This window comes from Heterocephalus glaber, unplaced genomic scaffold (genome assembly GCF_053883595.1).
Source record: "Heterocephalus glaber isolate CG9 unplaced genomic scaffold, H.glaber_assembly_v1.0 deba00001610, whole genome shotgun sequence".
NCBI lineage: Eukaryota > Metazoa > Chordata > Mammalia > Rodentia > Bathyergidae > Heterocephalus > Heterocephalus glaber.
This window is the reverse complement of record NW_028258381.1, coordinates 24244830-24382120: the sequence shown is the minus strand read 5'-3', so window position 1 is coordinate 24382120 and position 137291 is coordinate 24244830. Positions and strand designations below refer to the sequence as shown.

Here is a 137291-nt window from a genome sequence, read left to right as displayed (position 1 = left end):
CTGCTTGTGGACAGGTGTGACCATTTCTATGAGAAGGTGCTTCACAAACCATCTGTCACTACAGAACAAGGGTGGTTTCTCCCCAGTCTGTGATGAAGTGATCCTTTTGTAAAATGTAATAAAAATGAATTTCCAGGAAAAAAGAAATATAAAATCGTTTTCCTGAAAAAAATGGAAACCATGCTTTTATAAATAAGGAGAGGAAGAAGGGTTGAAGGGAGGGGAGGGGAATGGGAGAAAAAAGAATCAAAATATATACAGGTACAAATTCCCAATGAAGAATGAGATCATTATGTATATCTAAAATGTACCAATAAAATTAATTTTAAAAATACTTTCCCTGATCTTATTTATATTAGAGTCAACAGATATAAAAATTGCAGAGTATTTTCCTATCCTTGCATCTGGCATCATAGAGTATATCTTTACACAAAATGCAAACTCCAAATCATGCCTTTTGACAAAATAATCTTTCAGAGCTTTATGCATTTCAGTTAGATGTGTTTCTTGGCAGCATAGCTGAGCAAAACATCTTCTATCACCATCAAGTTCAAATTGGACAAACAACCAGAACTGTCTTGTGAGCAGTAGCCTTGTTAACAAGTTGCAAAGAAAAATATTCTATGAACTTGCTTTGTGTTATTAGCTAACTCTTGAATATGGTAAACTATATGATGTCATTGGAAAGTGACTACATTATTTATTGTTTTCAAGCAAGTCTTTTTTTTTTTTTTGGTACCTAGGATCGAACTTGGGTCCTTGCGCTTGCGCAGCAGGTGGCAAAACCACTGAACTAAATCCCCGGCCCTCAAGCAAGTATTTTTAATGTAGTCTTTCCTTAGGATCTCAGCAATTGCCCATGCTTATTTACTCTGGAGTTTGCTGTGTTTTTCAAATGCTTATTTAGAATTTAAATTGAAATTCAAATTATTATGTAGTTTCATTATTTTGTGTTTAAATTATTTCATTTACACAAATTAAAATATTTTAAAATCTAAAATTTAAAATTTAGTAAGGCTGCAAAATTAAAACAAAACAGAATAAAGCTCAGGCAATTCCTGGGACATTAGTGAAAGACTGCATTAAAGAGCTTTGCATTCTGCATGAGTCTGTACATCTCCACAAATAATATGCTGCAGTCTTAGCACTACCATCCGTTATGTTACAAAATGAAACCCGATATATGAGAGATTAGACTTAAACATTTAGTATGAACTTTTTGGCCTTTATTCCTTGGCAAACAATTCCTTTTGCTTACCACCAATTTAGTATTTAGCAAGAGCTGTTTTCTCTTTTTCTTCCTTTTAACTTTCTATTATGGAAAATTTCAAACATACAACAGTAGAGATACAAATATAATGGACCCATTGTACCCATCAAAAACGTCAATGCTTATCAATGTGTCCAATTTTATTTCATTTCTACCCTGTCCTTACACTTTTCTTTTCAATTCTTCTGTAACAAATACTAGACATCATATAATTATATATATTTGTTTTATCATTTGTTTTGAGATAGGGTCTCCCTATATAGTCCAAGCCAGCCTAGAGGTCACTAGGTATCCCAGGCTGCCTATAATTGTTTTCGGGTTGGGTTTATTTCTTTTTGAGACAGGATCTCTCTATATAGCTCAGGCTGGCCTTAAAGGCACTGTATAGCCCAGAGCCCAGGCTGGCTTTGAATCTGTGGCAATCATCCTGCCTCAGCCTTCTAAGAGCTGGAATTACATGTGTGCACAACCACATCTGATTCCCATGCCCAGCTTTGTCTTTAAATATTTTGGTATATATCTTCTATACCTAACTACAATAACTAATACCTACAATAACTATAATACCTAAAAAGAAATGAACAGTATTGAAAACAACTTTCCACAATCCATTTATGGCAATTAGCTGATATGTTTAAGTCTCTTTTTAAAACTTTTTATTGTGAAATCATTTCAAACTTAGAGAAGAGCCGTAAGAATGCTTTTACCCAGATTTATTAATTTGTAACTCTGTGTGTGTGTGTGTGTGTGTGTGTGTGTGTGTGTGTGAGAGAGAGAGAGAGAGAGAGAGAGAGAGAGAGAGAGAGAGAGAGAGAGAGACTAGGGATCTAACCCAAAGCCTAGTATACCATAGAAAAGTCTCTACAACTAAAGTATGCCCCCAGCCCAATATGTAATATTTTCAACATTTAACACTTAGTGATATTTGCTTTATTTTGTGTGTGTTTTTTGGAGACAGGGTCTCGCTATGTAGCAGTTCAGACTTGCCTTGAACTCGCTATGTAGCCCAGGCTGGCCTTGAAATTGCAGCAATCCTCCTGCCTCAGCTCCCAACAATATTTGCCTAATAATTTTCATTCTCTATCACTTTACGTCATTATCTCCTGAATATTTCAGGTTGCACCATGTTCAAAAGGCATATCCAGCTAGTGGTCATTATATTGATCAGTACAGCTGTAAGGGAAAAGTTGATCCAAATGCCAAATTCATGTCTCTGGGTTTTCTGGATTTTTCTTCTCCTAGAGACAAAAACCTATTTGAGAGTAGGCTGCATCATGCCCCTTTACCCTATGCATGTTTCTCTGTTTTTTTCTTTTTGTTTCTTTTCTTTGTTGCAGTTCTGGGGGTTGAATCCAGGAGTGCTCCATCACTGAAATACATCCCCATCCCTTTTTATTATTTTATTTTGAGACAGGCTCTCTTAAGGTGCCCAGGCTGGCCTTGAACTTGTGACCCTTCTGCCTCAGCCTCTGCAGTAGCTGGGATTACAGGCCTGTGTCACTGCAACCCGACTTCTGAGCACTATTCTTAAGCATGAAAATGTTCTCTCACATAACTACAGAACAGTTATCAACTGTTGTCTAAATTAGGGTCCTTATTCCAATCTTATCAATTGTTCCAATAATGTATTTCATAGCAGTTTTCTCTAGTACAAAATCTAGTCCATATATTCCATCCAGTCTAAGCGAGGTGGATTACCTTTCCCAACACCATCCACATCCTTTACTCTCCAGTGGTAACAACTACCTTAAATTTTGTGTTTATTATTTCTTAGCTTTTCATCTTTTCACCATGCAATATATCATTAAATATTTATTGTATTGCTTGCATGTTTTTCAGTGTTATTTAAAGGTATCTTTCTGCAACTTGATTTATCTTCCTAAAAGTAAGTTAATTTGATCCTGCCCTGCAAGCGTAAGGACCCAAGTTCGATTCCCGGTACCAAAAAAAAAAAAAAAAGTAAGTTAATTTGAGATTTACACATATTGATGCATAGATCTTTATCAATTACAGCTGCTGTGTAGCAAATTATTAAAATGTGTAGCTAATTGATTCATGCACTTGTGGTACATATTTTGCTTCTAATTATCCACTCATAAATAATGCTATAGTGAACTCATCCATTTCTCTTTCTGCATAACGTGTTTTAATTTTTTTTATGTACAAAGGCTAAAGGTATAGTAGCTCAGTAGCAAAGAGCTTATCTAGCATGTGTGAAGTCCTAGGTTCAATCCCCAGCACTCCAAACAAACAAAAAAATCTGTGTACAATTTATACAAGGAAGTAGAATTGCTGAACTTCATACGGCACATATATCTTTGGTGTTTCTTTGATCTTGGTAAGTTGTACTAAGTGTAGTACAACACTACACTTGGGTTTGGGAATGAACACATGTACTTGTACACCCATGAATCATCTCCATCAAGTCTGTAAACATATCCACCACCTCCCAAAGTTTCCCATTGTCTCTATTGTTATTATCATTTCTTTGGTAATTATATTTGATATAATACCCTCTTAGCAAATTTTAAGTGCTATATAATATAGAATTGTTAGCTATAGGCACTTTGCTATTTAGTTGCTCTCCAGAATTTATTTATCTTCCATAACTGAAATTTTGTACGCTTTCATCACTTTCCCATTTCTCCCTCCCCTCCACCTCTACCAACCACTATTCAACTTTCTGCTTCTATTGAATTTGACTCTCCTAGAGTCCATGTACAAATTAGATTTACAGTATTTGTCAGCTTATTTCACTTAGCATAAGGCCCTCCAGATCAACCCGTGTTGCAAATGGCAGGATTTCCTATTTATAAACAAAATAACATTTACTGTGTATATTTTAAGTACATAACATGATGTTATGGTATACATAAAGATAGTAAAGTAGTTAATGTAGTAAAGCAAATTAACATAACCATCACGTCATTTAGTTACCTGTAGTTTTTAGTTTGGCTTTGTGGCTAAAAATCTACTCATTTAGCAAGAAATTCCAAATATGGGCCAGGGATTTAGCTCAGTGGTTCTGTTGCCAGCCTTGCAAGCACAAGGTCCCGAGTTTGAACCCTGTACCAAAAAAAAAAAATTCCAAATATAATACCATTTTGTTAACTATAGCCCTCATGTACATTACATCTCCAGATGTGTTCATCCCATAATTGCACTATTTTGTATTCTCTGACCTATATCTCTCCTTTCCCTTCAACCACCTTGCCCCTGATGAACGTTGTTTTATTCTCTATTTCCCTACATTTGGCTTTTTTTTTTTTTTTCAGATTCCACATATAGGTGAGATCATGCGATATTTTTCTTTCTGTGTCTGGCTCATTTCACTTACAATAATCCCCTCCAGAATCACGCATGATGTTGGAAATGGCAGGATATACTTTTTAAAAGACCAAATAGAGGGGCCGGGGATTTAGCTCAGTGGTTTCACCACCTGCCTCGCAAGCGCAAGGACCCGAGTTCGATCTCCAGTACCAAAAAAAAAGAAAAAGACGAAATAAAAACCCATTTTATATCTATAAGACATTTGCTTTATCCATTCATCTGTCACTAGCTGTCTTAGTCACTTTTCTGCTCCTGGGACAAAATAGCCAACACCCACAATTTAAAGGAAGAGAGGATTATTTTGGCTCAGTTTCACTCCATGGTTGGTTGACTCCAAGTCAGAAACAGGATGGCAGAAAGGCAGAGCAGAGGAAAAGGTGCTTAACCCATGGTAGCCAGGAAGGAGTGAGAGAAGGCAGGAGCCACCAGGGACGCACCTTTAACCACACCCCACCTCCTACTAGCAAGTCAACTATCAACTCAGCAGTGGACTCATCAATTGATGAGTACACGGTGTCCGTGTTCTGATAACCTTCCAAATATCTGAGATCTGGGGGAGACATTTTATACCCAAACATAACAGTAGATATTTCAGTTGATTCTATATCTTGGTTATTGTGATTAATACAGAACTGAACATGGCAATGCAAAAATATCTTCAATATATTGATTTTGTTTCCTTCTGTTGTATATCCAGTAATGGTGTTGCTGAATCATATGGTCGTTCTAGTTTCAGTCTTTTGAGGAAACTCATACTGCTTTCCATAATGCTTTCCATAATGGCAGGACTGATTTACACAGGCACAACAGAGTTGTCTTTTCTCCATACCCTCACCAACACTGAGATCTCATGCTTCTTATAGTAAACATCTCAGCAGGTGTAGGGTGATACCTCATTGTGATTTTGATACATGTTTTCCTGATGATTACTGTTCTGAGTACCTTTTCATACACATGTTGACTATTTGCATGTCTACTTTGGAAAAATGTCTACTCAGGTCTTTTTACCCATTTAGTAATTGGATTATCAGGCTTTCTTGAACTGTTGAGTTGTATGTGTGCCTTATATACTTTAGGTATTAACTCCTTATCAGATATATAGTTTCCAAACATTTTCCCCCATTCTGATTATTGCCCTTTCATTTTGTTGGTTGTTTCCTTTGCTATGCAGGACTCTTCATCTAACATAGTCCAACTTGTATATATTTTGGCTTTATTACCTATGTTTTTGGTGACTTATCTGAAAACTCATTGTCAAGACCAACATCGAGGAGCTTTTCCCTTATATTTTCTTCTAGAAGTATTATGATTTCAGGTCTTTCATTTAAGCCTTTAGTACATTTCCAGTGTTAAGTAACTCCATCAACAGATTTCTCAGCAAAAACCTCACTGGCCAGGAGAGAGTAGGGTGATGTATTTAAAGTGCAGAAAGAAGAAAAGCTGCCGACCAAGAATACTATCCCCAGCAAAGTTATCCTTCAGAAATCAAATAGAGAAAAAGACTTTCCCAGACAAACAGAAAAGGAAAGAGTTCATCAGTACTAGATCTACCTTATAAGAAATGCTAAAGGGAATGCTTGAAGGCGAAATGAAAATATATGAAAGTGTAAAACTCACCACTAAAGGTAAGTTTATAGAAAAATTCAGAATAATCTAATAGTGTAATGGTGGTATTTTAAACATACATAATTCATCTGCTGCCTGCCTTGCTAGCACAAGGTCCCGAGTTCGATCCCCAGTACAAAAAAATAACAATGACAACAACAAAAAAAAAACCCATCTAATTTTAGCACAAAATTTTAAAGGCAAAATTATTTAAATAGCTATAGTAATTTGTCAATGGAGACACAGTACAAAATATATATGCATCTATCCATAAATGCCCAAATAAAGAAAATGTGTTATAGTAATGTGCCTTGAGATTAAAACGGTTAATGGTATATGTTTTGGTTTAGATCTAAGTCCCCCAAAGTCTCACATTCAGAACTGGGGTCTGGTTGGAAGTGATGGATCACTGTGGGTCTGACATGGAAGGGTGTATTCTTGTGCCTAGTTTTTCTCCTTTCCCTCTCTGCTTCCTGGTCACCATTCAGTGAACAGCTTTCCTCCGCCATGCCATTCTGCCATCCATTTCCTGTCTTATAGCCAGTCAGTCATAGATGAACACACTGAAGATGTGAGCCAAAATAAACCTCTCCTCCTTTAAGTTGCAAGTATCAGGTATTTTGTCCCAGCTACGGGTGACTAAGACAGAATCAAAGCCCCATCCACAACCTGCTTTTAAGTGAGATAGGCAGGCAAATGACAATGAAGTGGAGTAAGTGCTACACTAGAGATAATAAGCCCTTTCAGCCTTTGTAGGGCAAAAATTATTTGTGTTGGAAAAGAGCGAAAAAGAGTAAATAAATGAATGTGCAGTTTCCAGTCTGGCTGAGCTGTGAGGTACTGGCTGAGAGGAAACAGGTTGGACATGAAGAAGGAAGTCATCATTCCTGGCTGTTTGAATGAATACAAACATATCTCACATCTTGCATGTATTCTCTCCTTTTCAAACCAAGAAATTATGGAGAAAGGGTAATAGAAAAGTTAAGGACCAGGATGCCAAAGAAAAATTCTCCAAATATCAGAAAAAATTCCTGGGAGCCACGGGAATATAAAACAGAGTAAAATAATTATTCCATTTGTAGGTGAGCAATATGCTAGGTAGACACTGTAATTCCAAAGGCAAAGCAGGTCTTTATCTTCAGGGAACTCATAGTCTGAGACAAAATGAGCACTCAACAAGAATATCCTACTCACTGAAATAATCCAACAGGGAGACCTCACTTGCTAAGGTCTCTGCTTAGTCATCACCTCATCAGAAAGGAAGAGTCTGCCCACTTGATCTCAAACAGCACACCCATCACCACCACTCTGCTCATCTATATTCTGTTGAGTTTGTTTTTTTAAAACTTTTTTTTCACATATAAAGAATTTGCATACCATAAGCATGCAGCTCACTAAATTTTCACATCAGACCCATGCACAACACCAGCTTCCAGATCAAGAAATGGAGCGTTATCAGCTCCCATCCCCAGAAGTGCCCTTCTAATCCAGCCCCAACCCTTTCCCCATGGATACCCATTACCTTGACTTCCAACCTCATAGATTCATTCTGCCTGTTGTCATAGTTTATATAACTGGAATCACACAAAATACACATTTTTGTAACTTCTTTCACTCAACATCAAGTTTGTGAGATTCATTCATGCCATTTCACTTATTTATTTCACTTATTCTCATTGACGTAAGAGTTCCAGGATGATAGAATTTATTCAACCATTGGTGGGCAATTTGGGTAGTTTTTAACTTTGTATTATTAGGAGTAAAGCTCCCATGAACATTCCAGTACACATCTTTAGATGAATATATGTACATATTTCTGTTGGTGTGAAATTGCTTGATTATGGCACCTACTTTTTAAAGATTTTAAAAATGATCAAGTCTTTATTGTACTAAACACAATGGATAAAGGCAGGCATAGTGGTGTATGTCCATAATTCCAGCACTCTAGGAGACTGAGGCAGGAGGATGTCAAGTCCAAGCCCAGCCTAGGTCACCTAGTGACTTAATGAGACACTGTCTCAAAATAAAAAAAAAAAAAGGAAGGGCTAGGGGCCGGGGATTCGGCTTAGTGGTTCTGCCACTTGCTTTGCAAGTGCAAAGACCTGAGTTCAATCCCTGGTACAAAAAAAAAAAGAAAAGAAAGGTCTAGGAATGTAGATCAGTGGGAAGACTCTGAGTTCAATCCCCATATCACACACACACAAAAAAACATTGTATAGATGCACACGCATGCATAGGTGTGCACATACACAGACATACATGTAGAGAAAGAGGAAGATTGAGAACTTAAGAAATAGATTACCAAATATTTGAAGCTCTTGTGCTTGCTTCGGCAGCACATATACTAAAATATTTGAAGCTCTTTGTTCTTCTTTCTGATCCCATCTCCTCTCTATTCCAAATTTTGTATTATGATTCCCTTGATTTTCTTTATCATTTTGCCATAAATAATAACAAGGTGTGATTAAATATAGTGTGCTTAAATTAAAAAATTATCAGAGTGAAAGACACATTGCCATTAGTACTCCTCAAAATACTCCCTGTAGCTTTGAACATACTTATCCCATCATTCTTGTCACTTCCTGAGGGAGTTTTAGAAGTCTTCTTTCATAAATGTCTTTAGCAGTCCTGTCATGGCTGCCAAAAAGTCCTGAATTTATTTAAACTGTTTACCTTCCATGGTCACTTTGACTTTGGGGAAAAGCCAGGAGTTTCACAGTTCCAGATCCTCCGAATAAGATGGATGAGGACACACTGTAATGTTTTTATGAGCCTGGCTTTCATTGGGTGACACTTGGCAGTAGCAGTCACCACTTTTGATCATGCCTTGTAAAGAAAGAGCATTTAGCAGATGAAAACAACCCTGAGATTCCACCTCACCCCAGAAAGAATGGCTGCTATCAAGAAATCAACAAATAACAAATGCTGGCAGGGATGGGGGGAGAAAGGAACCCTTCTCCATTGTTGGTGGGAGTGTAGACTGGTGCAACCACTGTGGAAGTCAGTATGGAGATACCTCAAAGAACTAGGACTAGAAGTCCCATTTGACCCAGCTTTTCCCCTGCTGGATATCTTTCCAAAAGAATTAAAAGAATCATACCACAGTGATATATGTGCACCCATGTTCATAGCACAGTTTGTAACAGCTAAAGCTTGGAAACAGCCCAAATGCCCATCAACTGGAAACTGGATAAAGAAAATGTGGGGTTTTTTTATAAAATGGAGTACTACTCAGCCATAAAGAATGAAAAACTAGAGTCATTTATAGCTAAATGGATGCATATTGAGGCCATACTCTTAAGTGAAATAAATAGGACACACATGTGGTAAATACCAAATAGTTTCTCTAGTGCGAGAAACTGATAGTGTAAACGAGTTAAAATGATTAAAATGAATAATTGATAATTTGAAATAGGAAGAAAGGTCCAAAGACAAAAGAGTGAAGCGAGGGGAAGGGGAAAGAAAACGAGGGAAAGGAAAAACTACGAGAAAAGAAAAAAAATGGAAATGAAATCTATGTAAACAGGGAAGGGTGGAGGGGGTGAAGGGCGCACAGGTAATGGGGAAAAGAATAAGAACCAAGATACATCATATATAGGTACAAGCACCCAATGATAAATGTAAACGAATTGTATACCTAAAATGTACCAATAAAATGTACCAATAAAATTAATTTTAAAATGAAAAAAAAAAAGAAAGAGCATTTACAGAACTGCTTCAGAAAGTGGCAAGAGGTTTAGAGGTAAGTATGTTCCAAAAGAGAGGGAGTATTTTGAGGGAGATTAATGGCAATGTGTCTTACTATAATAGATTTTTAAAAATTTAAACATTCACCATATTTTTCAATCACTCTTCGTATATGTGCATGTATACAATACACTATTTTGTTTTGCTGAACTTGATATAAATGGAACTCTTCTCTATTCTTGGTAGCACTTTTTGCCACTTAACACATTACTGTTATTATCTTTTTGTTGTCTGGCTCACCTTCCTCTCCCTCCCAGCTCCCTGAAAACAGTTTTTCAAAAGTCTTGTTTTTAGTCACTACCATATCCTTAATTCCAAGAAGGGTTTCTGGTACACAGATGGTACTCAACATTTATTGAATGAAAGAAAGAGAAACTTCGCTCTCTACATGACTTGCTTGCTGTGGAAAAAAAATTCTAACGTGTGGGAAACTAAGGGTGAGACCAAGGGCTGGGTTGACCTCTCCTTGAGACAAGAGAGAAAAGCTAGCAAGCTGACTCTCCCTCACGCCAGCACCAGCATGCCAGCACCAGCCAGTTTCAAGGAGAGTCAACTGCAGCTGAAGTCTGATTAAAGAAAATACACATTCAGGTGCAGCCTGAATGAGAAATTAATGAGAAACTATGAGAACCTGATGAACTTTCCCGAACCCTGGATTGCATGTTTGCTTGCTTCTTTATGCGAGTCTAATAAAAAGTGAGGAGTACTGCTAATTCAGGGCTCTTTTGTCCTCTAGAGGCAGGAGTCCCCTGGTCCCCTCTTCCAAATTATCTTTGTGTCTTTTGTCTTTTATCCCCGTTCGCCCCCCGCGTCGGGATAAACTCATAGGCTGGTTCCTACAACTATGACTGAGCCTTCTGTGAAGGCTTCCCCTGTATCAATAAAAATGAGAGCTGAAAAAAAAATATTTTTAAATGAGAGCCAGAAGTTTTGAGATAAAATTAAATGTAGCTTGTTTCTTTCCAGTTGGCTCATAAAAAAAAAATAGAAAGAAGCATCAGCTTCAGTGTCAGAAAAGTAAGTCTAGGAACTGGCTGCACCATGCACTAGCTGTGTGCCCTGGAGCAGGGCTCAACCTCTGTGCACTTTCCAATCTGCAAAATGGGATTACTACACAAGGTGGTTACTGAGAGGTTTAGATAAATGTAGTATGCATGAAAATTTTCTAAAAGTAAGTGCAAAGAAAATGGTACTACTAATGCCATCAATATGTAAGGCCAGGCAAGGGCTTGCAAATTATCTCTGTACAACCTCCTCTCTCTCCATATCCTCTAACTTAAATGTTATATTATAAATATACCTCTTTGCGGCGGGGGGAGTATTGTGCAGTGGATTGAACCCAAGGCACTTGCTAAGCACACACTTTACCACTGAGTTACACCCCCAGCCCTACTTCCGTTTTTTGCTTTTGTTTTTTTTGTACCAGGGATCGAACTCAGGACCTTGCACTTTCAAGGCAGGCAGCAGAAACACTGAGCTAAATCCCCGGCCCCCTACTTCTGTTTTAAAAAGGCCTCCACTTTCTAATTAGCTGTTTCTCCTCAAGCAATAGAACTTCGTGTTTTTAAATTGAAATATAATTCACATACATTAAAATTCTCCATTTCAAATTGTATAATTCAGTGGCTTCAGTACATTTACAAGGTTGTAAAACCCTCACCACTAATCCCACATTTTCATCACCCCCAAAAGGAATCCCATTGTCAGTCACTCACCATTTCTTACCCCTCTATCTCCAATTCTCTGCCAGCCACTAATCCATTTTATGGATTTGAAGATATTTCATATAAATGGGATTACACAATATGAGGCCTCACACATCTGACCTTGTTCACTCAATACCATGTTTTCAAGATTTATCAGTGTTGCACCTCGAGTCATACTTCATTACTTCCTATGGCTGAAAAATATTCCATTGTATGGATATACCAAACTGTATTTACTCATTCAACAATTGATGGATGCGTGGGTTGCTTCACTTTCTGACTATTTTAAGGAATGCTGTCAAGTACAGTACACGTTTTTCTGTGAACATGTTTCAGTTCTCTGAGAAAATGCCTACAAGTGGAACTTCTTGGTCATATGGCAACTCTTGAGTTGAACTTGTTGAGGAAATGCTACACTGTTTGAAGGCCCACTGGCAACCTCTGAGAGTCATTTCTCCACATCCTCACCAAGTACTGTTTCCAGAATCATTCTTCATTTTACCTCACCAATGCTGCTTCAGCTTCATAAGTTATTAGTATTGCAATAGGTCTAGAGACTGTATAAATTCAAACAAATATTTCATATATATGGCTCGTACATGCAGTAAAAGTGATACCAAGGTACTGTTCCTAACCTGTTTCTAATTTTTCCTGGCAGGGAATATTCAGTGTTTCAAGTAAGTCGTCTGGCCAGGGGCTCAATTCACCATCATAAGGGTTCGTCACAAAAATCCAAGGACAAAAAACACTTGGGAACAAATCTTTGCCTTAACAGACAGCTGCCTCGGGTAGAGATAACAATAGCATCTGAATAGCTTTTCACTACAAGTTCTCGTTTCACGATGTCTGAAACCCAGGAACAGACTCTCTTGAGGTCTCACAAGTGGACATCGCCGCTCTTGACAGAACTCGCAGGCTGCCTCTCTGCGCAGGCTCACACCCACAGCTGCGCACACCCACAGCTCCGCACACCCAGGACCTCCCGCTCTGACGCTACGGGACCGGGAGACCAATCCGCGCGTGTCTATCGGAAGCGGCGCTCCGCACTGGTTGATTAAGTCTAATGACTTAGACACTCGCCAATCACCATACTAGGGGCGTGGTTAAAGGGAGGAGATTGTTGGTGGAAGCCCGCGACCTAGACCCAGCGCCGGAAGCTACCTATTTGGTGCGGAGCTCTACCGGCTTCTGAGGCCGCAATGGTGAGTGAGGACGCATGCGCGAGAGGATGCGCCGGGGGTTCAAAGTCCCTGCTGCCCTATCTTTGGTTGCCCCCTCCTGGTCCATGCGCTCCATTCTCATCTCCAGTGTACCCTGAGATGGCGTGGGAATGGAGATGAGAGGGGCAGCAACGTAGCGGACCGAGGACGAATCTATGGGAGAGTGTTGGGGGCTAGGAAGTAGTGTCCCAGGCAGGTGTGGGACAAGAATGGGGCGCCCCGGGTAGCCAGAGTGGGGAGGCCAGGGGCCGAGAGTGAGGGCAGAGACCCCAGAAGATCAGCATTGAAGGCCATGTAGGGGGAAGAGTCTGGAACGGGGCCATCGTCAAGACAGAGACGGGTTGGCAGGTGAAGGGTATCGAGACCCAAGTCTAGTTTGCTTCTCACTGCTTGCATCTTTACCTACTAGACTTCTGCACTGACCCAGGGCTTGGAGCGAATCCCAGACCAGCTGGGCTACTTGGTGCTGAGTGAAGGTGCAGTGCTGGCGGTGCGTTCTGGGAAAGGGCGGGGGATCCCTTAGTGTACACGAGGCCATTGACCCCTTCCAGTATTGCCTATTTTCTCCTGACTTCTCTCTTTTCGTCCCCTTAACCTGGAATCTCCCGACATACAGTAAGGTCTCAGTAATCTTTGGAGGCTTAGTCATCTAAGTGTGCCATGGTAGGAGAGGTTTACCAGTTTTACAAAAATCATAGTCATAGGTTTGTTAATAGTCGGTAATGTCCACGTTTTTCTCCAGTATGTCTGTAGTTTTTATTTCTCAACAAGATTTTGTATTTTATTCCATAGTACTATATAGTGTAGCCCTCTTAAAGTTTTTGCTCCAGCTGGAAAGACTTATGGTTGCAGGTTTAAAGCAGTGCAAGTGGTAAAGCTTGCTTAAGTCCAGGAAATGAAGGTCTCAAACCTTGGTGTTCTAACTTATTTTATGGCAAGAGAGCTTTCTTGGAGGTGCAAATTCTGCTGAGCTTAAAAGATGGGTTGAATGAGTAGAAAAGAAAAGTATTCAGGGCTGGAAGCTGGATATATTTGCGGAGTGTGACAGTGCCTATCTGAATTGGTGGTGAGTTCACATAGAAGGAATTTGGAAAAGTAATGGATCTGATTGTGGAGCACTTCCAAGGCCAGGTTGTAACATTTGGATTTCATCTTGAGGGCTGTAGGAAATTTGAAGGTGTTTTGAACAGAAACATGACCCAGTGAAATGGATGAGCAAGACTGTGAGTGATGCAAATAGGCTGGAAAGGGGGTATTCTAGGTATGAGAATGGGCTGGTAGCAAGGAGAGAAATTTTAATAATACATCCTGATGATAACGAGAGATAATACTTAAATCTTCTATAGCAGTGATGGCAAACCTTTTTGAGACCGAGTCCCACACTAACCCAGAACCCATTTATTTATCACAAAGTGCCAACACTGCAATTAAACCTGAATACTGAGGGTTTAGTTTAGAAAAAAACTCATGCATAATCGTCTTAAAAGAGAAACACAATAACCTGCTTGTCATAGGTTTGCCACCAATGTTCTATAGGAATACTTTTCCATTCGTAGAACTTTAAACTGAGAAGCCTAGAAGAATGATGTGGTGCCTTAACAAACAGGAAATTTTAAAAGGAGCTTGCTGCGGAGGAGATGGATAAGGGGACTTTGGATGGCGCAAAGATGGATACAATAGGATGGCCCATTGTAGACAGTGAATCTGAAGTAGAAAAACAGCAGTGAATTGCTAGTTGTTTTAAGTATCTCCCCCACTACTGTCTCAAGTAACCATCACAAGCCTATAAAATAGGTACAGATGAGGAAACTGAGGTACAGACTATCCCAAAGGAAAAGGAACCAAAGTTCTCCTAGTGAGAGGCCTATATGGAAGAGAGAGGGAGAGGAAGTTGAGACAGTCAACAGAAAAGAGGAAGTCCAGGCCACTGGCTTATTAACCAAGGGGTAGGAAGAGGGAGGGGTTTGAGAACCAAGATGTTCACATTCTGCATACAAGACCACAAGTGGGAAGATGGAACAAGATTGAACCTTTAACGAGTCAGTGGTGGGCAGGCACTGGTTTGGGAGAATTTTTTTTTTTCTAGTAAGAGGGGACAAGGCAAAAAACCCAGTTTCAAGGGGTTAGAAAAGAGCCATCAGTAGTCAGACAAGTTGATGGTTGGTGGGGTAACCCCAGCATTTAAGGATGAGAAACAGGATGGCACAAAGAGCGTGACAACATCAAAACTGGGTGACCCAAGGGTACTGGAAAGTGGAGAGGGAGACGTAACAAGTGTGAGCCAGAGCCCAGGCCTGGAATCCTGGAATCCGGTCCCAATTCTGTGCCCTCATTTTTCTGCACCTTCCCTCCTTCATGTACTTGCAGTCGTCTGGGGATCTCGAGAATGATGAGCAGGCAGCCAGTGCCATCTCTGAGCTGGTCAGCACGGCTTGTGGCTTCCGGCTGCACCACAGCACGAATGTCCCCTTCAAGCGCCTGTCTGGTGAGCTCCCTGTCCCTGCCCTTGGTGATTGGGGTGCTTCCAGGAGCTTCTTTTCAGGGAAGAAATAAATCCCTGTGTCCTTCACCAAGTATCCCTCTGGTTCAGCCCCTTTTTTCCTTTTGTATCAGGACTGAGTAAACAAGAGAAAGGAGATGTCATAGTGGCTTCTTCCCATCTCTCAGCCTTGAATGGAACTGTTTTGGCTGTCAATCCAGCCAAGTTTGTGTGAGCCTGTGGAGGCCCTTGAACCCTCTAACTCTGTGCTCCCTTCCCTCTCCTTGGTGAGGGAAGGTGTGTCTCCCCTCCAGTGGTCTTTGGAGAACACACGCTGCTGGTGACTGTGTCAGGACAGAGGGTGTTTGTGGTGAAGAGGCAGAACCGCAGCCGGGAACCTATTGACGTGTGAGCCTGCCAGAGGGCCAGAGTTGGAGAAGTGGCCTGGGTCCCTGGGTCTCTGTGATGAGGGGGCACACACATGCCTCCTCCCCACTTTGCTGCTGGAACCAGGGCCTTACAGTCATCCACCTTTACCCGAAGAGTGGAGACTTGGGGATTTTGTGCTATGTTAAAGACAACTTGAGCAAGGGGACCCCCCTTTTCCTCCCCTCCTCCCCCCTAATAAACATCAATCTGATGTGATGGAGGCTCAGGGATGTTTGTACAGAGGAGGGGCTGCGTTGGGAGGGGGCACTTTTCACCTCCCTATGTCTGCCAACTTCTGTGAAAACAGACTGTGTTCAGCCTGGGGTGGGTGGGGCAGGGCCACCACCATTATAAAACTGGGAACGGGAAAAGCAGAGCCAGAAAGGGAGCTGTTTGGATGCATGCAAAGGGAAACAGCCTGAGCTCCTGTTGTCTACTCCTTTCATTAACACACAAACAGCAGCCATCCTCCCTCCTGAACAAGCATTTAATAGTCTTAATTCAGTTGGAAGCTGTAGTTGAATAAGTTACAGGAACAGAGAGCCCCCCCACCCCACCGCAGAGACACAACTTAAAGTGCTTCAGGCCACCAACGTAAACATGAGGGGCAGAAGGAGGCCACCTAGCTATCTCCCAGCCCGAGACAGGAGGATCATTGTTGAGGTCCCTTTACCATCACCACCCTCTAATCTCAGCACTGAGGGCCGGTGGGAGGGAGGGAATGTCGGAGGCAGACAGAACATAACAGGAATGAGGAAAATACTCTGTAAACTTACAAAGGATAAGGGTCGGGGCAAGGGAGCTCTTGGAGCCCTTGCTCTGCCTGGGGTGGGGCCAGCCCCCCCAGAGGAACTCAGAAATACTGTTGGCCTAGTGATGCAGCCACGCCATCTATTTCACAGCTTCTGCCCTTGTCCCTCATCAGCAGACACAGACAGGCGGCCCTGCTGGGCCTCTTCACCCACAGCAGGAGGTGTCCCAGGGGAGGCACAGCCTGGGAGGAAGAAGCCCACCAGGGGCTTTGGGTTCCTAGAGCGAATGGGGAGCAGAGCAGCTCGGTGCTACTTGACAGGCTCCACCACCAGTACTTTGCACTCGCGCTTGGCAATCTTGTCCAGAGACAGCACAGCCTTGTCCGGAGGCAAGTAGAGGGGGCGGCCGACAGGGGAGGCCACCGGGGGCGTGATGGCCCTGCGCTCCATCACGCTGCCCGACCTGGGGGAGGACAGAGGCTGTGGGCTCTGCTCAGATGTGGCCCCTCTGCCCAGGCCAGTGGGATGCCTCCCCCAGTTCCTACCTCATGAGGTGACTTCGGGAAGGCTGTTGGTGGGAGAAGGACTGAGAGCGGCCCAGGCTGGCCTGGTGCCTCTCCACCAGGTCCCGGACAGCAGGGCTGCTGGGGCTGCTCTTGCGAGAGAGGGGTCGGGCCTCAGGTGGAGGGTGGGACACACTGGCAGTGAACTGCAGCTTCAGCTTCATGTGCTGGCTCAGCTGCAGCAGGAGATGTGCATCAGCATTCCGGCCAGACCTTCACGTGCATCATCTCCCCTCTGCCCAGCCTTCCAGCACCGCCCATTACTCGTCCTTCCTCCATAGAGGCTAGGAGCCTAGCCACTATACCCCCATGTTACGCAGCACTGGCCCACCTCAAAGAGCCCCGACCTCAGAGCCTGGAAGGCCACACTGAAGGTAAGTGCACTGCCCTTCCGTGAAAAGCCAAGGTTGTTGAGGGGTGTGTGGCAGACGATGGAGTCCAAGGCTGCCTGCATGGCCCGGCGCTCCTCCTCACACAGCTGCTTTCCTGGAGGCAGAAACAGGCACCGATGAGCAGTGGACAGCCTTCCTCTATCCTCAGAGCCATCACCAGCATGGCCACATTTGGTTCCCAAAGCCACTCTATGGAGTAAGCTAATTAAATGTGATTGTTTGCAGAAGGTTATGGGTGGTGAATATACTGTGTGCTGAGGTCTGTCCTAACTGTGTTGCCTGTCTTAACTCATTCATCAGCAAACCCATGTGTTATTTGTCCTACTTTAAAGGTGAAGACCAAGGCCCAGAGAGGTCAATTAGCTTACCCAAGGTCTCACAGCTCGTAAATGAGAAGCAGCTCTGGTATCTGTGCTCTTCAACTCACTCAGCCTCACTGTGTCTCTAAACTCTCCATGAGTCTCTGGGGAGATCAGCCAGAGCCAGGTGCCACAAGCCATCCACCATGGTGGGGCTGGTACCAGATCTGAGCTACTCTTACTGTCCCACCTCATTACTTCTTCCATTCTCCACCCCTCCCAGGGGACAAGGTCCCATCCTGGTAGCTGACCTACCAGCCTGTGCATGCTCCGGGGTCCACACAAGCCTCACAGCAAGAAAGTCTTGGAGATTGTTGAGCAGCGTGTAGGTGACAGTGAACCGCTCATAGGTCTGAACAGGGGACTTACAAGAAGCAGTCATCACAAAGCAGGGACGGTCCAGACGGACACTGGGAAGGCTAGAAGCAGTGAGAGAGGAAAGCCAGATGTGTGTTTCAGGCCACAGATGTGAGCGGGAGAGTGCCTGGCAGGGGCTCCCACACACTTACCGGTAGTGGGTGTAGATGCTCTGGGTGAAGGGCAGTTTCGGGGTAGACCACTGAACCACAGCAATCAGGGGAACTTCGAGGCCCTGTGTGTGAGATACAAGGAGACTTCACATGCATCAGAGCTCCCCTCCCACCCTCAGGCTCCTGGCCTATCCCTCCCACTGCCTTTTCTTACCCTTTTTCTTGAACACACCAGCCCCTTGTGCTCACCTCCTTGGCCCCTGGTGGGGGCTGCTCACCCCCTCTCAGCTGAAACAAGAAGTTGTGTTCCTCCAGGGCATTAAGTGGGCAGGGGAAGCAGCCAGAGGCACCAGGAAGCCGGCAGAATGAGCCCATGGAGACTTCGCCAGACTGGTGGCTAGTTCAGAAGAGCAGGACAAGGCATGATTTCCCCAGGCCAGAGCTCAGCCTCTGCCCATGCCCCTGCCCTTGTCCTTGTCCACAACTTCACAGCCCTGCCATTCCCCAGGCCCTCACCAGACATTGTCCACCAGCAGCACAGAACCATCGGGCATGACAGGTAGATAACTGGCATTGAAGTTGGGGAGGATTCTGATATCCCAGATGGAGATCTCCTCCTGGGAGGAGCTGTTCAGCACTGTGGAAGGAAACCAGATCAGCTCAGAGAAGCTGGACCTCTGGACCCATCCCTGCCAGCTTGCCCCAAACCACTGCCATCCAGTCAGTTCCCCTGCTGCTACCCAAGACCTGTATCAGTGGGTCTGCTCACCCTTGAGAACGGTCAAGTGTTTTCCAGCCACAGTGAACTGCCGGCATTTCAGAACAGGAGGAGGCAGCAGCGTCAGCAGGGTACTCACTGCAGGAGGGTGGAGCAAGCAAGGAAGGGAGGGCAGGATCCAGACCTCACCTCCAGCCCACGGTTCTTACTTCTCCCCTATCTTCCTCTTCTCCCCTATCAAGCCCTTTCCAGGATCACCCCTCCACTCTGCCCCCTCCAAATCCTACCATTTCCCCTCTGCAGCACCTCCCCACCTTGGGCCTTGAAGGCGCTCTGCTCGCCCCGGAAGGTTTCCCCAGGAGATCGGGTCTGCAGCAAGCGCAGATAGCCTTGATCTCTGACCTCTGGTGCCTCAACCTCCCGCTTCCACACGGTCACTACAATCTGAGTGCAAGAGACACGGAACCAGTGAACAGTAGAGAGGGATGGCAGGTCCTTGAGAGGGTTCGGAACTAGGTCAGCAGCTCCACCCTTGCTATCTTACCTTGGCCTTGGGTGTCCCTGGGGGCAGTCTGTCCAGTGAAACAGTGAGTGGGAAGATGACCTCATCTGTGGACACGATTGGTTCCTCCACAGGCAGCTGGGGTTATGAAAGGGGTGAAGAGGTCAGGAGCGAGTCACAAAGCAAGCGGCGCTTGCCTCTCTTCTCTTTAACGTCTGCAATATATGGTCCCGACCTTCGTGCCCTCCCCTCTGTCATCAACCTCCTGCTCTCCCGGCCCTCCAGCGTCCATCTCCCAAAAGTGCATTTGGCACCCGGCAAGCCGCCCCTGAGTCCTGTGCCGGGTCACCCCAAGCTCCTCACCGTGGTCGCTCCCCCTGAGGTAGCAGGGCCAGGGCCGTGGGTGAGCAGAGGGCTGCAGCTGCGGAACAAGCCCCCGCCCCCTGGATCCCCTCCGCCTGGGGGCTCGGGGTCCTGGTCGCCCGCGCCACCGCCCCCTGGCAGCCCGCCTCCAGCGCTGACAGAGGCCAGGGCGGCCAAGGCGGTCGCCAGCTCTGCCCAGGCCCCTCGGGAGCCCAAGCCCGGGCCGCCCCCGGCGCCGGAGCCCGCGCTGCCCCGGCAGCGCAGCACTAGCAGAAAGCGGACCGTCTCCCCCAAGTACAGATGGTTGCGCCGGGGCAGTGCCCGGTACCGGCCCGGGTCCCCCGCCAGCTCCGCACGCGGCGGCAGCGGCACTGCCGGGAAGTACATCGAGTAGTCGCACTGAGACTCCATGGGGCGGCGCGGAACCCAGTGGGTCGGGTCGGGTCAGGGGGCGAGCGGGCCGGGACCGGAGACGAGCCCGGGCGGGGAGCGGCGGGGCCTGCGGGGCTGAGGCCCGCGAGTCCCGGCACCGGACGGGTGCTGTGCGCGGCTGGGCGGCCCAGAAGACCAGCCGGGTCCGGAAACCGGGGCAACGAACCCGGAACCCAGACCCGGCGGCGCCGGAACCGCGGTACGGGGCGAATGATTGGCGGGAAACCGGAAACGGAAGGGGCGTGGCTCCGGGACCCTGGAATCTGTATGGTGGGACTATGTCGGAGAGGGCGGGGCCCGGGGCGCTTAAATTGCTGTGAGTCCAGACCTGACAGATTGAGAGGCTTCCTTGGGAAGAAATATGAGAACCCCTCCCTCCCCGCTTCTGCCTGGAAGCCTCTTCATCCCTCACCTTTCTGTCTTACATAGATCAAGTGAAAGTTTCCTATCATTTATTCATTCAACAAACACTTCTAGTGAAATGATCATAGACCAGTAACAAATATTTTGTAGAAAATGTACATATCATTCCAGCTCACCATGCCGCAAACTTTTTTCTGGCTTACTCCATCTTTTGCCCCTCCGGCGGCCTTTAGAGAGGGCCACACACGGACCTGCCTTGGAACTGGAAAGGGGAAGAAAGGGGCAACGTGTACAGGGGAGGGAGACCAGCTGGGATTTCCAGGCAAAGGCCAGAAGACTTGGGGCTTGAGTCAGGGCAAAGTTCCATCCCTTGAGAGAGAAGCAGAGATTGCTTCTGGCAGCCCCACTTGTGTCCCAGTCTGTAGTCTGATGCCTAAGGGGAGAGCAGCCTTGAAGTCTTAAGGGGCAATGAGACTGTAGGGGGGAACTGCTTGGCATCCAGTTTGTCCTTGTACTGTAGCTCAGGGGTAGCCAGGCGTTCACACTCCTCCTGGTCCTGCGGGTTCAGTCCGCTCTGAAGTACGTAACCCAGAACCTTGGCTGCCCCAAACTGGAAGGGGCGGAGCTTCCGGTTGGTGATAAATTTGGGGTCCAAAGCCTCACCCCCCACTAGGCAATGATTAGCTAAAGCCTCTCTGCGAGCCCGGAGCTCTGCCACAGCATGCTCCAGCCTCCTCTGGCCATACTGCTCTATCCGTGCCCACAGACTTCGGTTGAAATGCGTGTAGAGAGCCCAGTCCAGATTGTTCCAGGCTCGGGCCCGCAAGGTCAGCTGCCGATCTTCTGCATTCAGTCTACCATTGCTGGCAGCATTGACGCCCTGCTCACCTCCAGCCTGGGCATTGTGCATGAAGCCCACTACATCATCCAGACCCCAGCACAGGGCGTCTGCCAGCAGAACCAATGACTCATCAAAGTACTCAGCCACCATAACAAGGTCAAAGATGGAGTCCAGCCAGGCCAGAGCCCACTGGATGAAGGATGAGGACCCCAAGTCTAAAGAGGCAGGGCTGGCTGGCTGGCTGTGGCCATCAGCAACGGTGGAAACAGGCTGGAAGAGGGACTTGGGATGCAGGATTTGAGCTTGAGGGCCAGCGCCAGAAGGCAAGACATGCAGCTGGAGGGGGCTGGGGTCTTTGGAGAGATGAGAATTCCCTCTCTTAGTCCTCATCTCTGGAGGAAAGGGGAGGCCAAAGTCAAACCACAGTAAGTTTCGGGCATAGTGGTCCCCTCGGGCCCCAGGTCGGTAGAAGGCTCGAGGATTGGCCAGGAACGCAGCCAAGGATGGTGCCTTGCGGAAGGCAGACGAGGTGGATTTATAGTAGGAGAAGGCAGAGCGGGCCAGAGCTGCTGGGTCTCGGACAATAGAAAAAAAGAAGCTGTCAGAAGGCATGACCTGAAGTACCTGCAGAAGAGAGAAGACGGTCACAAGGGTAAAGAAGTGGGCCAGGGAAAACGAGGAAAGTTAAGTAAGTACAGGCTAAGGCTCTGCTGATGCCCCAGCCTCCTCACAGCTCTGCTGGGCACCCCCAGCTTCCTTTTCTAGTTGTGTGGCCTGGGGGAATTTACTTAACATCTTTTAGACTCAATAATCATAATTTCTGAGGTGATTGTGAAGGGTACATGAGCTAGAGGATGTGAAGAAACCCAGAACACATGATGCTCATGGAGAACTTTAATTTCCTTGGACTTTCTGTCTGGTCTGATCAGTAAAACTTCTAGGAACCAAATTTTGCTCTCATTTCTCCAACAAAAACCTATTGAGCACTTATTCTGGGACTTCTAGTCACAGCTCCAAGAAAGGAACTGGCCTTGAGCCTCTCCAGGATGGGAGGAAAGTGAGGTCATTGGTAAGAAAGAGTGAGAAGGGGCAACAATAGGGCCATCTGAGGCCAGCCCAGCATGGCCACAGAGCAAGGCAAACGTCCTGGACAGCCTGGAGAGCAAAAGATACTAGGGCATTAGGGATCCCTAGGCACTTGGTAGAGGTCTGCCCTTAGGGCTAAGACACACGATTCCGCTTCCCAACCAGGATGGTGGGAATCAGGCTGACAGCCTTGCCGGCTGATCCACATAAAACTATAGCTCCTAGATGCCCTGAGGGTGTCTGCCTCTGAAATTGGCTTCCATCATTGAATCTGACCTCTCTCTGTCAGGATATTCTCCAATATGCTTCACTAATATGGACATGCCTCAAGGGCAGAGCCTCTGAACTGTCTCTTTGAAGGCAGAAGGGAACTGTGAAGAGAATAGTCTTTGACATCAGATGGACCTGGAATAAAAGCGTAATTCTACAATTTATGCAGTATGGTTAAAAACTACAATGAACGTTTAAATTTAAGAAAATGTATTACAGGGCTGGGGATTTAGCTCAGTGGCACCGTGCCTGCCTCACAAGCACAAGGTCCTGAGTTCAATCTCCGGTATCCCAAGAAAATGTATTACAGTAAAATATATATCGATGTGAATCCCCTCCCAAATATACCTTCTTGCTTTGAACACACTTATCCCATCATTCTTGCTGAAGGGGTTCTGGAAATCCTCTTTTGTGAGTGTCTTTAGGTGGCCTGTCAGGGCTACCTTGATGTCCTGAATCGATTCCAAATGTTTACCTTCTCACGGTCATTTTGACTTTAGGGAAGAGCTAGGATTGCATGGTGCCAGCTCTGGCAAATAAGGTGGATGAGGACACAGTGTAACATTTTTATGAGCCTACCTTTCCATTGGATGGCACTTGGTAGCAGTGTTCCCTATATTTTTTATTATATCTCATAAAAAAACACAAAAAGAGGACTTCAGAAGTGTTTCACAAAGTGGCAAAAATGATGGGATAAGTATGTTTGAAGTGAGGAGAAATAAGGAGGATTCGTGGCATGTGTCTTTTACTGTAATAATTTTTAAAAAATGTAAGCATTCACCATGTACCACACCTTGTAGTAGTTGTATGACTTTGGGCAGATTATTGAACCTTTCAGAATCTTCATTTCTCCACCTGTAAAACTGGCTAAACACTTACCTGGAAGAATGTGGAAGTGCCTGGAACAAGATAGGTGTTCAGCGAATGGTGGTGAGCAGGAAGGTCATCATCCAAGCCACAGGAGAAGCTGACCTCAAAGACTCCTGCCATCACCTCTCCCAACAGTGGCCCCTGCTGCCCATAGATCACCCTCACACTCCTCATCTGTCTCCAGCTCCAGCTCCAGCTCCAGCTCCAACAAGAGTGTCTTTGCCACCCCCACTGAAGCTCTGCCACCTACATACCCTGCACACTGCCCTTCTGACACAACATGTGTGCAAGGACAAACATGCACCACTATGTCTTTGCTGATGCCTTGCTCCCATTAAGAATGCCAGATACTGTCCTTACTGCAAAGCCCTACTTTCTCCCTAGTAGAGAGTAGATGACTACTCTCTCCACAGTTCCGAATACAAAAACACATATATGTGTGCAGAGTCTTGAGTTTGGAGTCCTGAGTTCAAATCCTAGCCCTGCCAGTTTCTGTTTTTCTTTTGGCAGTACTGGGGATCGGACCTAGGGCCATCACACTGAGCTCCATTCTCAGCCCCCCCCCCCCGTCCCCTTGTTTATGAAACAGGGTCTCACTAAATTGCTAAATCGCCCAGGCCTAGCTCGAATTTGTGATCCTCCTGCCTCAGCCTCCCAGAGTGCTGGGATTATAGGCCTGCACCACCACGCCCAGCTGAGGAGGCCAGTCAGTCAGCTTCCCTGAGACTACATCTCCACATCTGTGTAATGAAGACATTGACACTGCCCTCCTGGCAAAGGGATGGTAAATATGCAGCCAAGTTGTGTCTTCCCTGTAGATTTTATTTATTTATTTATTTTTTCGTACCGGGGATCAAACTCGGGTCTTTGTGCTTGCGCAGCAGGCGACGAAACCACTGAGCTAAATCCCTGGCCCTTCCCTGTAGATTTTTATTTGCTCGTTGAGTGTCTTCTTACAGGAACTCTCAGGTGCCTGGTGTGTCTGTTTGAACACTTAAGCATAAGTGCTTGTCTCTCCCTTAAATCCCAAGGCTCCTGGGGGGGCAGAACAAGGCCTTCATCTGATTGTCCTGCTGTGCTCCAACTAGGGTTGACAGAGAGCTGACATGAAGTCTCAAAATGTGGCATCTGCCTGGTGTGGTGGTGGATACCTGTAATCCTAGAAATCTGAGAGGCCAAAACAGGAGGATCACAAGTTCAAACCCAGTCAGGTCAGGCAATTTAAAAGTTTAGAGAGACCCTGCCTCAAAATAAAAAAGGGCCAGGGATGTAGCTCAGTAGAGGGCCCTGGGTTCAGTCCCTAGTACTGAAAAAAGAAATCTTAGTTTAGAATAAACCCCAAGTGGGAGAATGGGAACCCCAGAAACCTCAGATAAGGGAGGGGAAGACACTGGCTCCCAGGCACCCCTGGGGGAAAGGACACCTGCAGAGACAGCAGCAGAAAACTCCCACCTTTGTGGCCAGGCGAGGTGGTGCCTGGGGAACCCTCCTGCAACGGTCTTGGCCACAAGCCTGAGCCCCTCTCTTTCCAGCCCCACCCCTGCCCACTGCGCCCCTCACCTCTTTCAGGTTGAATCTCATATGGTGACAGAGGATGTGGAAGGGGGGCTGGGTACCCCCACCCTGGGGACGGTAGCCTTTGACTCGGGAGGCCTGGAAAAGCCTTGGGTAGCCGAACTGGTAGCGGGCAGGGAGAGCAAAGCGCAGTCCATTGCGGTCCCCGTAGCGATGAAGCAGGTTCAGCACAGAGCTGCTCCCGGATTTATGCGTCTTCAGGAACACGAGTCGCTGCCGGGGTAGGCAAGGCGAAGCAGCTGGTCCCAGGGATGGAATCCAGGGCTGTCGGAGCTGCAGCCCCTGGAGCCTGGGAAGAGACGGAGAGGAGGGGTCCTGTCCCTCAGCAGCAAGTGGAGCAAGTGGCTTCTTGTGAAGAAAGGTCAGCGGGTATAGAGGCTCCTCTGAGTCCCCAGGAGTGACAGCCCCAGGTGGGGTAAAGAGGAGCCAGTGGAGGAGCAACTATCAGGAGATGGGACAATACAAAACTCACCTCCTCTGGAAGGGTCCCCCCCAGAGCTGGAGGCCAAATCCGATGGTCATGAAGACTCCCAGGGCCACCCCCAGGCTCCGAGGCCCCCATAGCCTCTTGGTTCTGGCAGGAGACAGAGGGCCCATGTGGCACAGGGAAGAGGGATGCTAGGCTGAGCCAGGGCCGAGAACAGAGGCAGAGACAGCTCGAGACAGCCGTGCAGCCTGGAAGGTGCGTTTGGAGATCGGGGGTCATTCCCCAGGCCTCTTCGAAGCCCTGGTTGAGTCTTCCCCTGAGTTAGCAGATTTTTGCCTCTGTCAGCGTCTAGAAGGGAAATGAGGGGGAAGGAGAGGAGTCTAAGGCGAGAAGTAGCGCCTTCTCTCCCGCTACAGCTGAGACCTAACTCAGGAAAGGGGAGCCCTAGGGGATGCTCTCCACACCGCCCTTGTAGGTGGCCCCACAACTATTCCCCCTGCTGTCAGCATCCTGATGGTCTCCAGTCACTCCAACTCCCCACCTCCAGTTCTCTCTGGTGTTCAGCCCCTACCCCACCATGAATGAAACAGCCATTAGAAACACCAGATCCATGGGCTCATGACATTGCCAGGTACCTGGCTTCCTCCTGAGCCCCTCTGTCTGAAGAATCCCCTTCTGTGGCCAGGGGGGGAAGCTACAAGGAGGGAATGAGAACCTGAGGGGAGCAGGTTGAGGAGGCAGGCAGCAGGAAGGGAGGCTGCACTTACAGGAGTGACTGCAATGAGCACAAGCCACTGCATGTCTAAACCTCAGTGCGCCAGGGGCTGGGGGAGAGGAGGGAGACCAAGCCAGGTCCCTGGACACAATCCCCATCCCGCTTCCCAACACCATCAGTGCAATGGAGGGGATTCAGAGGGCCATGTTGAAGAGAGGAGCGGGGAGGAAGAGAGGAGCAGAGTGGGGGAGAGGGAGAGAGAGAAGAGAGACTCTTAAGAAACAGATACGGAGAAATACATAAACATCAAGATCTGGCGTTTCTTCCTAGGCCTGATATTCCCAATGAGCTTGGAGTCTGGCTCCACCCTTTCAGATTACAACCGCCAATCAAGGACTGCAGCCCCTTAACAAGCCTGGACAGCCCCCTTCTTGAATGAGTCAGGGCTGACCCCAGGCAGACAGAAGCCGCACTGGCTACCCAGGGACCCACCCCTCTGGCATCGCCCCCAATTTCTTCCCCCATCACAGCCTCCGGGATCCAGCTGCAACTCTCCTGAGTTCTTCATCTCCTTCCATTCATCTTTATCTCTTACTGTAACCCCCATCTCAGGCCTCCGTTCACTTCAGCTTTGGGAACTGTTCAGTCTGTCGCCAGCCCTCTGTTGGCCTCCTCTAGGGTCCCACGAACCCCTCAGGCCTCCTCCCATAAATTCAAGGGCCCCTCCACCAGCCCAGCCTCAGCTTCCCTTGCCCACTCACCAGGCCACAGGGGGAGCAGCAGGGGAATCGGGTCGGGCCCTCCGCCTGCCCCAGCCACCACCCTCTCTGCTCAGCTCAGCTCAACTTTCCCCACAAACTTTCTCAGCACCCAGGCTCCTCCCCTCCCCTCCCTTTGTCCCGCCAGTCCAAGCAGCTGCCTTGGCTTTGATCACATCTCTAGCTCTCCCTCCCTGCATCTTTCATTCTCACTGGGGCTCCAGGCCTGCCCTTGAAGGACCCCATTTCCAGTCTCCTTTCACTTAGGAATCAATTATACCTTTTCCTCTCGGCTTTCTACAGAACAAAAGAGTCATTCAGAGCAAAGAAGAAAGCAAAGGAAAAGAGAGACAGAGGAGTTGAAAGCAAACATTGTCAGGGTAGCCAGGGGCTGACACCCAGAGGACTAGTACTCCTCCCCTGAAGGCAGGGGCAGTGCTGTGATGATGTTGATAACACCTGCCTCTTGTTTAAAGAGAATTTTGCAGGTGACCGGTGCTTCTTTACGTAGATCCTGTTTCATTTCCACAAAGCTCTGTATTTTATGGTGGAAGTTATTGAGACCTTGTTGGCAATCTGGAGATCAAAGGTCATTCCCTCTGTCTGCTCCCAGGGGACAGTTTCCAGGAGAGGCAAGAAGCAGGCAGAAACTGAACCAATCACAGATGCCCTGGGGCCTCTGCTACGATCCAGGAGATTCAGGACTTAGGAGGGACAATGAAGATACAGAAAGCCACACACAGGGTCCAATAAATTAACATTTATTTACAAATAAACACTGACTCCACACTGACTTGTGAACTGGAAGCTTGAGCTTGTGAAGGATGTGGATGGCAGAAGTCATGAGATAAGCCTCACTTTTTCAAACTGATTCTGAAAGAACTCAACAGAACCCAGGCCCATGGAGCCGCACAGCCTACTCATATACTCCCAGCCCCCTGCCCTGTACCCCATTAGCACCCAGCTTTGTCCATTTCTGAGACCAGGCACCCCTCCCCCATTTGAGTTCCACCCCTCCCCAATTCCAACTTCCTTCCACCCATTCCCCAATAACAACTCTAAAATTCCCCCCTTTTGCCCTTATTGGAGCTGATGACCAGCCCTCAACCTTGGAGGACTAAGACCTTCCTTCCTTCCTAAAATAAATACCCCAGTACCTCCTCCCCAAGTACCAAATGAAAAAATAAATATTGTGAACACCCACCCCCAACCCACTGATGAGAATCTCCTGGAATTTGGGGCCCCAGCCATTCACCTGCAAGTCCCTTTTCCACCGTCTCTGCAGCCCCCTTTGACTCCTCCCTCCCAAGACCCAGCTGAAGGGGGAGGAAGTGAAGGGGCTGTTACTCCTTCTGATGCTAGGGCGCCCTTCCCATGTTATCGAGTTCCAAGCAGAGCCAGGGCTGAAGAGAAGAGAATGAAGATGGGTGGGGTGTGAAGAGCAACAGATGTCCCCCGACTCCTGCTCTTGCCCTGGTTGTAGCGAGCTCCGCCACCTCCTCCTTTGCCCCCAGGACCTTCCCTGCGAGGAGGGCGAGGAGGCCTTGGAGGCCTGGCTGGGGGGATCACCGGTGCTGCCCCAGCCTTCCAGTCATCTGCGTACTGCTGTCCCCCTCCAGAGCCACTAGCATCCTCATCTGCAAAGAAGAACAGAGACAGACAGGGTGGAAAAGCATGTGTGTGGGGGGGCAGCACAAACTGGGAGGAAGGGAGTGATAAAAACAGAAAGGGGAGGGCCAGGGATTTAGCCCAGTGGTTCCGATGCCTGCCTCACAAGCGAAAGGTCCCGAGTTTGATCCCTGGTACCAAAAAACAAAAACAAAACCAAAAAAAAACAGAAAGGGGAGGGAGAGAGAGAGAGAGAGAGAGAGAGAGAGAGAGAGAGAGAGATACAGGTGAAAGGGGAGTGATAGGAAGGCAAGGAGAGAGACAGCAAGATCAGACAGCAGACAGGATGAGAGAAGTCGTTTGGAGACAGGAAAAGAGAGGATTAGAAGCAAAAAGAGACAGATGGAGAGAGAGGATAAACAAGAAAGAAAACAAATACACAGAAGCAGAGAGCAGACAGGAAGATGGGAGGGGAGAACAGACAAGGGCAGAAGGAGAGAGAAAAAAGAATGTGCCTTGCTTCTGTGATGAATTCCACCTGGGGTGCCTCCTCACTGTCACCCCACCCTCCTTCCCTTCTCCTGCGACACTTTGCCCTTTATAAGAAGCTTCTCCACTCTTCTGTAAGTTTGTTTCCCACTGCACCATGAACTCTAGGATACAGAACCACTCATTGGTCTTCTACTCCTACCTTTAAGTCAGGAGCAAGTAAAGGCTTAAATGAAAGAATAAAGCTAAGGAACCTGATGGAGGGGACAAGGGCGGGGAAACGAAGCGGGGGGCGGGGCTCTCAGAATAGTAGGCGGTGCTCATGGGGGTAGTGGGCGGATCTCGTGGGGCAGGAGGTGGAGCTTACGGGGCAGTGGGCGGGGCTCGCGCTAGTAGGCGGGCTCTCTGGGCTGGCCGGCGGGGCTCATGCTGCAGTGGGCGGGCCTCACCTGCGTCACGCGTGTCCAGGTCCAGTCCCAGCGCCGCCGCTCTCATTCTGGCAGTGGCTGCTCGGAGCTGCAGCCTTCGGCGTCGCGTGGGGACGTCAGGGCCCGAGGCATCCACGTCCAGCTCGGGGTTGTGGAGCTGCTCAGTCGGGGAGGCCCCGACCACCGGCGGCAGATACCTGCAAGCACAACATCCCTAAGGCTCCCGCCGCCCGCCGGGCCTCCCACAGCCAGCTGCCCCGGCCCTGTTCTCACCGGCCTCGCCCAACGCCAGTCCAGCAGGGCGCCGCCTCCTGCGAGATATCCGCTGCCATGCGGGAGTCCCCGCACACCGTCAAGGGTAGCCCGGCCCAGAAGCCCCGCACCCGGCCCAGCCGCTCGCGAAGCTCCCAAACCTGTGCGACAGACAGGGCGGGCCGAGCTACAGCGCGACCCCGAGACCCCTGCCCTCCTGCACCCCTCGCCCCGCCCGGCACGCACCAGCCGGTGCAGGTTGGTGCCTGCCGCCGTCGTGGGCCGCTCCTCCTCGGCCGCCGCCCTCCATGGCCAGCCCGCCTCTTCCCGGGGCGCTGGAGCTCTGCGGTGGCGGGCGGGCACCGGGTGGGGAGTCCCGCACTCCTGAAACGCCTGTGTAGGGAGCAGACCTTAACACCCTGCGGGCCACCCACACTGTCCCCACTCCCATCCTACATTCTCCTCAGATGCCCAAACTGCCCTCACCTCTACCCTTCCGCCCTGTATCTAGGCTCACACCCCACAGTGGCCTCCACCCCAGGCCACACCACCCTTCCCTCCCTGTACCTAGGCTGACACCCCACTGTTCCCCATCCTAGACCTCATCTCCATCCTTGCCTCCCATACCTTGGCTGACACCTTCACGCTGTTTTCCTGCAGATACATCAAACCCTCTGAGATCTTCAACCCAATGGACTCAGCAGCCAGTTCAAAGGAAAAGGGCCCCTGGAGCTTCTCAGCCAGGAGCAAGAGACCATCTTGAAGGAGGAGGAGGAGAAAGGGAAAAGGGGAGAGGTTGTACACTGAAGTAGGATGTTCCCACAAATCCTCACCAGGGCTTTGGAAGGAAGCAGCAAAGTATTGGAGGAACACCCCCTCCCACATTGTATTTGCCTCTCCATATGGCTCTAGGCCCCTCCCTACCCACACAGCCCTCAGCCTTTCGGAGGGCCCTCCTCCATCCCAGGCTTTGTTGACCCTCCTCACCCAGATAGCTGCCCCAGTCAGGTTCCAGTCCCTTGCTACTGAGACAGCCATGGGCCACATTGAGGCAGAAGCCTCGGCAGGGCATAAGTGAGGGAACTCCCCGGCAAAGGGGGCAGCCAATCAGACGCATCAGAGCCTGCCGGCAGCCTTCAGACACAGGCACCTGGAGGCAGAGAACTGGGCTGTTTCATCCACAAACACCCTGGTTGCTCTTGGTCATCCTGCTGCTAGGCACAAAGAGAACCCAAATGCAGTACCTAGACCCATGTCCCCACTGGTGACCACAAGACTGCCAGAGCTGAGTGGGGAAATTCCTAGGGGTCTGGTCACAGATTCTGCTTCATGGGAGGGGTATTACTGGGGAAAGTGTCTAAAGAAAGGTCAAGGACAAGAGCCTGTCCTGGCTGAGGAAGGAGGGATGGGACCATAAGGAGGCAGGAGGTAAAGCTGGGAGGTCAGAGAGAGGATGGGTGGTAGAGATAGGCCTTCAGCAGCAGAGAAGGAGTCATTGAGAGGTCCCGGGGGACCTGTGGGGTCAGTACTCTGATCTCGCTATGGAGATGAACAGGGCCTCAGAGGCTAGAGGGTGGTATAAGTCATCAGAGGGCAGGAGAGGGTCAGAGGTTATAAGAGAGCATGGAAAATCATGGTCAGTGAAGACTTAACTCCAGCCTCCGTCCTTCCTGATTTATCCTGGGGGGTCAGTGCCTGGAGGCTGATAGGAGAAGATCCCAGGCCTCTCTTGCCAGCTGACACCTGTCTTCCTGATGGGGTCTCTCCCTCTTCTTCCTCCCCCTCCCTGGGCCCTGCCCACACTTGGACCCCTTCTAACCTTAAGCGTTTCACTGACCACACTTCTTCCAGTCTCCAGGCCCTGGACAAAGGCTCTGGCAGCCACCAGAGCCCGGGTTATCTGGAGGAAGAGAAAGAAGGTGAAAAAACCCACAAGTTGTCATAGGTCAGTCAAGACTGGGGCCAAAGGATTACACCCAAGGTATGAGCAGTGGGGGTTAGGTTTGTGGGGTTATCTTGGAGTGGACAGAGTGTCAGGTGGAATTGAGAGGCAGGTTCAGGGGTTCCAAGAAATTACAGCCTAGAAGGACCAAGGAGAGCTGGGTTTGGGAAGGGATGTTGGGATTGTGTTGCACAGGGTGTGGAGACAGCGAGACTGTGTATCAGAACCCTGAATTTGAAGCCAGAAGACCAAGGTGTGAGGCACAGCTCTACCATTTACTGGCTGTAAGACCTGAATCTCTGAGAGCCCCAGGTTTCTCATCTGTAGAAAAGGATACTGTCATGTATCTGAAAGAATTACAATGACAATTAAGTGACATGCTGTAAGTGAAAATGCTTCTCAGCTATTATGCCTAATTCGTGTGTATTTGAGCCAGGGAAAGTCAAGATGTTAGTTAGAATTAGGCAGGAGTTGGCAGAAAAGTGATTTGGCTGGGGTGACCAAGGCTTGAGACAGGTGTCACCAGGTTAAGAGATGGCTGAGATACAGGCTGGTGACTGGGACACAAAAGAGGGTCATCGGTTTGGAGGTGAGTGGTGCACAGTTCAGAGGTCACTGGGTCAGAGGTGGCTGAAGCTCAGACCTTGGGACTCCTCCTCACCTGTAGGCGGAGGCGACGGGGTGAGTCCCCGAAGGGCTGCAGAGAGCCATCAGTGGTCGAGGTGAGGCGTGTGAGGCAGAGCAGGAAGTCAGGGGGGAAGCTGTACTGTGGGTGGAGCAGGGGGAATGCTCTCTCCAGGAGCTGTGCCCAGAAATCCGACAAGGTGTCATCTAGCCCCTCACCAGACTTCTCGTAGTAGTCCCGAAGGCGAGAGAACAGGCCGTTGAAGATGAGGGCGTGCTGGGAATACAGGCGGCCATAGGAGTGCGAGAAGAGCTGGGCCAAGGATTGCTGGGATACAGAAAGCATCTCCCGAAAAAACTCTAGCAAAAGCAGGGAGTGAGAGTAGGTGGTGAGGCCAGAGAAGAGAACAGTGAAAGGGCAGAGGCAGGCGAGGTTAGGGATGAGGAGAGAAGAGAAGAAACAAGTGAATTAGAAACTGGGCAACTCTCAGAGACCTGGCAGATGGGGAATTAGGGGGACAGGGTCCTGGAGAGAGTCTGGGCAGGAGACTGAAGATAAGCAGGGCTAGGCAGGAGTGGAATGTCTTAGGACTGGAGGAGGAAGAGGAGACAGGAAGCTTGCCGGGGTTTTAAGCACAGGAAGTGTGAAGTGGCTTTGGGGACCCCGTGTCCTCACCATTAAACTTTCTGTGCCGGGTAGCCAGTGTGTGAACCAGGAAGGAGCCACTGTCCTCCACCAGGCCCCGGAAGGTGGCCTCAGTCTCTCTGATCAGCTTCTGCTCTGTGTCACTGGAACAGCAGGTGTACTCCTGGGGACAGAACTGGAGGTGCTCTCCTGGACAGGGAGACAGGGAGGAATGGTAGCAAGGGTATTGTGAAATGCTGTCATCTCTCACCTATTTCTAGGGACTAGCCTATCTCTCCCACCTATCTAGTCTGTTTTTCTTTTGTCTGCACCCCTTATAGCCACCTGACCCCTCCTTATTGTCTCCTCAACCCATCTCAAGTACACTGTCATTGGCCATGGGATCATTTATTTGACGGCTGCCCTGGTGGCCAAATTAGTGATCAGGGTGTCTTCAGGTGACCCTCCCCAACATCCTACACCCAAGGCCTCGGAGGGACTTGCAGGACAGCTTCAGTGGGATGAAGAATGGGGTTTAGAAGGGTGGGTTTACCTGGTAAGCAAGAAAGTATTACTATGGAAGGGGCTCCCAGAAATAACGCTGAGAACCTGGCTGCGAAGAAAGAAACGTAGGAGGGGTGCTAATTACTAGAGAGGGATTCCTGGGGTGGGGGTGGAGTAAGTGCTATTATGTGAGCAGGAGGCTTATTGTGATCCTGGTAAGGAAGTTACAGGAGGAGGAGCGAGATTACTACGGGATGAAAAGATTATTATAGCGGTCACTCTAAAAGGAAAGAGAGTTATTGTGAGATGCGGAGGACCCGCCCCCCACCCCGCGACCCCCGATTCTCTAGTCTTCCTCTTTCTCACCTGAGATGAGGGCGGGAGGGATTAGGTTTAAACTGTATCCCCGGGCCCCCAGCACCTGCCGGGTCTCTGCACAACTCCTGGTGACCTTTGCCTCGCTCCCGGGTCCCGGTCCAGGACCGGGACAGAGAGGCAGCAGCAGAAGCAGGAGAGGTCGCAGCGCAGACATAGCTGCAGTCTCTCTGGGACAGCAAAGTGGGTCCTAGGGAGGAAGAAGAGCCGACCGAACTCCAGAATCCGGTACTCGGCCGCGGGACCGCTCTACCGGGCAGAGAAAGAGCGCGACCTCCGAAAATTGAACACCAAGCACGATTGCTGGACCAGGCAGCATCTGAGAAGACAATGGGAGCCCGGAGCCGGACAGGGGGCGGGGTCCGAGACGGGGCCTCGCCAATGATGATAAGAAGCGGCCCCACGGGCGGGGCCAGAGGAAAAATTAAACCAATGTAGTGGGGAAGCTCGGCAGGGGGGCGGGACAAGGCCACACGGAGGCGTGGCCTTTCTTGGGGGCGTGGCACTCCTGCTCGAAGGGCGGGGTCTGGGTGAACCCAGCCTATTGCAGTGGAGAAACCAGATTGAAAGAGTTAGTACTAGTCTAGTCCGAAGTTCAGCCAATGGTGGGAATTTATGGAACAAGGGGCGGGGCCGGGGTGCTACAGGGTTACAGCTGGCAGCCCGGGCCTCCACTCTCAAGTGACAGAACTGCACGCTTGAGAACTGCCTGCTGCTCAAGACAGCTGGAGTAGCGTGACTGGAACGTGGCGGCACGTGCTCTCACACTCCCAAGTCTCGCGAGGACTAACTTGAGCCGAACGTTGGTCTCGCGCTTGCGCATAGTGGGCCTCGTGCCTTCCCGCGTTTTTCTAGACTCTTCCACCGCTGAAAAGGAAGTGGCAGACTCCTGTGAAGGAGGTGGGTGACCACAGGGACCTGGTGAACCTCAGGCAGTGACCTTTGCTCTCGTCTAGAAGTCACTCTTCCGGGCTCAGACAGTGAGGTTCTCCTTTGGCTCAAGAATGCGCCGTCCCCTACCCTAGGTGCCCAGAGATGAAGCGAACCCCCCCCCCCATGTCAGTACTTCTGGGGCCTGGTCCGCAGCGGCGGGAACCTCAAGCCTGAGAGACGAATGGTTACGCGTTTGGAAGCCTGAATAAGTTTTCCTAGTGTTCCCCATAGACGTTCCCTTCAGGAAAAATACAACACACCACTTGGCATCTCCATCCCCCAGGGGTTTTTTGTTTGTTTGTTTTTGGTACCGGGGATCGAACTCGGGACCTTGTGCTTGGAAGGCAGGTGATGGGACCACTGAACTAAATCCCCGGCCCCTCCAGGCCCAATTTTTTTTTTTTTTTTTTTTTTTTTGGTACCGAGGATCAAACTCAAGACCTTGCGCTTGCGAGGCAGGCGCCAGAACCACTGAGCTAAATACCTGGCCCGAAAGAATGCAAAGCAAATATAGTATTTTTGTTTGTTTTTTGGTACCAGGGATCAAACTTGGTTCCCTGCGTTTGCGCAGCAGGCGGCGAAACCACTGAGCTAAATCCCCGGCCCTCCAGGCCCAAATTTTAAGCGCTTCCCATCCTGGTGTTTTTCTCCTTATTTTCTAGTTTCTGAAGTCCCTAAGAGGGGTGTGGCTATTACTACTCAGGGTGCTTGGGGAGCAGCTCCAGAACCTCTAGCCACTTAGTGTGTATGGGGGAGGGGGTTCATTCTTCTTTCTTTCTTTCTTTCTCTCTCTCTCTCTTTCTTTCTTTCTTTCTTTCTTTCTTTCTGTAATGGAGATGGAAACTAGGGTGTCACACATGTTAGACAAGCGCTGTACCGCTTAGTTACATTCCCAGCCCTTGAGGTGGTGGTGTCTTTATTTTTATTTTATTTTGCTGTACCGGGGGTTGAACCTAGGGCCTCCGCCCTGAGCTACATCCCCAGCCCTTTTAAAATTTTTATTTTGAGACTAAATCTTCCTAAGAGATTGAGTTGCCCAGGCTGGGCTCAAGCTTGGGAACCTTGGTGTCTTTAATCCTTTGATGTGGCTAGGCTAGGTCAACTCTTCATTATTTTTGGTACCCCCACCCACCCCACCCCATGAGTTCTATAGCAGTTCCTTTGGAGAGAAGGGGGGTTGGTCGGTACCAGCGATGGAGGAGTGGTGTGGCAGGAGCCTTTTCCTCTCTTCTTTCTTCCCCCAGCTGGATCAGCATGCCTACCTTAAAGTCCTCGGGGTCTTCCCCGCAGCTACATAGCTCCTCCTCCCCCAGTAGTGTGTCCTCTTCACTACAAAGAACTGTGGGAGTTGCGCAGAGGGCCTTGTCGGCTTCTAGTTCTTCTATCGATCTACCCTGTGAAGATAAGGACTCAGAGCTGGCTTCCAAGGGGTGAGTGGAGTTGGTGAGAAGTTTTAGGATTTTGCTGCTGCCTCCTGTATCTTCAGCGGCTTTCCAGTCTATCACTTTCCTGAACTGGTTGTAATATGTGTAGGACTGTATGAAAACATCAGAAAAAGGTTCAGAACAGTGATGTGCTCCATCTCTGCTGGGTATTTCTTGGCTGCCCTCCACCTTGTGGAGGGCACATACTGTCCAGCTTGCTGTCCCAACCTATCTTGAATGCATTTCTGTGTTCAGCATATATAAATGCTGTTGATGATTGGAGAGTGGGAGATTTACAAATAAATTACAGTGTTTTATATGTTGCCTGACAACATTTTAGTTGGTGTCCTGTAGTTTCCTTTGAGATTTTGTAAACCAGTCTATCTATCCTTTTATGGTTTATGAGTTTATTCTGTGAAAGTTAAAGTAGTATGTCTTGGTTTTCATTTTTCCAGGAAAAACACCCTACTCTCCTACAAGATTTATTTTATCGTCTCTTTATTTTAATTGGGGTTCCCTGAATCATTTCTGCTGCTGTCAGTGCTACTGTTGGAGATCAAATTATATCAGTGTTACAAACTTTAATCACTAAAACATGTGGTTGTGTTTCAAGGGGTGAAATGTAACTCCAGATACATATTAATCTGTTTACGTATGAGTGACATATGAATGAGTGATGCTGACTTTTTGCCACACAGAAAAGTAGTTCCCCTGCTGATGAATACCATTTGATTCCCTTATTTGGAGAGAATATTAGGAAAATGTTGTCCTTCACCTATCTCATTTTCTAGTTGATCTCTATTGCATTCAAGAAACTGAAAATTTTGCTTTAAGACGTGCCCCTACTTTCTTGTAACTATTGCTGCAAGCTCGTCTCATCTTAAAATCTGAATATAGTTTTCTCACAGAGGTAGGGTACAGTTAGAGCCATGAGCATTATAATTAGTTAACCTTTATGTAGAGGAAGTGAGATGGTGATATTTAAGGAGAGCCATACTCCCTCATAGGGCTGGTCCCTCTTTGTCGGGTGATGAAGGCAGTGACTTTGAAGACAGCCTGAGGCGGAATGTGAAGAAGAGAAGAGCAAAACGACCACACAAAACAACCCCAGTGAGTCAGTTTTGTTTTGGTTTTGAACCTGGTATAGGAAGCAGCAAAAGAAAACTCATAAGAGGCTCAGGTGACGGGATTAATGAAAAGATAAGACTTAAAAAGTTTTAAGGGTCAAAATTAGGAAGAAGATAAATTTTGAAGAGAAAAAAATAATAGAATACTAGAATATAGAGGTATGAGAATGGGGCCTATGAACTTTTTTTTTTTTTTTGGTACCGGGAATCAAACTTGGGACCTTGCGCTTTCAAGGCAGGTGGCGGAACCACTGAGCTAAATCCCTGGCCCTGGCCTATGAAATTTTCAAAAAAAAAAGGTTCACAATAATGTAAAAATCAGTTATATAAAATCAAGTGTTGAGATCGTAAGGTAAACTCTTCTGTGGAATTAGCAGCTTAAGCCCACATAGGTGATAATGAAGAAACCAAATATAACATCACTTTCCTTTTTTATTATGCCTGATCTTTTTACACTTACTAGGTGGCAAAACATCCAAAGAAGGGGTCCCAAATTATATGTCGAAAGGTCCAGAAAAAGTCAGAGCTACCAGCCTGTGATCTCTTTGATGCCGTGAAAGCTGCCAAAAGTGATATGCAGGTAAAGCAGAGTATGTCACCTCTGTTTCTTAATACTCTCTCTTTATAAGGTAAGAACACGTGTTTACAAAATCAATTGGATATGGACATTTTAGTGAGCATAATGTCAAGAAAGATGACATCATGGATTGAATCCTTACAGAATATAAGGGAGATCATAGATGAAAATGGTTTTTTCCTAATGGAATCACAGGACAGAGTAATTCTGCATTTATTGATTGATAGAGGAGGCAAAGAGAAATGTTGATGACCTAGGAAGAAAGCCTGAGTATGGGTGGCAGCTTGTTCACTCCTTTTACTTTTTAGCACCCCTGCCTGACAGTTACATCTAATTATTTTTACCTCTCATTTTTTTCTCATTTTTTGTTTTTAATTGCATATTTATTATCTAAAAGGATGTAAAGCTTGTGTGTAGTTTTGTGTTTGTTTTTTTTTTGGTACCGGGGATTGAACTCAGGACCTTGCACTTGCGCGGCAGGCGCTGGAACCACTGAGCTAAATCCCCGGCCTGCTTGTATGTAGTTTAAAAAATAAAAACAAAATGTTCACCTACATCTCTAGCCCCTAGCTCAAGAGATGAAACATAAATAGAGCCACTGAGGCTCTGTGTGTATCTTCTTTCCACCCTAGTCTCCTTACTGCCCAGAAATAACTACTAGACTGAATACTGTTAATTATTCTCTTGTATTTCATTATAGTATTAACCACTAGTGATTATGTTCCTCAATTTATGTGAGTGAATCTTTTCTTTGGTTATCTGTGACTTGTTTCAGTTAGCATTGTATGAGATTCATCCATACTGATGTGAAATGTGTATAGATTTTTATTGTGTTATCGCTTCTCGGCCTTTTGGCTAAGATCAAGTGTAGATTTTTATTGTTTTAGGGAGGTATTTTAAATTTTTAAACATGGAACTTTGCTACCTAAATTTTTCTTGTGATTTTTAACTTTATTGCATAGTAGTCAGAGAATGCGCACTTTGAAATTTATAGAGACCCAGGTTTATGACTCAGTAGTCAGTTACCAAAACCACTATACAGTTACTTGCAGAGGATGTGTGTTTGCCAGTTGTTGGATACAGTGTTCTCTTGATAGGGATTGAATAAGTTAAACATGATATTATTTTGATATCTCTGCTGTTGTTTTTTTGTTTTATTTTGTCTTGGTCTGTGTAATTAGTCAAGTTATAAGGAGAGATGTGTTAAAATCATGTTGATTTTTTTTCAGTTATGCTTTTTGTATCCATGCCTATGTTTATCTTAGATATTTTGATATTTTAAAATTTCTATAGCTGGGCATGGTGGTGCATGCCTGTAATCCCAGCACTCAGAAGACTGAGTCAGGAAGATCACTGAGAGTTCGAGGCCAGCCTGGGCTACAAAGTGAGTTCTGGGCGAGCCTGAACTGCATAGTAAAACCCTGTCTCAAAAAGACAAAAAAAAAAAAAAATACATATAGGTTTAGAATTGGTATAGCTATTCAGTAAATTAAACTTTTGTTACATACTGACACTTCCAAAAGATGTTTTGATGTTAATATACCTTAACACCAGCTTTATTTTTGGTTAGTATTTGCCTAGTACAGTGGTGGTGAACCTTTTAGAGATCAGTGCCCAAACTTCAACCCCAAACCCACTTATTTATCGCAAAGTGCCTGTGCTGTAATTAAACTGAATACTAAGGTTTTAGTTTTTAAAAAAGTACTCAGAAATTAACTTTTTTTTTCTTAAAAGAAAAACAAATAACATGCATGCCATAGGTTCACCACCACTGGCCTAGTATGTATGTGTATATATGTGTGTATATATACGTGTGTGTATATATATATATGTGTGTGTGTCTGTGTATATATATATATATATATATATATATTTTTTTTTTTTTTTTTGGTACCGGGGATCAAACTCGGGTCCTTGCACTTGCACAGCAGACGGTGAAACCGCTGAGCTAAATCCCTGGCCATGGCCTAGTATATTTTTTCTATCTTTTCACTGTTTTTTATGTATGTTTGGGGTCTGTCTTGTACATACAACATATATCTGGATTATGTTCTTTATTTTGCTTATCTGTAATTAGAGAATTTAATCCATTTATATTTATTATAACTGTTGATGTATTTAAATTTATTTCTACTATTGTATGCCTCCCCTTTATCTTACCTTTACTGTGTTTTTTCTCCCTTTGCTTGTCTTCTACAAGGATCTGAGTACATTGTAACTCCAATTGTCCCTTCCAATTTATGTGCTGATGTATATCTTAAATCTATCCATTTCCCTTCCCCAACAGGTAATACCATTTATTGTTTTATATAGTCAACGTTTGTTAATAACATTTTTACCATTTTCATTGTTCATCATACCTTGGATCTCAGCTCTCCCATATTGAGTCATTTTCTTTATGTCCAAAGTTTGTCCTGTAAAGTTAGCTTTATATAGAGGCTTGTTAACAAACACTATCAGAAAAAATAAGAACCAAGATATATTACATTCAAGTATAAGTTCCCAGTGATGAATGTGTTCATAATGTATACCTACAATGTATGAATAAACTTAATGGGAAAAAAATGAAAAAGAAACACTGTCAGATTTTTCTTATATGGAAATAATTTTTTCTTAGAAGTCTGTTTATTAGTTATAGAATTTTTGGATGACTTTTTTTTTCTCAGCTCATTAAAGAAATTATTCCACTGCCTACTAGTTTCCCCTTGTTGCTTCTGAAAGTCAGTGTTAGTCTAATTTAATGATGTCCAATACAACATTTTATAATGATGGAAATGTTCAGTATCAGTATCCATCTGTGACTATTGGGCTCTTTCATGTGGCTGGTGCAACTGAGAAATTGGATTTTTAATTTTAATAGCCATATGTGGCTGAGGGCTATGTATTTGTACAGATCTCATCTGTAAAAATTAGTTTTTAAGTGCTAAATGCAGATCTTTTGTAAGTAATCTTTTTACTTTATTTTGAAGACTTTGCTTTTGTGTTCTGATGTCATGTAGGTTGTTTAAAAGTGTAGGCTAGGTATGGTGGCACATGCATGTAATCCCAGCACTTGGGAGGCTGGGGCAATCGGATCACTGTGAGTTCAAGGCCAGCCTGAACTACATAGTGAGACCCTGTCTCAAAAAACCAAAGAAGGAAAGGAAGGAAGAAAGGAAAGAAAGTAAAGAAAGGGAGGAAAAAAGAGAGAAGGGCGCGAGAGGAAGGAGTAAATTTCCTTTTGTTTGTTGTGCTTGAGATCCATTAGCTTCCTGACTGAAGAGGATCAGTCCCTTTTGATATGTATGGAAAATTATTTTCAAATACTGACTTTTCTTCATTTTGTTATCTTCTAGAATTCAGTGAGATCCCATTAGAACTTCTCAGTCTCATCAGCATGTCTCTCATGTCTTTCAGTATTTCTGCCGGTTTGTCTTTCTGATCTGTATTTTGGATACTTCCTTTGACTTAGCTTCCAGTTCACTCATCTGCTTTGCTGTATCCGGTCTGCTTTTGCTTCATCTGTTGAAGTTTTAGATTTTATTTTTTGTATAAATACAGTTTTGGGCCATTTTCAAATTTGATTGTTCTTTGTTTCTACTTTAGGGCTTTTCTTCTTTCTTTAATCATACTAAACATAATTATTTATAATCTGATAACTTTAGCGTCTAAAGTATTTGTGAATGTAATTCTGCTATTTCTCTAATTCTTTCCATTGCCTTGTTTAATTAAATGTTTCACTAGGTTTTACTGTGACTCACTCATTTTTCCTGGAGCTGTATGTGTTGTTATTCTTTGGGGCCTGGGTCAAAGGTGGGTTTTAAAGAGAGGAATCTGCATTTGCTTCTAGCAGTTATATGGGGACCCTCCAGAATTACTTCTAATTATCCACATTTTTCCCCTAGTCTTTGGTGGATGAGTGGCTGGAAAGCTACAAGCAAGATGAGGATACAGGATTCCTGGAGCTCGTTAACTTTTTCATTCGATCTTGTGGATGTAAAGGTGAAGAAATACTACCTATTTCTCTTCCTCAGCTTTTTATTCCTACATTATGAAATGTTATTTTAAAAAGTAAGATTATAGACATTTTCTAAATAAATAGGAAGGTGAAACATAAGAAGAGTCTCACTTAACTACATTTTTGATTAGTAAATAAGGGAAGTGTTCTAGTAGGGAGCAATGCTGGTTTTTCCCCAGGGTCTTTCCCCAAGAGCCTGGGCAAAAATAATCACACTTATGTAATAATAATATTCACAAATTTGAAAGTGAACTATCAGATGCCCATTAGTGTTTTGTAAATGAAATACCCCTTATTTTATTTCTCACTAGCTTCTTCACATATATTTTTCCTTTGAAGCTATGGAGCTCCTAGATCTCCACATGCCATGGCTTAGTTCATAGACTGATAGTGTCATTCAGGTTGTATTATAAGAATCCAGCATCTGGTTTAGTTTGTTTTCTTTTTTTATTATTATTAGTTTGGAGACTTTTTAAAGCCATGGTTTCTCACTGCTTGGTTCCTTTGAGTTTTCTAGAGAGGATCCACAGTTGGATGGTAGAAAACTTATGACTGGGTCAGGTTTTTCGATTTCTCACTTAAGTGCTTTTCAGTATGTTCCCTATTCATCTTCAGATATATCTGTCAGTGACACAATGCCCTGTTATTTTCCTTTTAAGTACCTCATCTCCTTCATTCTTTAGGCACTGTGACCCCTGAGATGTTCAAGAAGATGTCCAACTCAGAGGTCATCCGGCACCTGACAGAACAGTTTAATGAGGTGGATGAAGATGACCAGGATACTTCTTTCATTTTAAAATTCAAGACCCATTACGTCCTTTTCTATGATTCTGGGAAATAGGATAGCTTTTCGAAGAAAAAGTTCAATCTCTTGTGGCTGAAAGGGACCCAGAGATATTATGCCTCTGGAGTTGGGAGAACAACGGGAAATGAAGTATATTAGAAATACATTTCAGGGCTGGGGATTTAGCTCAGTGGTTTTGCCGCCTGCTGCACAAGCGCAAGGACCCATGTTCGATCCCCGGTACCAAAAAAAAAAGAAGAAATACATTTTCCTGTACTATTGAGTCTTGACAGACAAGTCCTTGTGGTTTTTTGGACTGGATTATAACTTTCTCATCCTTTTCATAGGACTCAGGGGACTATCCCCTGACAGCATCAGGTCCATCCTGGAAGAAGTTCCAGGGCAGCTTTTGTGAGTTTGTGAAAATGTTGGTCTGTCAGTGCCAGTACAGCCTCCTCTATGATGGCTTTCCTATGGATAACCTCATCTCTCTGCTCACTGGCCTTTCGGATTCCCAAGTCCGTGCCTTCCGTCACACTAGCACCCTGGCTGGTGAGCACTCATTACTTTGTGGACTTTGTTGGGGATTGGTAGGACTGCCCTCTCTTCTCTGGTTCTGGGTCTCCTTTTCCACCTTCATTTTAGCTCTTTTTTTCAATGCCTTATTGCTTTTATCTAGTTTCTCACTAGTGTAAAGGGGAATTGATTGCAGCAACAATTTCCAGTCTTAGTATCTTTTTCATAACTCACCCCTGGGAACACACTGAGGGTTAAAAGAAAGCCAAAGAGTTAGGGGAAAAAGTCCACTGCAGCACATGAAGTCTTAGAACTTTAGGGTCACCTTTAGCTTTTCATTTTCTCTGCCCTTTTTCCCTTCTCTTTTGAATTCATGCACAACACTTTTCTGACTTAATGATTTCCTGCACAACACTTTTCTGACTTAATGATTTCCTTGTGTTTTTCCTGACAAAGCCATGAAGCTGATGACTTCCCTGGTAAGAGTTGCCCTCCAATTGAGTCTGCACAAAGACAACAGTCAGCGTCAGTATGAGTCTGAAAGAAACAAAGGACCAGAGCAGAGATCACCTGAGAGGCTGGAGAGCCTCCTGGAGAAACGCAAAGAGGTGAGGAGTACTTCCTGCAGCTTCTCTCTCTCTCAGCTTCCATCCCCTACTGCCTGCAAGACCACCTTATCAGGCTATGGCCCTTCTCTCCATATGCACAGGCCCCAGCAGCCTTTCAGATCAGAAGTAATGGAGTCTGAAAATGACTTACCAGGCCCACCCTGTGAGGTCATTGTGTGCTCATCTTGTTTCTGGCATGGGAGCTCAAAATCATGTCTAATAATGAATTTAGAGTTCTCTTTATTTCCACTTTTATTCAGTTTCAGTTGTCTGCACTCCTTATCAGAAGTGCTAAGGTGCTGAACCTGCTTGTCATACAAGGAGTTAAGTTTTTACCTTCACGTTAAATGTACAGTGTACAAGTTACCAAAGGAGTAGTGAAAACTAGCCCCTGACCAGGGAAGCCAAGTTGTCAAGGAATGGGAAAAGCACAGGCCTAACTTTTACTCCTTGGTATGAGTTCTGTTCTAAATAGCCATCAGCTAGCTCTATGACCTTAAAGCAACCTCTCAAAGCTTCAGTTTTCTTTTTCTTTAAAAAGGGTAATTCTTCACCTGGCTCGCAAGCACAAGGTCCTGAGTTCAATCCCCAGTACCAAAAAAAGGGTAATTCTACATTTTCATGAATTTAAATGAGATGTTGAGAAATTGCTTAGTTTGGCACATAGTAGGTATTTGCTTTGTTTCCCTTTAGACTCAAACACTCTGAAAGACATAGCCTTAGAAAATCTTTTATATTGATTAAACTTTAATTTTTAGTTTAGTTTTTTTTTTCTTTTTGGTGCTGGGGATCGAACTCGGGACCTTGCGCTTGCGAGGCAGGTGCCAGAACCACTGAGCTAAATCCCCGGCCCTATATCGATTAAACTTTAAATAGCTGTGTCTATCATGAATGGAACACTGAAGTTTCTTCCCCACTCTCTGTTAGTATTTGAGACTCCCTTGCCATGAGGTTGCTGGGACACACCATATCTAACTGCGCCAATTGGCTGTTTCTCCAGCCCTCATAAAAGACCTTTTCTGTCCTATACCATTACAGAAGGAAACTTTCTATTCCTTCATTTTCTTTTGCTGTTTTTCACTCTCAGGATGATCTTAAAGGCCTATGTATATTAATTCACAGTTATCTGTGAGCTTGCTTCTATAGTTTCAGTTAGTCATGGTCAACCAATGTCCAAAAATATGTACAATTTAGGAAGATATTTTGAGAGAGAAACTACATTAACATAAGTATGTAGTTATAATTGTTCTATGTTTTTAAGCTCTTACTGCACCTAATTTACAACATAGTACAGGTTGCTGATCAAAAATCTGAATTCAAAAGTGCTCTAAAGTCTAAATTTTTTGAGCACCAATATAACACTCAAAAGTTTTTGCATTTTGGAGTTTTTCAGATTTTGGACTTACAGATTGTGTTTGCTTAATCAGTAAAGTATGTTCCAAAATCTGAAAAGTTCTGAAATCTGGAGTATTTCTGCTTTCAAACATTTCAGAGGATACCCAACTTTGTGTGTGTGTGTGTGTGTGTGTGTGTATGTGTGTGTGTGTGTTTGTGTGTGTGTGTAGGGTTTAGTATTATGCACAGTTTTAGGCATCTGCTGTGTGTGAGGGTTATGGGGGAATAATGGAATATATCCTCTATGGATAAAGAGGGACTAGTGTACACTAGTGCAGTTCTTTTTTATTTTTTGTTTTTTTGGAACTGGGGATCGAACTCGGGTCCTTGCGCCTGCACAGCAGGCGACGAAACCACTGAGCTAAATCCCCAGCCCTGCAGTTCTTTTTTGTATTCTCTGGGCTTTTGAATGATCGATTATCATTCCCCCTTTTTATTTTATTTTATTTTATTTATTTATTTTTTTGGTACCGGGGATCGAGCTCGGGACTTCCCGCTTGCAAGGCAGGCGGTGGAACCACTGAGCTAAATCTCCCGGCCCAATTCCCCCTTTTTATTGTTGATAAAAGCCCCACCCATACATACTGGTGTTTTCCTCTTGCATTTATAAATGTGTGTATAAGGCCCTTGAATCTTCCCTCATTCTACTTCTCTGTGATCTACTCCTAAATCTTTCCTTTTGGGTAGTATTTCCTTCCTTAATATCCAGCTGAATCCTTTTTGCTACCTAGCTTCTATCCCCATTTATTTGAGACTTTTACTTTTAAACCAGTGATTTTCTAAGTACTATAACCAGTGTCTTTTCCTCTATCTCCCCTTTCCAGACTTCTGTAGAATTTGATACTGATCATCTAGTTTTCCTCCTCCTTTCCTTCCTTTTTCTTTCTTTTTTTTGGTACTGGGGATCGAACTCAGGTCCTTGGGCTTGCAAGGCAGGTGTCAGAACCACTGAGCCAAATCCCTGGCCCCTCCTTCCTTTTTCTTTATTGCGAAAAATTTCAGACATTCAGAAAACCAGAGACATTTGGTGTACTGAATAACATATAAACATTTGGTTTAACAACTGATATTTCACTGTATTTTCTTGACTTTTTTATGCTTTTTCACAGTAAGTTATGGACACATTGATCCCTCAACCTTCAATATAGCACTTAAGTTTGTCCTCTAAAGAATAACATATTCCTATATAATTTTAGTACCATTTTCATACCAAAAAAAGTAATGATTTGCTACTATTTTCTTCTTTTTTTTTTTCCTGTGGTAGTGGGAATTGAACTCAGGTCCTTGTGCTTGCTAGGCAGGCATGGCGCCACTGAGCTACTTTCCCTGCCCACCCTAGTATTTTCTAATTCCAATTCATACTTACATTTCCCCCATTTGTTTCCCAGATCCCTTTTATATCTGGTTAATTCCAACCAGAATCTTTTTTTTTTCCAACCAGAATCTTAGTAAGGCCTGTGCATTGGACATGGTGGTTGTATTTCTTATTTATGTATGTATGTATTTATTTATTTATTTATTTTTGGTACCGGGGATCAAACTCAGGTCCTTGCGCTTGCGCAGCAGGCGGCGAAACCACTGAGCTAAACCTCGGCCCAGTGGTTATATTTCTTAAACCACTTTTAATCTTACATGGAATATCTACCTCCCTCTTATTTCTTTCCCATATATTGATTTACTGAAGATATTGCATCTCTTGTCTCAAAGAAGTTCCTTTTGTCCTTATAATTCTACTTCTTTGGTATTGTTCATCTAAGCCAGGGTTTCCTAGCAAAGGCACCACTGACATAGCTGCTCTTGTAGAATGTTTAGCAGCATTTGTTGCCTTTGCTGGAGCCAGTAGCACCCTGCTACCTACTCTTAATTGTAAGAACCAAAAATATTTTCAGATATTGCAGAATGACCTCTGGGGGATAAAATGGCCCAGATGAGAACCTCAGATATAAGTTCTTGCTTTTCTTTTTTGCTGGTTATATCAAAGCACATTTATTAAAAATTAATTTTCCCTACTATTAGTCAAAAACATTTATACTGCCAGCTAGGGCTTCTGAAGAGTGAGAAGAACCACGCACACAAGGGGGTATTTTTACCAAACTAAAATAAACCTCTGAGGATTAGTTGACTGTATCATTTCTTCTAGAATTTAAGAGGGAACATAGGATTTGAGGTTCACACTATGTCCTGTAACAAGATAAAAATGAAAGTAGTACTTTTCTATATCTTTTGTGACCTTATGCTGTTAGGGTATAAGAGAGATTGATCTATTCTTCCTTGTCCTTCAGCTCCAAGAGCATCAAGAGGAGATTGAGGGGATGATGAACGCCATCTTCAGGGGTGTCTTTGTCCATCGGTACAGGTGAGTGATTGGGCTCCTCTTTCTGAAGCAGCTTCTCCTTGGTTGTGGAGCCTGTAGACATGACAGTGCTCCTCCTGTAACCCTGATTTATTTGGTTAGTCCTAGAACTAACACAGCTGGAGTAAAAACTCTTAACAAAGAATGAGTTACCTTAAGTTTTAATTTATCCCCACCTAAAAAGGATCTTTAAGCTCTTCTGGGAGAGCAAACAAAAGGTTAAGGCATTGCTGAGTATTTTCTTGCTCCAGTTTTGCCCAGGACCTGCCTCAGCCTGTCTCCCATCTTTCTGGTGTTGGAGAGTTGAAAGGACAAGAACAAAGGTAGCTTTTCTGAGGTGTGTGTGTGTGTCTCGGCAAGCCTTTTCCTAATCCAGCTTCCTTGTTTCACTGTATGAAGAACAAGAGAGTTTTATACTGTTTAAAACACTGGTAGAATTAGGCTGGGCATAGTGGCGCACATCTGTAGTCCCAGAACTTGGTAGGTTGAAGGAGGAAGATTGCTGTGAGTTCAAGGCCAACCTGGGCTGCATAGTGAGACTCTGTCTCAAAAAAAAAAGGTAGAATTAACTTTAACAGAATTTGTAGTAGTTTTTCACTTTCATTTGGATTTCAGCTTCTGCCTTTTGGAATCTTGTGACTGATTTAATCTTTTCTTGAAGTGAAACTAAACCTGCATACTTTAGTCAAAAGTTAAATGAACTTTCAAAATCAGTTTTTATAAAGGGTGTGAAAGATAAGATTGTACAATGCTGATTCCACTCTTCAAAAGTGTTTACTTTCCTGTGTATTTTGTGTTTACATTGGGAAGAGGAAAGTCCCGGTACCTGCTTTCTGTCAAAAGTGCTAGGAAGGCATGGTGGTGTACACCTGTAATCTCAACACCTTGGGAGGTTGAGGCAGGCTTAGCAACTTAGTGAAACCCTGTCTCAAAATGAAAAATAAAGTGCTGGATTTACAACTTAGTGAAGGTCCTGGGTTTAATTCCCAGTATCTCATTAAAAAATTCTTCAGTGCACATTATATACATTTATGGAAATATCATCCTGTATCCCATTAATGTGTACATTTAATATGTTAATAAAAAGTTACACAGAAAAGATTCTTCAGTGAGAGAGGACTACCTGGTAGGATGAGAATGAATTTGGAAAGTGATAGTTTATGTCTCTGTCTAGGGACATCCTTCCTGAGATCCGTGCTATCTGCATTGAGGAGATTGGATGTTGGATGCAAAGCTATGGTACCTCTTTCCTTACTGACAGCTATTTAAAATATATTGGCTGGACCCTGCATGATAAGGTGAGAGTCAAATCAGTCTCCTTTTCCTCGTTCCCCTCATCTTCTCTGCTCCAGGACACCTCACCTTTTCCTGGTCCTGCCACTTAGACATTTCACATAGTGAGTAATGATCAAGTCATCAGGGCACTGAACCTTGAAACTCCCCTAGTACTGGGGATGGTAGGATGAGGTAGAAGAGAGAAAGACATGTCCAGGAGATGAAATGCCTTCAAAGCGGAGGTAACAGGGAGAAAACTTTCCCTATGAAGAAAAAGCCAGAAAGTCATTGCTGGATTGGTGATAACACAAATACTAGACTGGTAGCCAGAGATCCTTTTTCTCATGCCTGCTCAAGTCTTCTGTGATGTGTTTGTGTTTTGAATAAAAGGACAGCTGTTTATGGTCTCTTCCATCTCAGAAGTCTTCCGTGTTGAGAGCACCCAGACCTAGAATGAGGAATCTGCAAGAGGTATACAGAAGCTTAGTGAGGTGAGTAGTGGGTCATGTTCCTTTTTCCTGTTTGTTCCTTCGTGACAGCACCGGGATGTCCGTTTGACATGCCTGAAAGCTCTGCAAGGGCTGTACAGCAACCGGGAGCTGACTGCTCGCCTGGAGCTGTTCACCAGCCGCTTCAAGGTATGATAGGGACAGCACTCCTGCGCTTGGCTCCTTGCTTTGTGGTTCCCCTTTCCCCAGTGGATATCTTTCTTTTGTTGCTCTATTCCTGCATCCTGTCTTTAGAGTCTCTCAGTTTATAAGATAATGTGATGCTCAGTGAGATAGAGTGATGCTCTCCTGACAGGATCGGATGGTTTCCATGGTCATGGACAGAGAGTACGATGTGGCAGTGGAGGCCGTCAGGTTGCTGATCTTGATCCTGAAGTGAGTTCTGGCAAGTGGGGAGGCAGCACCTCAGACTTAACATCAGGCAGGCCCCTTCAGAGTCCTGTCCCCAACTGTTCACAAGTTGGCTCTTATGTGTAGGTTGAAAGACAGAGGTTACACCCAAGTTGAGGGTCCTCAAGGGGGAAGCTTTCTTGTCTTCTCTAACTCTCCACACTCCTCTATCTTCCACTCTTCATTTAAAAGTTCTCTGTGAGTCATATCCTTGTTTTTGCTTCAAACCCTGATCATTCTGGAGGACAGCATCCACACCCACCTGCTCTTCCTCCTTTTTTCTCGACAGGAACATGGAAGGTGTGCTGACCAGTGCAGACTGTGAGAGCGTCTACCCTGTCGTGTATGCTTCTCATCGCCCCCTAGCTGCTGCTGCAGGGGAGTTTCTGTACTGGAAGTGAGTGGGGCTTCTTGTGGATCTCTTTCACATCCTCCTGTCTTGTTTTTTCTCATCCATTGCTGTTCTGTCTAGGAGGCCCCAAACCTATTAAAAGTCTCTCTTGGCATCCTCTTTCCTCTCAGCCCCTTGGGTTTTCCCCCATTCTGCATTTTTTCCCCTTTGCTTGTTCCTTGGACCCTTTCTTCCCTCTGTGGTGAATTGGCCTTCCTCATTTTGTGCTATGTCCTTTTGTGCTGTGCCCTTTCTTTGTGTCTATCCCACCAGGCTGTTCTACCCTGAGTTCGAGATGAGAGCAGTTTTTGGCAGAGAGCGACACCGAAGTCCACATGCCCAGAGGACTTTCTTCCACCTTCTGCTGTACTTTTTTATGGAGATTGAGGTGACGTGTGCATGGAATGTCTAGCTGTTGTGCATAAAACCTCCAAATAGAGAAGGATGGGTGGGCACTGTGGGAAAAAGTTGATGTTTATTAACAACCACTTCCTCCTGGAGAAGGGTTTTTTATTTTGAAGGGTTTTTCTTTTGGTGGTACCGGGGATTGAACCCAGGGCCTTTGCACTGAGCTACATTTCCAGTCCTTTTTTTTTTTTTTTTCTTTTTGGTATCAGGGATCAAACTCGGATCCTTGTGCTTGCAAGGCAGGTGGTGGAACCACTGAGCCAAATCCCCGGCCCATTCAGTCCTTTTTTTGATACAGGGTCTTGTTAAGTTACTGAGTTGTCCAGGCTGGGCTCAAACTTGCAGTCCTCCTGCATTAGCTTTCCAGTTCTGGAACAGTTTACATGACATCATTAACTTACCCAGTGCCTTCTCCACAGCTCCATGACCATGCCACTTACTTAGTAGACAGCCTGTGGGATTGTGCAGGGCCTCATCTCAAGGACTGGGAGAGTCTCACAAGCCTGCTGCTGGAGAAGGACCAGAGTGCGTGCCACATGGTAGTCAGGGATGAGGACCTTGGACCTCCTAGTGTGAAACTGAGAGACTTGTAAAAAACAGGAGAGGTGGCATGGGGTGGAGGGTTCTTGGAGTGGCTGATCTGTGACTGTGTCTGTATTCATCCTGCCAACCTAGACCTGAGTGACGTGCAGGAGAACACGCTGATAGAAATCCTTGTGTCCAGTGCCCGACAAGCTGTGGAGGGTCACCCGCCTGTGGGGCGGGTCAGTGGGAGGAAGGTATGGCACGAGGGGCACGTAAGTAGGTGAGCAGTACTGAGGGCAGACATGTAGTGTCCATTCTTATTCTTAGGTCCTGGGTTAGGGCATTTTATCTGCCTCTTAGAGAATTCCATCTCCAGAAAAAAGAAACATGAAAAGCACTGCTGGGCAGAGATCATGGGGAGGAGGGATACACAGATAGATAGAAACACTGGACCCAGTGTTTCTCCACATTTTACTTAACCCCCAAATGACTGATTCCAGGGCCTATCTGCTAAAGAACGCAAGGTCCAAGCTGATGACAAGGTGAAACTGACAGAGCATCTCATTCCCCTGTTGCCTCAGCTCCTGGCCAAGGTAAAGCATCCCCTGTTCAGCACAAGGGCATGAAAGAGTGAAAGGAAATAGCCCCTGAGGAGAAGAATTAGCCTATTAGCTAATAAGTAGAGCTCTGTCTCTATCACCACAGTTCTCAGCTGATGCAGAGAAGGTTGCTCCCCTGCTCCAGCTCCTCAACTACTTTGACCTCAGCATCTACTGCACTGGGCGCTTGGAGAAGGTGAGGCAGGAAGATGTATTCTTTATACCTCACTAGGCCCCTGTGAAGGAAAGGATTCATGCAGCATCTGCTTTACTAGAACCTAGTAGAATCGTCTTCCTCTTGTAGACATCCTTGAAGTTTACAGCTTTTGGTTCTTTCTCACCTCCCCACTGTCTTCTGTTACCTCTTTCCCTCTCAGCACCTGGAGCTGCTCTTGCAGCAGCTCCAAGAAGTGGTGGTGAAGCACACAGAGCCCCCCGTGCTTGAGGCTGGTGCACAAGCCCTCTATGTGCTCTGTAAGCCTGAGTTCACATTCTTCAGCCGGGTTGACTTTGCCCGCAGCCAACTAGTGGACTTGTTGACCGACCGCTTCCAGCAGGAGCTTGAGGAGCTGCTACAGGTAGGAGCTGAGGCACATGGTGGGACACCACAAACGAGAGGGAGAGGGCCATGGGGAGCATGAATCAGTGCATTCTTGGGACAACCCTGCTATAGGCCTTCTTTCTTCTTCAGTCGTCTTTCCTAGATGAGGATGAGGTATACAGTCTGACAGCTACTCTGAAACGTCTCTCTGCCTTTTACAAGTGAGCATCTCCCTCTTGCTCCCTTTCCTATTTCCCCTGGTGTCTGTGGAGTTGATTCCCTTTGTTTTGTTCCAGTATAATGTTTCCCTTTTCCCCCAAAGTGCTCATGATCTGACTCGCTGGGAGCTCTATGACCCATGCTACCGTCTCCTCCGGAAGGCTGTGGACACGGGAGAGGTTCCACACCAGGCAGGTAGACAGGCTGGAGATGTGGAGGCAGGAGAGGTGTTCTTTTTTTTTTTTTTTTTGTACAGGGGATTGAACTTGGGTCCTTGTGCTTGTGCAGTAGGCAGCAAAACCACTGAGCTAAATCCCCAGCCCAGGAGAGGTGTTATTAAGGGCAGGACCAGTCCCCTGGGTGTGGAGTAGATGTATGGAGGAAGATCAGTTGGGGTCACTCCTTCCCCTCCTCTCTTGGAAGGCAGACCATGTTTTAGTGCCTGAAAACATCAACCTTGGGTTTCCTTGGAGAGAAAAAAGATATTGACTGAGTGCATTAGGAATATTTTTCTCTAGGATAGGAGCCTCTGAAGATTGTCCAAAATGTCAGTTCTTTTCTGCCAGAAAAGGAATTGGGTTTCCCCATTCTCATTTTCTCTCTTCTTCACTATTGTATGGGTAGTTGCAGCTGTGGGTATGTGTGTGTCAGGCTCTCCCCCCCCCCCGCATCGTTTGTGCCTTGCCCTCATTCGCTCACCACCTGCCCCTCATTCTACTCACTCAGACCTTGTTTTTCTGGCATTTTATGGTCACAGGTGATCCTACCAGCCTTGACTCTTGTCTATTTTTCCATCCTCTGGACACTAACCCACATTTCTGGGTCAGGTGGTTCCCAGGTGAGTATGGGTCTAAAGAGGGAGATGAGGAAGGAGGAACTGTTGTCTTCATTCTCCCTACAAGCTGCTCTTTCCACAGAAGCAGTTGTTGAGTCTGAAGGGCAAAATGGTGGCCGTCTGTGAACTCTGCCAGAACTACCTCTCTGGTGTGGATCTGCAGATCCAGGAGCAGGTGAGCACTCTTTCAAGTGGGAGCAAGAAGGGAAACGTCCCTCTTGGTCCCTCCCTGTTCCACAGGGAAATTAGCTGTGCACTTCTAGCCTTAGCAAATACTCTATTTTGTTTAATCATCCTGTTTTTTCCCCCCAACAGGCTTTTGTTTTATTGACCGATCTGCTTCTCATCTTCAGCCCTCAGATGATTGCAGGGGGACGAGATTTCCTTAGGCCCCTCATCTTTTTTCCAGAAGCTACTCTCCAATCTGAATTAGCCAGCTTCCTCATGGACCACGTCTTCCTTCAGTCTGGAGACCTGGGCAGTGGTACTGCAACTCTTAAGCCTGTGGCATACGAAGGGATTGGGACTGGGCCTGGCTCAAGAATTTAGGGCAGAGCCCTAAGCTGTGTTTGCATTCTGTCTGTATGGCCCAGGTCAGACCCAGGATGATCACAAGCAGATAGAGCAGCTGAACCAGCGGCGCCGCCTCCTTGCTGGGTTCTGCAAGCTGTTGCTCTATGGGGTACTGGAGCTGGATGCAGCCTCGGATGTTTTCAAACACTACAACAAGGTACTGTGAGAGTCTGAACACAAAGGAGAGGGGACTAAGCAGAGCACAGCCTTGAGCTCAAACACAACATCTTAGAAAGGAAGGTGGGGTGGGTCTTAGGGGATCAGGCTTAAAGGAGAAGGAAGAGGAAATGGGAGTAGGAGTTAGAATCAAGGGACAAAGGAAAGAGACTTCATAGTAAATACAGAGAAAAAGCTACTAAGATATTCGCATTCTTTGCAGGGAGCATAGATTATTCTCCCTGCTTGAAAATCTGCTTTTCTTCAAACCCAGTCTACAGACTAGAGTAATGTAAGAAGGGAAAAAAAAGAGGAGGAAGGAACCAGTCTTTGCAAGATGCATAGGTGGGTAGCTCAGTCTTAGCCCACTGACTCAGTTCTGTTACTGAGCTCTTCCCGTGTCGAGGACGTAGTGAACAGAACACAAGCCCTGTTCCATGGCGCTTCCTTCTGGTGGGGAAAGATGCACAGACTTCTGGGCTGGCTGAGAGTGGGCACTGGCACTCACTCCTCTTCTCCAAGAATTGGAGTCAGGAAAGTTTCTTCTGTAAATTTTTACCTAAACTGTGATTTCTTTTGGGCTCTGCACCTATTGGTTAAAGAGGAGATCTAGTCTGAGGTATTTAATGGTTAGATTCATGTTTTCCTGATTCTTGCTCTTTGGGAAGGAGGCATGATTACAGATATGAAAGAAAAAAGAAAATCTTAGACTGTTAACCAGTACCGTCTCCATTTCTCTCCCTCAGTTTTATAATGACTATGGTGACATTATCAAGGAAACATTGACCAGAGCAAGGCAGATTGACCGAAGCCATTGTTCCCGAATCCTGCTACTGAGTCTCAAGCAGGTACTTGCTTGTGCCCAGAGGACCTCAAGACTTTCAGGACCCCTCCCTATTGTCTCCACATTTTTGCTCTCAACTCTTAGGATGTAAGGTCCTTAAGAGGAAAAATTTCCTTGTTTTGAATCTTACTTTATATGACAGGCTTCTTCATACCCAGGAGACCCCTAGAAAATCTGTTTCTAACAGGGAAATTTTTGCCCAACCCTAGAAATCACCCCTCAGTTAGGATCTGGGAGCGCCAACAATGAAGTGACAGAAAATTGTTCCCTAGCGGCCTCCTTCCTTGTCCTCCTCCAGATGTCTTTATTTTTATTGAGCAGGACTAAAGACTGCATGTGGTGAAGGGGGTCAGGGCTTAGGGAAGTGTCCTGGGAGGAAAGATACAAAATAGATGGCATTCCAGGCAACTCTGGAATTTCTCAGTAGAGAAGGGAATGCTGTGCTTCTCTAGCGCTGCCCTGTTCCTCCCTTCCCCAAACTTGCCACATCTCCTGGACACAGCTATACACAGAACTGCTTCAGGAGCAGGGACCCCAAGGTCTAAGTGAATTGCCAGCCTTCATGGAGATGAGGGACCTGGCCCGGAAGTTTGCCTTGAGCTTTGGACCCCAGCAACTGCAGAACCGTGACATTGTGATGAAGCTCCACAGGTGAGGAAGCAGTGGTTGGGGCTGGGTTCAGGGAAGGCTGGGTATAAGGTCATGGAGGGAGAGTAACTTGGAAAGAAGTAGCAGTTAAATTGGTGGAGGGTATGCTGTCAGAAACAGTGGGGGACAGAAGGGCATGCTTGAACAGGGTGTTCCAGCCCTGGGAGGGAAGTGGGGAAGGGACTATCTTCCTAAAGTGATTTTGCCCCACTAAGGGAAGGCATCAAGTTCTCCTTGTCCGAGCTTCCTCCAGCTGGCTCCTCTGATGAGCCCCCAAATCTGGCATTCCTGGAGCTCCTTTCAGAGTTCTCTCCCCGCCTTTTCCATCAAGACAAGCAGCTGCTGTAAGTTCATGGATGAGTAGAAGTGTGGATTAGAGAAGGGCCTGGGGAGGATCTGGTGGCCACTTCAGCCTCTCTGCTCCATGCCTCTCTTAGACTGTCCTACCTGGAAAAGTGTCTGCAGCGTGTCCCCCAAACACCTGGCTGTCCCTGGGGTCCGGTCACTACTTACCGCCACTCCCTCAGCCCTGTAGAGAGCACAGCAGAGGCCAACCCTCAGGGCCACTCCCGCTCCAAGAAGAGGCGTATTGAAGGTAGACGGCTGGGGGTGGGCATCAGCATGCTTGGCATGGTGGGCCTGGTTGCCATTGCTTAGATGAGCAGGAGACGGTCTTTGACTTCATCAAGCTTCTGCTCTGCGAAATATTTCATTAAGCAAGTACTGGAATTAAGGGTGTTTTGCTTCAAGGTTTAGCTAGCTAACTAAAAATAGCGAATGACAATAATAAAACCAAAGATTTAACTAATCTGTACATTTGGGATCCTCCCCCCACAGCTTGTATTCCATTGTTTTCAAGATTTTTTGCAAAACCTTTGTGAATTTTTTTTATCTTCAGATCACCACCTGCCTTATAATTGACAGTTTTTTCTTTGATTTTTTAAATCATAGTGTCGTACTAAGTGATAATATCCTAGAAATGAGTTTGATATATTATTTTCTAGTATGTATTTTTAAATGTGACTTTTTAAATGTTACAGGTTTGTTGAGATATAATTCACTATATACCATAAAACTTACCCTTTTGAAGTATATGCATTGATAGTTTTTAGTATATTCACTAAGCAGTGCAGCCATTACCACTTTCTCCTTTTAGAACATTTTTCATCACTGCAGAAGAAATCATGTACTTCCCATTAGCAGTCACCTCTGATTCTCCTCAAACTCCCAGCCCTAGTGGGTATCACTAATCTTCCTATCTCGGAATTTGCCTGTTCTAGACACATTGTCTAAATGTGGCCTTGTGTGTCTGATTTCTTTTACTTACCATGTTTCAGGGTTTATCCATGTTTTAGTGTGTATCAGTACCTCACTTTTATAGCAGAATATATTCCATTGTATAGATATACTGTACCTTACTGTAGCTATTCATCAGTTGATTGACATTCGAGTTGTTTCCATTTCTTGACCGTTAAACATGGTGATGTTAAGATTCATGTACAAGTTTTTGAGTGGACTTCACTTCACTTTTACTTTAAAATAGCATCCATCTGGGTTTTCTCGGGGAATGAGAACCTCAGGTAATAACCTTTAGAGTTGTCTACCTCTGCCTTTTCCAGTCTGCAGAGAACAGCAGATCGTCTATTCAGCCTTCCCACCAGAACTACACTGTCATTTGTCTGTGTGTGTGTGTGTGTCTCTCTCTTTCTTTCTCCCTCTCCCTCCCTCCCTCTTCCCCTCTCTCCCTCTCTCCCTCTCTCCCTCTCTCCCTCTCTCCCTCTCTCCCTCTCTCCCTCTCTCCCTCTCTCCCTCTCTCCCTCTCTCCCTCTCTCCCTCTCTCCCTCTCTCCCTCTCTCCCTCTCTCCCTCTCTCCCTCTCTCCCTCTCTCCCTCTCTCCCTCTCTCCCTCTCTCCCTCTCTCTCCTTGCCCATTCCTCCTCCCTCTCTCTTTTGGCTCTCAGAAAATCCTGTGTCCCATTTTCCTGCCCCCTCTATCCCTCATGGGTCCACTGTAGCCTCTAGTCCAAAAACTGTTTGTATTTTAAGCTTTTCTAACCACAAAACTCTAGAATGGATAGGATTTCAGATGTCCACTGATTTGCTTGATTCAGACCTTTCAGTTGTAGTGAATCTAACCCTGTCCACATTCATCTTTGCATGTTACTGTTTATCTGTGAAATGGATACTTAGAGTATCTCTTTCCATCTTGTTTTCTAAGCTGTGTAGTGAGTTGTTCTTGGACAAGGTTCAGATATGATCCTACAAGCCTTATTCTGTAGTGTGTTGGGCTGCACATTCAGTATGGAGGACTCTGCTTATTTTTGAGGTAGAACAGAATGAGGATGTATAAGTTTTCCATTCTCTTCTGTTTAACTTTCCCTTACTAAATCCTGCCTAGGTCTTAAAAATTAGACAGGGCCGGGGATTTAGTTCTGTGGTTCCACCACCTGCCCCGCAAGCACAAGGACCCGAGTTCAATCCCTGGTACCAAAAACAAAAAACAAAAAAACTCCAGAAAACTAGAAGAACATTTTTTGGGGCCGGGGATTTAGCTCAGTGGTTTCGCCGCCTGCTGCACCAAGCGCAAGGACCCGAGTTCGATCTCCGGTACCAAAAAAAAAAAATTAGACTATGGCAGGTCCCTGGGCTACCTGCTGTATACATCTGCTTCCTTGCAGGCCCCAGCAAGCATCAGAGAGCAGACCAAGAAGAAAGCTTGCAGCTCAACAGTGTCCCACCCACACCTACCCTCACTTCCACTGCTGTGAAGAGCAAGCAGCCCCTGGGGGTGCTGGGAGAGACTGAAGAAGAAGATGGCTTGGAATCAGAGTTCAGCCAAAGGTAAAGCTGAGGGGAGACTGGTCCGAGGGTTGGTGTTTCTCTTCAGTCCCCTGCAGCACACCCACTTCCTTCAGTGCTTCACTAATATTTATTTTTTTCTCTAATCTTATCTTTTTTTCTTTTAGCTTTATGATGTCTTTTTCTCCTCACACTCTGAGCTTTTCTCTCCTTAATACCTCTTCTTTTTATCCTTTACTTTTTTGTTTCCTGTCACTGATTCTGCTTCTTTCTCAACAGCCGGTTCCTCTCAGGTACCCAGAGGCCGAGGTTCTCAGGTGCACAGTATTTTCAGACTTCATCCAGCCCTTCAGGGCCTGGTCTGGACAACAAGCTGACCCGGTGAGCTTTTCCTCATCTTCTTCTGTCCTCACTTCCTATCTGTCACTCATCCTGAGGAGATTCTCTTCCTAGCCTGAGCTTCTCTGAGCCCCAGAATGCTTCCTTCCAATATAGTGTGAGGGCCTAAAATATAGAAAGGTGCTCCCACTGAGGCAGGAGTACTTTACTTCCTGCCTACTGCTTTTCCCTGGTGCCTCTGTGAAACTCTCAGGAGTCCTTAAGGAACAGTTTGGAAGCATCTATTCTTTGCCACTATCTGTAGACTCAGCCTTATGGAAGAGGATGAAGAAGAGCTAGAAAGTCTGGATGAATCAAGTGAAGAATGGCAGAATACAAAGAAGGTATGTGGATCCAGCATTCCCTTTTTGCTCTAGACCTGGAAGCTGATAGATAGGAACAGCACAGGAATCCTCTCAGCCCTGATGATGCCTTTGGCTTTGAACATTACTGAGGACTTTTTGAAAGAATCATAGAAGAAAGGAGGAAAGGTTGTAAGTTGCTGTGGACTGTTCTTGGACTTTGCTTTTATTAGAGAAGTGAGGAAAATAAAAATAACAGGATTATGAAAACTCTCCCTTTCCAGCCAAGTAAGTATTGGTGTCTCTGAACCTTGTTTGAGTAGAAGGAGCCCTGGAGGCAGGCATGGAAGATCATCAGATTCCCCCCTCTCAGGGCATTCATGCAGCTCCCAAACACAGCCATGCCCCTCCCTTCTCTCCTCTCTCCCAAGAGGGCTGCCTGTCCCTGTCCTTGTCACTCCACTCCCTGGCTCCTTGCTTCCCCTGGAGGAAGGTTCCATTGTAGTAGGGAAAAAATACAGAGCTTAGAGTGAGGTGACCTGAGTGTGAGTCCTCAGTTCCACATCAGATTAGCTCATTACCCCTTCTCATTCTGTTTCCTCATCTTTACATTGGAGATTTTATACGAACTACCAAGTACAAGCACCTTATAAACTGCAAAACGCTATGTCTTATTTCCTGCTGCCATAACATAACACCACAGACTGGTGGCTTATAAGCAATAGACATTTGCTGGAAGTCCAAGGAGGCCAGAAGTCTTAAGGTCAGGTTCTAATGTGGCCTCCTATGGGTTGCACACTGTCTGATGTCTTGTCTGCTCTCACGGAAAAAAGAGCATAGTGGCCCTCTGGCTTCTTAGGGACTGATCCCATTCATGAAGGATCCACTGCCTGATGTAATCACTTCCCAAAGGTCCCATGTCCTAATACTGTCCTGCATTTCGGGGGTTAAGATTCCAACATCTGGCTTCAAGGGGAACATAGACATTTCAGTCCAGAACAGGCTGTGTGTCTTTATCTTACCCTTCTGCTCTCTTCTCTGCTCTGGGAAGGGGAAAGAACAGAATAAAACAGGAGAATGGAGGCCTTGCGCTCAGAGGAAAATCCAAACAATGACATCCTCATACCAGAGACCAGCAATCAAGGACTCTCTTCTATTCAGAGCCTATCCTAAAGTCCTTGGAGAATCCTATTCTCTGGCTGCAAAACTGAATGTATTTAAGGGGTTCAGGTGACAGGTCAAGAGAGGAATTGCTTCTGTAATGGGTGCTGGGCAGCTCCTGGGGCTTGTTCCTACATAACTGCACACAGAGCAGTGCTGTTTGTGCTGGGAGGGAGTGAAGAAAGACCTTGCTGATTTGACACCATTCCCTCTAGCAACCTGGTAGCCACTCTTCCCTCAGTGAACATGGACTGGACCTACTGGATTCCACAGAGCTGAACATAGAGGTGAGTGTGCCTGGAGCCAGGGATTGTGTCCTTGGAAATGCTGCTGGGCAACCTGTCAAGTGGACAGAAAGGCTAAAGCCCTTGGGTGGCCCTCTGGTGGTCTCTGGAGCTTTAGCAGGGGAAGTTAGGTTCAACCAAGGGCATGCAGTCTTCTGTTTCCCCTTTGGAATCTTGTGATGACTGTATCTTCCTTTCATCCTTTTCATTACAGGATTTCTGACCAGACCCTGTGCCCCTCCCTTCACCATTCCCCACCTCAAGGACATGACCACTTGGAAAAGACAAAGAGGAGGAAGAAGCAAAATGAAGAGTTTCTTGAGGCCTCAGCTCTTGCCTCTGAGGAGGAGAGGTGGCTTTGCCTTTCTCACCAAGCCTCCTCTCCAGAGGTGTAGAGAAGCTGAGAGTCCCCATCCTCCCTGATGTGCTGTGGTGCTGATCTCTGTTTCTGCTGTGATTGGAGTGAGGTGGGGCTTTGCTTCCACATTGGAGAAGAGCACCAGCTTCTTGAGTTAAATGAGCCCCTGGTTTTCTGTCTGTTTGGGACTTCTTCCCCAGTTTCCTCCAAGCCCAAGTGGTAGCTCAGTAAACGTGTTTGAATCAGCCAGTTTCCAGGTGTGGTTTGAGTTTGTCATGCTGATGGAGATCTGGTTCTTAGGTTGCCTGGAACATAGCCCATGTTATAGGTGCCAGTTCCCCCCGGGGGCTTTGTATGAAGGCTGTCAAGGCAGAGATGGGTGGGGCAGAGGCACAGATACAGAGGAGAGTTTGGGGATCTCCGAGCAATTGAGTGGTAAGGGTTTGAGTTGGGGTGAAGGAAGCTAGGGGAGGGACCTTGTAAAAACTCCCTGTCACACCTGCTGAGGCCAGCCCAGCCCATGTGTGTTGACAGACTTGATCTGTTTGTTCCCAGGGTAGTTTCACCCTCTCACCCCAAAAGACACTTGTCCTAAGTTAAAATTTTATAGACTCACAATAGCTGAGAGTTAAGAGGAAACTGAAGTTACTCTGTGTCCAAGCCAGACCCAGTCCTCGACTCTGCCTTCATCCTTGCCTTGCTCAGCCAGTCCTTCAAGGCATCTCTCTGGTCTGTTCTCGTTGCCATTGCCATCCCTCACCTAGATGGCCCCCAAATTGCCTTGGGAGACCTGTCTCCTTGAAACTGGGACTTGCCACGTAGCTCCTGTTTTGCCTTTTGCAGCAGTAGAGGACCCCTGTGCCCCTTTCCCTCTGACAAGCAGCCACAGGTATGAAGACTGCTGGGTCTCTTTCTGCTTTCACTGTTTTCTTCTGTAGCTCAAGGGAGCCCTTCAACTTTTCTTTTTAGATTCGATTTCCAATTTGTCCCCATTCTGGATATCTCTTTAATTACAGGTTCTCACTGTGGTCTTCCAGGCTGGAACAGCCATCCAACCTGTTGTGCAAAAAGAAGGATGAGTTCAGTGACCAGGCCATTCACTCAGCCAGAACCATTTCTTCGTCCTTCCACCTCCTACACTGTTCCCATCTTCTTCCCCAGTCCTACCCCCCAAATAAAAGCTAAAAGTTGAACTGTGAGTTTCCTCTTTGAAGGGCAGCCTGGCAGTGCCCTGGGGCAGCTGACCCACTAAGAGACCTAGGCCTGGATTCAAGTAGAATAGTTCCATGGAAAGCTAGAAGCAGAGTGGAAAAACGGCTGGAGATGTGGAAGTCATTAACAATCCAGGAGAGGAAAATTCCCGAGGTATTTAAATACCAGCCAAGTTCAGACTGTTCAGGCTGACCTTGAACACACTGTGTAGCCTAGGCTGGCCTTGAACTAGGGATCCTCCTGCCTCCACCTCCCAAATTCTGGGTTTACCAGCATACACCACCATTCCTGGCACTAAGGGTACTTCAGAGATGAAAAGTGAGATGTAGCAGCTTTGTAAATATGGACGTTCATATTGCAGCCAGACAGCCCAGAATGGTAGGTTGAGCCCCAGCATCAGAATTTGCAGAATTTTTTAGCGTGCTCCCCAAATTCTTTAACATTCTTCATTGAGGGGTTAGATCTAGGTCCTTCCCCTTAAATATGGACTCTGTGATTGTTAGACTAATAGAATGTAGTAGCAATGATTCTGTGCTGGTTTGTAGAGTCAGATTTTAAGTACTGGCAGTTTCTGCTTCCTGCTTCATGAGCTGGTGAGTCTTGGAGCCCAGTCTCCATGCTGTGAGAAGGCCTGAGCCAGCCACATGGCGAGGCCCTGACCAGGTACTTTAGCCAGTAGCTCTCACTGAGCTTCCAGCCAACATCCAGCATCAACTGCCAGATGTCTTCCAGATGGGAATCAGATGATTCCAGCCTCCAGCTCTTAAGTTTCACCAGCTACGACCCAGGCACCAGGGAGCAGAGCCTTCTTTTCTGTGTCCTTTCCAAATTCTAACCACAGAAACCATGAGTACAAGAAGGTGGTGGTTTACACCACCAAGTCTAGAGGGGTTTGTTGCCTTGCCGTGGTAACTGGAACAGAACCTAAGAGTCATGTGACTCCAAAAGTTTAGGCATCTTTGTGTGGTTTTTTTTTTGGTACCAGGGATCGAACTCTGGTCTTTGCACTTGTGAGGCAAGCGGCAGAACCACTAAGCCAAATCCCTGGCCCTTGCATCTTTATCAGTTAAATTACACAAACATTAAATCCTTTGAAATCCAATGGGTGAGTTAAGTTTAAAAATATCTACTAGTGGGCGGGGGATTTAGCCCTGGTTTTGCCGCCTGCTGCACAGGCGCAAGGACCTGAGTTCGATCCCCGGTACCAAAAAAAAATCTACTAGTTAATAATAGTCTAGAAAACCTTTTTGCCCTAAAAGGTTTTAAAATGAGAAACAGTTTAAAACCAAGGTTCGGTGCTCTGAAGTTCTAGTTTAAAGCTGTTTTGATACATAGTTTTACCAACTTGTATAACTTGCAGAACATAGAAATCCATAAAGCACTTTGCATTAATGCTTTAATAGACGAGTTCAAAATCACTGCACGCCTTCATTTGGAAAAGTTGGAAGCGGGTCAAAGAATGATTTCCAGGTGCAGATGGCAGCATTCTGATAGGTGATTCACACTGTTTGGGACCCCCCAAAGCTAGTACATCATGTAGCATGTAAACTTCAGTTGTGTTTGACCTGTGAGTTTGCCTCTGTTCCCCTAGGCTGCTGATCATATTAGAGGAACCATGACTCTTGGGACCCAAAGGGGACACCAGTGACACTTAATAAAACTTTATCTTAAAAAGTTAGAAATGACCGTTTCTCCTACACGGCGGTAGACAGATGTCTTGTGAACCTCCTCAGGGCGCCTGCCCAACTATAAGGAGCTCAGCTCTGCCTTCTGCTGGCTGAGATCGGAGCAGGCCAGGCAGGACCGAGTCCCTGCCAGCCCAGGTAGACCCAGGGAGGGCCCTGCACAATCCGAGTGCTGCCACTCAGTGCTTTTCAAGAGCTGGCTCTGCTGCACCAATACTCTTAGCTCAGTACTGAATTATTGTTTCATTTAAAATAATTTTCTGGGGCCGGGGATTTAGCTCAGTGGTGCCGCTGCCTGCCTCACAAGCACAAGGTCCCAAGTTCGATCCCGGGGAACCAATAAAAAATAAAAAAATAATTTTCAATTAGGCCTTATCTTCTTTAACCCCTATATGGTCCTGAGTTCTGCCAGGTGAGAAGTTGATATCTCTTGGATTAACAAAATGAAGAAATTTCTTTCCAGATTTTTGAGAAAATCTTTAGCTACTAGGTAAGTCACCCCGTCTTTGAACCCCAGGATTCTTGACCCAGAGGTTATGTGATGAAAAGAGAATCTGTGCCTTGATGGGAGGGGAGGCCGTGGCAGGAGGGCAAGTTCTTTGCACATGTAGACCTTTGAAAGTCTTCCCTGAGCTCTATAGATCCTTCCCTGGGCCAGGATGAAATGCATTCCTTGTTTAATGACCGAGTTCAGTCCCTTGACTAGGTTGCTAAATAAATTAGTTCTTAAATGAGGAACTGTATATTGTACGTTACAATATTCAGAACAAAGAAATGGTCAAAGGAATCACAAACTTGACTTTTATTTGTATAACTTTTTTTTGTTTTTTGTTTTTTTTGGTACCGGGGATCAAACTCAGGCCCTTGCGCTCGCACAACAGGCGGCGAAACCACTGAGCTAAATCCCTGGCCCTATTTGTATAATTTTTATATGCAGTACTCTAGTGAACATAAAACTATAGTATTGTACTACACAATCAGCAAAAATTATAGGACTGTATAAACAAGGTATACTGTAGCAAAAAAAAAAAAAAGACATGGAAGATCTACAGACAAGATGTACAGAACTGTACCAAAAATAAAGGCTGTAAGTCTGAACAGCACACCTGGGTCATAAGCCTGAATAGTCGTTAAACAGATCAGTTGTTAAACAAGGAATATCGATCAGTATTGCAATCTCAGATTCATAAAACAAGAGTTACTTGAGTGTAGATTCACTGAAACCCTGAGATTGTGCTGGGTCAGGACAGTATGGAGAAATGCCACCAAGGGTCTGTGGTCAGGAAGGGACAGAGAAATGAGTGGAGAACCCCCCCGAGATAAACCAGGGAAACTGCAATAGAGCTTAGTGTGCAAGGGAGCCCATAATTGGGGAACTGAAGGGCAAATGCATTTAATTTGACTTGGTAGATCGTAACCAGTGAAGGGATCAAATGGTACAGTTAGAACCCAGAAGAGTGTCTTGCACTGTTGAGGTAACCTGTCTGAGGTGGTGTGGGAACAAGGGAGGTGGCTGGGCCTAGAGATGGAGAGGCACAATGCACACCCAGCCTCTCCATGGCTGGGGCAGAAGACCGCTGTTCGTTGCTGCCACCTCATAGTTCAATTTTGATTATTTTTTTTTTTTTGGTATTGGGGATCAAACTCGGGACCTTGGGCTTGCGAGGCAGGCGGCAGAACCACTGAGTTAAATACCCAGCCCGTCAATTTTGATTTTTTAAACCTTGTGGGAGAGGAAGCTCAGCATACTGGATAATATTGAGGGTTCTGATGCTAAAATTTCTGTCAGGGTTTAAATCCAGCTTCACTGTATAGTAGCTTTTTTACCCTGGGCATGTTATTTCCCTCATAAAGTGATTGTTAAGTGTAGAACTAATATGTGACTCACTCAGATTTACCACAAAGTATATACACTGTTACCTTTTGTTTTCATTACTTTGATTTTTGTTTTTGTTTTTTTGAGACAGAATCTCACCATGTAGTCCAAGGCTGGCCTTGAACTCACTACAGCCAAGACTGGCCTCGATCTCATGGTGATCCTTGTTACAGGAATGTACCACCATACCCAGCTTGCAATATATTTTTTTGATAAAAGATAAAATGTACTTATAAGCATCGGCTAAGTAGCCTTTTCCATAACATTTAAACTGTGTAAAAATAAATGTAGCAGTTATGTGTTTGTGAAGCTCACATGGGCAGGACCATACTTTAGTTTCCTCTATAATTTCAAGCTATTCTCCAGCGCTGCTGGTGGAAAATTTAACTCCTGATTCTTCCAGCTTCCTCTGTTTTCCCTGAGGTTGTGTCAAGTGCCAAGGCCTGGGGGAGGGAGGCAGCCTCTGCCCACACAGCATGAGCCCCCACAGCTCGTGTGCCAGATGTGGCCATAGGAATCTGCCCAGCCTCACTGCCAGGGCCCCTCCAGTCCTTAGCACCTCCCAGACTCTGCCCCTTTCTTGGGGCTCAGCGCCTGCTTCACCTCAGGCCTCTCCCTACCCTGCCCTCTTCCACACAGGATGGGGCCTCTTGTGGCTTGTGGGATAAGCTCTCCTCTCTTCCATGGCTTCTTGCAAACATTTTATCTGAACCATGAGTTCTCTCAGATTCCATAAGGAGGCTGACGTTTGAACCTAAAATCCAGAGAGACGGCCAACACCGTCTGCTCTTCTCCCATCGCCAGTCACCACCCCGCCAAGGTCACATGTCTCTCAGAGACAGCTCCGCTTAAAAGGAAGGCAGAGAGGAAAAAATACTGGGGGAAAGCATTGTTAGTTATGATCTCAAAAACATCCAGAATATTTATAGCCATGCCACTTTCTCTGTGGAGAGATGAGGCCCTCCACGGCCCTGTGTTGGGTCTCAGGAACTGAATGTCAAATCAGCTGTCTGGCTTTCTGTCTGCATTAGACCCAGCTGGAGGAACGGGGGCTGCCCAAGGTGGAGGTGGTTGCTTCTTTGACAGAGGCTTTTGAACTAAGACAGCTGCACCAGAGGTGCGGAAGTTGACATCCACTCAGCCTGCCAGGAAGGTATGGTAAAGATCATGACTTTGTGTGTTGTCAGGTCTTCCACACAAGCCCCAAAGAAAATTGACCCCAATGTCCTGGAGAGAATGGGGTAAACTCAAGGAATGTCTCATACAAAATGATGGTCCCCAACCTTCAATGAGGCCTGCACCAGCCAGGCAGAGGGTCCCACCTACAGTGACAGACTTCATCTTCTCAGTCATCCTGGAAAGCAGCATCATTGCTTCTGGGGTATAGCTGTTTGGGAGGTAAAGTTGCTTTGTGTAAGTTTGCAGAGCTTGGAAATTGCAGCTACTTCTGAGCTCAGGCCCATCTACAGGCTGACCACAGGTGCTCCCTCCATGGGGCAGCCCCAGGTTGTGCTGCAGGGACTTCACCAAGAAATGTCCCAGCAAACCATTGCCAGACGTTCACCATCTTACCTATACCTGAAGGCCAAGTGGGCAGCCATGCAGGGCTACTGACACAGGGCTTGTATTTGCTAGGCTCACTGGCCTCTTGTGGATCTGGAGCTAAAATCCTGGAGACTGCTCAGGAGTAGCCAACTAGTTCTAAGAAAGGACATGGGCCTCACAAACATCAAAACTACAGATGATCTACAAAGGACCAGGTGGTGTTGAAAGAAGAATAAGCAAATCAATAGAGACATCAGAAAAGAAGTAGATCTATTTGTAAGAATTGTTTAGAAGTCATTTTCTGATCATTTTGAAACAGTTAAAGAAAGCCTAATCAATAAATGGTCTGCAGCCATCTGGCTCTCCACTTAAAGTAGTATACAGATGTTTTACACCACTTCTAGAAAAAAGTGTTTATTGAGTTGGGTATGGTGCCATACTCTTGTAACCCCAGATGTTCAGGAGGCTGAGGCAGAAGGATTGCAAGTTTGAGGCCAGCCTGAGGAATTTAGTAAGACCTTGTCTCAAAATGTTAAAAAACAAAAAAGGAGCTGGGGATGTAGCCAGTGGTAAAGTGCCCCTAAGTTTATGCGCCAGTAACACAAAAAGTATTCATTTGCTAAGAATAAACTCTCCGTAGAGTTAAACATAAATACAAAACACTAAAAATCTTTCTATAATCTTAGCTTTCCTAAACATACAAAATCCAGAAATAGTAAAGTAAAACATTGACAGCTTTAACCTCCAAAAATTAAAATGATGATTCTTTCTTATTCTGTGTTGTTTGGATCTTACACAATGAAAACTTACTAAGGGAAAAGTGGTAGCTTACAAGATTGGAAAAAATTAAGAATGTTGGTGAGTAGCTTTGTGCCATGACCTTTAATCACACCAGTAAGTCCTGAGCTCCCTCTCTGTACTTTGTGCAGGTGTTGATCACAGAGATGCTTCCTCCAGGGCTTATCGGCACCCCGCGAAGACCCCTGCACCAGGCCCTGCCCACCTTTACTGAGAGCCTGGCTGTGGGAGCCCTGCTCACCTGTAACCCTGGGTTGTTATTACAAACAAACAAAAAACATGATTACAATAAATGGAGCCATGCCACCCTAAATATGGGATAGTTTCCTACACAAGGCTATAATTATTCTCTTGTGTTAAGAGATATTAACCTCTCTTCCATTTGGCCCAGCTATTCCCTTTCTTGCTATCTTCCCAAAAGAATTAAAACCATCCTACCACAGAGATATATGCCCACCCAGGTGTGTAGTGGCACAGTTTGTAATAGCTAAATTTTTGAAACAGCCCAAATCCCCATCAACTGATGAATGGATAAAAATGTGGGTTTTTTATACAATGTTGTACTACTGTGCCATAAAGAAGGATAAGCTTGAGACATTCATAGCTAAATGGATGCACCTTGAGACCACACACTTCAGTGAAATAAACCGGGCATGTGTGTTTAAATACCACATTGTTTCTCTGGTGTGAGCAACCAAAAGTGGAAATAAGGACCAAAATGCACAATAGATATTGGGAAATGGGAAGAAAATGTTAGAATGAGAAGGAAAACAAGGGAGGGGGAGGGGCAAAGGAAGGAAGGGACAAGAAAAAAGTGACAGAATGAAAAATGGAAACTTTTGTATACAGAGCAAGGATGGGGATTCAAGGGGATGGGGAATGGGAAAAAAGAGGTGGGATATATCATGTACAGGTGCAAATTCCCTATGATGAATGCTATCCTTATATATATCGACAGTGTACCAATAAATGTTTTGCTTCCAAAAAAAGACAGTTCTTTCTAAAAAAAAACAGAGATACTAACCTCTTGGCTACTAACTGAACAGCAGCAGAAGGTGGAAGCCCTGCCGTTGTCAAAACCAAATGTTGTGTGTACAGTCCTGAGAACTCTGCAAGTACGTCTTCCATATTATAAGATCCACGTTAACAAATAGGCACAGTGTCAGACTCTGCTGTGAGCTTTAATAATTGGCTAACATCCTGGTTCTCTGGAACAACCTGGTAAAAGAAAGTTTACCTTTGCCCATGATACTGTACATTGAAATTGTTTTATGTTGCATGATCTCTTGTTATTACGGGCTAATGTCTTGTATGCCCTCGCCCTCTTTTTCAGACTATCACAAGGTAGTCTTCAAAAGACAGAACCCGATATTCCTATGTCTCCTTTAGATCAGTCAGGATGAGACTTTTGGTCCCTGGCTAGGTAGGATCAATGCCCTCCCCCCAGCATGAAGCAGTTCCATGAAGTCAGATCTTTGGCCTCTGCAGCCCTTTACGAATAAGGGATCAAAATCTGGAGGTGAGGGATTGAATAGAAAAAATAAAAAGTCGTTAGAAAGGAGACAAAGAAATCAAGATACCACCAACCACGAGGCTGAATAGCCTGTGGCTACTGTATCACTAATTTTACTTCGTCTAGACCAAGGCTGGAGATCTCCCCTGGTATCACCCTTTCTACAATCTCTCTACAACCAAGCCAGCTCATCATCTTGCTATTTCTTTCCTTTCTTTCACTGCTTCTTCCAAAATCCCTTCTTTCTGTCTTGATCTCCTGTTTTCTGTCCATGTGTCTTCAGACACCGAACTTGAACAAAAATTACCTATCTGAACGTCATTGAAAACATCCAAACCTCAGTGGCCATGCACGCTTGTATTCCCAGCCACTAAGGAAGCTGAGGTGAGAGGATCACTTGAGTTCAAGCCCAGGGGTTTAAGGTCAAGAGCAACTTAATGAGACCCTGTCTCAATAACAACAAGGCTGGACGTGGTGGCTGCACTCGGGGAGATTGTGCTGGCAGAATAGCAAGTTCTAGCCAGCGATAGGAAACTTAGTGAGATATCCAGACCCTGCTTCAAAAACAAAGAATTAAAAAAGGAGTGGGGATATAGATTAGCAAGAAAACCCTAGCCTCAGTCCCCAGTTCTGCAAACAAAACAAAACTCCCAGACCTTGTGCATCCTTCCCTCCATTCCGGTAGGACTGTCATCAAGTTCCATCAGGATAGGACATTATGGACTCCAGCTTCTTGTCTCCCCCTCCCTTTACCTAATCCCCTTCAGGGGAACAACTGTTGAGGGCTGGGTCTTGTGAAATTATTCGTGCATTTTTAAAGCAGTTGGCTTAAATCCTTTTCATTCTGTCAGTGGCTTCTGTTACAGCACTGAGGTCTGAGGGACTCTGCATAGCCTGTCTACAGATAAAGTTACCCTTCCTTCCTTCCTTCCTCATTCATTCAACAAAACCTTCTGCAGTGTGTCCTCTGCCAGGGAAAAGGAAGCAATGAGAAGGGACATGGAGGAAAAGCTGGTGGATTTCATGTGCCCCCTGAGCAAGCCCTGGGCTGGCCATTTGAGAGGACAGAGATAGACACAGAAATATATTAAGGTCACTGTCCCCCAGGTGTGCCCCATGTGGTCAGGAGGCAGGTGTGTGCAGAGGGAAAAAGTCAATTAAAGTATCCAAACCTCAGTGGCCACGGTGGTGCACTCTTGTATTCCCAGCCACTAAGGAAGCTGAGATGAGAGGGTCACTTGAGTTCAAGCAGGGAAGAGAGAGAATGAAGGTTGGGAGATGGTGGTGTCACCTGCATTGCTTGACAGTGGCAGGAGCCCACGGGAGGTCCCTTCAGAAGGGCTCTGTGCATCCTTGGCCTCTGGTCCTTGCAAACTCTGGGCAGGGCTAATGGCATCCTGAGCTGCAGGGGGCGCACTTGCCCATCCCAGGAGTCAACCTGGGGCCCCAGCTCCTTCCTGGTTGTGCCTCTGATGAGAAACCTGCTTTCTTCCCAGCTACCTGGCTAGCAATACGGAGGAGAACAGCCAGGCTCCTAACCTAGAAATGTTCTTCCTCTATGGCAGGAATTTTGTCCAGTGTCCCCAGTTCCACAGGTTGCTTTACCAGTTCACCCTCTATATGGGTTTGGCCCTCAGGGTGACCCCAGAGGAGTGTGAGGAGGTGGGGTGAGCCCTTGGGAGTGCGGTGGCAGGAACAGGCTGGATTGGACAGAGAAGGAACCATGGGGTTTAGGGGGACTCAGGAGTAGAAAGAACTGGAGGTTGGACAAGGGGTAGTTTCTGGCCTCTCGGGGGCTGCTTTCCGTTCCAGACACAAGCTTATGAGCCTGAGCTCTGAGTGTGGGGCTAAGCTTGGGTCCTCATTCCAGGGACCCAGGAGCTCAGACATTGGCCTCAAGAAGCTATGTGTCCTGGGGTTCACATACCACGGCCCCTGCCTATTTAGGGAATGCAGGGAACCCATGGGCAGTGTCTTCTCATGATCCTCCCATCCCATCCACATCAGGAACCAGCCCAGGCCCAGGTACAAGGTTGGCTTCTCCTTTTCCTCTCCACAGCCACCAACATGACAAGCAGACACACATGACCCTGGAGAGATATGTCAGGTGCTGGATGCTGCTGTCAGACCTCCCCAAAAACACTGTCTCAGAGACACACTCTTGGTAGAAATTATTTAATCCAGGACAATTAGGTCCAAATGAGACTGAAATAAATGTTGATTTTTATTCCCAGTGAATATCCACTAGCCATAGATTTCCATCCCACCCCCCCGCCAGAAGTTGTATTTTTACTCTTTGTCATTTATTGAGGGCCTATCAGCCCTTAAGAATTTTATTCAGGATTTAGTTCCAACAAAGTGAATGTGGAACAAGGAGGTATCAGATGGAATGGGCTGCATATTCAGAAATGGAAGAGAATTATCCCTATGTTCATTCTATTTCACATCCACAGTGCTTATGGCCCGAGAGCACCTGTGAAACCTTCCTGTCCCCTGTGCCACCACTTCTGGAAGAATTTCTCCTCTTGAGTAATTATCCGTCTTCCTCTCCAGTACAGGGTCATGGACATCAGTCAAAGTGAGAGCAGATTAACAAACATGAGCTCTACGGTGGCACCATGCCATCGACACATTACATATGGGTTTGGGCAGAGGAGTAGGTAAAGATTTGTTTTAAAATGTATGCAATCAGCCAAATTTAAGAGTAAGCATGTTGATGACACATAAGGGGATGGGATTGGGGATTGAGTATGTGGAATTGTGGTCATGACGTTGACATATTTATTAGTTATGCTTTTAGAGTGGTGAGAAGAGTGGATGTGAAGTAAGTGGGAAAAAATTAAGATACGAGCGCACAGGAAATGTGCCACTTCTCGCAGGGTGCTCTGGTCCCCAAGCAGAATCACCTCACATCCTTCCTATAAAGCAGGAAGCTGGGTCTCACCTGAGGTATCTTGATGACTTTTGGAATGAGGGTCACCAAAATAAGAGAATCGCAACAGCACCTGTGGTTCAGGATGGGGGCTAAGAACGAAGGATTAGAGAGAAAGGTGGATCTGTAAGCTGGTTGACCTTGTCCTTGGGAGTGATTTAATGTGTCAATCTTCTCATCTAGAAAACTGCCCTCTTGAAGACTGATAAGGTCCCTCTCTTCCTTCCAGATCACTGGGTCCAGGGAGATGTGAATTGTTGTAAGATCACACCGACGCCAATGACAGTCCAAGGATGGAATAGAGGAGGCTTTTGTTCAGACAATCTACAAAATCCAGACTTTTCAAGAACCAGCCAAACACAATCACCACATTGTACTTCCCATGGAGGGACAATGAAGAACCAGAATTTTCCAGGCCCACCTTCTGAATTTTACACTCATCATTCAAATCTCCCCTGGGGTAGAAGTCAGGGGTCTGCTTGTTTTTTCAAATGTATTTCATTTTCTACTCTTGAGGCCATTTGATGGTGCAATAGCTGACTTTGTCACCTTGAGTAAGAAGCGCCCGACTAAATTGGATCAGCATAGTTCTCCATGTGACTGAAGGGATTTACTGAAGACAGAAGACCCACCCTGGGTGTGAGTGGCACCAACCAATGGGCTTGCTGCCTGAATGGAATAAAGGGAAACAAAGAAGGAAGACTCACTTCTGTTACTTTGGAGGAGCTCCAGTCTTCACTTTCATCTTCTTTATCTCTTGGCTTCCAGCACAGACCCTTCAGCCTCCATCGAAGACCGGTCAGGCCCCTGACACGATCTTGCACAGGACACTACAGTGAGGTCCAGGCCTTTGACCTTTGACTGGATCCTTCTGCTCTCCAGGGCACAGACAGCCCTTCTGGACTCTTGCACACCTGACTCTGCAGATGGACATTGTAAGCTACCTGGCATACGTTTATATTTATATAGCTAATATTAAATCTGTTTCTCTACTCAGCACTGACTGATTCAGATGGAGACCTGTAAAGGGTCAGAGTGGGAGGGAATTATTTTTAAAATACAACATGAGAATCATAGGAGTGTCGTAGATTGCTTTAATACATAGTATAAATTTTACTGGTTTATTTGGAACACATTGGCCATAGAATTATTCCTGCATTTATTTTAAGTATTTTTTTAAGATATTATACATGTTTACACTACAGTTCTGTGTTGGGTATTTTAATTTATGTATGTACATAAATAGTTTATCTTTTAAGAGAGGCTTTTATCTTTTGATCTATTGTACTTTTATATCCATTATACTTATAGTACCTCCTAACTGTTGTAAATATAAATACTTATTGGACATCTGTTCTTAATTACTGAATTGTGAACATTGAGCTGTAGCTCTTTTTTGGAGCTGTTTTCTTGAACTCAGCTTGACAGGTGTGTCTGACATGGGAAAGAGGAAGTGGACTATGAAAGAAATACATGTGTACCCTGTGTTTTAAAGAGGACAGGACCACAAGTATATCAGGGAAATAAAATAAAGATGAACTATCTTCTCACCTACTCAATGTGTGTGGCTGTCAGTCTGAATTGCCAAAGGATAGTCCCAACCCTCAGGGTTGTAGTTACTTGACCAAATTTTGTTCACCCTGAAAGAATCCTGAAGAATTTTTTATATAAGCAAAACAAACAAACAAAACCCCAAAACACTAAAAGGTGGCAGACTGTAACCTAAAGACTTAAAAAAGCAAGAACTAAAGGGACGAGACTGAAGTAAAAAAAAGTCAGTAAGATTAGAAAGAAAGAAGCGAGCTTGGATAATTCACCCTAAGTCCTAACTACAAGAAAGGAGTCTCCATGAGGGACACCCACCGGGCAATGGCCCAGGGAGAGGAGGGACCACGCAGGCAAGGGGGTGTGTCCCTTTGCCGGTCCAGTCATATGGGAGGGTTTCTCACAATTTCTCATTCCTGTTTTCCACAATAGAAGGGCAATCTAGAAAAATGGAAACAGCTAGAAAGAAATAAGTTCACAGGAGCAATTTCTGAGCAATGGAAGATGATCAGGACAGCAAGAGCTGTCAAACAGGTCAGGGTGAAGAGGAAGGGGCTAAGAGTGGGCACTGAATGGCTGCAGAGAAGCATCTTGGGAGATGAGAGCATCAGAGAACAGGGGAAAGCTGGGGAGAACAGCAGCTGGAAGCAACTCCTGAGCCAGAAGCAAAAACAGAAAAACAAAAAATCAAAGCAGGGCAGACAGATGAGATGGGAATGAGGGTGAGCAGAAGAGCAAGTGAAGAGGTGAAAGTAGAAGCCTTTAAAGACAGGAAGGTAGGGAAGGAAGCTCCCCCGCTGCCATCCCAAGTTCCTAGGGCAGAGAAGCTGAGCCAGTCCCAGCACCCAGAAGGAAGCTCCCCCGCCACCATCCCAAGCTCCTAGGGCAGAGAAGGTGAGCCGTGCAGGTGCCAGAAGCACCCCCGCCCCCCGCCCCATGGAAATAAGACACGCAAACAAGCCTCAAAAACAGAGTTCTGGATCACCTACAGCAACCCCAAACGGAAACGAGATGGAACAATCTGATACTCAACCACCTGGACTCTCTGAACTGGCAACAAAAGAGGATATGGGAAAAATGAAATCAGAAATAATTACTCAGATAACAGCAAAGCTTGTGCTCATGGTGCAAGACATGATTAATAAATCTAGAGAGGACACAGATAAAAAAAATAGAGGATCTGAGGAACATGATGGAATCCCAACATAGGAAACAAATGGAATCCATAAAACAGATACAAACAGATTTCCAAGAGATTAAAAACTCCATCAAAAGTCTGCACAGCAGAATGAACCAATGTGAGGATAGAATTTCAGATATAGAAGAAAAGATTGCAATTAGTGACCAGGAAAAGAAAAATTGCTTTAAAATTGTAAAGGAATACAAGAAATCAATCCAGCAGCTGCTAGATGATGCAAAGAAGAATAACATAAGACTGATTGGAGTCAATGTGTAGGGGACAGGGGAAGGGGACGTTACCAGAACCTCTGCAGTGAGTCCTGGTCTCCTGCGAGCCACGGCAGCACACGGCGAATTACAGGAAAGGTAGAAAAATCAGACTGAGAAGAAGCTGAGCTTTGGATCTGATCAGTGCTGCTCTGGGCGGCAAAGACAAAAGCCCCCAGCTTACCACACCTTTTATTCAGTACCTCGTAACAAATGACTTGCAAGAGAATTCAGTACATCGGGAGAAACAAATGTAACAAATGACTTGCAGAGAGTTCAATAGTTCACATTGGAATAAACAAGGTGTAACAGAAGGCTTGCAGAGAGTTCAGTACATCTCGGGCAAACAAGATGTTAACAGTCCAAGAACAACGAGGAACTGAGCAGATGTTTGTTCTCCCAGGATATTTGTCCTGGAGAATCACAGCATCACTAGATCACTGAAGTCTCAGTTGTGACCGGAGGCCAAACTGGAATTATTCTGTAGCTGGGCTGTAGGCAAGAGAACTAGGCTAACCAAATGATTTTTCCCTAGAATTATGTAGCATTGCTCCCAACATCAATGAAGAAACAGGAGAGAGTGCAGGTGACAACAAAAAACTGTTCACAGACGTGATGGCAGAAAACTTCCCAAGGAGGGGAAAAGAACTTGACATACAGATAAGTGAGGCATATAGGACTCCACATAGCCTTGATCAAAAAAAATCTACACATAGACATATAATAGGATTCCAGAAATCCAACAGAAGATCAAAATTCTACAAGCAGTGAGAGAAAAGAAACAAATCACATACAAAGGAAAGCCTATCAGAATCACAGCAGACTTCTCAATGCAAAACCTCAAGGCAAGAAGAGCTTGGAGTGATGTATTTCAAGCCCTAAAAGAAAACAGCCTCCAGGCCTGGGGATTTAGTTCAGTGGTTACGCCGTCTGTCTCGAAAGCACAGGGACCGGAGTTCGATCCCTGGTACCAAAAAAAAAAAGAAAACAGTCTCCAACCCAGATTGATGTACCCTGCAAAACTATCTTTCAAAATTGATGGAGAAATGAGATACTTTCATGATAAAGAGCACCTCAGGAACTTCATGAATATCAAACCGGCACTCCAAAAAATTTTAGACAATACCCTAGGAAAAGACAATGAGGATCACAACCCCAGGAAACCCAGCAGAACGAATCCATTGGGCGTGACAAATTAAACGCAAAGGGGGAGAATCCAACAAAAAGAAAAAGTCATGATAAGGCTTTTAAAACTTTTAACTTCATCTCCCTAATGAGTGTATAATTCAATCTTGTTATTGTACTGATTAGTATTTTTCTGTTTCTACAGTTGCACACCTTACCTTGTGCTATACTGGCTATCTTATGTCTACTTTTTAATTGGGCTGTCTATTAATGAGCTCTAATAATTCTTTATACATGCTGGTCATAGGTTATATGCATTGTAAATATGGTCTGTTTAAGGACTACTTTTCATTTTAATGATGTCATTTAAAGTTCTAAATTTTGATGGAATCTCATTTATCAATTTTATTCTTTTATATGCATCATGTCTTTTGTATCCTAGGTAGTTCTTGCCTACCCTGCATTCATAAACATTTTCCCTTATAATTTCTTCTTAAAGTTTTATACTTTTAGGCTTTCATATTTAGGTTTTTAGATCCCTTCAAGTTATTTTCATGTATGGAAATAAAGAGTTGAGGTTAATTTTTTATGTATGGATACCAGGTGTTCTACTGCCATTTGCTGAAAACACTATCTCTTCCTCAGCTCTTGAATTGAGTTTATATTCTATAAAATGCTAATGTTAAATAATCTTTCAAAACTCAGTGCACCATATATGTGTGGTTCTATTTCTAGATTCTCTATTTTATTCAAATGATCTATATGTCTTTCCTTACACCAACACTGCCTTGATTATTGTAGCTTTAGAAGAAGTCTTAAAATTAGGTACTAAGTGTCTTCCAACACTGTTTTTTTTTTTTTAACTTTTCTAGGTCCTTTGTACTCCTACATAACTTTTAAATTTCAATATCCAATTCTTCATTTATAGCAAGTATACACAGACCTGAATATTTATATATAGCTTGTGTTTTCTAATCCTGCTAAATTCAAATACAAGCTCTAGGGGCTCCTAGAGATTTCTTACAGAGATTTTTCTCTGTAGATGATCATTTCATCTACATATAAAGATTTTGCTTCTACCTTGCCAATCTATCCTAATTGTGTCATTTTATTGCCAGACTATTTTGGTGGGGCCTAGGTTTTAAAGTTTAATGGACAGATAAAGAGTAAGCATATCTGCCCTTGTTCCCCACCTTAAGGAGAAAGCATTGTATCTTCTCCATTCACATAAAGCATTCTCGCTGGAAGTATGGAGTACATATCTTTAATCTGTTGAGAAGGTTCTGTTCTACTTCTAGTCTCCTGATAGCTTTTACCACAAACAGCTGTAGAATTTAGTCTGATACTTTTTCTCCAACTAGTGACAGGATCATATATGGCTTTTTCCTTTCCTCTGTTAAAATAATGACTTTTGGGGGTGGATCTGCCAATGCTGAACGAACACTGCCATCCCTATAATAAAACCACTTTCTTTCTTTTTTTTTTTTTTTTGTAAAACCACTTTCTACATACTTCCAGATCTGACTTCTAATATTTTGTCTTGTTAAACAAATTTCTATCTATGTTTATACTTTTTTCTTCTATTATCTTTATCCAATTTTAGGATTAGCACAATGTTGAGTTCCTAAAATGAGGGGAGAAGTGTTCCTTCTTTATTCTGCTTTAATTGTTTGATATAATTTATCAGTTAAAATGTATATGAGCCTGCTGTTGTCATATAGGTAGGTTTTCAAGCTAGGAATATACTTTCTTTAATAGGTGCTATTCAAATTTTATATTTCCTCCAGAGTTAGTTTCATTAATTTGTCTTCCAAGGTACTTCTTAGAAGTTGTCAAATTTATTTCAAAACAGATTTTTGAAATATGCCTTCTATATCCTTTCAAATTCTGTAAAATCTGTGGTAATGTCTCCTAGATCTTGATATTGTAATTTTAAAAATGTATAATTGATATTTTGTAACAGGAAGAAAAGGTCTAAAGGTGCAGGGGAAGTGGGAGGGGTAGGGGAAAGGAAAAAAGGGAAAAGAAAAAATAAGAGAAAAGGAAAAGAATGGAAACAAAGTCTTTGCAAATAGGGAAGGGTGGAGGGGTGAAGGGAGGGTAAGGGAAGGGGAAAAAAATAAGAACCAAGATACTCATATAATGGTACAAGATCCCAATGATGAATGTAACTGTATTTTATACCGAAAGTGTACCAATAAATTTAATGGGAAAAAATTAAAAAAAAAAAAAAAAAAAAGACAGAAAGGTAGAAACCAGGACGAGGTCGTCAGTGCCTCACGGGGCAGGATTTCTGTTCAGAAGGGTGAGAATCTTCTGGAGATGGATGGGGGGGGTGGCACAATGCAGTACCTGTCCGGTCCTGTATCACATATGACCTTTCAGCCAACAGGGTGCACACATCCCGTGGTGGTTCCATGACCTGATGTCACCTCCTGGCTCTCACAGATGAGAGGAGTTCACTACAGGATGTTTCATAATGAAATTTCAGGAAAGGACCCATTCCTCAGAACACTTCTCTGACATTATTTCCTCATGTCTGTCCTCCATGCCAATCAAGCCTCCCCCTTAAAAGGATTAAAATAAGCTGGGCACAGTGGCCCCACCTGGAATCCCATCACTCTGGGAGTCCAAGGCAGGTGCATTGCACAGAATAAGTCCAACCTGGGAAACTTCAGGTTTAGATAGATCAGAATGTGCATTTTATGGAGCAGAAAAAGGCAATTGCAAGAACTCCGGGCTACTTGTCTACTGTCTTTCTTGTCTGAGGACCAGAGTCCCCACCCTAGCTCTGGGCAGACATACACTGTGGAAACTGTGCTGATTGATGAAATCCCAGGACCATCAGATGAGGGGGCTGGATAAAGAAGAAGTCTGAGAAGGAGACCAGTAAGAGGAAGGGTTGCAAAACAAGGAAAGAGGGGCTTGGGAAGCCAGGGATGGGAGTAGGAAAAGATAGGCGATGGGATGAGGATTCCCATGGATGGAAAGCCTGCAGAGCATGCAGGGGGTTAGGAAATGAGATCCAAGAATGGCTAGGGGAAGAGGTAATTCAAGTGGAAGTCTCCACATGAGAGAAGTTCCCGATTGATGAAAGAGTTTGTAGGAGGCGAAAGGGGCTTTCCAGCTGCCTGGGGAAGTGAGGAAGAGGCTGTTGGGATTGGGGAGAAATTGAAGAAAAAGAGAAGTGACCTCTGCCAGCCTCTCAAGGAGAGTGATACAACTTCCTGTGGTGCAATCATGTCTTCCTGCTCCCACGGTCTCCTCAGTCAGCTGGTGCCCAACTCATCCTGGGGAGGAGTGGGCAGAGCCTGAGGCAGAGCAGCCCTGTGTGTCACCAAAGCCTCTGCCCGAAATCTGTCAGCCCGCAACCCCTGGTCACAGGCTGGCAGTGTCCTCTTCTAGAGAGGTCCTAGGGCCTGGGTAGCAGGAGACTCATATTGTCCCTGTGATCAAGGAAGATTTAGACTGGGCAGGGGACTCAGAGCTATGAGAGATACATCCAAGGAGACTTATGAAAATCCGGGCTCCTGGGTCCCAATCACCACCTGACCTGTGGCATTGCAAAGGTGGGAGCCAGGCAGCCAGGATGAAGGGTTCAGGTCCAGAGGAAGGCTTTGTAGACTTCATGGGAATGAGGTCCAGTCCCGGACACAACCTGTGACAGTCATGTCACCTGGATCAAAGCTGCTGTGAGCCTTGGTCTCCTCCTCTCTAGGGTGGGAGGGCAGAGAGCACCCTGCAGACGCAGGCATATCTAGGGTGTCACTCCTAGGTGAATGGGACAGTCTCCTCTGACCCCAGGGATGATAGGGACTCAGGACCAAGGGATCAGGCCAGGGGCAGAATGAGCCACCAGGCCTTGCTGTGGCCTGGAGACACCTTGCCTTGCAGAGAGAGGAGAAAAAGCAGGCCTGGGAGGCCCAGGGCTAGGGCTGGCGACTCAGGGAGGGCGACCACCACTCTCACACTCTTCATTCTCTCCAAAGCTGAGTCTGGGGCACAGCTGGGAGGAGGCTCAATGGCAGCCTTTCCTCCCTGACACGGCCTGTGGTGGGTGGGCAGCCCCTTCCCTGCTTTGAGAGAGAGGTGAACTGGGAGACACTCAGAGAAGCAAAGGGAAGAGAGGCAGCAACAGAATGAGGTGGGGAGGGCAGGAGTGAAGGAGGGAGCTAAATACAAAAAGAGATAAAGAGTCTGAGAGAGAGACAGCTGCACAGGACCCGAGAGGGAGTGGGTAAGGCGGGTTGTCAGGTGGGTGGGGAGGCCCAGGAGGCCAAGGTCAGGTCAAGGCCTCCCAGCAGAAGACCAAGGCTGGGGACAGAGGACAGAGCTACCTTGACATTGTCCACAAGGAGGCCCTGTGCAACATAGGTAAAGGAGAAGTTAGATGGGTATGGGAAGTGCTGGCCCCGGGGGTGGAGACCAGAGGTTGCCTCCCTAGCCCTCTGAAGGAGCTGCCCCTGGGTCTCTGGACTACTCTACCCAGCTCTCCCTCTCCTGAGAGCCTGTCCTGCCCTGATGGCTCTGCTTGTCTCACACCTTGGAGGAGAACAGGCCATAGTCTGGGTCCTGCTGCTGCTTTCACTGCCATCGGTGCCCCTGCAAGTTGGTGAGTAACAGGGACGGCCCTCGTAGGGCCTCTGACCAAAACCCAGGAGGGGTCAATGGGAACAGGGGCAGTGAGTGAGTGGGAACTGAAGAGGAGACCATGGAAGGAGTCAACCAGACCACCCACCCTTGACAGAGGGCCGCTTCACAGATGGCTCTACTCCGACCCTTACCACTGTCCTCCTTCATGCCTGGAGAAGGGGGCTCCAGGCCAGAGGGACAGTCCTGCTATCTGTCACACGACTCCTGTGGATGAAGGTGCTGGGAGTTGTGAGGTGTCCTCTGTCTCCCACAGTGGCTTCAACCACTCTCCCCACCTCTTCCAGGTAACTCCGCAGGATGCAGCAAAGGATCCCTCTATGAGGTCTATCAACCACAAAAACTCTCTGCTTCCATCGGTGGCTCCATTGAAATCCCCTTCCACTTCTGTTACTCCTGGAAGTTGGCCAAGGATCCCCAAGTGAGGCTGTTCTGGAGACGGAACCACTTCCATGGAGAATTTTTCTATAATACAAGCCCACTTTATATCCATGAGGATTTCATGAACCGGCTCACCCTAAACTGGAAACAAAATCAGACTTCTGGCTCCCTCAGAATCCAGAACCTTCGGGCGGAGGATCAGTCCGTGTACTTCTTCCGAGTCCAGCTGAACACGCAGAGTAAATCCACAGAGATGTGGCAGTCCATCAAGGGGACCATACTCACCATCAGCCCTGGTGAGCCCACCCCAGGCCAAGCTCCTGTGTCTCCTACAGTGGCTTCAACCTTTCTCCTGCAACCTCTGGTGTCATAATCCCTTGGGTGTCGCCTCAGGCACCACACCTTGTGACCCTTCTCTAAGACTCCTCTCCCCTTCTGGATCCACTGCTTATTTTACCTTTCCTCTTCCCTATAATCATCCCCAAACCTGAGCTGTGTTCCCTGACTTCATTTCTTGCAGTCTGCTCAGATCCAGTCCTAACCACACCCCCAAGGCTGCAGCACCTGAGGGACTCCCCAGTTATCTTCCCTCTTCCAACAATCCGGCCCTTGGCTCCTTTGCCTCACCCCTCACTTCCAGGCAGCCGTGACTTGTCTATGGCTTCCTTCCCTGTGTCCTGTGTCTGGGCTCAGTGAGCCCCCAGCGTGGGGCAGCACCTTTGTTTCCATTTCCCCCCTGAGGTTAGCCCAGCATATACAGTAGGTGCCCAGTTAATGACCTCGGTGCCCCTCCAGGCCCCAGGTAAGCCCCATCACCTGGTTTCCCATCCTCCCCACTTCCTCTCCCACTCTGTTCCCCAAACCACACAGTTAGACTGAGGCCAGCATGGCCTAAGCACCTGAGCCACCATGATAGTAGGGCAGATGGGACTGGAGAGGGACACTGTAACTGCAGAGCTTTCTCTTACCACGGCCTCACTACCGAGTTGGTCTACTTGATGACCTAATAATAGGACCACAGCATTAACAGACCCCCCTCCATAGCACTCTGCAGGGCTGTGGCATTAGGACTTCAGTTTATCTGTCTACAGAGCAGTCAGTGATGGGGCTGGGGGTGTGTCTCAGATGGAGGCAATATGTCATGCATTGTTGGCAGAAAATTTTTTTAAATTTGATAATCAACTAAGTGGGCTAAGTGGGTTTGCCTTTAATGATCATTTGCTTTGGCAGTTCTCACCAATGTCACCAATGTCCTCTCTACCAGGACAGACACTGCCTTTCTCTGTGAATCACTGCCCTGATTTAACCATTGTGTGGGTTGCAGTGCAAAGGGAGCCTGGCCCCACAGCCTGAATTACACACCTTGGATTTCAATTTCCAGTGCCTCCTACATACAATGGACCCTTGACTTACAAATTCATTTTGTTCGTAAGGGCTGGTTGTAGTGCAAGTTGGTCAACTGAAGGCTCACGCTCCTCTACACAGCCTTCAAAGTCTCTCTCCTGTTCACAGGTAGATCTCAGTGTCCTTAGAGAGACACTGGCCCAGGATTTCTCAGTTAACCACACACAGGAAAGAATGTTGTAATGTTCCTTCCAGAACTCTTTAATGGTTAAATCTATTTTTGAGACCACCTGGAACCACAAGTGGCTGGCGTTCGGGTCATAACTCAAGACTTTGGTTGTAAGTTAAAACTAAAACTCTGGTCATAACCAAAGTTATCCAATTATCAGGCTGGTTGTAGCTGGAGGGTCCACTTATTTCCTTAAATGGCCTTTTCTGAAAGATTTTGGCTTTTCTCAGTCAACCTCTTCCTGTTTCTAATTCCTCTTTGCTTTTCTCCTTTCTTTGCTTCTGTCGCATTTACTATAAAGGTTTTGGTTTTGTGTTTGCATTTATTTTTGCAGGACTATGAATTGAACCCAAGTCCTCAGGCATGGTAGGCAAGTGTTTCTATTACCGAACTATACCCTCAACCCTACCATGAGTTTTTTCATCAATTCATTTTAAAATTAATTAACTTAATTGGATATTCACACCTTTAATTTAAAAAACCAAAGAAATTTTAAAAATCTAACTGAAGGACCAGCAAGCAAAGATATCCCTAACTAAAGAAATACAGCAAATATAACTAAGTTTGTGCTTAGCTTGCTGATTTGCCTTATGTAATTTTATTTTTCCAATTAATTCTAATAATATTTTCCTTTGTAAGATTTCTTGTTTCTAAGAAAAAATTTCATCTCCCACTAATGACTAAAAAAAATTTTTAAATTTAAAATGTTTTCCTAATTTTTGTATGATTTGATTTCTTTTCACAATAAGCATCTGTTTAGTAGTGAAAATTTATTTTAGTATATGGCATAAAAGACACAAAAAATTGGTATTTATGGCAAGCAACTAATCAATCCCAACCCACTAATTGAATATTTTTTCTCTTCTCAATATCTCCCCCTTTTTTCTTTTTGCAGTGCTGAGACTCAAATCACACATGGTAGGCAAGTACTTTGCTACTGAGCTCCATTCCCAGCAGTAGGCCTAATTTGTAGATTCATTTGAAGTACAGCATTCATTTCTGTTGGGTCTATTCTGTTTCACTAATCTGCCTTCTCTTCTATCAGGACCAGACTGCTTTATGATTGTAACTTCATCACATGTTTCAATGGCTGATGAGACTATTTCCATCTCAACGACATTACTCTTCCCTCAAAAACTTTGTTTATTGTTACCATCCTATCCTTTCACAGAAACATTAGAATAAGTTTGCCAAGTTCAGAGGAAACACTCACTGTGATCTTTTAAATCTCAATTACCTTAAACCTATTAAGCAGTTGATGGAAACTGCAATCATATATGATCTTCCCGCCCAGGAAGGAGTCCCACTTTACATCCCTCAGTAAATCTTAGCAGTATTCTTCTAAAAATCATGTGGCTGTCTCATAAGATCTTTGTTGTTATATTTATATTTTATTATTAATGAGAAAGATTAAGTTTTGAATTTTATTACAAAAATAATTTTGAATAATTTTATTACCAAAAAAGACATAAATTTCGGCCTAGATGGCAGATTTTATGCACATGCTTAACTCTATTCCATCTCAAAATATACTAAAGCAAAAGAATTTTTTTTTGGTACCAGGGATCAAACTCAGGACCTTGTGCTTGCAAGGCAGGTGGCGGAACCACTGAGCTAAATCCCCTGCCCAAAAGAAATTTTTTAAGACAAAAGCACTCAAGAACAAAAACTATGAGACAGATGGCCAAAAACAAAACTTGGGAGGCTGGGAAAAGCGATGAATCTGGCTTAGGAGACCAGAGGAGCTGAACCCTAAGCCACTGGTGGGAAATTAGATGGCTGATTGAAAATTTTAGTCACTTTTCTCATCGCTGAGTCACAATACCAAACACCCACGACTTAAAGGAGGAAAGGTTACTTTTGGCTCCTGTTTCAGGCCATAACTGGCTGGCTCCAAGGCAGAAAGGTATAGCAGAGGGGTAAGGCAGACAGGAAGTAGAAAGTGTCCAGAGACAAGCTGGAAAGGGAGCTATAACCTCCAGGAGAAGGAATCAACAAAGACAGAGAAAGAGCCAAAGGATTTAGAAAGGAGGAGCAAGAGAGTGATGCCCCAGAATCCAAATGAAGAAATCAAAAGGGCAAGTATGAAATGCCAAACAGCTGGACATGGCTGTGCACACCTGTACCCCCAGCTACTTGAAGGCTGAGAGGCGGGAGGATCAGTCAAGCCAAGAGTTCAAGACCAGCCTGGGAAAAACAGGGAGACTCGGTCTCAACAACAACAAAAAAGACACCTGAAAAGTTAAATGAGATGAAGAAAATGGGGTGTTAAGATCTAAATCCTTAACTTCACCAGTAGGCAATAGATGCCTATTTAAAACAACCAAATCAAGCAATAGCAGCATACACATGTTATTTAGAAATATACGGTTAACATGTTTTTAAAAAATAGGTAAATAGCGGACATGGTAGCACATATCTGTAATGTCAGCACTTTGGGAGACTAAGGCAGGAGGACTGAGAAGAGAAGGGAGAGGGAAAGGGGAAAAGGAAAAGGGAAATAGCAGAAGTCGCTGAAAATAGTGCCTCTGGGGAGTGGGAAGCAAATGTGGGGCCTGCACAGCATGTTGCTACTTTTTACAAGTTGTGTAGCATTTGTTGACTCTAAGCTATGTGCCTATACAACTTTGAAAAAATGTTGCATTTAAAAACTAATAATGTACCAGTAAGACTTGCACCTAACAAAAAATATTCAAACAGTATAGATGGAAGTCAAATGAAAAGTACAGTAACACCTTACTCTGTCTACTTTATCTCCCCATTACCACTTTATCTCTCTTTCCATGGAAATGGTCTCTCCTGTAGGCCTCGATACCTGACAAACTCAAACTATTATGCTCTACAATTTGTTATTTTTACTTAATGTACCTTGAAATCTTTTCATTTCAGCATATAGACATCTGGGTACTTTTTTTTAATGACTGCATAGTATCCCATTGTAGCTATTATCATGATTTATTTAATCAGTCTCCTGTGTTAAAGACATTGAAGTAGTTGCATCACAAATAGCACTGCAAAGAATACCCCTAAATACAAACCTCATTACCAAAGATTATACCAACTTATACTCTCACTGTAGATGAGAATTTCTCATTCCCTAAACCCTTGCCAACCACTTGGTATTTTCCTCCACCCAGATCAATTTAAAAAGAAAAGAGCTATCTCTTGTTTTAATATGCATTTGTAAAAAAATGTCACTAGATACTAGCATCAGGATTATGGTGTTATTTTATCAAATGAATTATCATTGCAGTGATTTTCCATATTCCAGATTTCCATATTTCCCTATGTACTGGAAATGTCCATCTGTCCCTTAAACTTCTACAAGAATTTATATGTATAACTTCCTAAACTCGGAGTGTTTATAAAAGGTACTTCTTTTAAAAAATTTTTTATGTCACTAAGTCATATTATACAAAACAGTGGGTTTCATTTTGGCATATTTGTACATGCATATATTTTTAGTATTTTCACCCTTCCCAATTATCCTCCTCCTCCCTTCCACCTAATCCCCTTCCTGTTCTCAACAGTCTTTATACTTTCCTGTCATTTTGTTTAAGATTCCATCTATAAGAAAAACATGTGGTATTTGAGTCTGGCTTATTTTGCTTGACATGATGATCTCCAATTTCATCTACTTTCCTGAAAATGACATGATTTCATTCTTTATAGCTCATAGTCCATTGTGTATACAGTACCATATTTTCTTTATTCATTTTCTGTTGATGGGGACCTAGGCTGTTTTTATAACTTACCTATAGTGATTTGTGCCACAATGAATATGGGTACGTGGAGATCACCATAGTATGGCAACTTTAGCTCTTTTAGGAATATACCAGAGTGGTACAGATAGCTAGATCAAATGATCGCTCTATTTTTGGTTTTCTGGGGAATTGCCATACAGATTTCCACAGTGGCTGTACTAATTTACATTTCCACCAGCAGTGTAGAATGGTTTTTCCCCTCACTTGCATTATCATGTTCTTGATGATAGCCATTCTGACTAGGGTGAATTTCAATGTGGCTTTGATTTGCATTTCCCTAATGGTTAAAGATGAACATTTTTTCATATACAGTATTCATTCGTCATTGGTACTTCTTTTGAGAAATGTCTGTTCAATTCATTTGCCCATTTATTGACTGGGTTATTTTCTGGTTGTTAAGTTTTTGAGGCCTTTACATATACTAGATATTAATATATATTACATATTCTAGATATTACATATTCTAGACATTAATCAGCAGAAGAGTAGCTGGCAAAGATTTTCTCCTATTTTAGAGGCTGTCTTTTCACTCTATTGATTGTTTTCTTTGCTGTGCAGAAGCTGTTTAATTTGAGGTCGTCCCATTTGTTGATTCTTATTATTCCCTGTTCTACTGGAGTCCCAGTGTTTCCCTTATATTTTCTTCTGTGAGTTTCAAAGTTTAAGGTCTTATACCTAGGTCTTTGGTCCATTTTGTTTGTTTGTTTGTTTTTTGGTACTGGGGATCGAACTCGGGTCCTTGCGCTTGAGCAGCAGGCAGCGAAACCACTGAGCTAAATCCCCAGCCCCTTTGGTCCATTTTGAATGGATTTTGTACAGAGTGAGATTTAGGAATCTAGTTTCAGTCTTTCCGTATGGATATCCAATCTTCCCAACACCAGTTGCCAATAAGGTTGTCTTTTCCTCCAACATGTTTTTGGCTCCTTTGTCAAGAATGAGATAACTAGTTTTGTGAGGGTTTTGTGTGTGTGTGTCTTCTATTCCATTCTGTGGTCTACGTTCCTATTTTTGTGCCAGTAACATGTTTTTGGTACTATGACTTTGTAGTATAATTTGAAAGCAGGTATTGTGATGCCTCCAGCATTGCTCTTTTTACTCAGGACTGCTTTGGCTAGTCTGGGTCTTTTGTGCTTCCATATGAATTTTAGAATCGCTTTTTCTAGTTTTGTGAAGAATTTCATTGGTATTTTGATGAGGATTGCACTGAACCTGTAGATTACTTTCAGTACATTTTGACCATTTTAACAATATTAATTCAGCCAATCTATGAGCAAGGGAGGTCTTTCCATATTTTAGTGTCTTCAATGTCTTTTTTCAGTATTCTATAATTTTCATTATAGAGGGCTTTCATGTCCTTTTGTTCCTAGGTATTTGTGTGTGTGTGTGTGTGTGTGTGTGTGTGTGTGTGTGTGTGAAGCTATTGAGAATGGAATTATTTCATAAATTATTTCTCAGGGGTTCATTATTGGTGTCTATTGATTTTATATGTTAATTTTTTTCCTGTCACTTTGATCAATTTGTTCATCAGATTTAAAAGTCTCTTCTGGTGGAGTTTTTCTAAGAATCATATCATCTGAAAATAGTGATAATTTGACTTCTTCCTTTCTTATTTATATCCCTTTTCTTTTTCTCATCTAATTGCTCTAGCTAAAATTTCAAATACTGTATTGAACAAGAGTAGCGAGAATGGACACCCTTTCTTGTTCCTCCTATTAGAGGAAATCCTTTGGGTTTTGTCCATTTAGTATGATGTTGCCTGTGAATTTGTCATATATAACTTTTGTTATATTGAAGTAGGATCCTTCTATACCTTGGTTCTTCTGAATTTTTAAAATGAAGGAATGTTTAACTTTGCCTAAGGCCTTTTCTGCATCTATTGAGATGATCGTGTGATATTTATCCTTGATTCTATTTAAGTGGTGAATTATATTTATTGATTTATGTGTGTGGAAACATCAAAAGGTACTTCTTTAATAGCATTCTCAATTTCTTTGTATACCCGTCAGTTCAGATGTACTGTTTCTTAAATCAACTTTTTAAGAATTAATATTTGTTTCAAAAACCCATCCATTCCACAGAGATTTTTACATTTATTGGCTTATTGAGCATACATTCAATTAACTTTTTTTATTATTAGAGTGGTCTTTCTTATATTTTGTTGTTTATTTTTTGTCTAGTTGATCTATCTGTGACACTGGGGTATTGAGGTCCCCCACTATTGTACTAGTGCTTATTTGATTTTTCATGTCCGTTAGCATTTGTTTTATATAGTTGGGTGCACTAGTGTTTGGTGCATATGTATTTATGATTGTCATCTCTTCCTCTTAATCGTTCCCTTTATAAGGATGTAGTGTCCTTCTTTGTCTCTCTTAATCTGTGTTGGTTTGAAATCTATTTGATCTGCAAAGAGGATAGCTATTCCTGCTTTTGGGGGGGTTCCTGTCACATGGAGTATTGTTTTCTACCCTTTAACTTTCAGTCTATGAGTTTCTTTTTGAATTGTGTTTCTTGTATGCAGCATATTGTTGGATCTTCCTTCTTGACCCATTCTGCCAGTCTATTTCTTTTGATGGGTAAATTGAGACCATTAACATTGATGGTTATAACTGATATGTATTGACTTATTCTTGTCATGACTTTTTCTTTTTGTTGGATTCTCCCTGTTTGTGTTTAATTTCTTGTCGTGCCTGTTGGATTCATTCAGCTGGGCTTCCTAGGGTCGTGTTTCTCATTGTCTTTTGATATTGTTTAAAATTTTTTGGAATTGTGGTTTGGTATTCGTGAAGTTCCTAAGGTACTCTTTGTCATGAAAGTATCTTATTTCTCCATCAATTTTGAAAGATAGTTTTGCAGGGTACATCAATCTGGGTTAGAGGTTATTTTCCTTTAGGGCTTGAAATATGTCACTTCAAGCTCTTCTTGCCTTGAGGGTTTGTGTTGAGACGTCTGCTGTGATTCTGATGGGCTTTCCTTTGTATGTGATTTGTTTCTTTTCTCTAACTGCTTGTAGAACTTTGTTCTGTTGGGTTTCTGGAATCTTGACTATTATATGTCTCTGTATAGATTTTTTTAATCACAGCTAGCTGGAGTCCTATGTGCCTCACCTATCTGTATGGCAAGTTCTTTTCCCCTACTTGGGAAGTTTTCTGCCATTACATCTGTGAACAGTTTTTTTATGTCATCTGCACTCTCTCCTGTTTCTTCATTGACTCCGATTAGTCTTATGTTTTTTTCTGCATTGTCTAGCAGCTGCTGGATCAATTTCTTGCAGTCCTTTACTATTTTTAAGAAAGCTTTCTTTTCCTGGTCACTAATTGCAATCCTGTTTTCTATATCTGAAATTCTGTCCTCACACTGGCTCATTCTGCTGTGCAAACTTTCAATGGAGTTTTTAATCTCCTGGAAATCTGTTTGCATCTCTTTTACAGATTCCATTTGTTTCCTATGTTGGGATTCCATCATGTTCCTCAGCTCTTCTATTTTTTTTTATCTGTGTCTGCTCTAGATTTATTAATCATGTTTTGTACTATGGGCACAATCTCTGCTGTTACCTGAGAAATTATTTCTGATTTCATTTTTTCCAGATCCTCTTTCATTGCCAGTCCAGGTGGGTGGGTATCAGATTGTTCCATCTCATTTCCCTTTGGGGTTGCCTTAGGTGATCTGGAAGTCTGGTTTTGAGACTTGCTTATGGGTCTTCTCATTTCAACAGATGCAGCCTGCTTCACCTTTGTTGGGGCAACTTTTTGCTCACCCAATGGTCTTCAATTCTCAGCAAGCCACCAAGTGGCCTTTTCTCTGCTGCTCACCAGGGCACCAATTCCTGGGTTCAGAATGGTGGCCTTCTGGATCCTTGAGCTGACCTGTTGTCTGGGTGGGGTTCTGGCTGGGTCCTGTGCAGAGATGGGATGGTATCTAGGCATGCCTGTGGCTAGGGCCTATTTCCCTATGTAGCTGTTGTCTGGGAGGGCCTTTGGCTAGGGGCTGTGCACCCCAGTCCCTGGTGTCTCAGCTGACTTCTGGTTAGGGTTTCCGAATACTTACTGATGGTGTTGGGATGAGCCACTGGCTGTTGCTTGTGCACCTGTGCAGCTCTTTTCCAGGCAGACCCTTGGCTTGGGCCTGTGAGTCCAAGCAGCAGGGGTTGGGGTGGAGCCCTGGCTGGACCTGCCTGAAGCCTCACTGCTCTGGTCCACACTGTTGCTCACTGGGGTCTGTGCACACTTACCAATGGTATCAGGGCGGGCCTCTGGCTGTTGTTTGTGCACCTGTGCAGCTCTTTTCCCAGTAGCCCTTTTCTAGATAGGGTGGTCTTTCTTGTTTTCCTCTACATCATAAGTTCCTGCCTTAATTTCTTCTATTGATATCTATCAATAAATTTAATCCTAAATAGGTTTTCACTACTTTCTGCCTTTGAGTTTCCACTGGGTTGGCTCCTCTGGTTTTGATACTTTTTTCTTTGGAAATTGAATGCTTCAGTCATTTAAAAAATTTCCTCCCATTTTAAATAATAAGAGAATTTAGTATTATGAATTTAGTCTATTTAGTCACATTCCAGGTTTTAATACACACATAATATGCTTTATCTTCTAAATAATGTTATTATATATTTTCTCTGATTAATTTTTAAAATTTTCAGTTCTCAAATAAGAGATGGTATTTACATTTTTACTAATATTTTCAAATGTTTATATTAATTCACATATAATTACACATATTTACAGTGTGATGCTTATATACATGCAACTTTTAAAATTTCTAATTAAGTATGAACAAAGAATTTGGCCCACACTCATCTGAAGATGTTACTGAAGTCTGATTTTTTTGTATGACTATTATATCAATTTTTAAATAATGCATTAAACATCCACAAACAAGGTATACTCTGTAGGATCTAAAGAGCAATAGGTATTAATCTAACCCTGAAAACATATTCCCAACATATACTCAGTGTTTTACAGATTTTTCTCAGTCATGTGTTGTTTAACAAGGATGCTACAATCTGAAAAGGGCATTTTTAGGTGATCCCATTCTTTAATGAACATCATTGAGACTTAACACAAACTAAGACAGCTATGTAATCTTATGGGACCTCTGTTGGACATCCAGTTTGCCACTGACAAAAATATTGTTATACAGCTCTTCACTGTATCAAAACCAGTAAAAGTACACATATTACATGGTTCCATCACAGGAGGTCCCTACCATAGTCAAATTTGAGATGGAAAGTCAAATTATGGCCGCTAGGGGCTGGCAATGTGGACAATGGGAACTTGTTTGATGGGTTCAGAGTTTTCATTTAGGAAGATGAAAATGTTCTAGAGTTGGATGGTTATAATAGTTGCAAAACACTTTGAATGTATCTAGTGCCACTGAACTGTTGTACACTTTCATAGGGTTAAAATGATATTTTACATATATTTACAATAATAAAGATAAATTTTAAGTCTATGATTTAGGTGTCTAATTTGTAACTGATGAAGTGTCTAAGGACACACCATCAGTAAGTAGTATAGAGTCAGGATTTAAATTGGTGAAATTAGCATTTCTCCTTGTTATTCCCTCCTGGTATGAACTTCTGAGAACTGCTCCTCTACCCATGCAGAAGGGAAGGCCTGTTCCCCAAAACTAACGAAAAAGATTCAACAGCTTCACCTAGATACCTCTGCTTCTTCTGGGGAAGATCTGCTTATTTCTCATCTCTCCACAGCTGCCAAGAACACCACACAGAGTCCCACCAGTGTAGCCTCTAAAGCCACCACAGCTGGTCTCAACTTCACAGAAAGAAAGAGCTCAGAGCATCAGTCCCTGAGTCTGGGAGCTACAGTGGGGGTGGCAGTGGCTGCTGCCATTGCACTCATAACCATGACTGTGGGGCTGATGGTCTTCTTTGGGTGGCAGAGAAAAAAAGGTAAGTGGTCCAGGACCAGCTCTCCTGGAGCTTCCCAGCTGAGTGTTTCTCAGAACCTACCTGCATCAAAATCATTGATGGTGCTTCTTTAATGCAAATCTCTATTGGGCTCATCTCAAACTCACCAAGTCATGCTCTGGGCCTGTGGTTGGGAATTTCTGATTGTAACAGGTTCCTCAAGTGGGGTGTGTGTGGGCTCAACTTTGAGAACCACCAATCCCTGTCCACAGAATCTGATCATTTGCCAATACAGCACTTTCCCTTTTATTTAGTCATTTCTCACAAATCATCACTTTTTGGTTCATGGAGAAGGAAAGGTCAGTTCTGGGGAAAGTAAGGAAAGAACAGAAGGAACAGGAATTTGCTCAGCTCAGAAAGGACTAGACCGCTGTTCACATTCCAGAATCTGGCTTGAAACTGGAGAATAAAAACTAGATGAAGCATGCAGTCTGCTTTTTAAGAGACTCAGCGTCAGGGAGTTGCATGTGGTGGTGGGGAGCATGGGCTTAAGGGCTAATTGCTCATTAGGAAAGAGCTGTTGGAGCCTGGGATTTAGCTCAGTGGTTCTGGTGCCTGCCACGCAAGCGCAAAGTCCTGAGTTCGATCCCCGGTACAAAAAAAAAAAAGACACAATAAAAGGAAAGAGCTGTGGTAGTGCTAAAAAAGATCAGAGGAAGGAGAGTCAGGGAGAACTTCCCAATGGAAATAAACCTGTAAAATAAACCCCAAAGAATAAAAAGAAAGAACCAGACAAACGCTAAGGGTGGTGGAAAGGACAGTCACTGGCCATCCTAGCAGACTCCACTATAAGAACTGTAAGTACCTCAATGAAGAGGCAGGAGATGAGAGAAGGGGACCTTGTAAGTCACTCTCAGAGCCTCTGGCCCAGAGAAAATGTGAAGCAACAAAGTGACCACCTCAGCATCCTGCTGTGAAGACATCATCAGTGCACAGGGGACAGGCGGGAGGTGGGCCAGGCTGGATCAGTCTAATGCAGTGATGCTGCACACGGAAGGAAAGGGCCAGGTCCTGGAAAAGTCTAAGAAGCAAAATCTTTGAGATTTAGTGATTATACTGATCCGCAGGCAAGGGAGTTGAAAACATTCACCATATTTTCAACTTGGGTGAAAAAGGCTATGATGAAGGTGCCAAGAAAAATAGGGAACACAAGAGGAAGACCATGTTTGAGGAGAAAAGATGTCAAAGCCAAGCTTCTTTCCCTGGCTGTGGGAACTTGGGCGCCATGATACAAATGTACCATGGGATGAACACTTGACTTCCACAAGGATAAAAGGGAGATAAGAACAGCATGGGGTTCTTTCGTGGGGTTGTCCTGATGATTAGATGTAATACATTCAAACTAGATCCTAGCTTAGAACAAGAACTATCTGAGCATTAGCTCTTACAAATTAACTGAATTAAGAAGATGCAATACTGGCGTATTGATACAGACAAACTAACAAAAGAAAAGAAAAAAAACCCAAACAAATAAAAGATGCACATAGACTCAAATGTATGTGGGAATTCAGTAGATTAAAAGGCAAATTTTCTAACTGAAGCAGGAACATGGGCAATTCAATAGATGGTGCTAGAAGAAGTGGGTGGGTATCCAAAAAAAAAAAAAATAGCAGTGTCTCCTACCTCATCATTTTCACCAAAATAAATTCCATAGAAATCAAGGATTTAAATAAGCAAAAATAATCCTAATAATAGAAGAAAGCACGTGACAGTATTCTATAACATGGAATTATTTTATTATCTCCCTAAGTTAAAAGCCAATAATCATGAATTTAAAAAGATGAGTAAATTTAACGACATAAGAAAAATTACTAAAATCATCACAGCAGAAAAAAAACAGTGACTGTTCCTTGAGAGTGAGGAAGATGGTCAGAGACTTGAAGAGGAAGTTCAAAATAGTGACTGAGGAAACAAGAACTGGGCTTTGAGGATTGAATTTATATGAGAATCTATAAATCTGTAAAACTGTGACTATACGTGATTGTGATTTCCCCATCAGTATTTGACTCTGCTTTAAAACCCTTTTCTTTTCTTGTTTTCATTTTTGGTGGAACTAGGGATGGAACCTAGAGCCTCACACACCCTAGGCAAATGCTCTACTACTGCACTACATCCCCAGGCCTGTTTAATTTTTTCGTTTTGAGACAGGATCTTGCTAAATTGCCAGGGCTGTCCTCAAACTTTCAAACTTCCTGCGTTCACTTCAGAGTTGCTCGGAATCCAGGGACGCACCATAACATACTAGGCAACCAGGTTCAACAGCACATGTAAAGGGTTATATTATACACCACAGACAAGCAGGATTTATCCTTGAAATGAAAAGATGGTTTGATATACAAAAGTCAGTCAAGAACCAGGTGTGGTAGCACACACCTGTAATCCTAGTACTCTGGAGGATTACAAGTCCCAGACCAGCCTGGGCAATTTAATGAGACTCTGTCTCAAAATAAAAATTAAAAAAGGCTAGAGACGTAACTCAGTGAAAACCTTTGGCTCAATCCCCAGTAGCACCCCCCCCCCCAAAAAGTAAGCCAAAAACTAGAGGGCTTAATTAGCAGTTGCAAGGTCCCGGTTCAATCCTTAGCACTACAAAAATAATTAATTAATTTTTAAAAACCAATCAATGTGATCTATCACATTCACACACTAGGAAAACAAAAACTATCTGATCATGTCAAGTGATACAGAAAAAGGACTAGACAATATTCAATACTCTTTCAAAATAAGAAAACATCCAACAAGCCAAGAAGGGAATGACCTCAGTATAATGAAGGGCATTTATTAAATATCCACAGTTAATATCACTCAATGGTAAAAGACTAAAAGGTTTACACCCAAGATTAGGAATAAGGCAAGGTTGCCCACATTCACTACTTGTATTCCAAGTAGTACTGAAGGTCCAAGCCAGAGCAATTAAGGATGTAAACAGAATAAAAGGAACTCAAATTGGAATAAAAGAAGCAAAATTTTTGTTTGCAGGGGACATGATTTTACATGTTGAAAAGCTAGATTTGCCAGGCATGTTAGGATACTCCTATAATCCCAGCTCCTTGGGAGACTGAGGTAGAAGGATACCAAGTTTGAGGCCAGCCTGGAGAGCTTAGCTAGCCACATCCTGTTCACAATTTTAAAATTTTACAACTACTGAGGATATGGCTTAGTGGGACAGCACTTGCTTAGCATGCCTGAGGCCCTAGATTCAATCCCCAGGACTGTTTGAAAAAAAAAAAAAAAAAAAAAAGAGCTAAGGATTCCAGAAAATATTGTTAGAATTAGGCTGGGGATTTAGCTCAGTGGTTCTGCCACCTGCCTTGCAAGCGCAAGGACCCAAGTTTGATCCCTGGTACCAAAAATATATATATATAATGTTAGAACTAATTACTGGATTCAGCAAAGTTTAAGATCACAATTCCATTTATAATAGCATCAAGAAATAAAATACTTAGAAAAAACCCTAACCAAGGAAGCAAAAGACTTGTACAATGACTACAAAGTACAAAACCTTGGTGAAAGAAATTAAAGAACACACAAATAAAAAGACATCTCATATTCAAAGATTAAGAGAATTAATAGATGAAGATATCCATACTACTCAAAACAATCTACAAATTCAATGCAATCCCACTGAAAATCACAATGGTATTTTTTACAGAAATGAAAAATTCACCCTGATATTCATATGAATTTTCAAAAAAACCTCTAAACAGCCAAATGTGGGGAGGACTTACATTTCCTATTTCAAAACATTTTAAAGCTGCAGTAATCCAAGCACCATGGTATTGGCATAAAGACAAACAGTCCAATGGAACTAATCAGAGAGCCCCAAACTAAAGCTCAATTACACAGTTAAATGATCTTCAACAGGGGCCAAGACCACTCAGATATAGGGTAAGAGGAAGAAGACTAGCAGAGACCAGCTAGCTAGAAGACTAGCTATTTCTGTAAGGGCAGAGTGTGGTGGGGCTGACTGCAGAAAAGGACAAGTAGGTAGGTGATGGTGAGCAAGGAATTCAAAGGGGGAGAAAGCAGCAAAGGGAAGAGACAGCAGGAATGAAGGAACAAGAGAACAGAAGAACTCATCTTAGAATTTGCTGTCAAGGACAACAGGGCAGGTGTGACCTAGTGAGACCCAGCCCTTCGCTGCTTCCTGGTCCATGTAAGGATTTTCTGAGCATAGGATACAGCTGAAAAGGTGAGACAGAGTCTGTCCATGGATGTCGCATTGATGTGCTGTTGGTCCCCCTACAGGTCGGCAGACTAAAACCCAAAGCCCTGCCAGGTGAGTGCTTGTTCTCCAAGGGGCGGGAGGAGAAAGGGCATGGCTTGGGAAGTTTCCTTGTGAGACCAAACAAGGCATCTTTCACAGCAGCTCTCCCATCCCTGACTCACGCAGTTTGTCCATCTTTGTCCTCTAATAGGCCAGGCTCTTGGCCTCTGCAGGCTCTATCCCTTGATCATGAGAACGGTGCCCAGTCTCTCAGGAGGCTCCCTCTTTCTTCTGCATCCTCTTTCCTTTTCTCTTCCAGTTCTTAAGCTGGTTCTGTTTATCTCGTATCCTGGAAACCTCGAACATCTCCTCTTGCTGGATGCAAGCAGCTCTCTCCTAGCTCATCCTCTGCTTTCTTCTCTCTGTCCAAGCTGATGTCTTCTTCCAGTGAATGTGCTATGGCCCCCAGGAGTCCTCTGCCTCCACTCCTCCACCTCTCTTGTCCTTCTTGCTTCATTCTCTTACCTCTTCTTCCTCTCCTCCTGCCCTTTTGGCCATTATCTTTCCTGCTCCAAGCCATCCTCTATATGCTCCATCTTTCACTACCTGCCCTTCTACTGGGCCCTCCCTGTCCCTTCTCCTTCCAAGAAACCAGCAAGAGCATTTGCCCAGAGGACCTGAAACTCACTAAATTGGTTTTATTCTCCTAGTTTTAGCCAAGCCAGTCCCAGCAGAGAGCACGGGGTTGATCCTTCCTATTTCTCTCGCTTCTCTAATGCAGGCATTTTCCCTAGAATAACCCTAACCTTCAGTGCTGAGGGACTCTGAGGGACCACCCCACCAGGGCCCTCAAAACTCCTCTTCCAAACGGCCTCCTGCTGAGGATCTAACACTATCACCTTCATCCTGCGTGTGTTAGGGCAGGTGGCAGAGCCCCCCTCAAAGAGACTCAGTCCCTGATGTCTTAACCCTTCTCTGTCTGGCAGCTAATACACTTCTCGTCCTCTTGACCCAATGCAGAGAACTTGCCCAAAGCAGTGAGGAGAACTATGAAAATACTGGGAATAAAGGTGAGTCCTACCCACCACCATTCGCATTTTATCCTTGGCAGTACCTTCTTGCCCAAACACACCCTGCCTACATTTACACCACCTCCTGCATTTCCCTTTTCCCCACTCCACACCTCATCCCTCCCACATGCCCCTGGCCCCGACCTACCAGATGACTTCCCTCCTGGAACCACCTGTCTGTCCACCCTACCTGTCATACCACCTGACCTCACAACTCCTTGATTTTTTTTCCCTAGGAAAACACAAAGATGCCCAGCAGAACCCCAAGGTAAGTAGCTCAGACTGGGATCTTAAGGAAAGTCAGTGAAGTCTGACAATGGTAGAGTAGAAGGAATGGAGGGCTTGTGGTTTGGGCAGGGCACTCAGGCAGTAGAGGCTGCTGTCTGAAGACAGGGACAGTTCTCTCTGCTGTCTAATCTTTTCTTTTGCTTTTCACCCAGAATGACATTGTCTATGCCTCCCTCACCCTCTCCAACTTGACCTCGCCAGGAGCACCTCCCTGCCACCCTTCCCATGAGAGCCCCCAAGAAGAGACACTGTACACGGTTCTAAAGACCCAAATGAGTGGGGATGAATGATCTTAAAGTCCAATAGGAATGACCACAGCTTCCAATAATAGCTAAGACCAGAGATAGACAGCTCAGAAGTCAGCAAGTGTGAAGGGCAGAAAGGAATGAAAAAGCCACCTACACCAGTTCCTTCAACTTGTGAGGTCTTGCCCAGAAAACTACGATTATCCACAAAACTTGTCTGAATGCATCTAAAGAGGAAACTGATGTCAACTTCAACTTCTGCTTCTGCACTAAAAATAAAGTCTAATAGACAACTCATATCCAAGACCCCTCCTGTATTTTTTTCAGTGACTGCCTCAATCCAGCGAACACAAATTCCCAGACACTGGTAGCAGCTGTTATGGTTTAGGTCTAAAATAACCCCGTATTTTCTCATGTGTGCAGAGATGACTGGATCATGGGGATGCTATACTCATCAGTGGATTCATCCATGGATGAGGAGCTAAATGTGCTGTTAAAAGGTGGGGTCTGATTAGAGGTGGGTCATGGCGAGGCATGAAATGGAAAGGTGTATTCTTGTCCTTGGCAGGATCCTCCCTTCTCTCTGCTTCCCAACTGCTGACCATAAACTGAAACTGTGAGCCAAAATAAATCTCTCCTCCTTTAAGTTGTGGGTGTTAGGAATTGTGTCTGAGAAATGGGAAAGTGACGAAGACAATGGCCTAGAACTCAAAGTCTGCTCCTAAGTCTGACCATAACGTCCCCTCATGATAACTAGCACCACTGGGACTGCCTCACACACACCCCTCACTGAATCATCCCCAGCACCCCAGCATGATGATGTGCCCTGGTGAGGTGTGGGTGCAAGCCCAGATGGTTACAGTGCTTTCCCAAGGCCAGGTTAGCAGCTAGTAAGTAGCTGAGCTGGGATGTGAACAAGACCTGTCTTTCTGGAGGTTTTCCAGGTTTCACTGCTTTACCGGGTTCCCACGATGTACAGGCCTCCATCAGAGATGAGGATGTGTCACAGCAACACGGGACAAGGGAAAGTCCCAAAATAACACAGGTGGTCAGACACTAAACACGCATGCACCCACTTTATTGACGTAGACTGCAGAGCTCTTGAACCTTGTAGCCAATTAATAATCCAAACACTTAGGAACGTCTCAGGGACTGAACTGAAAGGCTCTTCCTGTTACTTTAAAGAGAACGAGAGGAGGACAGGAGAACACCATTATTTATCAAAAAAGGCCATGGAGAATGCCCCTGCATCATCTCAGTCTCACAGCTCCCCTCTTCCTTCTGACTTTCTTCCAAGATCTTCCATGATTTGCTCCAGGTCCAGGTCAGTGGATGCTTCATCTTCAAGGCAGACACTTCCAGTTTCCAGAATCAGTGGCTCTTGCGGTCTAGACTTTTCTTTCCTCTCCAAAGGAGAGGCCTCATGATGAGCTGGTGGGGTGAGGCCCTTTGGCACAATTCTAACTTCTTTTTCTTCAGACAGGATGACGACTGAGGTCTTGCTTTGGGGAACTTGAAATTTTTTCTTAGGTCCTAAATGAAAAAGGAACAAAGTTGAGAGTCCCACTGATCAGTCTATCCTGACTCTAAGTCAAATTCCTGTGCTCACTTTGGCAGCGCATATTCTAAGTCAAATTCCTAAATCCCTATGCTAGTAAAATCTCTGGAAAAGGTGACCTTTTTCAGTATACAAAATATGGGCTTTTGGGTCAGAAAGACTTAGATTCAAGCCATGAATCAGCCACATGCTCAACATGGGCCTTAAATTTTAAACTCTCTAAGCACTGGTTGTCTTATATTTAAAATGTCAATCATCCAGTCACAGAGCGACTGAAAGAATTAGAAGGAACAAGCATGACATATCTAGCCAGCCATGGCAAAACCCAACAAACATTCTCTCTTCCCTGCCATTCTCCCATCCCTGGACTCAATCAAATCGATAACCATTATGTTTCAATCATGTGTGCTGGGTACAATCCAAGACATGCCCTTTTTATTCTGAATTTCATGCTTTCTTCAAAGTAATGAAAAGCTATAGGAATGTTCAGAAATGAACCAGGGAGAGGAGATACAGACATGGACCTCATTTCCTCCTAACTTTTTAGACACTGAGCCTTACCTGGCTGGTCCAGATCTGGATTCCGTTCCCCTTCTTTCATTTCCATTACGGGTACAGTGGGCACTGTGGATTCACTGTCCAGACGTCTCTTGGTTACCTTCTTTTTCAGGATCTTGTCTTGTCCATCTGCCATGTCTGCATCACCTCCATGCCCCAAACATAAAGAAAATATATTTCTCTCTAAATGACACCTTGGCAAAGGTAGGTCCCCCTACATTTAGTCTCTGTGCTGCTCATTCTCAATCTAGTGAGTGCTCTCAGTGGTTCAGAGTTTCCCAACTATCTTGATTTTTTTTTAATCCCTAGATCTTCTCTTTCTCTTTAAGATTCTCCCTTCTCCAGGAAGTTGTCCTTCCTGGCTAAGAATTTAAAACCCTGCAACTATAACCTAAGGTTTCATAAAACACAGCCAGGCACAGTGGCACTTGCCTGCAATCCCATAATTCCAGGAGGCTGAGGCAGGATGATCACAGGCTCAAGCCCAGCCTGGGCCAACTTTAATAAGTTAGAGATTCTGTCTCAAAACTTTTAAAAACACCACAAAAGGCCTGGGGATCTACCTCAGTGCAAAGGTCCTTAGTTCAATCTCTAGTACAGCAAAACTGTCTTTTTCTTTTTCTCTTTCTTTCTTTCCTTTCTCTCTCTCTCTCTTTCTTTAAATGAGGCTACAACTTCCTCTCTAACACTATCAGCTAGTCTTGCCTGTTTTTTCAGGTCTGGAGCTGACACAATCAGTGAGGTCCAACTACTTGCAGATCCCCTTATACTCTCTGCCTCCACCTGCCTTAACTGTGTGACAGCTCCCATTTCCAGGTGGCTTGCTTACCTCTTAGCTTGGGGTTTTTAGTCTTTATCTTAGCTGACTTGGGACCAGGCAAAGTTGGATTCTGTGGATGGGAGAGGATTTTTTTATAAAGATAAACTGAAGGTCGGGGATTTAGCTCAGTGGTTCTGCTGCCTGCCTCACAAATACAAGGTCCCAAGTTTGATCCCCAGTACCAAAAAAAAAAAAAAAAAAGATAAACTGAGTCACATAGCTATTTTTAATAGAAAAGGGTACAATAAAGTAATGGGTGGGCTAATTCTTGTGAGCCTGATACCGTCTAATGTGTGGAAACACAAAGAAAATGTGTGATGATCTTCCCATTCCATTTAGTATTAGTGCATAAAAGAAAATAAAAGTAGGCTACATGCATGATAAGAATAGGTATGTTAAAAGAGAAAGTCAAAAATCTGTATTTCATATTCTTGCAAAAGAGACGCAAAGAAAATGAGTGAGTGAATATCCTGTGTCCACATGAGGAAGCAAGGTGTAGACAGAAGCAATCTGCTGTTCTCCAAAACTGCTCCAGGTAGAACCAAAGAAATACAGTAGAAACTGAGATTACAATCAGGAATTTCTGAGAGATGAGAAATTCAGAGAATGGGGAAGAGGAGAGCCTCCTTCCCTGGAGACCCCTAAGAGATAAGACCAACTGGTCGGGTCACCCCAAGGCAGGGACAGGACAGCCCAAAGTAAATTTAAATCCATGCTAACCAGACCCTTACAGGAACCTCTTATAAGGAACTCCAAGATCTTGATCTAAACCAACACTTACAGCTATATCTTACTTTTTTCTCTTTCTCTTCCTTCTCTAACTCTTCCTCCTCTTCTTTCTCCATGTAGGACTTGGGGCTGTTAGCCCCAGGCAGTGTTAAGTCTAGAAGAGAGAAAGAAAAGGCTAATTTATGCTCTCAAATAGTTGATGAGTTAATGGAACAAATTCCAGAGAATCCATCTTCTAACTCCACCTTCAGGGTCCAAGTACTATTTTTCCATAAAACATGTTCCCAGATTATCATGATGCCACCCTTTTCCAAGTCCATCACTATTTACACACATCCTACCCTCTCTTCTCACCCTTCCCCCCATTCCTGACTCCAGCCATCCATCCATCCTGAATACTCAATCAATCAATGACATTCATAAAAGCCTCTCATTATAGAATCCAGAACTAGGCTGCTGCCAAGGAAAATAAAGCAAAGAAAACTTGGACTGTTGCCTTCAGGGAAGAATCCCTCCCCTCCCTCTCCAGTCCTCATCCTTCACTTCTACCTCTTCTTTCTTCATTGCTGTCAGATCCACAGTATCGGCTCCAGAAACCAAACAAGTTAACCCGGTCCTGAGGGAACCAAGAAACAAAAGCATCATCCTCTATCCTCCCAGGAGGAACATTTGCCCTGTCTTCCAGATTTTAGTTATAACAAAATTCGTGAGGGCCAGGGATGTAGCTCAGTGGTGCCACGCCTGCCTGGGTCCTGAGTTCAATCTCTGGTACTGAAAAGAAAATTTGTATTCATTTTCCATACCATTTTCATCTGAAATATCCACATTAGCCTTATCTGCACTTTTGCAGAGATTAGTTACAATCTTTTTCTGGTTTAATTCATGATTCAACAAATAACTGGGAAAAAGAAATTCACAAGTTTGTCATTTTCCTTTCCAGCCCCCCATCCTATGAGTAGAAACTGAGGGTAAAAACTGACTGAATAAAAGGGAAAGTGGGGTGCATATAACTGAGACATGAAGTTAAACAGGGAGGTATGATGTCCCCTACCACAAACTGTGTTTGGGCCAAGAGACGATTCCTCCTGTTCAAGGGTGGGGAAAGGAATGGGTGACTTAAGGAGTCAGGGGAATCTGGAAGAATGTGAAAGAAAGGGCAGTTCTAAAATAGGCTGCACAGTGGGGAAAGACAATCGATTTTTTCGGGGATCGAACTCGGGTCCTTGCACTTGCAAGGCAGGCGCTGGAACCACTGAGCTAAATCCCCCGCCCTGACAATCGGTTTTTTTGCAGTGGGGAGTGCTCAGTGTGTTGTGTCCCAGCCCTGAAGAGAAGCAGTTAGGTGGTCTGAACACTCTGCCACCTGAATGCCAGTCTGCTGTGCTTTGTGAGCCATTATTATGGCTACTTCTAGTTTCTGGATGTAGTCCTTGTTCCTGCACTTTTTCTGAAATGGAAGAAGATTAGAGTCAATGACAAATACTGCCTCAAAGATTAATCCATAATAAATACTAGAGACGTGACCTCAACATACTGCCACCCACCGGACATGATCCTAACTATATTTGTTTCCAGTTCCTAGTAGTGATGGGCTGCTCAGTCTTCTGGGTTTTGATACAGCACTCCCCTTCTCCCTCATAAACCTCTCACCAATTCCTAGCAATTTTCAGCCAACATTTTGATGTCCTCTCCAAAATAAATCCAGTGAGAATTTGAGAAAAAATAAAAACAGACTGAAGGAGTTCAGGTAACTCCACATTTTTAAGTTTCTTTAAATCCAGCTGCATGATGTCATCTTTACTGCTTAATTTTCTAAGGTCCTGGAACTGCTGGGCTTCTTTGCTCATTTTAAAGCTAGTCAAAACCAGGGCCGGGGATTTAGCTCAGTGGCACCGCGCCTGCCACACAAGTGCAAGATCCTGAGTTGGATCCCTGGTACCAAAAAAAACCCCCAAAAAACCCAAAGTGACTACAGAGAGGAAATATGGTTTAGTTAATCCAGTGTCCCTCAACCAGGGGAGACTCTGTCCCCCAGAAAGCATCTGGGAATGTCTGGAGACAATTTTTGGTTGTCACAACTAGGAGCAGGGTACAGGGAAAAGGGTAGGGGATGTCACTGGCAAGATGCCAGCAGAGCCCAGGGAAGCTGTTAAAAATCCTCCAGTGAAGCCAGGCATGGTGGCGTGTGCCTGTACACTCAGCACTTGGGAGGCTGAGACAGTAGGATTGCTGTGAGTTTGGGTTCAGCCTGGGCTACAGAGTGGGCTCAAGACCAGCCTGAATTACAGAGTAAGACTCTATCTCAAAAAAAAAATCCTATAATGTACAGGAAAGCACTACAGCAAAGGATTACTTTGCCCAAAATGTTTATAGTGCTCAGACTGAGAAACTCTAAATTAATCTGGGCCCTTGTGTCTGCTACTTCCGGTTTGGCTCTACTATAGAAAACTTTCATCTTTAAAAGCCCCCCTTAAAGCTTTGTAAATAAGTAGGGGAAGAGGGGTTAAAGGGAGGGAAGGAGACTGGGGGGAAAAAAGAATCAAGATACATTACGTATAGGTAGACATTCCATATGATGAATGTGAACATTATCATTATGCATATCTAAAGTATACCAATAAAATTAATTTTTTAAAAACTCCCCTATCTGCAGCCAGGTAAGGAGACTGAAATTATGACCTCACTGCAACCCTGGTAGAAAGAAGAGTCCCTCATGAGTAACTCAGCCCTGGCACACCTGGTCAGACATAGTACTTTCTCCCAACAGTTCCCCCTGGGAGCAGACTGGGTTTAATAAAGGAGATATTTTCTTTCCCAGGTCCCTGTATCACAACAGACTCCCAAGGTTTGCTCACCACTCCTGTTTGCTCCAGGAATAGCTCTTGGAAATTCTTTAGCATGTTCACTGGAATCCAAGCACGAGAAACTGTTTTTCCAAAAAATGTCACATGGTACTTAGACTGCAATAAAAGATATGGTCATTATGGCTCCTGTCCTTCTCCCTGCTTTTCTCCTCTTGCCAGAAAAGGTAGAAGATAGAGTGAATCATAAAAAAGTGCTTAGCCTCATATGCTCCCGGAAGCCTGACTTAACCACCTCACCTCATTTTACTGTTCCATTCTGACCTCAGGGATGCCAATTATCAAAATCCTAGCATAATTATCAAAACCAAAAATGTCCTACTAATGGATATTTAATTAGATTCAATTTCAGTTCTATGTGTGAGTACTTACCTCCATGTTTGTCACTCTAGCTAAGTATCTATTTCCACTTGTGTATGCTGGCTATGCCTGTTTCTAACTCTAAACATCTCTTAGGATGAACATGTTCATTACTTTGGCTTGAAACAGGAAACTCACCGGCATAGAATCAAGATGAGAAGCAAAAAGAAAATATTCCCCCAGGTCAGGATCAGATTCTATCATGCCTGGCCACCTGAAGAAGATAGGTGGGCATAGGAGATGGAAGGGGAGGGGTTAGGTGAACAGAATACAACCTCATCAATACACATGCACAGAAAAGGGTGATGTACCCTGTGGATCAAAGATTCAAAACACATATCCCCCAGGTTAGTCCCTTCCAGTGGCCACTACCAAATGATTAAAGTGACTTCCATCAGTCCTTATTTGCTTTCCTTTGCATGACTCCCACATCTCAATTTTATAATGCCTTGGTCTACTCTTCTTTTCCTAGCCAATTATGGCAGCACAGTCAGACTTTCTTTTCCAGAAAGATACCTCACTCTGAAACCTCCAGAAAACATACTTTATTAAAGCCTCCAAACTAGGTATTGTTTCTCTCTCACCCCATGTTCTTTCTAAGGCAAGTACTGTCTCCATTACAAATGCTTCCCGCCAGGGATTTAGCTCAGTGCATCTGCCGCCTGCCTCACAAGTGGAAGGTCCCGAGTTCAATCCCCGGTATCAAAAAAAAAAAAAAAAAATCAATGGGCCGGGGATTTAGCTCAGTGGTTCCGTCACCTGCCTCGCAAGCGCAAGAACCCAAGTTCCATCCCCGGTACAAACAAAACAAAACAAAAAAAAAACAAATGCTTTCCATTTCCTTCCCTCCCTGCTTGAATCCATCATTCCCAGGTTCGGAAAGGATGCTCCGACTATGTCATGGTTCCCTACCAGGGGTAACCATATTGCTTGGCCCAGACGATGGATCCTGGGACATAGGAGGCATAGACCACTTCACTCTCACGCCCTGTCCAGGTCTCCTCAGGAATATCACAGCAATTATAATTCAAGTCTGCCAAAAGAGAGAAAGAATGAAGGAACATGAAGAGACCCATAAGTAAAAATCTAGACACAGCCTGGGAGAGGACAAAAGGAGGGTGGGTACAGGTGACAGGTGGCATCAAAGGGCACCTGGGGAAGAACAGACCCATGGAGGAACTGCAGAAGTAGGAGTGCTGCCTGCTATTTCTTTATAGAGATTCCAACCTCTTGCTTACATCCCACAGTGTGACTCTGGTCCCAGCTGTGGAGCAGAATAGGGGTAATTTCTCTGAGACTGCTCTCTCATCTGTAAAATAAATGTGCTGGATAAGGTCATTATAATGTCTTTCAAGTAAGTTTTAAACATTCTATAATTCTAAGCTCATTGGGTGTTTCTTACCTGGTTTTCCTCCTCTATCTCACATCCCTCCCTGTCCACCAGCCAATACCACTATTTTAATCAGGACAGGATTAGACCAGTTTTGAAGAAAATGGAATTCACTTAGTACTGTACATATATTCAGATTCCAGGTCCCTCCCCATACTATAACTCTGCATGGTGTCTTCCTCCTACCCTTATTCCCAGATTTATCTCTACAGGACAGGAAGATCCTTCCTTTCTCCCAGGTATTACAAGGACCCCTTGAATGCTAACTACACTTCTATCATACTTAACTAAAGAATGCATGCAGGAGGAAAAAAGAGGAACAATAAAAACTGAAAGAAAAAAAAACTTCACCACTTCTTTTTACCTGTATTCTGGTGACAGAACCAATTGTCTGGGAGAACTGAGGGGTCCATATTCTTACACAGCTGCCTCCATTTTTTACAGTTTGGAGAGGAACACTGAACCCAGACTATACAAGGACCTATGACAGGAAAAAAAACTGAAGTAAGAGACTTTTAAATATGCTCTTTCTTCAATCCAACTAAAATCAATATAACTTTCTCACCTACCCACAGAATCACATCTCTACACAGTGCTTGCATGTCAACTAGTCCAATCTCTGAATTAAAAATAACAAAAGCAAGGCTCAAAGAAGATAATGACTTGCTCAGGATCAGTTCACTTGGTGACAGAGCTGACCTTAGAGTTTAAGTCACACATCTTGATCTTCCCTCTGTACAACGCAGAAATGACTATTTTCTATAATAACAGTCATTAAATTAAAAAGCTGCCTTAGGGTTGAGGCTTTAGCTCAGTGGTAGAGTGTGTACCCAGTATGTGCACATGTGCAGTCCTAAATTCCACTCTCAGTGTGGTAAAAAATCCTAACATCTTTCCAGATAGTCCCTTAATCATTCTCTGATGGCATGATACTACTGAAAAGTTCTTTTGAAGGGCTAATAAGAATCTATTGGTGCACAATATCCACAGTTCTTATCTGAATCTCAACCATTTACCTATTTACCAAGTTGCAACATTTAGGACCAACAGCCCTGGGTTCATCTTCCTCCAAAAAACCCAGGTGTCTAAGTCTAGCGTTTTTCCACCAACCATTTATTTTGAGCCCCACTCAAAGGCAAAGCCTTCCTTTTATCCATTATCTTCCAAACCTCCACCTCTAACTCTGTATTCCCACATCTTCTAAACTGACCCCGTGTCCCACAAGGCCTCTCCTCTCCCTCCCAAACTCTTCCAATGTATTCTGTGAAGATCCAGACTTGAATAATTAACACCTAAGTATGCTCAACCTCCTCTGATCCTCTATCTCCTTTTTGAAACCTGAAGACCCACACATGACATTGTCCCCAACCAACCCCACCCCAGCCCTCCAAGTGGAGTCTGCTCCTTCTCACACCCCATATGTCAGGCAGAAAGTGAGGCCACATCCTTACTTCCATTGTCACTACTCCTCTCCCTTTTATAAAAACCCTTTCCTTTGAGATCCATGCCGTGGGACTCTACCACCCTTGTATCTCCCCCATAAAGATGCTGGCATCCAGCTTGGTTTCCTCCTCCTCTGCACCTTCAGCCTTCAGTCTAGATGACCACATCCACAGAAATAACTCATAAAGCCCCCTATTCTCTCAGTTCCATGAACTTTTCCTTCATGCCACCTCAGCAATGCACTCACACACCAATGTGCCCCAACCAGTCTTCTGCTGGATCACACACCCTCTGAGTCACTTACCCAAACACCCTCTCTGATAAAAATGCCTTATCCTCCCACCTCATTTGTTCACAAGTTGCCCTGCAACTTTCACTTCATCTTACTCTCCAATCTGTTGGCCCCTCCAGTCCTCGCCACCTCTGTTCTTCACTCTGACCAATCAGCTTTGAATCTATGACTCTTCCAGATACCTCAACTCCCTTCCCTTCTGTCCTTTCTTCCACTGACATGAGAGGGGCAAAACTCCACCCTATATGAACCCACATGCTTACACTGATGCAAATAAGAGTTGTTAGAAAAAAAATTACTTAACCAGGTACAAATGTATCACTATATATTCAGTTAATATCATCAACCAATGTATTTCTTCAGTTTCTCTTGTTTCCCACTGTCAAATTTTACCTTAAGTGCTTGAACACAGGGGATGACCCCCATCCCACCAAAACCATCCCTCAGAAAACAAGGCAACATATATATATATATATATATTTTTTTTTTTTGGTACCGGAAATCAAACTTGGGTCTTTGCACTTGCGCAGCAGGCCGTGAAACCACTGAGCTAAATCCCCAGCCCATTATATTTAAGTCCTTAAAATAGCACATACTATGGGTTACTTTCCCAATTACTTTGACTTAAGAACAAAGTACTGGTTGGGAATATTAGACCATATAGTATAGAAATGACCACTGCCAATGATAGTTTTGGATATTTATAGAGGTGACCTAGCAAGACTAGAAAAAAAAAAACTGCAGGTGCAGGAGCTGGGGACCACAAAAGTTAATACAGATCAAAAAATAAATGGTTTATTATGAAAGCAATGACTATTTATAAGAAAATAAATGAAAAGATATCATCGTAGTGATATAGAACTGGTTGTTTATGGCTTGAGATAAAATTTCCAGTGACAGGATCATACAGATTTTACAGGGTTTTTTTTAATTAAAAAACTGTACTTACTTAGAAGCATTCAGAATGTCAAAAAAGAGCTGCAACTTTTTTTTTGCAATTGAATAGTATTCAGTTAACAGAACAATTATTTTGTATACACTGCATCAAAGACAACTAAAGATGAAAAACTATTGTCCCCACATATAACTCATTTGTGCTGTGCACCAACAAGAACCTGCTTTAAATTTCCATGCCAATAAACCCTCATACTGTATCAGGCAAGGTTGGTGGCTACTGAAAACATCACCAGGATGGGGCTATGTCAACTACACACACAAAAAAGATACTGTGGAGTTTAAAAACAAATCTTACATAGCCTCAATTTTTAATTTTTTTTCTTTAAAAGGAATGAGTTGTGTACAGGGGGTTAAATGCTTTATAGACAAGAAAGAAAAAAAACCCTGTGCTAAAACCAAATTATTCATCATCTTCCTCCTGTTCCTTCTTTTTCTTGTTTTCAGCCTTGACAACTCCCTCTTTTGCTGCATCAGGTTTTACTTCAGCTGGGTAGGCAATGATGTCCTTTCTATATTTTTCCTTCAATTTAGCAGTCTTCTCTTCGTATGCTTGTTCGTCTCTGCAGCAGTGTTATTCCACGTCTCTCACAGTTTCTTTGTGATGTAACAAAGATAGGACAGGATGTTCTCCTTTGATTTTGAGCAATGCTCAGAATAGAACAGGGCCGGAGGTGGCTTCTTGGGTACACTGGGATCCCTGAACTTCTTTTCTGTTTCCCCTTTAGGAGGAATATAGGTTTTCATTTCTATTTCATAATGGGCCTTGTCTGCCTTTGCCATGTCTTCAAGTTTTCCTTTCTCTTTAGTAGACATGGTCTTTCACCTCTCTGAGCACTTCTTAGAAAACTCTGAGAAGTTGACGGGAGCATTTGGGTGCTTCTTCTTGTGCTCCTTCTAGCAAGTTTCCACAAAGAATGCACATGATGACATTTCACCCCCCAGGCTCCTTTGCCCATGTTTACTTCACTTTTCCCTAAGGAGCCACAGAGTTGCCCAGCGCCCGCCTGGCTCTCACTTGCCCTGGTGCTGTCTGTATGGAGCTCATTGTACTGAATGGCTGTGAGAGCAGGACCCAGATGCAGCCTAAAAATATTTTTTTAAAGGTTCCTTTCCCTCTTAAAAAACTGGAAAACTGACTATCATTATGTGTGTGGTTCTGTGATAATGAAGACTGATGTCATAAATATATATTAGAGAACGTTTCAGTTTACTCATTCCTGAAACACTCGTTTCTTGGGTTCTGTGATATCTTATTTTTCTGTCCTCTCTCATCTTTCTGGCAGCTTTCTCCTCAGTTTCCTTTGCTAGATTCTCTTTATTTTCCATCCAGACTCTAAGGGTCAGGGTTCTCCGCCCCAATCAAGGGCCTTCTCTCTTTATACTTTTTCCTAATGCAGAACTATTCCTATAGTTTTGAAATCCATTTTCATACCTCACAGCACACAGCTGTATACTTCTAGACTCTGTTCTGAGTTCCAAATGCACTTTGCTATTTTATTTTATCTCAGTATTGGAGATAGAACCTATGCTGGAGATAGATACATGCTAGGCAAGTGCTCTATCACTGAGCTACAACTCCAGCCTGTTTGTTTTGTCTTGCTGAGTTGCTCAAACTGGGCTCAAACTTGTGCTCCTCCTACCCCAGTCTCCCTTAGTCCTGGCATTACAGATTTGCACCAGCACACCCAGCCTGCCTTGCTTTCATATCTCTATTTTTTGTTTGTTTGTGGTGCTGGGGATTGAATCCAGGGTCTCATGCATACTAAGCAAGTGCTAAGCACATGCTCTATCACAGAGCTACATTCCCAGCCCTGACATCTCTAGTTTGGTGATTTCACATCTCAATTAGTTATCTGGATCTCATATTCAATGTGCCCAAACTTGAATGGGTAGTCATATTCCACAAATGTGTTCTTCTACTCTTTCTGCTTAAATCAGAAACTAATCATCTTTGACAAATCCTGTTCTCTCCATTGCCCAATATCCCATTTATTACCAAGTTCTGACAATTTTATCTCCAAAACCATCCACTTTTCTATTTTCATCACTTTAACCCAAGCCACCAAAACACCTAGTCCTAGTCCTAATTTATGATCCTAGCACAAATCTTTCAACTCTTCCCTGAATACTCCATTCTTCAGTTAATCCCCAAAGGATCATCTGAAAATATGAATTTGATGACCTTATTTCCTAGTTAAAATCCACCAATGGCTTCCCACTTGTGCTCTGTAGCATTTCCTTTGATCAAGCTACTGCCTACCTCTATTTTCCTAGAGCTACTTTCCCAAATGGCTCCCCTTGCTCTCTGAACTCTGATCACACAGGCTTTCTTTTAGTATGTCAAACTTTATCCCACCTCAAACTCTTTCCATCTGTAATCCTAGCCTCAGGAGGCTGAGGCAAGAGGTTGGCTGAGGCCAACCTGAGCTACACAGTGAGTTCAAGGCCAGCCTGAACTACATAGCGAGACTCTGTCTCAAAAAACAAATTTAAAAAAACCTCTCTCCTACTCTTCACTTGGATAACTTCTACTCTTCCTTTAGGTTTCAGCTAAAATAAGATCTTAGAAAAGCATTCCCTGACTGGTCCAATTTTACTTATTCTTCATTATTTCCTCTCATGACATTCTGTTCTTTCCCTTCACAGTGCTTAATGTAAATTGTATTTAATGGATACAGTTGTTTCTATTTCCTATTTCAAGACAACTCTCCTGGGCTTGGCAATTGTGAGAAATAGGAAGAATGGTTCGTTGATAGTAAGAGGCTGACAAATTCACGGCAATCGAAATTCAACTCGCAAGCGCCACCTAGGGAATGAACTCCCATCTGCTAACCTAAAGCCTAGTCCTTAGGGGAAAGGTACAATACAGGTGATCAGGCAATATAAACCTAATGACACAAGTTTATTTGAGCTAACTTGAGATGTCTGAAGTATTCCAAAAGTTCTCAACAGGAACATCTGAGTTTACATATTCTCATAAAACCAAAAGTAAAAACTTTTTAGTTTTCTTTTCTAGAAAAGAACCTATCTAGAACATTCCTTAGAGTATCTCAGCTTCCAACCACCTTACTGTCCAAATTATACTTCTAGCTCCTTATGTTACCATGTCATTTTAATAAGAGGAATTGTTTACTGACCTGGACTACCGTGTTTGGTGCCTAACTATCCATTTGAGAGTTTTCTTCCAAGGATGTGCAAATCATATTATGCTTTTAATATATGTATATATAGATATAGATATATGATACTAACTGCTGTTTTATTCCACTGTTCCTTATTCTTTTTTGGGTTTTGTTTTTACTATCATTTTTCATTGTGGGATTTTTTTGGGTGCAAGGCTGTTTTTGACCAGATTATTATCTATTAATTTTTGAACTTACTAATATAAGATCTACTTCTTGTCATAAAATGTCCCAATGTCATCTTATTTCATATATTTATTATCTGCTATCATTTTTTTTTTTGGTACCGGGGATCGAACTCGGGACCTTGCACTTGCAAGGCAGGTGGCAGAACCACTGAGCTAAATCCCCAGCCCTTATTTATCTGTTTAGTATACTAAACTGTAAATTCTACAAAGGAAGGACTATCAAATTTGCTCATCACTATATTTCTAGCAACCAGTGCAATACCTAGTACAATACTAACTATTGTTAGAATAGTAAGCTGGTGACATAGCTCAGTGGTAGAGCCCTGGATTCAAAACCCAGCACCAAAGGAAAAAGAAAAAGCAAACCAATGAATAAGTGAATCCATATACAGTGTATCCTTACACTCCCACCACTCAGTCTTCACAGCTAAAGTGTCCTTTCTTCTGAGGAAAATAAAATCTCTGAATCTCTTCCCATTTCTATTTCTTCAATCTTTTCCTCTATTTCCCGTGACATATAAGTATACCCAAATTGCTCTTTTTTCACTCTCTTATATTATTATTTTATTTTCAGTGTGGTGGGTGGAACCTAGTGCCTTGCACATGCTAGGCAAGCATTCTACCCATCTACACCACCAGCCCTCTCTCTTTTTTTTTTTTTTTGGTACCAGAGATCGAACTCGGGACCTTGTGCTTGCATGGCAGGCGGCGGAACCACTGAGCTAAATCCCCGGCCCCCAGCCCTCTCTCTTTTAAAAGAAAATTATAAGAAAATAATTCTCTCCCACAACTCTCCACTCATTCCCTTTCATGTACCATTTTCTTCCTCTTTCTTTTCACATCTAGACTAATTGAAAGTATTTACCCTTCAACTAATTACATTTACCCTTGCCAAACCACGTAGTAGCTATAACCAAGACCCTAATAACTTCCTAATTGTGATATCCTTGAGCATTTTCAAATCACTATCCTCTTTGGCTTTTCTAGGCTAACATATGAGATGGCTGGCCACTCCATCTTTCTTAAAATCTCTCTTCTCCTGCCATCTGTGACTGCACACTCCTCATTTTTCTACTACTTTTCAAGTCTCATCTTAGTTGTTTTCCTGGGCACCATCTAGAACATCTGGTACATGGTAAGATATCCAGTAACTATGGATTATGTGAATAAATGACTGAATAGATAAAATATTTCTCCCTCTTCCTCAGCAATATATCCTCTAACAAGTGTGAAAGATAAATTATAGAATTTGCAGAGTTTTCTCTAATATTTTAACCCTTGCTTCTGTCTTTGTCTCAACTTTACAGTCTAACTCAGTTTTCCAAACCATGGCTGAACTCACCAAAACCACTTCCCTTTCTTTTTTTTGGTACCAGGGATCAAACTCGGGACCTTGTGCTTATGAGGCAGCGGAACCACTGAGCTAAATCCCTGGCCCCCTTTTCTTTTTTTCTGGACCCTGGTCTGAGAACGATTCTGAATCATGTTATTCAGTTGGTCTGTCTGTCTGTCCTCATGTCCACCTTGGGTTGTTTCCATTTTTTCATCTTCTGGGAAGGTAAAGCAAAACATGGTAAAGTGGAGAGATGAATAAAATCTTTACTGCCAGGGGCTGGGGATTTAGCTCAGTGATTCCGCGCATGCCTCACAAGCACAAGGACTGGAGTTCAATCCCTGGTACCAAAAAAAAAAAAAAAATTTATAGGCAGGTAAAAGAAGAAGAATCAAACAGTTACAAACAGTTGTAAGCTCTGAGCTGAAATTTCTCAGCCTGCTCTTTATCCTATTCCTTAATTCCTGAAGTAAGTACTTGAGCCAGACATCAATGTGTATTTAACTATACTTACGAGCTTCCTTCTTTCTTTTGCTTAAGTAGAGTCTATTAAGTTTCTTCTCAGAGGGTGCAAGAATTGCCTGGCCTGGCTCAGATGGCCTTATCTCAGGGGTAACTTCATCTTCCAGAGAAGCTGAAATCTCTGGCACCTGAGGTACCATTACTCTCTCCCTAAAAATGATATATTTTAAATGAAAAGTTAAAAGGGAGAAATATCAGTACCAATCTTTCAAAAGAACCCAAAGGTAAGACAGAAGAATTCTAGGCTTTGGGCTGGGGGAATAGTTCAGTACATGCTTAGCAATCACTAGGTCCAAATTCAATCCCTAGCAACAAAAAGAAAAAAATTCTAGGCTCACTAAGGCCTCCTGAGGTCATTTTACCCATCTACTTGCCCATTTTTCCCCCAGCCCAGTTATCTTTCTTAAGCTGAAGGGCTGGGGATTTAGCTCAGTGGTTCTGCCACCGGCCTTGTAAGCACAAGGTCCTGAGTTCAATCCCCAGTACCAAAAAAAAAAAAAAGAAATCTTTCTTGAGCTGAGAGAAATCAATAGAAATATGACAAATAAACAGATCACCATTTACAAATGATAAGTCTGCCCTGTGTTCTACAAGCCACTCTGGGATCAACTTACCCACTGGCATTATCATTATCAGTAGCAGCAGAAGCAGCAATTCCTACTTCTTTGTCTGAGTGGATACACACTGTAGGGTTTACGCAGGAAGTCTCTGCAAAATTAAGGCCAGATCCCATCCCTCCCAAAACAACATATTATAAGCAAAGAAGCATAAAAAGAAAACAACTACAGCACTCCAATATCTTCTACTCTTCCCTGTTGCCTGAAAGAGCCTACCTATGGCCTCTTATCAGATGATAGAACCTTTAGTCTTTAAAGTTTCAGGAAAAACTAAAAACTAGATCTTTCTGTAAGCCTTTCCTGATTGATCTTCCTCATTCCATGACAGCCAGATAATGATAATTTTATTTTGTATATATAAAAAATTGTATGCTCTGCACTGCATATCATTTTTCTTCAAACTCCTCCGAGGAATAAAAGTACAAAAGAATGACTGAGATGTCAGATCACTCTACTTGGCCTTATGACCTTATGGAGAAGGTCTCAGGGCCCATACTGAACAGTTCTTTATTTTAAAAAATAAAATCCCTGAGTAGATGTTAAATCAGTTATTAAACACATAAATATACAAGAATAGATGGAGACTAAGTTCTTCATATCTGGGAAGCAATTTATCTTTTCTAAGTAGATTGTAAAAATATAAAAATAAATTCAAATTACATTAAAGACTGAGGTGAGACTATATTTACTCTGAAGTCAATGTACTCTATTTCTAAAACTCTATACCCTTTATCTAAGGTGATTTAGCTACAATCCTATTCACTGATCTCTATTTATAGAGGATGAAGTATTTCAAAGTTTCATCTAATATTTCCTTACTTAGTATAAAGCTTTTTTTTTTGGTACCGGGGATCGAACTCGGGTCCTTGCGCTTGCGTAGCAGGCGTCAAAACCACTGAGCTAAATCCTGGGTCCTATTTCCTTACTTAGGAAGTTGGAAGAGAAGGAGAGAAGCTGTCAAACTTACACTCCCCCTCTTACAACATTCACTTTGCCTAACTGAAATCTTTTCTCTCTCACTACAAGCCATACCCAAGCACTCCTTGAGGGACTTGCGTAGCACAATCTGGACAATCTCCTCAAATTCTGCATTGGTAAGAATTAATTTTTCCTGCAAAGACAAGGGTAAGAAAGAAAAACTGCTGATTTTTTCATCGTTATCTCCTCTGTTGCAGCAGGAGGTTCACGGACTAAAAGCATAAAGTCAATATACCTAAGGACACCATAACCTTTATCCCAGATCTCCTGGGAATGAAGGACTCAAAGGAAAGGAAACCATTTATAAAGTCTCTGTCTACTTCTACTCCCATCTCTACCCCACCTCATCCCATCATTTCTGGCTAAATGCTTTCATTGAAAACATTTTTTGTCTGAGAATAAAACAGAAGTTCAATCAAAGGAACAAAAACTGGAAACTACAGGATCAATTTCCTCCACATGAAAAGATTCTATTTGTTTAGCCTGGGTGGGAGGCAGAGTAGGAGGAACTGTCCCATTAGAGCCTATTAATGTGACCTGTACCTTTTCATTCTTCTCTGCTGACTTATTGTCTTGAGCCTTTCTTTTCTTCCGTCCAAGACTTGGACCATTCTCTATGGCTGCCTTCTTCTCCCTCTTCCCTAGTCTGGGCTTTGGTTGGTTTGGCTTGACCTCAGCCTCTGGGGAACCAATTTCCAGAGTCTCCTTGGGTGAATCAGGGCTACAAGGTATCATGCTATGCAATTTTTGTGTAGGTGGGGCAAAGGTTTTCTTTGGTCCCTTTCCACATTCTGAAAGAAATGTTATCAGATGGAATTTATGAAAAACAGTCAAACAGTGCCCATTGACTAGGCATATCAGAATTACAAGGAAAGAGCTTTAAACAAATTCGGATTCCTATGTTTCTTCCTGCCTATTCTACCCACCTTCAGGCCTGAGATTATGATGAAGTAGTTTGGAATGAAGCCCAGAAATTTACAGTTTTATAAGAATAATTAATTCTGATAAACTGCCAGGTTTGGGAACTTCTGAGTAATTTAAAGGTGATAATTGTAAGCACATAGGAAGCTGAATTATTCAAGTGTGAAATTTTTATAATTTGCTCATTTTAACTTTGGATAACATTTTATGAGAAATTAGCTAAAAAGCTAGTCAAAATCTATAAATTATTCAAGACCCACTCTTATGCCACCTCCTCTATGAAAATTATACTGCTCCTCCGAGATATAAGTAGTATTTTATGCTTCTATAATATTTTACCTCTCTGCTAGCATTCATTACATTCAACTTCATATTATAGACGTTTAAATGTCATTTGTCTTCCCATGAGTTCATACTTTCCTTGAGCAGGATTTTTTTCTAAGCCATATTTTTTTGTACCAGGGATCAAACTCAGGTCCTTGTGCTTGCGAGGCAAGTGGCGGAACCACTGAGCTAAATCCCTGGCCCCAATAATATCTAAGCCATATTATTGTCAAAGCATCTAGCAGAGTAATAATTTGAACACAGCAGACAGAAAATATGTGCAAAGTGAACTGCCTCTTGGTGGGAAGGATGTCCAGAAGGGGAAAACGAGAAAAATGTACAAAGTAACACCCCCACCCCATTCTTGGCTTACCTTCTTTCTTCTGTAGTGTTGCCATCATTCAGCTCAGAAATGACACTTTGCCTTTGGTAGAAAATTTTAAAAAGAAATGAACTGCTATGACTCTGATTAAACATGATTTTAAATTGATCTCCCTATCTTCTTGACTTCAGGATCTCTCTTCCTGGAACCCCTAACTACATTTCTATGCCCTCTGGAATACTAAGTAAATCCCAGGAAGTAATGGGAGTTACTGTTTTAAAGATAAGCAACAACCCTTAGTGTTGTAAGTGCCTACAACCATGTCTAATGTAGGCAGGCATTCATACTTAGCTAGACACTGTACTGGGAGCAGTAATAGAAGCATAGGTAGTAATAGAGCAGTGGTAGCAGGGCGTGGACAGTCCTGGGAGTTACAGAAGGAGCATTTTCCTCCTTTCACAAAGCTTCCCTGAACACTCAGAACACAAATAACTTGCCAATTCTCTGATCTAATTCAGAGATCCCCACACACAGAGAACCTCCTTTTAAAATGTTTCTTTTTCCCTTTACTTAAATCCTCAGGTCAATACATTTCCCCAAATACTGGGGAAATATTTGGTAACTAGCAGAGGTCTCCAAAGAACTTAGAACCTTCTTACTCTTCTACCAGAACCTGGTAATGAGAACCTAACACCTTTGATATTCATAATTCATCTTCAGCTGGCTTACTCTCCTCGCTTCTCCTCTCTTCTCCTTTCCCCTATCAGCTAGACAGAATTTTGGATCATTATTGAGTAAACGAGATGCAGCAAATCTATAAATAGTGATGTACAACAGTTCTTCTAATCTAAGGTGAAACTGTGATAAAGAACATTACCTTTCCCTGATGAATAGAGAAGAGATATCCAGGATTTCACTTCTGTTAATTAGAGCTACTGCTCCATGTTTCAAATTAATTTTCTCTTTCCACAATACTAAAACCTGGTTCATAGAGAGAAAAAATCGACATTTAATAATATGTAAAACACCATCAACTTTCTTCTGAACAGACTCAGGGGCTCTAGGCCCAGAATTAACATTTAAACTGTTGCTTTATTTTCTTTCTTTAGATAAAAAAGAGACAGAGACAGGGGCGGGGGAGAGAGGGTCAGGCAGAGAGAGAGACAGAGAAACTGAGAGAACCAAAGGCCTTGTGGAAATACAATCCCATTAACTGGATCTTACTCACTCAAAAAAAAGGAGAGTCAAGTCTGGGAGTTTATCTCAGAGGCAAAGCACTTGTCAGGCACATTTGAGGCCTTAGGTTCAATCCCCAGCACTGAAATGGGGAGGGGTGGAGGGTTGAGAAAAAATAATTTTAAAAAATTAATGACAGGTGAATGAGGATCTCTTAGAAAGTAGATATAGGATACTAAAACCATCATATTAATTTTGAGATGAAATTACCTAGCCCAGCCTGGTGTAGCGCATGCCTATAATCCCAGCAGTCTGGGAGGCTGAGATAGAAGTTTGAGCCCAGCCTGGGCAATTTAGCAATGACACTGTCTCAAAATAACTGGGGGGAGATTGATAGCTCAGTGTGAAGGCTAACACCAAACTAGCCCAGAGGTCCTCAAAATGTGGCCCCAAGCCCCCAGGAGTTCCTTCCTTTTTCCAACTACATATCTATAGTAAGATTTTCTCACATACTTCTACCAAACCAAGATATCACAACAGATTGAATGCAGAAACAGATGAAAATCCAGCGTTTTTTTATTAAACCAAACATGAGATTTGCAAAAATGTAAAACAATGCCATTCTTCTTGTTAGATTTTTTGTTTAGGAAAATACCTTTTATCATAAAAACATTACGCAAATATATAATGAATTTATCATTATTCCCAAATAAATACTATATATTCTTCTCAGTTTAATATTTCTATTTGTAGAGGCAGAAAGATTAATGCAACACTTGAGGGTCTGAAATAGACTTCAGCCCCGACCCCCTAAATTCTTAATATTAGTATCGAGATACAAACCACATAAAAGTTCTCTGCAGTTCTCTGGAGTCCTCTGTAAATTTTAAGAGTACAAAAGATTCAAACCAAAAGGTTAAAGATCTGATCTAGCAAAATAATTCAGTCTATGTTCCCAAAGCATTAATTACCCCTTTTAAGACTTCCACCTCTTGATCACACAATTATTCCTTCTATATTGTTCCTCCAGTTCTTAGACTAAGAAAAATAAACCCCTCAGAACTCCTTTACCAGAGACTTCCTAAGCCTCAAAAAATTTCATTAAAGGATATATTTTAACCAGGTGCCAAAAAAAAAGGGGGTGCCAGGGATTTAGCTCAGTGGTTCTGCTGCCTGCCTCTCAAGTGCAAGGTGCTGAGTTCGATCCCTGGTACAAAAAAATAAAAATAAAAACAACCAGGTGCCTCAGCACACACCTGTAATCCCACACTGAGGGAGGCTGAGGCAGGAGGATCACAAGTTCCTGAGCAACTTAGGAAGGCCCTGTCTTAAAATGGCCTGGGGATATAGATGTCTAGGATGTGTGTGTGTGGGGGGGTATATTTAAGAGCTCCTTTAAGAACAGAGTCTAGTTTTTCTTTAAGCATTAAAGTCTAATAGCATGTGAATTCCTTATTTTCATGCCTCAATTAACTAACAGCAGTGATTTTCTTTTTTCTTTGCACACACTCTCTGCTGCAAGCCTGATTTAAAACTTTTAACAAGACAAAAAATAGGTTCCAGTTACCTTTACGCTCATAACAAATTACTATCAGAAGTACTATCTGTACTAAAGTTCCCACACAGAAGCTTATACGTTCATGGTAGGGGTGGGCAGTAGCTCAGTGATGTACTGCTTGCCTAGGACCTGGATTCAATCCCTGCTACCTCAAATGAAATAATCAAGTCATAATAAACTAAAGTTCCTTGGTTCAGAATGCAAAGAAGCCCAATGATACACGCCTATCATTTTACATACTTTTTCTAGTGCCCTAGACCTCAGACCAGCCTTTCATGTGGCTTTTGCTAAAAAAGAGTGTGTCCTACCGGGCACACAATTGTAGGTGGTGCACGCCTATAATTCCAGCACTACGGGAGGCTGAGGAAGGAATGGGGATCTCAAGTTCCGCGAGACCCTATAGCAAAATAAAAATATAGCCAGCCATAGTGGTTCACGCCTGTAATTCCAGCACTCAGAAGGCTGAGGCAGGAGGACTGCTGCGAGCTCAAGGCCAGCCTCGACTACATGGCGAGTTCAAGACTAGCCTGGAAAACAGAGAGAGACCCTGTCTCAAAAAATCAAAATAATAGTAATAGTAATAAAAAGGGGGCCGGAGGCTTAGCTCAGCATGAAGGCCCTGCGTTCAATCTCCAGTACCAAAAATGAGTCCCCCTGGGCCTCCCAGACCTCGCTATCATTTTCACTCATAGGGAGTCAAGGTCTGGAACTATAAATGCCCAAATCCGCCAGGAAACCCAACGGGAGGAACCTTTGGTGGGCTCCCATTTTCCCCCTCCTCTCTCAAAACAATTCTTAGGGACCACAATTAAAATCTGACGCTTGAGTCGGAAGCCCTCACCTCCTCTGAGGGTAAAATGGCCGCTCCTTAGCCTCTCTTCCCCACCAACAACTCGCCCTGGGGTACCTTTCCTTAGCACCCCTCCGATACTGGGCTGTGTTTGTGGTGGTGAGTTGGTTAGAGGTTCTGAGAGGAAAGAGCTGGGTGTCACCCTGAAGAGAAAGTTTCTCCTTCCGAAACAGGTACCAGGATTGGCCACACCTAGCACCTTCAATCAAAGAAAAGTCAGCTACCTTCTAGGGTGAGGAGGACCTAAAGGCGGGGAGCAGCGCGAGCGATCTCGTTCTACTTTTCCCGCCACCAGCAGAAGGCGCGAGGACGCAGACAAGCTCCGCCCCCAGCGGCGTGCTCTAAGAATCCGGGAGCCTGCGCAACTGGACGCCGCTTCTGCGTTTGCAGCTGGGGCATTTCCGTCGTCTTCTGATAAATGCCCCAAGACTACAAATCCCATGATGCTTGTTGACTTCGCTTATATTTAGGCGGCAGCGAGAGCGCCTGATTATCCTGAAGTACATTTTTATTTCATTAGTTTTCCTATATACACTGGACTGCTTTTTCCTTTTTTCATGCTGAGTCCTAGTCTTCCTTCTAGTCTCTTTCATGCCTTTATTCCAATATCTTGAGACGATCTTGAGCCCAACTCGCCTCTACTGCCCTCTTAGCTAAGCTCTCAGTTGGCAGGGCGACCAAGCCACCCATCATCCCGGGGAAACAGCGTCCGTCGATTCGCTGCTTCTTCCCATTAGCCCAAGCAGTGGCCTCAAAACGGGCAGAATCCCCTTCCCCGCCCACCCTCGCTCTTATATAAGGAAGCGCCAATCCGCAGCTCGAGTTTGGAGGGCCCGTGTGCGAGCTGGTGGCGGGTGAGGGCAGCTGGGAGCGGTGGACGGGCGGGCTCGCGCGCAGAGCAGGCTCCAGGTGGTGGGTGAAGGCAGAAAGGAAAGCGTGTTGTGCCCAGGTGATCGCGATTGGGAGTGATCGCGGAGCAAGAGAACGACTCAGCCATTTCGGAGAGGAGGAAGTTGGACAACCTTAGCTGTTTTAGTGTTTATTTTTTTTAATTCAGCAGATAATATTTCCAAGGGAATGAATTTAAATGACCTATCGCATTTTACTGAGAACAGTTCGTAGGAAGACGGTCAGTACACCCTATTCCTTCCCTCCCATTGAGGTTTACCCTTGCGCTCCCTTATAGAAGCTCTGCTAAGTAGGCAGAGGAGGCGGGGGGGGGTAGTGAATAATTCATGATCCCCGCCCCTTTCCCCCCGGCAGGTCACGCCCCTCCGAGTCGCGCTGACGCACGCAGCGTGTACTAAATCTGAGGAAGAGACGTAGCACTCTCCGCCCCCAAGACGGAGGGCGGAGCATCATCTCCAGCACGTGCTGCCTCTACCCGCGCAAGCCCAAAAGGGCCACTGTGCGCAGGCGCTGCCCACTAGGGGGAGGAAGGAGGCGGGGGTAGGGAGGTTGTTGGGTTTAGAGCCGGGCGGAGACCGCTGAGACTCATTCCTCAGGAACAAGGGTCGGGTGTCAAGGAGACCTTTTCACACCAGCTCCCCGTCCCCCGCCTACGGTGGGTGGGATCGCGCGGCAGAGACAAAGGATATCAGTAGGGCCGGACATAGCTGCGAAGGGAAGTAGGCCGTCCGTTTTGGGTGGTGGGCTTCTGGTGGGGGGGTGCTGAAGGGAGGCTATATTTAAACTCCCGGAGCCGTTAAGTTGATTCGCAGTCGGATGCGCGCGCAGCAAGGGTGGTGGCAGAGTGCGCATGCGCGGTGCGGGGGCTAGAGGAACGCGCGCCAGCCGTGCGCGCTCGCGGCGGAGTGGTAGTGGTGGCGGAGAAAGGGGTCGGCGCACGCGCGGTTGAGTCCTCGGGTCGTCAGGGTCTCGCGGGCATCTTGTTTTGGTCTCGCGGGCGAGTGGGGCGCGCTTCGGGGAGGGGAAAAGCGCTTGGGCGCGAGGCGAGCGAAGCAGAGCTGCGCGCACTCGGGAAAGGGGGGAAGGGAACGCGGACCAGGAAGGGGGGGCTTAAGCCCCCGATTCCCCCATCTCTCTGTACCCTCGACTGGGACGGAATAAGGGGAGGAAATGATCGAGATGGCGGCGGAGAAGGAGCCGTTTCTGGTGCCGGCCCCGCCGCCGCCACTCAAAGATGAGTCGGGCGGAGGGGGCGGCCCCGGGGTGCAGCCGCACCGAGAGGCCGCCTCCGGGGAGCCCTGCGGCGGGACGAAGCGCGGGCCGGGCCCTTGCACACTCTCGGCGGGGTCCCATGGTTCTGGGGCCCCCACCAGTCCTCGGGGCGGCCCGGTTCAGCCGCAGCAGCGAGGGGGCGGCCCCCAAGCGCAGCCGCACGGGGAGGCCCGCCTGGCCGAGCCCCACCGGCGAGCCGCTCCCCCGGACGTGGGGGAGGAGCGCCGGGGAGGGGGCGGGACGGACCTGGGGCCCCCTGCCCCTCCTAGGCCCCGAAATGGCTACCAGCCCCATCGGCCCCCCGGGGGAGGTGGGGGCAAGAGGAGAAATAGCTGTAATGTGGGAGGAGGTGGTGGAGGCTTCAAACATCCGGCATTCAAGAGACGCCGGCGGGTGAATTCGGACTGTGACCCCGTGTTGCCCTCCAACTTCCTCCTGGGGGGTAATATCTTTGATCCCCTGAACCTGAATAGCCTCCTGGATGAGGAAGTGAGTCGTGCACTCAATGCAGAGACCCCTAAGTCATCCCCACTTCCGGCCAAGGGGCGAGATCCAGTGGAGATCCTCATCCCCAAAGATATCACTGACCCGCTTAGTCTCAATACTTGCACTGATGAGGCCCAAGTAGTTCTTGCTTCGCCACTCAAGACTGGTCGTAAGCGGCATAGACACCGGGGACAGCACCACCAACAGCAGCAGGCATCTGGAGGGAATGATAGCCACGCTGTGCTGCCCACAGCCCCCCTGACCCCCTCACTCCAAGGGGAGGGTGCCACGCAGCAGCACCAGCACCGGGGCCAGAACCGGGATGCCCCCCAACCCTATGAACTCAACACAGCCATCAACTGCAGGGATGAAGTCGTGTCTCCCCTTCCATCTGCCCTGCAGGGTCCCTCAGGCTCCCTTTCAGCCCCTCCTGCTGCCTCAGTTACCTCTGCACCCTCGTCTTCCTCCTCTCGACATCGAAAACGACGCAGGACTTCCAGCAAGTCGGAGGCAGGGGCTAGGGGTGGAGGCCAGGGTCCCAAGGAAAAGGGCCGAGGGAGTGGGGGAGGCCGCCACCACCCACTACCTGCAGCAGGCTTCAAAAAGCAGCGAAAGTTCCAGTATGGGAATTATTGCAAGTACTATGGGTACCGAAATCCTTCCTGTGAGGATGGACGCCTTCGGGTGTTGAAACCTGAGTGGTTTCAGGGCCGGGACGTCTTGGATCTGGGCTGCAATGTGGGCCATCTGACCCTGAGCATTGCCTGCAAGTGGGGCCCATCCCGAATGGTGGGGCTGGATATCGATGCCCGGCTCATCCACTCGGCCCGCCAAAATATCCGACACTACCTTTCTGAGGAGCTTCGTCTCCCACCCCAGACTTCTGAGAAGGACCCCGGGGGAGAGGGTGAAGAAGGGACTGCCACCGTCCGAAAAAGAAGCTGCTTCCCAGCCTCACTGACAGCCAGCCGGGGTCCCATTGCTGCACCCCAAGTGCCCTTGGATGAAGCAGACACATCTGTCTTCCCCAACAATGTTGTCTTCGTCACGGTAAGAGTCTGAAGGCCCTTGGAATGGGGGCCAGGTATGAAGATGAGATTGGGAAAGTGGTGGAATGGTTATGACCTGGAGGAATTTCCCTGTATCCACTCCTCACTAGGAAAACCAGCTCCTAGAGAGAAGGGTCTGGATTGGCAAGTGAGAACTTCTGCTGAGTTTCTCTTGCTCCTATAATCTAGTCATGTGGGGTCTAAGCTTGGGGCTTTAACCCTGGGGTTTTTCTTAGGATTGTAAGGGTCTCTTTCCCCAAGATAGGGATGATTCCTATAGCCCTGTTTTCTGGAGGGTGGCTGCTGCCACTCAAGAATTCAGTCCAGACAAAACCTGGCCCTAGAACCTACTGAGAGACCTGAGCGTTTGGGGTGTCAGGGAATGTCTTGGGGCTTAGGGGGGATGGGGAGGGGGAGGAAAGTCTAGGGTAGTGACAGACTTAATGTGTGGTGTCTGTCCTTTGATAGGGGCCATGTTTGTTTGCATCAGCTGCTTTCATTTCCCTAGATACAGAGATCTTTGAAGAGTCAGTTTTCAGGACCCCAACCCAGCAGCTAGGCTTTAGGTTTTCTTCATGTTGACCCTGGATAGCAGGAGGGGGGACCTAGACTCCTGTATGGAGGAAGTGCCTAGCAGCGTGCCTGTCCTCTGATTGTACATAGCTTCCCACAAAACTGTTTTTAAGCTATCTGCAGGAATGTCTGCCAGTGTGTTGGTTAAGCCTGAAAAAAGGACATTCCAGAGGGTAATGGTGAGCTTATCATCTAGAAAAGGTTTCCTGTGGGATGTGGCTCTTCATTTCATAGAAAGCAAAGAATACGCCTGAAACTGCCCACCCCAAGGACCCATGGGTCTCCTTTACCTGGGGTAGGTCCCCTTATATAACATTGACTGCCTCATGTCTTGTGTGTGGGAGCACCCCAGCATTCTCTGTTGTTTGACCCTAGCTGAGAAAAACTCAAGGATCAGTTGCCCAATTTAAAATTACCCAGACTCACTTTTAAATTTGTAGGAAGCAGAGCTAGGAAAGTGTAAAGAGAAAATGAGACTAAAACGGGGAGGTTTTCCAAGAAGTGTAAGAGAAAAATGTGACTACCAGCTTTAGTACAGCTGTAGGAATTTCTCAGTTGCAGACCAGTTGTGGGGGCCAGTGGTTTTTTTGGGGTCCCCTATTGACCTCACCCCATTCTTGCCCTTAGGGCAACTATGTGCTGGATCGAGATGAGTTGGTGGAGGCCCAAACAGCCGAGTATGATGTGGTGCTCTGCCTCAGCCTCACCAAGTGGGTGCATCTGAACTGGGGAGACGAGGGGCTAAAGCGCATGTTCCGCAGGATCTACAGGCACCTGCGCCCCGGGGGCATCCTAGTCCTGGAGCCCCAACCGTGGTCATCCTACGGCAAGAGAAAGACTCTCACGGTGAGTTGGATTTGTGCAAATGGGAATAATCCTTTGGCTGAAGCCAGAAAAGGCCTCAAGGAAGCAGACTTTCTGAGTCAGGGGAAGGGCCCTCGTGGGCATCATTCATGCCCTGGCTAGGAAGCAGCTAACGTGATCCCCGTCTTTCTTCTCCCCAGGAAACAATCTACAAGAACTACTATCGAATCCAGCTGAAGCCAGAACAATTCAGTTCCTACCTGACATCCCCTGAGGTGGGTTTCTCCAGCTATGAGCTCGTGGCCACACCCCACAACACCTCCAAAGGTAAGGCTGGCTCATTTTTTTGAGGGAGGCCAGTGGTGGCCAAGAGGCTGCAGACCCTGTAGAATCCCATAGTCCTGCCAGCCTGTTTCTTGATTGCATGCTCTTCCCCTAGGCTTCCAGCGTCCTGTGTACCTGTTCCACAAGGCCCATTTCCCCAGCCACTAAGTGGCCCCCTGAAGAGGAGTGAAGAGGCTGCCCTTGCTGCTCCTAAGGACCTGGGGAAAGAGGAAAGTATCTCAAGGTCTTTCTGACTCTAAAAAGTTTTCTTTCTTGGATCTGCAAAGAAAGCTTTTAAGTTGCTGCTCCAGCCTCCTCCCCTACATCTGTGGCATCTGAGCACCAAGTCCAGCTGTGCTGGAGTTACCATCATCTTCTGCTCCCCTAGCCCGCTGGGCTGGATGGCATGACTGTTTGCTGATCTGTTCTCCTAGGGCGTGGGAAGTGGCAAGCATCAAATTCTCTAATCCTTTCCTTCTGCTTTCCCAGGGAGATTCCCTTTTCTCCTTAGCCCTTTCTCTAGCTGCATTTCAGTGGACCACAGAAGGATGAACTGAGGGTTAGAGGGGGAAGCTTGGCAGGGAGGCACACAATACTGTGAAAATCCTTCCTTCTGCTGTCCCCTAGTGGGAGAGAGGGCTGGGTTTGGAATGTGAGAGCACAATAAACTAGGGCAGTGGCTCCCCACACCTGTCTGCTACTTTCTAGTGGGGAAGGGATGGCACCTCTGATTAGAACCTGTGCTTCCTGTCAGTTCTCAGGTCTCAAGAGGGCAGGTTTCTGGGGCTGGGGAGACTGCTGAATGCTAGTTAAATCTACATGTTACCATACAACCCTGATCAGGAAAAAGGTATAATACAATTTTTGACTTGCAACTTGAGTCTGACTTCTTTCAAAACCCAGCTTTGGTCAAAAGGCTAATTTTGGAGGACTTAACATTGGAGATGAAGTGGAGCTAGAAAAAGGTACTTGGGGTCGGAGCCGATAACCTCTAGAACCCACCACTCATGTTTTTTGTGTTGTGGAATCTAGGGGCAATTAGTAACATGAAGCTTTTAAGTGGTCTGTCAAGGGTCACTGGAGCCTTGAACATTCAGCAAATCCTGAGCACTCTTAGGTCAGGTGTAAACGAGATGGTCCTTAAAGGTAAAGCAGGCAATTACAGTAACTCGGGTGCAAAGGGTTGCCTTACAGGTTTCTTGAGACAGGGAAAGCCACTGATAGGCAGAGACCCACGTTGGGGGTGGGGGTGCCTTTTTTTCATTTTAAGGACAAAATTACCTATCAGTGAGAAATGAATTTTTGTGTATGTGTTTGAGGATGGGTGTTGTGGATGCCAAGCTCACACCCATACCACTGAGCCTTACCTACCCAGCTTGGGACACACATTTTAAAAGATCAGAGTAAGTAGTTGAGCCTGGTGGCATCAGAGTGGTGACTGTAATTACGGGGGGGGGGGGGGGGGCAAGGCAGAAGGTTGATTCCTGACTTGGACAGTGTTTTCCACTTGCCATTACTTCCCCAAGTTCCCAAAAAGACGGCCCGAAACTCAGCATCCAGCCTGTAGCGAAGTGGACAAACCCCTGGTAGGGTTTACATGCTGGCTCCCAAAAGTCCCATCTATTAGCAAAACCATTTTATTCCCAAAAAATTCTCACAAACACACACACAATTAGCGATCCAGGGAGCTTTGGGACCTAAGCCTCCCACCGCCTCAGGGTCTTGTGCATGAGGAAGGTGTCCTCCGGGGGACGGGTCCGGGCTTGAAGGCGGAGAGGAGGCAGCCCGTCCAGGGTCAAGTGTGGAGATTCATAGCAGAGTGAGTCTGGGTCGCACAGCATGGTCATATCCGGCCCTGGCCCTGGTGGCTCCTGTAGGAATTGGTGCCCAATGCCAAGTTAGATTCCAGGAGGATGAAGAGTCCACGACTAGGGTGGACGGGACGCGGGAGGGTGGCCAGCAGCAGTCCCGTCACCTTCGGGGGCGGGGCTCGGGCCTGCGGCGGCAGCAGAGCCAGCCTTTCTCTCAGCGCGGCGTTCAGGACCTCCTCCTCCGGCACCTGCAGGCTCACCAGGTTCCGGAAGAGCCGCCGGGAGCGCGGCACGTTCAGCCCTGCGGGCGCGGGGGAAGCAGGGTTGAGCGGGCCCTCCCGCAGCCGCGACTCCCGCGCCCCGTCGGCCGCGCGCCCGCCTCACCCTCCGCCACGCTCTCCTCCAGGCCGCAGCGGGTCTGGAACGACTTTCGCAGCTGCTCCTCCACGGCCCTCGCAGCATCAAACGAAGCTGCGACGCGCGCTGCCTGCAGCTCTAGGCCCAAAGCCAGGCTGCTCTGCGGCGCGGGAACCTCGAGCTCGTGCGGCGCGGCGGAGGGCGGCTCGGTCCGGACCGGGGACCGAGCGGGCGCCAGGCGAAAACGGACCTGGGGGCGGAGAGCTGGGCGGTGAGGGGCCGCGCGCGGCCAGGCAGGCCCGGAGCTGGGGTCGGGACTTCCCGCGGCTCACCTGCCGCCCTCTCTGGGCTCCGGACCGTCGGCCCGTCCGCCCCTTGTGCCGCCCCGGGCTGCCGTCCCGTAACTTGGGGCTCTCGGGCAGCGGGCTCAGACTCAGGTCCAGGCCGGGCTCGGGCACTGGGGCCTCTGGGGGTGGCCCTGGGACCGCCACGGACTCCAGCTGTGGCTCCTCACCGCCCATCATCTCGGGGTTGCTGCGAGGGTGCGCGGTCACGGATTTCAGACTCACCGCCTCCTCTGCTCCCCAGCCCCGCCCCTCCTGACACTGCTACCGGAAACCGTTAGTCTTACCCAGGGGGATGGGAACAGTACCTCGCTCCGCCCTATTGGCGTTCCTACAACGTCATTTCCTCTGCCCCACCCCAGTTTCGCGGGGGCTTCTGCTTGCCAAATCGAGCACGGCCCTTAAGGCGAGGTGTTACTACTGGAACCCATAGAAGTCCTACGGGACGTCATTAGGACCACTTCTTTCGAAAACTCCCATACGGCATCCTGGCCTGTTTGAATCTTTCCCTGGTTTCTCGTGGCTTTGGAGTGTGAAGTTAGTCCTTGTGGGGTGCCAAATGGAACAGCCTTAACTAAACGGCCCAGTGGCCCTGCATCTAGACCTGCCCGCACCGTGCCACGGACAGAGGAGAAATATAACTACCATTACCAACCTGCTAGATGTCAGATCTGCCGAGTTCCTGTCCCTCGAATATCGAAGAATGAATTGCAAGGGACAACAGAGATTAAGAGTAGGAAAAGTTTATCAAGAGATAGCTCCTTGGGGAGTGGGAGGACTAGGGGAAAGGAAAGAAGGGAAAGGAAACAAATATGAGAAAAAGAAAAAAATGGAAACAAAGCCTTTGTAAAGAGGGAGGAGTGGAAGGGTTGAAAGGGCAGGGGAATGGGGAAAAAATAAGAACCAAGATATATCATGTAAAGGTACAAGTTCCCAGTGATGAATGTAACTGTATTGTATAGGTAAAATGTACCAATAAACTTAATGGGAAAAAAAAAAAAAAGAGTACCTGAGAGACAGGAGAGGCCGTGAAAGTGGGTTGCCACAGAGGCCACTTCTCAAAGAGTTTTACAGAGCAAAATCACGAGGTGGGTCAAACTATAATCAACCAGTAAGATGACAAGTATAGCCACTTAGCTAATATTGATCCACTAGGGAGGTGTGGTACATAGCAAAGGTATATTTCTAGGATCATTGACTTTAGCTTATTTATAAATTCTAACAGAACAGAAACATTTTTGAGGAGGGATGGTCTAGAGGTTCTGGTCACTCACCTGAATGTCTGATGCCTATCCGGACTTCCTGGACTAGGTGATGCTAATTATAGTATAATTCTCAAGTTACTGTTTATCCCTTAGGGAAGCATGCAAGGTTGGCCATTGTGATTTCAGCTTGAGGCCTGGCCTTCTTCACATGGAGCTCCAACCACAGTTTTGATGTGTTCTCATCTTCACTGCCTCTTTCAAGGAACCCTGCCTTTTAATTTCTAGCTTAGCTACTTATAATACTGTTGATCTGTGCCTCCATTATACCTTTGTCAATCCCACACTGACTTGATTATGGTAGTGAGCCTCCACACTGGGTGTAGTTCCTACTTTTTTTTTTTTTTTTTCTTTTGAGACAGGGTCTCACTATGTAGTTCAGCCAGGCCTTGAGCTCACTGTGTAGCCCAGGCTGGCTTCAGACTGAAATCGATCCTCCTGCCTCAGCTCCTGAGTGCTGGGATTACAGGCATGTGCCACCGTGCCCAGCCCTCTTACTTTATTCTTTTTTTAAACTGTTTTTATTACTTGTCTGTTGATTTCTACTAAGCAGATATATTTTTTAAATTTTCAGAGAGATGTTTCTGGTGAAACTTGGAACATAACATCTCTCCGCCTGAGATCTTTTCAGGGCACGCTGTAGGGTTTGGGATGAAACCCAGTCCTCATTTCAGCAGTGGGCGGCAATCCTGGTTTCCCTCCTCCATTCCTTGCTGCCAGCCTCATCCCTTTCCCTTCCCTGCACTTCTACTTCACTCTGTGAGTTTCACACTCACCCCCTTTGGAAATACTAATGCTTGGAGTGGGGAATTAGCTCAGTGGTTTTGTTGCCTGCCTTGCAAGCGCAAGGTCCCGAATTTGATCCCCGATACCACAAAAATCAAAATGTTAATTCATTTGGGGTTTTTTTGTTTGTTTTGCATTGTTTTACACTTTGTTTTGTTGTTTTGGTGCTGGGGCTTGAATCCAGGCCCTTAGTGCTAAGCCCTGCTCTTCATTGAGCTAACTCTGGGCCCCTGATGCTTCTGACTTCCAAGGTTTTCCTCACACTGTTTTCCTGACTTTTCTCTTCCCTCTTTAACCCCTGCTCTATATCTCAGGGAGGGCTTCCTTGAGTCCCTGCCTCTGTCACAGTAGGGCAGGACTTCCTCTTGCACAGCCCCTGACATGCAGGAGGTACTCAGTAAATGTTTGGGATGTGGAAGAGTCTAATGGGTATTTATTACTCAGTCCAGCCTTCCCACTCCATGAGTTCGACGTGGACTTCAAGACTCACATTCCCTCCCTTTGACAGGTCTGACCCTGTGCTATTCCCCTTCCCCAGGAACCCAGGACTGTGAAGATCCTAGAAATAAACTGGATGTGGTGGGGCACACCTGTAATCCCAACACTCTAGGAGGCTGAGGCAGGAGGGTTTCAGTTTGAACCAAGCCAAGCCTGGACAACTTAGGGAGACCGTGTTTCAAAATAAAAATACAAAAAAGGCTGAAGGTGTAGCTTAGTGCAAAAGCTCTGTCTTTAACCCCTGTACTACCAAATATATATATATATATGCATAGCCCAAAAGGAGGTGCACAGAGTAGGCACAAGGAAAGGGCAGAGAGGAACAGCACTGTCTGAAGGGGCTGTGGGTCCCTGTGTCAGGCTCACAGTACAGAGTGGGAGTTGGGGTCCCAGGGAGAAACCTAGGCCTGAGCAGGCAGCTGTGGAGCAAAGGATACCGGGCTCAGCCGCCTTCCAGACCTCCCCTCCTCAGATCTTTTTCTCCTCATTATGCTGTCTGCCTCTGAGGGCCCCATCTGGGCGGTGCTCACCTCTCCACCCAAGCTGCAGCCTGGCCCGACTTCCCTGTCCCTGCCCCCAACAGCAGGCTGTCACTCTGTTGACCAGTCTGGGCACCACTGATAGGTGCCTGGGGACACCGTGTAAACTGCCTTCCCTTTCTGTGCCCAGGACCCTGGGGTCTGCCTCTGCCCTGCCCTGCCCACAGGCCTGCACCCTTCATTCTGGGCTGATTCTCCATCCTGGAAACTCTTCCTGAGCCAATTAGAAAAGTCAGGGACCTCCCTTTCTAAAGGCTGTGTGTGTGTGTGTGTGTGTGTGTGTGTGTGGTATTAGGCACTGAACAGAGGACCTCAAGATGAGCTACATACTCAGCTCTTCTATTTTATTTTTCAGTTTGAGACAAAGTTGCTAAATTTCCCAGACTTGGGGTACACTTGAGATGCTCCTGCTTCAGCCTCCCAGTGTGCTGAAATTACAGGCTTTGCCACTATGCCTGGCTCCAAAGACATTTTTAAAATTTTTTTTTTTAGGGATTATTCACTGCCTTTTTCTTGTGTAAAAAGTCTCTTGTAGCTACTGCTCGAGAGATTCTGATGTGGGTCTTTACAACATGGTCACTGAACTAGTAGAAATGGTCTCTTTCCAGAGGTTGGGAGTCAGGTAGCTGTAGGCCTTGCAGATGGCGTCATGGTGGCCTTGGCGAGGTTGCCAGAGTGACCCAGAGAAGCACAGCAGTCATCAGTGACACCATCACTGGCAGCTCCTTGGACAGAGGGACTGAGACGATGCCAGTGCCTCGGGGCAGGGACAGTGTGGTGCTTGCTGGGCTTGTTGCCCTGAAGCCTCTCTGCACAGGGACCACAGAGAGCCGGGCCAGCGTGGGAACTCTGATGGCAGTGGCTACTTCCTTCGGGCACCTTAACCCAGACTGACACGACTCTCCTAGGCCCATGGTGACAACCGTCTCCAACCTGGTCCCTGGCCAGCCTGAGGTATTTCCATGCCAGCAGCATCTTCAGAACTTCATCCTTGAAGGAGTACCTGGGAGAAGTCAGTCGTCTGCGACTCCTTGATGGGCAAGGAGAAGAGGTGCATCTCCTCCAGGGACTCCATCTTCATGACCTGGACCAGCCCACCCAGCTTGATGACAGGATCCACTCCTTGGTCTTGGCCTGGAGGCTGTGGGCTCCCATGCCTGGGCCGGGGCCTCTGGACCCTCCAGTTGTACCCACTTCAGCCGCCATGAGGAACAAGGTCCAAAGGCCTTTGTGGGGGCAGGGGCAGTGAGCAAGCAGGGCTCAGGACCCCTCGAGGCATCGCTTCCCTGCCGTCTGGAGCTCTCTGGGCCAAGAACATGGCACCCAGGAAATTCTCCGGAACCTGGGCCACTGTGGGAGTGGTCTTCAAACCCAACCTGCGTCGCATCAGGCCTTTGAGAATGCTTGCTTGGTGTCTGCAGACTCCATTGCCTGTGTCAACTCTGAGGATAGCCAGCTGTTGTCTGAAGACTGAGTCCCATGTATGTCCCATGGGGTCCAGTGCTCTTGGCATTGCTAGAAACCGTCCTTCTGGGTGAAATTATGTGATAAATCTGTAAAGAGAGACTAATGTCAGTGGTCAAGGGGATCAGAATAAAAAGATTTGTTTGGACTTGAAAAGGACTTTTGGCATTATATTGGGATGGGGGAGAAATGCTATCCCTTAAGACATGAGAAGCAGTCAGGCCCTAGGTGTGGTACGCCTAGCGCTGGTGCGTAGCTCACAAGGTGGAAAGTTAATGGTTGACTACAGACTCACCACTCAGCCACAGTGTGGCCTTTAAGGAACAATGGCAGAATAACCATGGTTCCCCCATCAGGGGCTGTGACAGGAAGGGAGCCAGCCCAGCCTTGGGGCTCAGAAAGACTCTGGTTCAAGTTGTGCCTTTCCTGGCTGCGTGACCCTGAGGAAGTGAATTAACCTATCTGAATCCCACTTCCTCATGTGGAGAGCAGAGCATTTGTTTCATACCACTGCGTGAAGGTCGAGCGCGTTGCTCAGGGCCTCTCCCCGGCAAATGGGTGCATGGGTGAACAGGTCTTCTCCTGAAGGTGTTATTAAAGAAGTGGATTGAATGTGTGTGGAGACCAGCAGCAAGAGCATCTCCTGCCTCTGGAAAGGTAAAGCGACTCTCAAGCCTGTAGTCCCAGACCTACAGAGTCAGAAACTCCAGGGCTGGCTTCAGCCACCTGTTTGAACAAGGCCGCTGCGATTCCTGAACCACTGCCACACTGAATGGGATGTGGATTGTCCTTATTCCGAGCCTGAGGACCTGGAGCTCGATAAAAATACAGATTCCTGCTGGGTGAGGTGGCCCTCACCTGTAATCCCAGCAGTCTTTGAGGCTGAGGCAGAAGGACTGCAAGGTCGAATCCAGCCTGTACACTTTTTCTGACTTATTCAGACCCTGTTTCAAAAAAAAAAAAAAAAAAAAAGTCCGAGGCCCGAGTATGTAATTTGGGTGCAAAGGCTCTGGGTTCAAACTGCCCCCCCCTTTCTTGAAACAGGGTCTCACTATGTCGCCCAAGCGGGCCTTGAACTGGAGATATTCCTGCCTCAGCCTCTTGAGTAGCTGGAATCACAGGCATGTGCCCCCAAACCAAGGCTAAAAATTAAAACAATAAATAAAATTTTAAAGGGCTGGAGATGTAGCTCAGTGGTAGAGCACCTGCCTAGCATGCAGGACCCCGAGTTCCAGCTCATTGAGGTTGTGTTTCCCTCGACCCCATTTCCAGATCAGTACACTGTGGTTTTCAGAAGTCCAGTAACTCCGCCAAGGCCCCAAGTTAGAGATGTGGGGCACAGCTCCGAAGGGTCCCAAGCCCTTGCCACTGACCCCTGCTTTCCCCACCTCCCTGACTGGGCCTGTAGGTCCCTCCCTTCTCCGACCCCCACCCCTCGGGGCTGTCCCCTACCATCTCTGAGGGTTGTCCTTGGTCAGCATAGATGTGTAGAACCATGAGGCTGTTTTCCATCAGATGGCAGCAAAGGGCTTTGAGAAGGAGCATAGTTTTCACAGTTTTCTGAGGCAGCCTCTGGGACAGCCAGTGTCCCAAGGGCATCTTCCCACACTTCTGCTCCTCTCCCTGGCAGTCTGGATTCTGATTCCTCGCTGCATCTGGCCTCCTATGGGTACTGAGGCCTTCATAAAGCCTGGCCCGGGGAATGCACTGTCCCCTGGAGAGGTGATAGTGCCCTGTGACACCTGGTGGCCTTCAGTGGGACCTGCACCTGACAATGAGAACATGCTTATGTTTGCATGCTCTTGTCTGCCACGGGTAACCACCCCATCCCTGTCCCCATGCAGGTGAGAGTGGCTTGGGAGCAGGAGGACTTCCTGCTGGGACTCTGGGGCTGCACAGGCAGGGAGAGGAGCCTGATAAGGACATGCATCCTGCCCTGTGGTACATTGGTCCTCCAAGTGCTAAGGGGAGATATCTTGTAGGTTCCAGAACCACCCAGGACTACCTGTGGGTTTGGAGGAGAGACAGGATGGGAAAGGGACCTGGAAAAGATAGCTGCTCTCTGAGCACCAGGCTCATGGCTGGGATGGCTCCAGCACCCGCTGGGGCAGAGATGATTCTGGGGCTGAGTGGTGAAAGATGACCTAGTACAGGAGAGAAAGAGGAGGATATGGAGGACCTATGTTCTGGAAGTGCAGTGGCAGAGGGACAGCAAGACTGCAGAGGGAAGGGAGACCCCTGGCCTGAGAGTACAGAAGGAAGAAGAGGCTGACGTCCTTGGGGAGCCCTAGCGTGTGCCTGAGACCCTAGCTTTTTCCAGCCATGGCAGGGCCCTCTGCATGTTGGGGCTCTCAGCCTCCCCTACACCTCCACATGGGCTTGTACCCTGTCTGACCTCAGTGCCCTCTCTCACCGGATCCTCTCCAAGCACAGAATTCCCTCCTCTTGGGCATCAAGCTGCCCCTTCCTTCCAGCTTTTACTGCTCCTCTCTTTCTCTTTCTTGCGTTTTTTCTACCTCTAAGGAGCAGCTGATCTCCAGCATCCTGGACCCCCAAACCTGCTGCCTGGGAGCTGCATCGGGAAATGTGCTGGGTCCTGGGGTGCCTGAGCTGCCTGGGAGGACACTGGTGAGGACAGGCCAGGGAAGCTGCCTTGGTCTGTGGCAAGGAGGATGCTGGAGTCCTGGGGAGGAGGAGAGAAGGGTCGGGGAGGAGCAGGAGGATGCCAAGAGAAGGGAGTGGCCCTAGGTAGTAGCAAAGGCCTGGTGTGTGTGTGTGTGTGTGTGTGTGTTAGGGGTGTTAAGGACTGAATCTAGGACCTTCTCACTGAGATAAACCCTTAACCCTTTTTTATTTTGAGACAGGCTCTCACTAATCTCTAAGTTGCTCAGGCTGGGTTTGAACTTTCCATCCTCTGCTGCCAGTCTCCCAGAATGCTAGGATTACAGGTGTGCACCGCCACACCTGGCTCAAAACCAGTGTCTTTAAGTCTGTTCCATTTGTTTTTTGTTTTTACAGTACTGGGGATTGAACACAGGGCCTTCAAACTGAGCTATATCCCCAGCCCCCCTCCCCCTTATTTTGAGAAAAGAT

At 45.2% G+C, this 137291-nt stretch overlaps 9 protein-coding genes and 1 pseudogene across 22 annotated transcripts; 5 read left to right on the top strand and 5 right to left on the bottom strand.

The window, feature by feature from the left end:
- Positions 1-12730: 12730 nt before the first annotated feature.
- On the top strand, positions 12731-16002 carry Lamtor4 (late endosomal/lysosomal adaptor, MAPK and MTOR activator 4). Of its 2 annotated transcripts, none has more exons than XM_004840217.3 (4): positions 12731-12860; positions 13288-13368; positions 15246-15363; positions 15672-16002. In XM_004840217.3, the coding sequence occupies exons 1-4, from the start codon at positions 12858-12860 to the stop codon at positions 15767-15769; spliced, it is 300 nt and encodes a 99-aa protein (XP_004840274.2). In that variant the 5' UTR covers positions 12731-12857; the 3' UTR covers positions 15770-16002. The 2 variants fall into 2 exon arrangements, with proteins under 2 accessions (XP_004840274.2, XP_021110182.1); XM_021254523.2 differs by having other exon boundaries at positions 15655-15885.
- A 253-nt stretch (positions 16003-16255) lies between these two features.
- On the bottom strand, positions 16256-20505 carry Trappc14 (trafficking protein particle complex subunit 14). Of its 3 annotated transcripts, XM_004840216.3 has the most exons (11): positions 19906-20505; positions 19585-19680; positions 19355-19484; positions 19092-19178; positions 18839-18959; positions 18572-18719; positions 18362-18444; positions 18108-18271; positions 17433-17587; positions 17084-17277; positions 16256-17001 (listed from the first exon to the last, which is right to left on the bottom strand). In XM_004840216.3, exons 1-11 carry the CDS (start codon positions 20314-20316, stop codon positions 16848-16850), a joined length of 1743 nt encoding a protein of 580 aa, XP_004840273.2. In that variant the 5' UTR covers positions 20317-20505; the 3' UTR covers positions 16256-16847. The 3 variants fall into 3 exon arrangements, with proteins under 3 accessions (XP_004840273.2, XP_021110181.1, XP_087052513.1); XM_021254522.2 differs by lacking the exon at positions 19355-19484 and having other exon boundaries at positions 19906-19921; XM_087196387.1 differs by lacking the exons at positions 19355-19484; positions 19906-20505 and having other exon boundaries at positions 19585-19722.
- Positions 20506-20772: 267 nt separating this feature from the next.
- Gal3st4 (galactose-3-O-sulfotransferase 4) lies at positions 20773-27360 on the bottom strand. The gene is made up of 4 exons (XM_004840215.3): positions 27246-27360; positions 25815-26117; positions 25328-25631; positions 20773-22165 (listed from the first exon to the last, which is right to left on the bottom strand). Exons 2-4 carry the CDS (start codon positions 25937-25939, stop codon positions 21134-21136), a joined length of 1461 nt encoding a protein of 486 aa, XP_004840272.1. The 5' UTR covers positions 25940-26117; positions 27246-27360; the 3' UTR covers positions 20773-21133.
- Positions 27361-27987: 627 nt separating this feature from the next.
- Gpc2 (glypican 2) lies at positions 27988-34428 on the bottom strand. Its single transcript, XM_004840214.3, has 10 exons — positions 34081-34428; positions 33262-33420; positions 32623-32945; positions 31839-31919; positions 31007-31169; positions 30647-30777; positions 30266-30412; positions 30041-30180; positions 29789-29964; positions 27988-28879 (listed from the first exon to the last, which is right to left on the bottom strand). Exons 1-10 carry the CDS (start codon positions 34244-34246, stop codon positions 28620-28622), a joined length of 1746 nt encoding a protein of 581 aa, XP_004840271.1. The 5' UTR covers positions 34247-34428; the 3' UTR covers positions 27988-28619.
- A 98-nt stretch (positions 34429-34526) lies between these two features.
- Positions 34527-62190, top strand: Stag3 (STAG3 cohesin complex component). Of its 3 annotated transcripts, XR_002393274.2 has the most exons (35): positions 34527-34989; positions 36267-36452; positions 37454-37556; positions 38037-38153; positions 42035-42131; positions 42831-42907; positions 43279-43483; positions 43904-44055; positions 47733-47806; positions 48978-49101; positions 49618-49716; positions 49883-49962; positions 50267-50374; positions 50642-50756; positions 51196-51301; positions 51452-51555; positions 51802-51894; positions 52007-52096; positions 52278-52478; positions 52592-52662; positions 52764-52851; positions 53418-53498; positions 53578-53670; positions 53811-53979; positions 54089-54225; positions 54971-55072; positions 55571-55719; positions 55914-56060; positions 56154-56311; positions 58394-58556; positions 58794-58895; positions 59158-59236; positions 60571-60642; positions 60854-61106; positions 62014-62190. XR_002393274.2 is itself a non-coding variant. In XM_021254518.2 (34 exons), exons 2-34 carry the CDS (start codon positions 36277-36279, stop codon positions 60860-60862), a joined length of 3741 nt encoding a protein of 1246 aa, XP_021110177.2. In that variant the 5' UTR covers positions 34527-34989; positions 36267-36276; the 3' UTR covers positions 60863-61246. The 3 variants fall into 3 exon arrangements, 2 of the variants coding, with proteins under 2 accessions (XP_021110177.2, XP_004840270.2); XM_021254518.2 differs by lacking the exon at positions 62014-62190 and having other exon boundaries at positions 60854-61246; XM_004840213.3 differs by lacking the exon at positions 62014-62190 and having other exon boundaries at positions 34531-34989; positions 55932-56060; positions 60854-61246.
- On the top strand, positions 38986-39080 carry LOC147822655 (U2 spliceosomal RNA; annotated as a pseudogene).
- An 18705-nt stretch (positions 62191-80895) lies between the features above and the next one.
- Pilra (paired immunoglobin like type 2 receptor alpha) lies at positions 80896-99085 on the top strand. Of its 3 annotated transcripts, XM_004840212.4 has the most exons (7): positions 81082-81286; positions 81612-82001; positions 92753-92953; positions 97220-97250; positions 98199-98248; positions 98485-98516; positions 98689-99085. In XM_004840212.4, the coding sequence occupies exons 1-7, from the start codon at positions 81196-81198 to the stop codon at positions 98824-98826; spliced, it is 933 nt and encodes a 310-aa protein (XP_004840269.2). In that variant the 5' UTR covers positions 81082-81195; the 3' UTR covers positions 98827-99085. The 3 variants fall into 3 exon arrangements, with proteins under 3 accessions (XP_021110176.1, XP_021110175.2, XP_004840269.2); XM_021254517.2 differs by lacking the exon at positions 97220-97250 and having other exon boundaries at positions 80896-81286; XM_021254516.2 differs by lacking the exon at positions 97220-97250 and having other exon boundaries at positions 81060-81286; positions 98165-98248.
- Positions 99086-99838: 753 nt separating this feature from the next.
- Positions 99839-122228, bottom strand: Zcwpw1 (zinc finger CW-type and PWWP domain containing 1). Of its 6 annotated transcripts, none has more exons than XM_021254514.2 (18): positions 121712-122228; positions 119365-119454; positions 119014-119117; positions 118188-118238; positions 117113-117360; positions 116624-116702; positions 115589-115709; positions 114967-115124; positions 107422-107538; positions 106580-106700; positions 105806-105881; positions 105302-105406; positions 103810-103893; positions 102996-103062; positions 102512-102600; positions 101727-101787; positions 100901-101044; positions 99839-100314 (listed from the first exon to the last, which is right to left on the bottom strand). In XM_021254514.2, the coding sequence occupies exons 4-18, from the start codon at positions 118213-118215 to the stop codon at positions 100043-100045; spliced, it is 1770 nt and encodes a 589-aa protein (XP_021110173.1). In that variant the 5' UTR covers positions 118216-118238; positions 119014-119117; positions 119365-119454; positions 121712-122228; the 3' UTR covers positions 99839-100042. The 6 variants fall into 6 exon arrangements, with proteins under 6 accessions (XP_021110173.1, XP_087052511.1, XP_087052509.1 ...); XM_087196385.1 differs by having other exon boundaries at positions 115589-115682; XM_087196383.1 differs by having other exon boundaries at positions 121945-122228.
- A 53-nt stretch (positions 122229-122281) lies between these two features.
- Mepce (methylphosphate capping enzyme) lies at positions 122282-128012 on the top strand. Of its 2 annotated transcripts, XM_087196380.1 has the most exons (5): positions 123156-123284; positions 124790-125437; positions 126637-126855; positions 127014-127140; positions 127253-128012. In XM_087196380.1, exons 2-5 carry the CDS (start codon positions 125174-125176, stop codon positions 127303-127305), a joined length of 663 nt encoding a protein of 220 aa, XP_087052506.1. In that variant the 5' UTR covers positions 123156-123284; positions 124790-125173; the 3' UTR covers positions 127306-128012. The 2 variants fall into 2 exon arrangements, with proteins under 2 accessions (XP_004840266.1, XP_087052506.1); XM_004840209.4 differs by having other exon boundaries at positions 122282-125437.
- A 746-nt stretch (positions 128013-128758) lies between these two features.
- Ppp1r35 (protein phosphatase 1 regulatory subunit 35) lies at positions 128759-129943 on the bottom strand. Its single transcript, XM_004840208.3, has 4 exons — positions 129638-129943; positions 129333-129555; positions 129113-129249; positions 128759-129008 (listed from the first exon to the last, which is right to left on the bottom strand). Exons 1-4 carry the CDS (start codon positions 129827-129829, stop codon positions 128835-128837), a joined length of 726 nt encoding a protein of 241 aa, XP_004840265.1. The 5' UTR covers positions 129830-129943; the 3' UTR covers positions 128759-128834.
- Positions 129944-137291: the final 7348 nt, after the last annotated feature.

Bases quoted from the DNA above. Each gene is read 5' to 3' on its own strand.
- Lamtor4 (XM_004840217.3), top strand. The intron at 13,369-15,245 runs GTGCGTTCTGGG...ATGTACTTGCAG, and splicing joins GTGAAGGTGCAGTGCTGGCG to TCGTCTGGGGATCTCGAGAA. The intron at 15,364-15,671 runs GTGAGCTCCCTG...TCTCCCCTCCAG, and splicing joins CCCCTTCAAGCGCCTGTCTG to TGGTCTTTGGAGAACACACG.
- Trappc14 (XM_004840216.3), bottom strand. From the start codon at position 20,316: ATGGAGTCTCAGTGCGACTACTCGATGTACTTCCCGGCAGTGCCGCTG. The intron at 19,485-19,584 runs GTAAGATAGCAA...TCTTGCACTCAG, and splicing joins CAGGGACACCCAAGGCCAAG to ATTGTAGTGACCGTGTGGAA. The intron at 18,272-18,361 runs GTAAGTGTGTGG...CACTGCTTCTAG, and splicing joins AGCATCTACACCCACTACCG to CCTTCCCAGTGTCCGTCTGG.
- Gal3st4 (XM_004840215.3), bottom strand. From the start codon at position 25,939: ATGGGCCCTCTGTCTCCTGCCAGAACCAAGAGGCTATGGGGGCCTCGG. The intron at 25,632-25,814 runs GTGAGTTTTGTA...GTCTCTTCCCAG, and splicing joins GGGGGACCCTTCCAGAGGAG to GCTCCAGGGGCTGCAGCTCC. The intron at 22,166-25,327 runs GTGAGGGGCGCA...TCTCTTCTGCAG, and splicing joins TGAGATTCAACCTGAAAGAG to GTACTTCAGGTCATGCCTTC.
- Gpc2 (XM_004840214.3), bottom strand. From the start codon at position 34,246: ATGTCTGCGCTGCGACCTCTCCTGCTTCTGCTGCTGCCTCTCTGTCCC. The intron at 33,421-34,080 runs GTGAGAAAGAGG...CTCCCTGTCCAG, and splicing joins CCCTCCCGCCCTCATCTCAG to GAGAGCACCTCCAGTTCTGT. The intron at 30,181-30,265 runs GTGCGTGCCGGG...TCTGTCGCACAG, and splicing joins GCACCAACCTGCACCGGCTG to GTTTGGGAGCTTCGCGAGCG.
- Stag3 (XM_021254518.2), top strand. From the start codon at position 36,277: ATGCCTACCTTAAAGTCCTCGGGGTCTTCCCCGCAGCTACATAGCTCC. The intron at 51,556-51,801 runs GTATGGCACGAG...GACTGATTCCAG, and splicing joins GGCGGGTCAGTGGGAGGAAG to GGCCTATCTGCTAAAGAACG. The intron at 52,663-52,763 runs GTGAGCATCTCC...TTTCCCCCAAAG, and splicing joins CGTCTCTCTGCCTTTTACAA to TGCTCATGATCTGACTCGCT.
- Pilra (XM_021254516.2), top strand. From the start codon at position 81,196: ATGGCTCTGCTTGTCTCACACCTTGGAGGAGAACAGGCCATAGTCTGG. The intron at 81,287-81,611 runs GTGAGTAACAGG...CACCTCTTCCAG, and splicing joins ATCGGTGCCCCTGCAAGTTG to GTAACTCCGCAGGATGCAGC. The intron at 92,954-98,164 runs GTAAGTGGTCCA...TCTGTCTGGCAG, and splicing joins TGGGTGGCAGAGAAAAAAAG to CTAATACACTTCTCGTCCTC.
- Zcwpw1 (XM_021254514.2), bottom strand. From the start codon at position 118,215: ATGATGGCAACACTACAGAAGAAAGAAG. The intron at 103,894-105,301 runs GTGAGCAAACCT...CTTCCATTTCAG, and splicing joins TCCTGGAGCAAACAGGAGTG to AAAAAGTGCAGGAACAAGGA. The intron at 103,063-103,809 runs GTGGCAGAGTGT...TGGTTCCCTCAG, and splicing joins CACAGCAGACTGGCATTCAG to GACCGGGTTAACTTGTTTGG.
- Mepce (XM_004840209.4), top strand. From the start codon at position 123,800: ATGATCGAGATGGCGGCGGAGAAGGAGCCGTTTCTGGTGCCGGCCCCG. The intron at 126,856-127,013 runs GTGAGTTGGATT...TCTTCTCCCCAG, and splicing joins GCAAGAGAAAGACTCTCACG to GAAACAATCTACAAGAACTA. The intron at 127,141-127,252 runs GTAAGGCTGGCT...CTCTTCCCCTAG, and splicing joins ACCCCACAACACCTCCAAAG to GCTTCCAGCGTCCTGTGTAC.
- Ppp1r35 (XM_004840208.3), bottom strand. From the start codon at position 129,829: ATGATGGGCGGTGAGGAGCCACAGCTGGAGTCCGTGGCGGTCCCAGGG. The intron at 129,556-129,637 runs GTGAGCCGCGGG...CTCCGCCCCCAG, and splicing joins GAGCCCAGAGAGGGCGGCAG to GTCCGTTTTCGCCTGGCGCC. The intron at 129,009-129,112 runs GTGACGGGACTG...CAATTCCTACAG, and splicing joins CCCGAGCCCCGCCCCCGAAG to GAGCCACCAGGGCCAGGGCC.